Source organism: Biomphalaria glabrata, unplaced genomic scaffold (assembly GCF_947242115.1).
Source record: "Biomphalaria glabrata unplaced genomic scaffold, xgBioGlab47.1 scaffold_20, whole genome shotgun sequence".
Taxonomy (NCBI): Eukaryota; Metazoa; Mollusca; class Gastropoda; family Planorbidae; genus Biomphalaria; species Biomphalaria glabrata.
The window spans coordinates 792,713-936,891 of NW_026602928.1; the positions used below are offsets into that span (position 1 = coordinate 792,713).

The 144,179-nt window shown below is 35.7% G+C and overlaps 1 protein-coding gene, 1 long non-coding RNA gene and 1 pseudogene across 18 annotated transcripts in view; 2 read left to right on the forward strand and 1 right to left on the reverse strand.

The window, feature by feature from the left end:
* Positions 1-28,253: 28,253 nt before the first annotated feature.
* LOC129924145 (general transcription factor II-I repeat domain-containing protein 2B-like) lies at positions 28,254-28,589 on the reverse strand. The gene has a single exon (XM_056017969.1). The coding sequence runs from the start codon at positions 28,587-28,589 to the stop codon at positions 28,254-28,256; it is 336 nt and encodes a 111-aa protein (XP_055873944.1).
* Positions 28,590-31,267: 2,678 nt separating this feature from the next.
* LOC106061239 (dynein axonemal heavy chain 6-like) lies at positions 31,268-119,649 on the forward strand (annotated as a pseudogene).
* Positions 119,650-126,157: 6,508 nt separating this feature from the next.
* LOC129924137 (uncharacterized) overlaps positions 126,158-144,179 on the forward strand; it is a 26,615-nt gene continuing 8,593 nt past the window's right edge. For 8 of the 17 annotated variants that reach the window (XR_008776089.1, XR_008776086.1, XR_008776084.1 and 5 more), the window contains exons 1-4: positions 132,072-132,164; positions 142,785-142,942; positions 143,220-143,292; positions 143,403-143,511. This is a non-coding gene — a long non-coding RNA (uncharacterized LOC129924137). Of the gene's footprint in view, positions 126,955-131,671; positions 131,694-131,991; positions 132,290-132,444; positions 132,719-134,013; positions 134,451-142,784; positions 142,943-143,219; positions 143,293-143,402; positions 143,512-144,179 lie in introns of those variants that run through there. The other 9 variants (XR_008776088.1, XR_008776092.1, XR_008776094.1 and 6 more) reach the window with 8 other exon arrangements.

Genomic DNA, 144,179 nt, shown 5'->3' on the forward strand with positions numbered 1-144,179 from the left:
GATGCTCAGCAAACACAACCCAGATTGAGTTGGGTTTTTAAATCAAGTCCCCTTAATAGGTAGCCTTGTGGTTTATGCCATTTAGCCACACATCCATATTCATAAAGTAAGCTGTTTAGAACAAAGGCGGCAAAGAAAAACAAAATGCAGAGGAATGTCCTTATTACAATGATTATGATGTTTTCTATTACAGATAGTAATGTGAAAATATCTGTTATGGTTTATATTCAAGTTGATTTTATGTATTTCAGGTGGAAGAAAAGCCTGAGTTTCTTTAGCATAGCTAGACTCTTTATTAAGTTTTTCATCTGGTAGTTTCAATGGGAAAAAAAGTTATAATTGTACATTCAATGACTTCTCTGTTCTCATTTATATGTTGGAGGTTTCAGACAAGTAACCCCATACCTACGATGAACTGTGCAATGGTTTTCAGATCTGGTAGCTCTCCTAATAGTTTTTGCTCTATATAGGGCCCTATAGTGGTTTTTGGGACTGGTGTCTTATTCATTTAATGACTACTTTACACTATGAACATAGAGGAAGGTATTGGGAAAATACACAGATATATCTCATTATTCTAGATGTGACTCTTCATTGCTTGTGATGTCACACTGTATTTATGTTGTAAACAAGGCTGCTAATTACTGTCAGAATTATGTCTGTATTTTCAAAATTTAATGAAAGAATTTTTGAAAAAAGACTATATGTTTTTACAGCCTCTCTTAATTTGACATTGTTGATCTGTTCCTAGTCTATTTTACATGCTCTTTACCACAACACCCCATAGATTAAAGTAAAAAGTAAAGTAATTCCCTTTTCAGATCATGTGTCTATAGAGCAGATGATGTTAAGGTCATCAGTTTCTGTAGTCCATAATAAATGAGGGTATCATGGCCAGCACAAAAATCAACTGCCATGTCAAATCAGTTTTCATCATATGCATTCAATTCTATTTTATTTTGGTTTGTAAAAAATGTTGGTATTTATTAAATTTTGACTAGCTTATTCTTGTATGGGGTGTAGTATGAGTAGTAAAGCACATGGCAACAAGCAACAGGTCTAGAGTTCCAATCCTGGTGAAAATTAGGATTTGAAGATCAGGATTTTTTAAAGATGCCCATGAATATACCAAACTCTAATGGGTACTTGACTTTTGCTGGGGAAGTAAAGACAGTTGGTCTTTGTGCTGGCAACATGACTCATTAACCAATGGCCATAGACATCACCTAACCCTAACATCATCTGTGTCCAAAATATGCAAGATCCGAAATGGGTACCTTTACTTTTTTACTTCTTTATGTAATACCTTCAGAGTGCCAGAATGATCAGAGAATTTTTCGAAATGGCTATAGCTAAAAAAGCTTGTCTTTGATGAAGTAGATGCTGTAGGAAGTAAGTAATTGAATTCCTTTTTTTTTTAATTAACTGCAAACACATATTACTGATGGGAGCGCAGTGGCTGAGTGGTTAAGTGCTCGGCTTCTGAACCTGTGGTCCTGGGTTCAAATCTCTGTGAAGACTGGGATTTTTATTCTTCTTCTTCTTTCTCATTGTTATGTTGGAGTGTTCAGATGACTAGACCAATACATGAGATGATCTGCGCAGTGGTTTCCAAATCAGGGAGCTCTGGGATTTTGAATTTCAGGATTTTTTGGGTGCCCCTTAGTCTACCCAGCTCTAATGGGTACCTGACATTAGTTTGGGAAAAGTAAAGGCACTTGGTTGTTGTGCTGGTTACATGACACCCTTGTTAACCGTGGGCCACAAAATCAGATGACCTTTACATTGTCTGCCCCATAGATTGCAAAGTTTGAAAGGTTAACTTTACTGTGAACCAAGAGTGGGATTTTTTAATTTCAGGATTTTTGGAATTGATCTTTATTTCACCGAACTCTAATGTCTACTTGACTTTAGAATTTAGCTGAAGAAAGCAAAGGAAGTTGCGCTTGTCACATAACTCTCCTTAATTATCTGACATAAAAATGAGTGACCTTTACATCATCTGTGCCATGGTTGCATATGCTAATGTTATGTTAAATTAAAGATGTTCCTACTGTTATTACTGGTCGTTAACCGGTAGCACCATACTGTTGGTAGACAACTAAATCATTGTAAGAGTAATATATCTTAACTAATAAAACTTCAAATAACTTGAATAACTTTTGTGAACAAAACTAAATATAACTTTATTTCTAATATAGACAAAATAACTTGTGATCAAATGAAATAAATTTAGTAGACTTTAGTAATAATATCTTTAAAAAAAACTAGCTCACTATAATAGCACAATCTTTCAGTCTCATGTTCTGGAGTCGTCTCCCTTAACTAACACCAAAGGATGGCAATGCCACCTATGTTGCATCATTCACAACCAATCACTAATCTCTTCCTACAATCACCATATAAACACACACACCATAACATCTACCAAATAAAAACAGTCTTAAAATACATGGCAATAGAATTTGATGGAACCACGAGGTTCTGACCTCAAAATGGGGTGTAACAAGTTTGGATTTAGTGGAGCTAAGAATTTAAATTGTTATATTGCAAGGTTGATTTATGTGGCTGATCAAAATGTCATGTGCCTCTTGTCTCCCAGGTGGCTGGGTCTATGTTGAACGCCTTTAGAGAAGTTTAAGGGTGTCCCTTAAGGGTGTTTCTTTGTCCGCCTAGCAAGCGGTTTCCTTCCCTTAATAAACAGAGCTTAGTTTAGGCTCTATTTAAAACTTTTTTTCCCCCTAATTCTTTCGTCCTGTGCCACCCCAGGAGTTTCGATTCTATTTGAGTTCCAGAAACGGGTCGCCGTGCTTTTTTTTTTTTTGGCTTATATTTTAATTTTCTGGATATGGTTGTCGACCACATTTCTCAGTTCCTCCTCTAGTCTCTCCACCGCCGTCTTTTCTTTGCCTTTCATCCAGACTTTTGTCCTTGTCATCCACACCAGTTGTCTGTATGTTGCGGCAATTATGTTGCCGAGGATGTCCGCCTCCCTCCTCCTGGCTGCCGGAATCTGGTTTGTCGTGATGGCCCTGTCCACGTCCACCGGGAATTATGTTGCCGAGGATGTCCGCCTCCCTCCTCCTGGCTGCCGGAATCTGGTTTGTCGTGATGGCCCTGTCCACGTCCACCGGCACCCCAGTGCTCCCGGACAGTAGCCTTCCCAGGTTGTTTTTTGCTGCTTGGACGACGGGGCATCTTAAGAAAAGGTGCCCCTCATCTTCCAGTTTTCCGGTCCTGCACATTTTGCACCCTTTCTTTGTGCCTTTTCTCTCCGAGGTCGGGGTCATGTTGAGGATCAAACGGTAGGCGACCTCCCGTGACCTCGGAGAGATGTGTTTGTTGTGCAGGTTTCTGAAGGCCGTCTGGTAGTCTACGTCTCCATTATGCCATTTAATGCGTTTTTGGAGGGGTGTTGCTTGCTGCCGTATGAGTGTATATTTCTTTTGTTGTTTTGTGTATGTGTTGGGTGTTGTCTTTAATGCTCCTAATGACTGCTTCGTGAAAAGGTGTTGTGTATGTGTTTGAGTAGTGTGTGTGAGTGTTCTGTATTGGTATCAGCTTCTGGAGACGTAGACCGATTAGGTAGATGGCAAAACCGTTCTTTTCCGGTGCCTTGGCCAGTTGCCCCACGTACTTGAGCCTCAGAGCCCGAATCTTAGTTGCAAGGTCTTGCAGTCCTATGCCGCTGTTATGTTTGTGTTGTATTAGTGCTGTGTGTTTTACGTTTGCTATTGTGTTCTTAAAAATAAAGCTGCGAGTGATTTTGTTAAGTGTTTGTATGAACTGTGGTGGGGGTTCTGTTGTGGTTGCTTGATAGATGACTTTGGGGAGTATTAGTGTGTTGTATATGTGAGCTCTACCAAAGATTGTCATACCTATGTGTTTGTATTTATCTAGTGTCTTTTGTGCTCTTTGGATGAGTGTATCCCATGTTTCACTGTGTAGGGGTTTGGCGTCCTCGTGATCCCGCATATCTTTAGGGTCTTTCCGCTTTGTAGGCCTTCGGGGAAATCTTTTCTGTGTTTCCATTTGCCTACTCCCATTATGGCGGATTTCCCTAAATTTATTTTGGAACCACTGGCTTGGCCTTATTTTTTAAAATGTTGTATTATGTTCACTATGTCGTTTGTGTGTGTTATGAGGAAAGTGGTGTCGTCTGCGTATGCTTGTATTTTGATGATGGTTTGGTCGCCCGGGACTGCTAGGCCTTTTATTGTTGTGTCCTCCCTAATCTTTTGTAGGAGAGGTTCTATACATAATGTGTATAGTGTGGGGGAGAGGGGGCAGCCCTGTCTAACTGATCGCTCCACTGGGAATGGGTTAGACAAGGTGTGGTTCACTAGTAAGCTGCTCTGTGGGTCAGCGTACATTAGCTTAACCCACTTTATTATTTTGTTTCCTGTGTTGTTTGTTTTCAAGAATTTTGAATAGGAAGTTGTCTACTCATTCGAATGCCTTCTCCTGATCGATGGTCAGACTACTAGTTGTGTGTTATTTATGTCTGCGTATGTTCTGATGTCGCGTATGCGGTGGTTCATTGTATCTATGTTTCTTCCTGATGTGCTGCAGTGTCGGTTTGGGTGTAGTTTGTTCGCTAGTGTTTTGGCTAGGATTTTGTAGTCTGTGTGAGAAGGGAGATGGGTCTGTAGGTGTTTATTAATTTTGGGTTGTTTTTGTCTTTCTCTAGCACAGTGATGTAAGCCTCATTGAAGAGATGCGGAAGTTTGCCATTTTCTTGTGCATTATTAAAAATTGTTAAAATGATAGGGCCTATAAGGGGCAGAAAGGCTTTGTAGAATTCGGCTGTTAGGCCGTCTGGTCCGGATGTTTTATCGTTTTGAAGGCTTTTGACTGCTAAAATCTCTGTCACGGAGTGTGAGTAGTGTGTCTATTGCGGTTTTGTCTTCTTTTAGTTGTTTGCAAAATTTTAGTGTTTCATTTTGTGCCTCTGCGTCTGTTTTTAGCGGCCCCCGAAAGGGGAAAAGACGCTATTCGTTTTGTGCGAAATGTCTGTCCGTCTGACCGTCTGTCCGTCCGTCCCGTTTAGATCTCGTAAACTAGAAAAGATATTGAAAATCCGACATCACAATAATTTAGACCATTCAAAGTTATGATGCAACGGCTACTTTTTTTTTCTGAAAGCGAAAAATCTAATTTTTAAAATCAGTTATGCAAGCAGTTTTTTTAAAGAGAAAAGGCTAATTAGTATGCATTATAAGTTAGACCTAATTTAAAATGAATAGTAATCTTATAAACTCCATTTGTATGAACATTTTTTTTATTGCGGAAATTATTTTTTTTTGAGGATTCGAATAAGAGATTGAGCCTTTTCAAAACAATTGGATCGATTATAAGACATCAGTTAGGCCAAGGGAGACGCGGTGGCTGAGCGGTAAAGCGCTTGGCTTCCGAACTGGGGGTCCGGGTTCAAATCCTGGTGAAGACTGGGATTATCAGCTTTGTAATCTTTGAGCGCCTCTGAGTCCACTCAGCTCTAATGGGTACCTGACATTAGTTGGGGAAAAGTATAGGCGGTTGGTCGTTGTGCTGGCTACATGACACCCTCGCTAATCGTAGGCCACAAAAACAGATGAACTTTACATCATCTGTCCTATAGACCACAAGGTCTAAAAAGGGAACTAGTTAGGCCAGGTTCACATCTAACTTTACATTCACTTTCAACTATCCTTTGATCTCCGGGACCGTTGGGGCACTACACAAGATCTGTTAACCTTCTTTCTCTATTCTTATCTCTCATTTGTCTTTGATATAATTTCATTTGCATGTTCTTTCTGAAAATATTGAAGCCTGCCTGGATGGACCTTTTCGGGGCCGATTTTGAGTTTGTGTTTCCACACAAACTGTCTTTGTAACCTTGTTCTTTCGTGTAAATGCTTTGGAAGTGTTGTTTGAATGCCTCAGCTATATTTTTATTGTCTTCTTGTGTGTTGCCTAGTGTGTCTGTTATTTTATCTATGTTGCGTTTTCTTTGTATATTCTGTTCTATGGTTAGGAAGGCTTTGGTTGGCCCTTCTGTTATGGTTCTTTGTCTGCATCTTTTTTGTGCCCCTGTGTATTTATAGTCTAATAGTGTTTGTAGTTCTTATGTTGTCTCGATGTCGATTGAGTCTTCCTGTAGTGTTTGGAGTTTTTCTTTTCAGATGTTTTTCTTGTGTGCGCTGCTTGTTGTTTTGAGTGGCTATTATTATTGTTTGTTGTTTTAGGCTTCGTTTAAGTAGTGCCCAAATGTCTTCTGTGTTAGTGTTTGGGTCTGTTGTGTCGAAAGTGTTTTGTATTAAAGTTGTTATGTTTTTAAAGTAATTTGTGTCTGTTAAAAGTGAGTTGTTGAATTTCCAGTGTGGTGATTGTTTCTGACTTCGCCTCGTACTGGTCACATTGCGAGGTTACGTGACTCAAACACACTCGCACTTATATAGGGTCCATAGGCTTTCTAGAATTGGATGGAACGTCGCTTGACCTCTGGTTGATCACAATCGCCGTGACTTGTGTGCGTAATATTTACAACACGTGTACGGGTCTTTGCCGAACTGGCGTGTACTGTTTTTCTTCGCGGTGGACCGCTCGTCTAGCGCTGGCCTGGGGCGATTTGCGTAGTCCAAAACACACACAGCACTACCCCCATCTGTCTCACCACCAGGTTTATAACAATAGTTATACAATGAAAATGACATGTGATTAATGATAATAATAAATGAATATATATATATAATGATATAGTTCAAATTAAATCTGTGGCATTTTACGTCTCGAGAGACGATCTTTTCCCTTTTCAACTTCTTGTGTGACTAAAGAGGCCAATCCTTCATACACAGCTGCAATCGCAGGTTGGGCATATGTGATCACCAGGCGCCGTTGCGTTATCACCCTTCTTTCTGCTTCTGTAGTGTATGGCATCTGCAATCCGAGACCCTTCCTTTATGCTCTCTCTCCATGTAGATCTATCCATTGCTACTTTTTCTCAGCTGCTAGTGTCGATTTTTAAGAGCTTCATGTCGCGTTTGCATAGTTCAATTTAAATTCTTAAATAGTATTGTATAGAAATAGTATTGACCTCATCAATATTCCATTTCAAGACAAAGATTCTGTAAACTGTTCAAGGTAACATTAGTATCTTCTAGCCAGGTCGAATGTTCACCGACGATGAAGAATCAAGGTTCAGAGTAATATCAAAACTCCCAACGTCACAACGTAAACCTAGAATTAGCGCGGGTCCTATGAAATTGCGGGGCCCCCTGCTGTCGCAAAAGTGCGGAGCCCACTGCGGTCACCTAAAGCCGACACTGCAAAATAGCGGCGTATACTACGCCGCCGGTCGAGTAGTGAAGCAACAAAAAAATGTTTACTATCACAACTTTTTACGCAGAATTTAAATATGTCAATAGCCCGAATTTGAAAAACCATCGTAATTTTTCTTTAAATAATCAGCCACATCGCCCCAATATCAGTATATCTAATTTGAAATCTACTTAGTATCTAAAAATAATTTTGATTTAAGTCTTATTTTGGAGGCGTGGTGGCTGAGTGGTAAAGCGCTTGGCTTCCGAACCGGATCCGGGGTTCGAATCCTGGTGAGTCCACCCAGCTGACATCAATTTTCTTAAGCAAGGTCTGAAATAGGATTTTTTTTAAAAGGTCTTATTAAAAAAAAATAAAACCCTCTATGCTAATTATGAGAAGAAATTTTCAGGGATCAATCATATAAACGATAATAAATGTAAAGCGTGCTACGAAACATCACAATTATATGCCCATGACGGTTTGTAGTTCGACTGCACACTAGGCAGACCGTATGGGAGCAACACTAACTCATTTTGTGTCAACTTGGTTTAAAAAGTGTATGTTCTTTCGAAGAGCTTTGATCTATATATATTAATAGTATAAAAAAACAGCACTCCTATTGGTTCGACGCGTTCGTTTTCTGTGGCGTGCTCGCCCGATTTCCTCGCAAGGGACCGCTTCGTCGTCACTCTCAGTTTTGTCACGCACAGATTGAAAACTAGGTCACTTAAAGTATCGTCGTGTGGAGCCAAGAATTAAAGTCGGCAAGGTGGTAAAAGATAAGGAAAGCTTATGTAAGCTATAGCATCTACATTTCCAAAGTTTTGAAACAAGAGCACTGTGACACTAGGTATCTCCTCAAAAGCCATATCTCTATCATGAACCCAATGAACTCTTTGGGCGCACCATCACTGAAGCTAACAGTTTAGCTCACTACAACAAACACATCACCACCACTGAAGCTAACAAATTAGCTCACTACAACAAACACATCACCATCACTTCTCTGAGATTCAGACTGCCGCCCGTCTCCTTCTTCCTGGTGAGTTGGCCGAACACGCTGTCAGTGAGGGTACCAAGACCATCACCAAGTGCACCAAATGTTGATAAAAAATGTACAGCCACTTCGATGTCTTTGTTAAAAGATGGGAGGTCAACTTTTTTTTTAAAGCTTATATCAACTCACTCTGCCTGGTAAAATGTTTTGTACACTTTATTTCTCACATATGTTTCCAATCGCACACAATTATTATCTTCTTATCTTATATAATACAGACGTAACTTCAAAAAAGAAGATGATTACGTCCTACGCGTCATGCATGACTTAAATTCTGCCAAGTCACTGTTTTTCCTATTAATATTAAGTCTAAAAAATCTAGATCTATTACAAGTTGGATTACATAACTAATACAAAACAATTGATACAATTATTCTAAATATAAGCTTTATTTTTTTTTAAGTGATATTTTTTTTCTTTTTCTTGTTATGTGATACTTTCCCACTCCAACATGAATTAGGTCAATGTCATCATCTTCCTTATTTCCCGCGTTTAGCACAGGTTAAATCACGTGACAATAACACATGTCTAGTCTACAGGGTATTAAGGTCAACGTCTTCTCCCTTTTTTTTTTAGCGGCCCCCGAAAAGGGAAACGACGCTATTAGTTTTATGTGGTTTGTCTGTCCGTCCACGTTCACATTTAGCTTCACCTTTACTTTCACCTATTCCTTGGTCTGCTGGACCGTTGGGGCACCACACAGGATCTGTCAACTTTCTTTGTCCAATCTTCTCTGTCATTAGCTTTTGATAGAATTTTATTCTGATATTCTTTCTGAAAATATTGAAATCTGCCTTTTTACCTGCCTGGGTAGACCACTTCGGGTGCTGATTTTGAGTTTGTGTTTCCATACCAACTGTCTTTGTAACCTTGTTTAAAATAACTTTGTAATTGTTACACTTTTTGAAATGGCCATAAACATTGCTCCCTTAGTCCACAATGTTTCATCTAGACTCGGCCAGCTAATTGTCTCTTCTAACACAGTTTTTCCAAAGTGTGGTAGCCTACGCGAATCCCAAGGGATGCAGAAAGAGTTTGAACGGAATGCGCGTTGCATTGCATTATTTATGATGTTTTAAAATACTTATTTATTTTGTTCAGTTAATACATTAAATTAAAAGTCAATAACTTTTCAATCACATTGTATTTGATGTATTACAAACTAAAACACCGAATATAGAAAGAAGAATGTGAAGATGAGAATGTAGAGATGAAAATGTAGAGATAAGAATGTTAATATGAGAATGTGAATATAATAATGTGGAGATAAGATTGTGGAGAAAAATGACAGCTGCACCTGCAAAAAATTGAAACAACTGAAAAGACAAAGCCATAACCCTCGACACTAAATTCAGACCGATGCGCTCCCTGGTCACTGCCACATTCGTATGTGTGTGAATCGTGGACGATGACTCTGGAACTAGAGAGAACGATTCTAGCAATGAAATTTAGATGATATATATTTAATATATGAGGGTCCTAGACATCCCATACAAAGTCAGCATCACAAAGGAACAGATAAGAATGGACCTCATTCACCAATCGTAAACAAATAACATTTAGTCACGTGATCTTATTGATAAAACAATGAAAAAAACTGTCACGTGACAACCATCATGAATTAAACATGAGATCGTAAATTATATAGAAGAGATAAAGCACCACGTGGCTAAATGTTGTTTGTTTACGATTGGTGAATGAGGTCCATTAAGATCACAACGAGATTGGACCCCAAAACGACCTGCTAATAACTGTCAAAAACCTCAAACTAAAACTTTATGGCCAAATCACAAGGCCTCATTTCTTGCAAAGATCTTCCTTCATTAAACAGCACCAGAATAAAGAAGAATAGGCAGACGGAGAAAGCGATGGGACTCTGGGAGGACAACGTAAATGAATAGTCGGGCCTGTAAGATAGAGAGGAATGGAGAAAGATGGTCGACAGATCATGTGTGGTATCCCAACGGTTAAACAGTCTAGGGTACGTGTAGTGCTTGGTCTCTTCAATTATTAATTTCTGTACTGCTTCTCTTATTTCACCACAAAACCAAAACACGAATATGTTCATAGGAAATAAATTTCATGTGTTCGTATCGGCGTGTGTGTGTGTATTTGTGTTTATGCGCATGTGAATGATGATCCTATACGATCAACTGTTTCAATTCAAGTCGCTATGTTGACACGTGTATTTTGGGTCGTGTTTTTTTTATTATCATGTGCTATAGCTTAAGATTTTAGTATAGGCCTATGAGTTTCACCTGCGTGGCTAGTATTTAGAAACTAGCTGTGTTGTTCTTCATTAAACTCTAAAAAAAAAAAAAGGTGACTAGTCACGCTCTATTAGTTCACATAGCACTTAACTCAATGTTTCTCATACTGTATCCGGGGACCTCAAGAATCGGCATGACGAAAGGATTTCCACACAACATGAAAACTGTATATAATTTAAAATGAATTCTTTTCTAGAAGCCAGTTTATCCAATAGGATAATTTCAGCAACAATCGACTCGCCCCTCACTACTTTATAAATATCTATATATAAATATTTAAAAATGCTCCGCGACAGAGATGTCTTACTTAGCACGAAGATGATCTTTAAAAATATCACGCCCATTACTGACGTCCGTGTGCTATATATACCTTTTGCTGGGGCGGACTGGGTATCAAAATCGGCCCGGGCATTACCAAATAAACCGGCCCACAAATGGCATGTCATATATTTTCGGTTGGGGGGGGATTTTTACCCCACTCCGCAATTTATATATATATATATATATATATATATATATATATATATATTAGGGTGTGTGTATATGTAATTAATTAAATTATGATCTTTCATTCTTTCAAAGTTTTTTCTACCCTAGAATACTCTCTTCCTATAATTAGTGGAAAGACAGTACACACCGCCAAAGGGCAGCTAGGGAGTCCGGGGGAGCGCTGTGAGCTCCCCCCAGTGGGGTCCGGGGTGAAGCATTATTTCCGTTATTTTAACCTTAAAAAATGCATATTCTGAGGTATCTACAGTGCAATTAGCCTGCTACTCTTCTGCTAAAAAAAATAAAAAACCAAATCAGCTATTCAATGGAGTCCAGTGTTTGGTAGAAAATGGTAAAATGCTTTAGTTTTTGTATAGGAGGGGGAAGGGAAACCACAAAACCCCTTTTGGTTACGCTCAGTTTGGTAACTGTAGTTTGCTTTAAGTTGGCTGCACTGGGGCAGTAAGTAAAGTTTCTCTTTTAGACAATGAGGTCTGAGGCAAGTGATGGTTTGAAGACCCTCCCCTCACGGCTACGCCCATGTGTTATATTATAGGTGTAAGCCTAATTCTCTACAAAATATATAAAGTTTGATAACGCATCGAAAACTGGATTGATGCATAGTCATGCATGTTGATCTGTGACTTAAAATATGCTAAATCAAGAGTTTTCCTGGCTGACTCAGGCAACCCATTCCATTAAAAGATAAGAGAAAGCAGAACGGTTAGAGAGGCACTTACTTAATGTGAAAAGCTCTTGCTTCCTCCTAGCATTCTCAAAAACGCGATTTGTATATGAATATACCATGACCCATTATTTAAAATATAAATCTCCTTTCAATAAATATCGGATGTGACAGTGTTATATAAATTATTGTAATTATTGTAATAATTTTCATCATTAATGACTTCATACTAAGCATAAGTTTGCCATTAATTATAATAGTATAAAAATTGATTTAGATCTAGATTTATTATTTAATTATTTTTTTTATAAGCCTTAAGTGTAGTATTTGTAGATCTATGTTATTAAAAATAAACAAAAAAAAACTTTCTTTTTCTTTCCAAATCGCAGAAAGTAGAGCTTTATACCCATATTGAGCTGTGAATAAGTTGGGTGGTTTGCTATTTCGCGGCTGTGTGGATGTGTTAAAGTTAATTTCTATTAAGTATTGTTAAAGAGCTAATAGTCGCACCTACCTTTATTTATTTATTTAATTTTTTTTGATGCGTTATATCAATGTTTTCTAATTTAACCTCTCTCATCCCTCTTCTTGGTTAAATTTCATTGGAACCATTAAAAGACGGGAGAGGGAAGGAGCGAACAAAAATGGAAGTGCCATCAAAGGCCCATGCCGACCTGCAAAATGATTAGGCCAAACACAACCTCGAATACTTCAAAGCAGTCCATGCCGTTCGTGCGTAGCAGAAAGTACGAAAGTACGGCCTAACGTTTTGCAAATGATAATACGTACAGTGTATAATGTTTTGTTTTTCATATTCTTGTTGAATTTCAAACAAAATTAATTGTAATAAGAAAAAAAGAAAATGTGTTGGGGCCTTTGTGTCTTGCTGCTGTCACTTTTTTTTAAAAAAGTTGTCTGCATTGAATTTTTTTTCCTTTCGTCGCGACCAGACCGGCCCATTTGGTACCGGCCCTCCGGGCATTTGCCCGTTTGCCCATATAGCCAGTCCGCCCCTGTACTTTTGACCTGGAATGTTCCTCGAATTATACTATTAACCATGGCTGCCTCTTTATTACTAGATTATTTTGTTTTACTGAGATGAATAGTGCGTTGTAAAAGAAAACTCATTAATATTGACCTTTTTTTATATTCTTTCTTCTTATTACGAAAAAAAAGGTGTAAAAACAAGGAGAAAGAATTTCTGAAGCTGTTAACACCACAATACGCTGAGCGCCGGGACTCGGCCTCGAAATCAGACCGCTTGCCGGCTTGAGCAGAAACCCGCCGAGTGTTCAATTCTATCTCCAGTAAGAACTTTATACAACGCTTAAAATTATGTAGCCAACACTATAAAAAAAAACACTAAAGACAACGAACTCGTTTTAGTAAAATTTCATTAGGCCCAATGTAATTTTGGATTCTAAACATAGCGTTAAATTAGTAAAAATGAAAAGTGAAACTTATTTGCGTTTTACTTATGACCAACTTTTTTCTCACGGACCTACTGCGGGAGCCTACATCACTCCTCTAGGTCCCCAGCTTCTAAGAGAGTCTCGAACGTAAATTTTATCATGTACGGGTCGCCACCAGGAAATGCCTTAACCTGCTTTAGGCCTATTTCAAGTCAATGTATAATGACTTGTACTTAGGATTATTTATTTTAAGACTAAGACTGCTTTATTGATCCTTACGGAAATTTGTTGTGATTACAAGGACTCTTTTCTCATATAAAGACAACACAACAGAAAAATACACATAAATACAACAGACAACATAAAGAGTTCATTCAACGACTACACACAGGTATCTTGGTGCATTTCATGTTCCCTGATCAATGAGGGGCGGTGATAGAGTCTGACCGAGCGTGACCTCCGTGTCGAAGGCGCCGGACCGAGTGAGGTACGAACGAGTTTTTGTACCGCTCCGTTCTTGTTTTGATTGACAGCAGTCGCTCACTTTGCAGGGACCTGACGTAGTTCTGAGGGAGCGGGTGGCCGTTGTCTTCCAAGATTTTTTCGATTTTTCTTAGGCACTTCTGTTCAAAATGTGGTAATGTTGTGAGTGTAATTTTTGATGCTTTTTTAATGATGTTTTCTAGACGTCGCAACAGTTTAGATGAGGCGTTGTCTTGCCAACAAGTTATTCCGTATGTTAGCAGATTTTGTATAGTCGCGCCGTAAAAAGTCTCAAGGATCTTCTTGTTTAGTTTAAAGCTATTGAGTTTGTATAGAAAAAAAGAGTCGATGGGCTGTTTTCTTTGTCAGAGTTCCAAGGTGGTCTTCCCATGAAAGCTTGTTGTTGATGATAACGCCTAGATATTTATATGCCTTTACTTGTTCTATAGATGTAGTGTTTATTTGCAGTTCACGTATAGTTTGTTTTTTTCTTTCTAAAATCTATTAGTTCTTTAGTTTTTGTTACATTCAGTTCTAGAAAGTTGTCGGTGCACCAGTTTGTAAACTCTTCTATCGAGTTTCGATACTGAGTTTCGTCTCCTGAAATAAAACTGACTATGGCAGTATCATCAGCGAATTTCATGAGTTTAAATTGAGTCATAGATGCTTCTTATGTCATTAGTGTAAAGAGTGTATAGTACAGGAGAAAGTACACAACCTTGTGGAGCACCCGTACATAGTACTCGAGTTGGGGATTTGGTGTTGTTGACTTTAACATACTGGGCCGTTGGGTTAAAAAGTTTAGAACCCATTCTTGTAAGTAAGGGCTTACATTTAAGTTACTCAGTTTTATATCAATTGAAGAAAAATATTCAACACTGAGTTGCTTCATTTTGTCCTAGAGGTGTGTTTGACAAATTTATAGGCACTTCCGAATCCAGCGTATGTTAGATGATTTGTGGACAAAATGCACATCTCTCCAAAATACAATCGTGATAATCATTATCATTAGTTTACGAAAAGTTGAAAACGGCCCACCGTCAAAGGCTTTTGTGTTTCGAGTCACTATATTCTGAAACTATCGGTCCATTTAGGAATAAATAAATAAAAAAGACAGTAGAGGTACAAAAGGAGTAAAAGATCATGGGAATATTAATTCTGAAAAGACACGAATATAATGCTCTTTAAAAGAAAACAATATATATGCAACGCATTAAAGAATGCATGATTTCGAAAAGCAGCCTAAGCAATCCTTTATAGAATGAATTATTATCGGCAATGTCTCGCTTTGAAAGGATCCACAAATAGGTTCTCTCTCTCTCTCTCTCTCTCTCTCTCTCACTCACTCACTCACACTCACTCACACACACACTCACACACACTCTCACACACACACTCACTCACACACACTCACACTCACTCACACACTCACTCACACACACTCACACACACACTCACACACACACTCACACACACACTCACTCACACACTCTCACACACACACAAAACAAATGTATTTGTACCAATTAAGACAGGCAATTTCAAAATTTGAGTGAAATAGAAAATAAAACCCTTGAAATTGTGTAAGAGAGAGAGAGAGGGGGGACCTTGGTCTTGGGCTGTCTCCTCCCACATACTTTGGTCGATTAACACATGGATATATGTAAGACATATATATTTTCTGTGTTGAAGATACATCTCTAACTTGTAGAAATAACACTTGGTTTTACGAATTTTGTTTTAGATACGGAGAGCAGATTTCTCTTGGCAGATCAAAGTGGCAACTTAACAGCCCTGGAAATGGTGGGAGATTCTACCACAGCGGTTCTCAACCTTTTATGCTCAGCGACCCCTTTTTACAATCCCCCACTTAGCCGCGACTCCCCCCTCCCCCGCACACACACAGCAATTGAAGAATAGACAATAACAATCCATTTTTTCAATGGTCTTTGGTGACCCCTGGCAAATTGTCAATCGACCCCCAAGGGTTTCGCGATGCACAGGTTGAGAACCCCTGTTCTACCACATTGAATCTCAGCTGTAGGGCAGTATATATGCACCAAAGTTACCTGTAGCGACACGATTCTATAGTTTCCAAAATAAAATGAGTACTCATTTATAAGTAACATCTTCACTTCTCTCGACTAATTAGCTCCCCTACAAAGTTGACCTTTCGTTCTTCTTGCCAGTTCTGAAATCTAATATATCAGGTCCAATCAATCAATACAAAAACTAGGCATTATAAATATATTTATTTATGACTGTGTAACGCCGAACGTTCGTAAAAGGGAAATAACTGCTTTTTGTTCGATTCCAGCTGAAGGCTGGGATTTTAAATTTCGAAATTTTCGTGTGCCTCTGAGTCCATCCAGCTCTAATGGGCACCTTACATTAGTTGGGGAAAAGTAAAGGCGGTTGGTTGTTGTGCTGGCTACACGACACCCTAGTTAACCGGAGGCCTCAGAAACAGATGACCTTTACATCATCTGCCCCATAGACTACAGGGTCTGAAAGAGGAACTTTACTATGCTTTCTCCCTAAAATAAAGCAGCAATTATACATAAAACACTGAACCATAATCTTCAAATACAAAAACAAATTTAATAAAATACTCAGAATGACACAAAGATAAATGCACATTCCTCGTCCCATATGCTAGGACAAATTTGTATAAATGCTCCTTCTTCCCTAGCGCTATTAGAGCATGGAATGGGTTGCCTAAGCTAGCCAGGATAACCAGTGACTTGGCAGAATGTAAGTCATTGGTTAATATGCATGACTGAATGCATGACGCGTAGGACGTGATCATGTTATTTGTTGAAGTAACGTCTGTATTATATAACATAAGTACCCAGGCAATCCTGCCTCTTTTGGGACCAGGTCTCCTGGTCACGTGACAATAAAATAAATAAAACAAAACAACGTGTACACGCACTCGTATGTGTGGATGTGTAGCAGAACAACTGGTCAAATACAGTCCTGTCCTGACTTTGGAATGTTGACCCCAACTGACCTCTTATCCTTGGCTTAAAAACAAACAACGATTCTTAGCATACATGTAGGATGGCTGCATGGTCGCGCGCTATGCGCGCTAGACTGTTGTTCGGACTTGTCGATGGTCTCAGGTTCATACACTGCTAGCTCCCATCCCCCATCGTCCTGCGAGAGGTTAGGACTAGAATTATTTTCAATTTTGGAGGAACATCCGAAACATGTAAAACATTAATGTCAAACATGGCAGCCCCCCCCCCCTTAAAAAAAATAATACAAATAAATTGGGAAAATGAAACGTGCTTATATCAATTTTCTTTAATTTTTCAATGAAAACTTCTATCATGGATTTTAAGCAGAGAATTTTATAAAGTTATAAATAATAAACAATTATTTAAAAAAAAGACAAACACGGAAACGAACATAAGACTCGAGTTTCAATAAAAGGAAATTTAAAGAAGATATTAGTTTAGTCATTTGATGGAGGTGAGCTACAGAGAGTCAGAGAGAGAGGAGAAACTGGAAAGATTGCAAAATTTGTTATCATCGGGTGGCTATGCTCTTAGCTTCGTACTCTGGTTCATATGTGTTTTTATTATAAACTTATTCATTTATTGAATGAATTAGGGGCATGTCACTCAAGGTCGAGACTCTCACTCTTTCCATGTAACCATTGCGCCCAATAAGTATATATAGGCTTTTATGCAAATACAACGTACGATGTGTTAGTAAATGTGTAGAACATCGCAGAAGATCTTTTCATAGCAATGACAGAGAAGCACGTATTTATGACTTACGGCAACTCTACACATGTGCCGTTAGGTGAGTCTATAGCTCAATAAAAAAAAAAGATAGGTGTTAAAGTCGTTGTTGAACCCCAATACAAGAGCTAATTACTACATTGATAGATAGGTACAAAACAAAGAAATGTAAACGATTCTATTTTAAAAAACATTAGTTGTTTATGAAATTTTAATCATATTCATAATTGCCATTACAATTTTGTTTTACAAATATTTATCGAATGTTTCTTTAGAATAAAAAATATACTACATCCTAGCCCCAAATTCTCTCATGGCGGCGGGCGACACGGACCACCTAGGTGACAGTACGAAGTTTACGCGACCAGAAACATGTTTTGCTTATTATTCTTTAATGAGCTGCTAAGGGAAACAGTAGGCCTATTCAGAATACGTTGTCTGATTTATCTGTGGCATTTTACGTCTCGATAGGTAGTGTTCACCCTTTGCCAATCCTTAATACGCGGTCACAAGTTCACAAGTTGAGCATCTGTAGTCACCAGACGCTTGAGCACTTTCACTCTTCTTTCTACCCAGTGTATAAAAACAATCTATTCACCATAGTCTAATACATCTTTTGTTCCCTTGTCTATTAACTAAGGTACCTGGCGTCTGCGCTTCTGATATTTTGTTTCGGCAATGTTTCAGCAAAAATATCACGTTGTTTTGATATGGAGAGAGACCTCTTATAAGCATTTGGATCTAAGGTCACATCTTTTTCATCGAGATACATGTTGAAGCGTCTCTAGCTTTTGTAAAACAAACAAACTAATTTAAAAAATACTTTTAAAAAATTTACTTAGAGGAAGCACTGCACAATCACTGCTACATCTATCAAAACTGCAAGGCTTGCCTATCCATTTTCAATATAAAACAAAATTTATTACTTACCACTAATTGATAAACTAACTGGTTATTATTTTTTAATTGATTCATGTATTGTCTTCGATCAACATTACTAACAACAATTGTGCAAATGTGCCACTTGATTCGAGAATGGGAAAAGGGAGAAAATCGTAAAATAATTCTTCCAGACAGACAGACGGAGTGAGTTAATATAAATATAAGTTTTGTAAAAAGACGTTTGGCAATAGTCCTGCTGCTTCTTTTTTTCAGTGTCTACCCGTATATTTGAACACAAGGAACTAAGATATAAGTATCTAATAATAATAAGGCTTGTCTTCGAGTCCGAAGATTAGTGAGGTGTGCAGTATTTCAAGTGGCTGCGCAGCCCTAGCTGTGACCTACATATTTTGCCACATTCAAGGCAAGCATAACCATTGTCCGTAGGTGGTCGATTTAGATTTTCTTATTGTTGTCTGCGTTTTTCCTCGGCAGCGGATTTTCTTTTGGTCTCAAATGTGTATCCCGCGGCCTTCGTGAGTGACCTCCAGCTGTCTCGTTCTGAGGCGCATGCAACCAGGTGCTCTCTTCTATGTCAGCCAAGGAAAGTTGACGCCTAAGCTGGTCTTTGAAGCGTTTCCGTGGGGCGCCTCTGTTACGTAGACCACCTTTTAGCTCACCAAAAAAGACTGCCTTTGGCATACGTTCGTCTCCCATACAGGATACGTGCCCTACCCAGCGTAACTGCCGGGCCATAAGAAGTCTCTCTATACTGTCCATACAGGCGTTCGCAAGGACAGTATCTAAGTATTCTATTTATAATCATCATCATCTGTTCTTTGAATTTAGTCGTAGAGGTGCTGTGACAGCTCGCATAACAAAACCCTCCACTTTTTAAGGTCAGCAGTGGTTCTTAGCAGGATATCAAGGGAGAGGCCGGTCCATTTATTAGTATTAAAAAATATTTGAGATGCCTGTTTTTATACTTCTTTTTATTTATTTATTTTTATTGTCAATAAAATGTGGAGGGAGGTCAAAAGTTGGAACGAGGTAAAAGGCACAAGTATTTCAAGCTCAAATTTCGCAAATAAAAGTATTGCTGATGTTGCAAACTGTGTTTGCTTATTGTAATGGTAGGGATAAATGTATAGTTTTACTCTACTATGGCTTGCACGAGATAGTGAGATTGTGATCAACAGATCCACGTGAATGTGTGTAGGGAGAGATGAGATGTAGGAATTTTTAAGTTAGTTGGTGACTGGGCTCCGAGAGAGTGAGAGTACGGATATTGTCAGAGTCGCAGACTAAAGTTAGAGAGAGAGTTAGTGGAGAGTTTTGAGAGTAGAAAAGTTTTTTCCTATCGTAGATAGTCCATGTTGGACGATGTATTTTTGTTGAATGGACCTCATTCACCAATCGTAAACAAACAACATTTAGTCATGTGATCTTATTGATAAAACAACGAAAAAAACTGTCTCGTGACAACCATCATGAATTAAACATGAGATCGTAAATTATATAGAAGAGACAGAGCACCACGTGGCTAAATGTTGTTTGTTTACGATTGGTGAATGAGCTCCATTGATCTGATGATCCACAAACGTACTAGCAAACAATGTGTATAGTCAATAAAGTGTTTCATTAACTATAAAGTTCTGAGTTGTGTATCTTTGTAGAGTATGTTAATCCTCCACTATTACATAAGATGTTCCAGTCGTCAAGAGACTGAACTAGGGTTTGGAGTTTCTCGCCAGTGATCCAACCCTCTAAACGACTTTCACATCCAGCAGGGGTAACCTCCCGTGTATAGGCGGATTGTGACAGCTGGATAGCTAAGTTGATCGAGCATAGCGCTAATAACAAAAATGTCGTGGGTTTGATCACATAATGGCATTTGTTTCACTATTTTTGTTTGCACAATGACTAATAGGAATGTTCAGTTCATTCTGTTATTTGAACATTAAGTATGAATAAATTTTAAAAAAATATTTGTAGCTTTCTTTTGCAAAAGTTAAATTTATTCACTGTGGTGTCAGCACTGACGGATGTCACCTGGTGAGTTACCTCCGCCCCCCGCCCTAGCTAGGTCACTTGCTATGTAACTATTAATACATTAACCATTCATCTCACCATTGAATCACCCATTCCATCAATTGATAGCGTAACTTCACACCTTAAAACGACACGAGAGCATTTACATAAAGAGGTTTCAAACTTCCCATAAGTCAATAGTTATCCAACCTCAGTGCCGTGTTTAGAATTGAAAAGTCCCTGATCTATTTGAGATATGGGGTCCTTTTACGTGCCGGAGATTCTAGAGGCCTGTAAGCTGAGATTCTAGAGGCCGGTAAGCTAGGCATCACTGCCATAATTAGTATCTCCGGAATCCAGATATCCCCCATTCACTCGCCCTATGAACTAGTACAGTTCCCCTTTCAGACCTTGCGATCTATAGGGCAGATCGATGTAATGGTCATCTGTTTCTGTGGCCTACGATTAACGAGGGTGTCATGTGGCCAGCACAACGACCAACCGCCTTTACGTTTCCAAAACTAATGTCAGGTACCCTTCCCGAAATTAAGAATCCCAGTCTTTACCAGGATTTCAACCCGTGACGCCCGGTTCGGAAGCCAAGCGCTATACCACTCAGCAGGCCCCTCCGAATGAGCTCAAAAAGAAATAAACTGTTAATGTAACCGAAGATTCATTATTCTCATGACAGTGCTGCAATTTTATCTTCTTTCACTTCCCATCATGTAAATCTAATAATGAAGATAACGGAGACATTGTTCCCACTCCAGGCCACGGATTTTTTTCACTGTCTTCTGCTTGACTGATGCATAGATATAGGGTCACATGTCACGCTCTTCAGGATAAGAAATCATAAGAAATCTATCTTCTGCGTTTATCAAAGTATTTTAGTAGGCCTTAAAAAGGGAGAGGGGGGGGGGGCGAATTTCTTGATTTTACGTCTAAACGTTACAAAAGCGTTTGTTTCCCTCTCTTTTTATTATTCATCCTGTTTGGTTAAAACAAATGTTCGAAGGTCATGGCCGCTTTAGTTTTTGGAATGTTCCAGTTTCAACTGAACTTTTCAAACATTGTAAATTTTGGTGTTTTATTTGTAAGTCACCTGCTGCCAGGTGCTCTCTTCTATGTCATTTAAAGCAAGCTGACCTTTAAAGCGTTTCGAGGAAAAAAAAGGGGGAGGGGGGTTATTTCGACCACCTTTCAGCTCACTAAAAAATATTGCCTTTGGCATATGGTAGTTGTCACAGCTTTCCTATTATATAACTCTATCTACTTATTACTCGATAGAATCTACCATAGGTCTCGCTACGTCTCTATGTGTCCCTGGTTCAGATGTAGTTAACGAAATAAAACAATTAAATCACTAGATCAAATACATAAACTTTAATGATCTTTACGGATTAGAATTACATACATACACACATTCAGCCGTGACATCTCGCCCCTCCTAAAATTATAATCGATTTTTACAAAGATTACTAAATAAAACGATTATAAAACAAATAGTAAACATTACACCACAATACAACAAAAATGTTCGTTCGATAGTCCACAAAGGCTCTGAATATGCCACACAGGCGATTATGTAGTCATTCAGACTTAAACATAGTCACAAAGATTTCAATGTAGTCACACAGACTTCAATGTAATAGGCACACAGTCTATATTTAAGACACACAGTCTTAGTATAAGAACCACAGTCTTAGAAGATGAAGACACACAGTCTTAGTTGAAGACACACAGTCTTAGTTGATGACACACAGTCTTTGATCAGGCAACACATGCTTGTAAGAAGCCACGTAGGCTTATATTCATGATAAGCGTGACAGAATGTCCGCTACCACGTTTCCTTTACCTGGAATATGCTGCACTTCGAACTGAAAGTCCTGAAGCATCAGGGCCCAGCGAGTTACCCTGGAATTCACCGACTTACTTGTGTTTAAACAACGTAATGGTGCGTGATCTGTGCGGAGTACGAATGTTCTGCCTAACAGGTACCTGGCCAACTTGGTTACTGCCCAAACAACTGCCAAGCACTCTCTTTCTACGGTGCTGTATCGTTGTTCTGCTGAAGACAACTTTCTACTGACGTACATAACGGGATGTAGAATGCCCTGTGATTCCTGTGCTAGGCATCCCCCGATAGCAACAGCAGATGCATCAGTAGCTAGTATGAATTCCTTCTGACATTCAGGTAGACGCAGGATCGGTTCCTCAGCAAACGCCTTCTTTATCTTCTTATCTTCTGCAGCGATATTTCACAGTCATGTGACCATCTGATCACATTGGGTGTTCCCTTTCTGGTCAGGTTTGTGAGTGGCTCAGTCATCTCCGCAAAATCTGCTATAAATCTTCGATAGAAGTTGCAGAGTCCTAATAAACTACGGACCTGTCTCTTGGTTGTTGGCTGACGAAGATTCATAATCCGTTGTCGTAGTTCAGGTTGCGGTTTCAGTGAGTGTCCTCCAATTACATATCCTAGAAAGGAAATGTTCTTGCAACCAATCTCCACTTTAGATAGTCTCACGGTTAAACCATTTCTCCTCAATGTATCTAGAACCATTTCTAGATGTTGTAGGTGATCTGACCAAGTAATGTCATGAATGAAGATGTCGTCTAGGTAGCACAGTGCATGGGGTAGATTATTGCAATACCTTTCTCATCATTCTGCTGAACATTGCTGGTGCGTTGACTAGCCCGAAACTCATGACATTAAATTGAAATAAACCAAAAGGACTTCTAAACGCTGTAAGTGGTTTAGCTTTATCTACCAAAGGTATCTGCCAATACCCACGGGTCAGGTCTAGCTTTGTAAAAAATGCTGCGTCTGCCATTTGAGGTAACAAGTCTTCAGGATTGGGTAATGGTTCCGAATCAAGCACAGTAACTTTGTTAAGCTTCCTGTAGTCAACACATATTCTTACTGCGCCTGATTTTTTCCTAACTACCACCATAGGTGCTGTGTAAGGTGACTCTGTTTGTGATATAATGTCTAATTTCAGCATCAACTGAATCTCTTCTTCCACTTCCTTCATATACCCTAAAGGTACTGGATACGGTTTCTGTTTCACCGGTTCAGAGTCTTTGAGAATGATGTCGTGTTTAATTGCTGCAGTTCTCCCTGGTACATCCGTCAATATATCATCATATCTAGAAAGTACTTCCTTCACTTGCTTATTCCTCTAAATCTTTCTTAGAAAAGTTGATACAAGCTTGCAGTGCCTTTCCCTGTGACAATGTGTATAGATGACTTCCCCGCTGAGTTTTAGGTATTTCTGTAGCTTGAGCATGTACTTCAAATCTCGACAAATATGCATCCATTTGATACACATTCTCATTAAAAGGTGGCAACTTTGGTTTCCATACAGGTTTTATATGCTCTTTAAGTTCTCCTTTCGTCTCCCTAAGCTCCAACTCTCTTACTCTCAATTTGTGTATTTCTACATCAGCTTCTTTCTCTTTAGCTCTCACTTTCCTCTCTTTAGCTCTTTCATCTCGATCTTTGTCTTCTCTTTTTTTTTTACCCACTCTTGTAAAGCGGTTCCAGTCAATCCCATCTCTTTTCCAGCGGCTATTATCTGTAATAATTTGTCTGCCATTCTTGTTTATGTGTGTAGCATCAAATATAAACAAAACAAATTATTTTATCACTGTGTCTGACCTAGTTTCGTCTCGGCTGATTGACTTAGTTTTTTTTCTCCCGCCGTTGCACGTGAGCGCACACACTTCACGGCCTTCTTGGTCCTTGACCTTTTCACAATGGCAAACCGCAGTTCTGGCTGTCTTCCAAGACTAAGTCGAGTAACTAGATAAACGAGCCTCCAAAATATGTCACAGCTTTCCTATTATATAACTATCTACTTATAACTCGATAGAATCTACCTTAAGTCTCGCTACGTCTCTATGTGTCCCTGGTTCAGCTGTAGTTAACGAAATAAAACAATTAAATCACTAGATCAAATACATAAACTTTAATGATCTTTACGGCATATCACACAAGCTGGGCTCTGTCTAATCACGATCTGAGAACAAACACACTTCCGGTCAATCTATATTTAATCATGTTTATTTAGGCAACCGTTTACCGGGTAGCCAACTAAAGAGACTTCATTTTAGGGGTGTGGCTGGGTGATAGTGTAAAACAGTGATGCCCAAAATACGGCCCTCGGGCCAGATCCGGCTCGCGACGTCGTTCCATCCGGCCCGCCGAAACGTCAGCACAGAGCTTAGAAAATCTTCCCCCTTCCGAAAATAAAAGATGAAAATGTATTTTTCCCTATGTTAGGACAGTCACGCTTTCATAGATAGATTGGTACCATGACCTTTTAAACTTCAATTTGAAATCTTCCTGGAAAAGTGAACGACCTTTGCTTTTTTTTTTAGGAACATGATAGTGAGTCAACATATTTGTTTGATAAGATACTGTGGATGTTTTAAAAAACAAAAACATAATGAAACAGGCATATCTGGTACCGCTTAACTCTTGGTATTTACGGTATAAGCAGCAATATTGCAATAATAGAGGAGTTAATAGCTATAAGGAGGATGCATGGGACCATCGCGCAAAGACCTGTTCAAAAAGGTTTCAACCATCATAAAGGATATTTTTCTTGGGAGAAATTTATGAGAGTGTTTACTGATGGCGCCAGAAGTATCTTATCTTATATAATACAGACGTTACTTCAAAAAAGAAGATGATTACGTCCTACGCGTCATGCATTTAGTCATGCATATTAACTAATGACTTAAATTAAAAGTATGGTTGGATTCCACTGTGGACTGGAAGCAAGAGTTATTAGAAAGGTTGTCGAGTCAAATGGAACCAAGTGTCTGCAGCTTCATTGCTTTATTCACCAACTAAATCTCTGTGACAAGGGTTTAAACCTGGAGCATATGATAAGGTACTAAAACGGTTTTTTTTTAAAATCAATATTTGAGACAGAGCATTCAAAGCAAGTATCTCAACTGAACTACCACACAAAGTTGTGGGATTTGGCTATTTGATGAGACATTACATCACATCGGAATGAACTCAATATCAAACTACAAGTTGATTTCTCTTAGCATGTCTTATGCTGTCATAAGCGCTTTCGAACAACATTGCAGCTCTTCATTCAGCATGGGAAGGGGTGCATCATTCAAGTTCTAGCCTGTACCGCTCTACAAAAATACAAGCAGCTTAATATGTCTATCCCAAAAAGATCAAAAAACGATCTAATTTCTGAGGCCAATGAAGGATTATTCGCTGAAAGATTTATCGATTTTCACATTTTTAAAGAATGAAATAAGTCTTTTCGAAAATCCATTAGCGGCTGATGTGTCAAGAGTCCTGTCATCCCTGTAACTGGAACTGATTGACTTACAAAGCAAGACATCACTTCTTGATACATTTCTAACCATGCAGACAATTGATTTCTACTCCATGGTGCCTGCAGAAACTTGTCTAAATCCGCCGAAACAAGAGTTAAGGATGGTCACCTTGTTTACAAGCACAAACTTTTTCAGTGATGAAACAGGCGAAACCAATATTAAATCATCGTATCACGGACGAGAGTCTGGATTCAGTGCTCTGACTTAGTGTCTCATCTATGCAGCCGGATATTCAGAAGTATGTTTTCGAATAAATTTCTAACAAGCAATTAATGTGTGAATAATTACATAGAAATGATTTCAAGTCAATTTTCTTTCTTTCTTTTTAATTTGATCATTTCGGTGGTGTGGCCCGCGACACGAGTGTTAAAAATTAAAATGGCCCACGGACCGAATTAGTTTGGGCATCACTGGTCTAAAATGTGAAAATGTCCGGCTTTCAATTGTTGTATACTACAAAGCCAAATTATAACGCCATCTAAATCAATCCTTTACATCTTCTTCTTTAATCACTTAAACTCACTCACTAATGATGAATTGAATGGGAGATGGGTTTTGAATTATAATCATTTGTGTGACCAGAAATACACAAATCGTTTAGAGAACAGAAATATTGCATTCTACGTGGATTCTTAGAACGCTCATACGTCCACCTAATCTAATCCTAATTCTAACTCTAATTTAGCCGGACATCTTTTAAAAAAATATCCATATAATAAAGTACCAAAATCAGTCTCAAGTCTTACGTAACAATCTCTTGTTTACTTCTACTCTAATGAACTGGGTTGCTATAAGAATACTTCTTATCTGATGTTATAAATTGCATACGTTTCTCAAAAAGATAATTACGTCCTAATCGAATACATTTGTTAATCTAGTCACGAGTGTTAATTAGGAACTTAAACTCTCAGGTTTTTGGTTTTCCTGGCTGATTCAGGCAATCTATTTTATGCTCTAATGGCACTATGGAGAAGAAGTACTTGCAAAAATGGGTTCTAGTATATAGGATAAGAAATGTACCTTTATCGTTGTGTCTGAGTTTCTTTTTTATTGAGTTGTATTTTTGCATTTGTAAGTTATGGTTCAATGTATTATTGCTACTTTATTGTCATTCTTCTGTGCTAAAGTTTCTATAAATTGCGTGATTTGACTATTGGCGTTACTCTAGTCAGATCTGAATATTTGTTTGCTATAAATCTCGAGGCCGCGTCTGTTCGAATGTCTTCATGTTTTCTTCAGTTGAAGGTTTGCAAAATGTTTTACGTTCGTATGTTCTTTCAGATTTGAAGATAATTTTATCCGAGCTCAAACATCGAGCAGGTCAACGCAGGATGGCAGTGGGCAGGGTATAAACCAAGGACCAATGGGACCTTTCGAATGACAGTCGAGTGTGCATACCACACGCCCAGGCAGCCAACCCAAACAAAGGACGCATATTGAAATATTCTAATATTCACATATACTGATGTCACATAAATTAAATACACGATTTGAAATTCTGAACTCGGAATAAGAAAAAGGGAAAACATAATCTGAATATTCTGAATGAACTTGTTTGACATCTTGATTAAGTTGGCAGCTTTGAAGGACGTGGTCAGCATTCTCTAGATTAGTGTTTCCGAAACTGTGTTCCGCAGAACTGTAGGGTTCCGCGAGGCCTGAATAGGTGTTCCGCGGACTACTAGAATAATTAACTAGTAGGCCTGTTGTTACGGCGCCTTCGATATATCACGAAAGTCACGGTTGTTACCGGTCGTTGACTTGTAGCACCAGACTGCTGGAAGACAACTAAACCGTTGTTAGGCGTAATGCATCTTAACTTAAAAACTTCAAATAACTTGAATAACTTCCTTTTGTGAACAAACTAAATAACATTTTAATTATAATATAGACAAAATCAACTTGTGATTAATGAAATAGATGTTGTAGCCTTAAGTAATAATTCATATTTCTTAACAAAATCTAACTCACTACAATAAATCAACCGTTCAGTCTTCCGTTCTGGAGTCGTCTGTCCTAACTAAGACCAAGTGACGTCAATGCCACCTATATTGCATCATTCACAACCGCTAACCTCTCCCCACCATCATCATATAAATTATTATAAATACACACACACACACAAACACACCATAACAAGGCCACCACGTGAATAGAAAAAATAAGCGAAGTGCTCAGCTAAATACTCAGAACGTGCGAAGTGTTCCTTTAAGGCAGGGGTCTCAAACTCATATCAGCATGTGGGCCGCAGTGGGAAGTAACAACTAGTCAGCGGGCCGCACCACGAAAAGAGCATGTTTTTCCATTAAATTTTACGAACACTGCAGTTTAATGCTAAAATAAAGTTTTTATAATTATTAATTACATTTAGTGTAGTTTATAACATGCACAGGCAGTTTAGATTACTAAAATAAGTTGACGTTGTGTCTGTCACTAATAAAAAAGCAGAAACTGTATTCCCCCCCCCCCCCCCCCAAAAAAAAAATAATTATAATTACTAGGCCAACTGCAGTTAGCTCGTCACTCATGTTTCTGTCCACTCATCTGAGAGAATTTGGCAGAGACCAGACCATCGACGTTAGGCATGCAGTCGCGTGTAGTGGCAAGCCGCAAGGTTGCTCTCAGATGCTCATCAGTCAGTCTTGATCGTAATGCTGTTTTGTTGATCTTCATTCTGGAGAAAAACTGTTCGCAAACGTACGTACTCCCAAACATCGCATCGCAAGAATTCTTGCAGCTGCGCAAAATAAGTTTGGAAACTTCTCTCTGGGAAGAAACTGGTAGAAAATCTGGAACGCCAACATCAACGTATTTTTGCTTCAGAACAGTGTCACACTGCAGGTCCAGTAGATCCATCTGGACTTCCTCTGGAACGTTTTTCACGTCAACTGCGATACAGCAACTCTCCGTATTCCGTTTCCAAATCAGCTAGACATGACACAAACTGTCTGTGGTTGAGAACCCGTGCACGTATGAAGTTCGCCATCTTTACGACAACATCCATCACGTTCTTCATTTTTAGACTTTTGCCACAGAGTGCTTCTTGGTGAAGAATGCAATGTATGGCTGCAAAAGGTCCCGCCAAGCTGAGCTGATTCCGTTTCTCTACCATTAATCCAACAACACCAACCTTCTCTGAACACATTGCTGGTGCACCGTCCGTAGCCACTGAAACAAGTTTTTCTCACGGTAGCCCACAGCTGTCAATACAGGCTTCCAAATCTTGAAACACGTCGCGTCCAGTCGTCTTTCCTTTCATGGGTAGTAAGTCCAATAGTTCTTCAACAATGTTCAAGTTTTCGTCGACCCCACGAATAAATACAGCACAGTATGCGGTGTCTGTTACACCAGTAGACTCGTCCAGTGCAATGGAATATGCTACAAAGTCTTTTGCAGCGGCAATCAGTTGTTGTTGAACATTTGTCGCTGACTCGCTAGCGGCCAGCGGTTAGAATCAGGCCACCGTTCACCCAGTTTCTTCTAAAAGCCTAAGCGGTCGGTGGGCGACAGTGACACCTCATTTGCTGATTTGTGGAGTTGTAAATCATTTCACGGCTGATATGTGGTCATTGTAAATTTTATCTATTTTTTTTTTAATTTGCGGAAGTGTCCGCGGGCCACACAAAATAGTTTCTCGGGGCCACTTGTGGCCCGCGGGCCACGTGTTTGAGACCCCTGCTTTAAGGAAACAGTTTGTGAAACACTGCTCTAGTGACACACGTTTAGTTGCTCATGCAATAGCGCCGACTTTTATCTAGGTTTGCTCTCAGTGGACAGTGACTTGAAATACCCTCCCGTCTTAAAAATTAGTATATGAAAAAGAAAATATAAAAAAATACTTTTAGAAAAAAACTGTACAAACTTTTTACCAGACAGACAGAGAGAGTTGATATACGCTTAGTAAAAAAAATGTGTGGCCGCCTGTTCGAGTGATATGCGTTTTAATGCTAGTCGTCAATGACGTCATCCCCTGACGTCAGGCATGAGGTTTGGTCTGGAATGGATTATCTTCATTTCAAAATAAGTGTACGAAACTTGAAAAAACAAAACTTTAAATTGGGAGTGGGAGATCACTTACACAATCAACCTGTCTTTACAAAGCTTATATCAACTCACTCTGTCTGGTCTAAAGTTTTAACACGTTATTTCTCCCATACCCATTCTTGGATCCTGCTTAAATTTTGCACAATTATTCCTCGGTGAAGTAAATACATGAATCGATAACAAAAAAAAATTAACCAATTAATCAATTTTTAAGTACTGGTAATTAAATATTTTGTTTAATGCCAACAAAGGAAATTAATCATTTAACAGTCACAGATATGCTAAATATGTAATGTGGGGTTTCGTCCCCATAGATAATTGTACACGTTATTTCTCCCACATCTATTTTCGGATCAAGTTGAAACTTAAACATTAATTTTTTTTTGTACCTAAAAAAACATGAATCAATTAAAAGTTAACCAATTTGCCAATGGACCTCATTCACCAATTGTAAACAAACAACATTTAGTCACGTGATTTTATTGATAAAACAACGGAAAAAAAACTGTCACGTGGCAACCAACATGAATTAAACACGAGATCGTTAATTATTTAGAAGAGGTAGAAAACCACGTGGCTAAATGTTGTTTGTTTACGATTCGTGAATGAGGTCCATTATATATTGGTTATCAATTATTTTGATATGGAAAAATTAAAATAGCTTCTACAATATTGAAATTTATTGTTGCGAAGGTGGAGTTCTTATTCCTATAAACGTTTTTTTTTTTAAAAAGTATTTCTATATTTTGCCTTTTTCTTGTTCCTATTCGTGTCCAGATTGTGTATCCAGTACTTCTGAAAGACCTTTTTGTTCCAGGTTATTTGCATTGCTGGATAGGAGTAAGATCATTCAAAAATCTATTCAGAAAAGCAACAAGTACACTACAAACTTAAATTCCTGTTTTTTTTTTATTTTTTAAATTAGATTTTAGATCTATATCTAGACTTAGCTATCACAATGGCTTGTTCAATTAAATGAATCATCTGAACATGTTAAGAGGTGGGGAAGTTAACAACGTACACACATTCTACATTCGTAAAATGTTTTATATGTTTCGGATGTTCCTTCAGGAGTTGAAGATAATTAATTGCTAGTCCAAACCTCCCGCAGGACGACGGGGGATGGGAGCGGGCAGGGTTTGAAGTTAGTTTGAACCCGGGACCCTCGATGAATCTGAACGACAGTCCAGCGTGCAAACCGCACGCACCGGGCAGCCATCCACGACCAGGCAGCCATTCAAACAATGAATGACAATTGATCTATATTTGTTTTGATAGTATTCCTTCTTATTTAGATCGATCTAAAATTACTTAATTCGAGATCATCTAAAATTTAGAGCATTTAAAGTTTAAAAAAGAAAAAGCGAAGACCAGAAAGTGAGGACTTAAATTATAAATGATGGCTCCCCATGTCTTAGAAGACAATGGATGCTCCCATTAGATCTATAAATACGAATTAGAAAAAAAGATGACTTCCGCAACACGTTTTTATTATTGACGTCTGAAACTAAATGACTAGCTAGCTCTATTGACTATTAGACTTTAATTTACAGTCTGGTATATAGACGCTAGATATTTCATCACGGTAATCTAGATCTTTATAGTTACTAGATCTAGAATCTACTCTAGTATTTTCTGAATTATTCATAAATTTCATACATTTATAAATCGATGGCGATGAAGACCACAGCCCAGGTCGCCCCAGGTACACTCACTCAGCCGCGAGTGGTACAGTGTAAGTCAGTGTAACTGTAATGAGTGTAAGTTCAATATAAGTTCAAAAGTTGTAAGTTACTAGAGTAGTTTATGCTATTCGGACACCTATAGGCTATAGGCCCAAATTTGAAAGTTTAACTTTGACAGCGCATTATTTTACAATGGTTTGACATAGAAAAGAAAATGACGTATATCAAAATCTTCTTTACTTAAACTTAAAGGAGAATAAGGATGACTACTTATATTTGTTCCCCTAACCTATATTTGTTATTATATTTAAGGTCAAAGAGGCCGTGTGTTTTCATTTAATTCGGACACATTTGACCCACATTGTTTGATTCCGGACACCATAATTTATTTCGGACAGTCTCTATATTTAGGCATCAATAAACTCAGATTTTAATTCTATATTATTATTAACATTAACTAAATTTTAAGATCCCCAGGCATAGCCCCTCACATGAAATCATTAAGATGTTTTCAAACTATGCATAAATACGAACACACAAAATAAAAATATAAACACACTTATTCTACCAAAATTAGGTCACTGGAATAGTTATTTCTGCACCGACTTCTGGAATTATTTTATGTTTGTTTATTTTATGTGTGTTGAATGTTTGGGGTTTTGCATGATTAGATGTGTGTTGAATGTTTGTTTTTTTGTTTATTAATTTAATAAATTTCTAATACAGATGATCTTTTGTAGTATAGTAGGCCTAACTGAATCCTCTATATTCTCTCTATATAAATCTAGATCTATCTAGTAGGTCTAGATCAGTTATTCCCAAAGTGGTCTATATAGACCCCCATGGGTCTACGAAGACTTCCAAGGGGTCTACGAAAGTGAAAAAACAAATTGGGGGTCTATGAGATGTCCACGGGGGTCTACGATAATGGATTTCATTTAAGCACGTTGTGACTTTAATATTTACATCCTATTAATTTAATTCTTCACACTAACATATAATGTGTGCATAAGTTAATCCTTTAAATATTTATCCTGCTATTCAAACGAAAAATTGTTGTATTTAATTTCAATAATTATTTAAGTAACTTAATTGTGTCTACATGTAAGTAATGTTTAGCAAAAAGAAATATAAACTGTATAGCGTTGATTATTTAAAATTGTTCATTCCTTCCTTATCAAACATGCCAATTGCCTTTTTATGGCGATATTAAACTAATTACTCTTGAGAATCAACTGAGACAATGTCACCCTGATAAAAAAAATTAGAAAAACTTAGACCCACAAAATCTCTTCAACATCATATAGAGAAGATCATGGTTTGTGGGTGTCTTACACTATCTGTTTACTTATAGCAAAATAGGCGCTTGGCTACTGAACCTGGGCTCCTGGATTCGAATCTCTGTGAATTTTTAATTTCATGATTTTTAAGGCTCCCCTGAGCCGAGCCCACCCAACTCTAATGGGTACCTGACTTATGTTAGGAAAAGTAAAGGCGGTTGGTCCTTGTGCTGGCCACATGACACCATGCTCGTTAACCGTTGGCCAAAGAAACAGATAATCTTAACACCATCACAAGATCTGAAAGGGAAACTTCACTTTTTTATGACAAAACACATAAAACATTAAAGGTAAAACATTGATTTTACCAGCCGTTGTAGTTGTAAACACTGTTTCACACAAACCTACACCTGGTATTATTAAAAGAACTGCTTTAAGCAACACTACAGTTCAAGGACACGTCAGTGGCATGAGTTATAAAATTAAAAGCTTATTATTATTTGCAAACCACATATATACAGTTTGGGATCAGCGGTGTCACAGGCTATGACAGGGTGTAGTGATGTGTGTTGCAAACTGCATTAGAGTCGCCGGCTCCTTTCTTTTTTTTTACTCAGGATTGACCCACAAAACCTTTCCCATGTTTGAATTTAGTTGCAAGGCAGGAGAGTTTTGAATTCATTACTTCGGCTAGGTGGGTAGCCAGCCAAGGCTAATGAGCCCTTCATGCTTGACGCTTACTGGCTTTGCCCCTTCTCCTGATAGTGATAACATGTTTGCGGACTCAATATATGAGCAACACTTGAAAGATCAAGAAATACGCCAGAAACTGCTCTTTGCGAAAACTTTATTAAATAATTAATATTTAATGTTTGAAGCACTACTTCATTGAACAACAAATTCCTGCTTGAAACACATCTGTAGCAACGGATGATAAACCTGCAAAAAGACATTTCCAGTTTGTTTGGTGATTCCTGCAGTACATATTAATTTTTATTTAATAGGTTTCAATTTGAATTTTATCAATAAAAAAAAAGATAGATCTCTATAATTTAATATGTAGCTTTAAATTACTTTTTCACTTTTCAACTCACTACAGATAGAAATTAGTTGTAAAACAATGTTGTTGAATTTGAAAAAATTTGTAAGTTAAACAGGGGGTCTACCGGAAACCAGAAAACAAGGCAAGGGGTCTACGAGAGAAAAAAGTTTGGGAACCACTGGTCTAGATCTAAGCATTTAACTTCATTCAATGTACCAAGCTCACTCCAAACATTTGCCCATTGATTCTCTATTTAAAAAAACAACAACAAACGAACAAATATAATATAAGATCATTTTTATTGATGTCCAAAACTGGCTGTCCGAAATAAATTTTGGTAAGAAAATCGTAATTTAATTCGGACACCGTATTAATTTTTTTTTGGTATGGAATTAGAAAACTTGGCTTATGAATCAAATAAATTAGCTCCAAAAACAGAATAAATATTGCCGGGCTCATTAGTATAGACTTAGCCAATCAAAAAAAAAAAAAATATATATATATATATATATACTCTAGGAAGAGGTAAAGTCATCCGGGTAACATAGAAAAAAACAACAATCTGACTAACAAATTTGAAATTCGTTTTTCTTACATAAAAAGACAGCTAAATGGAAGGAAATTGGGTCAGAATCATTGGAAAATGGAAGGAATAGCACATTATACAGCGCGCTAGTTTTATAATACATATTAAAATAATTATTTAATGACCACAAAAAACAGCGAATGTCCGAATTCATGTAATGTCCGAAATAAATAAACTACTATAGTAACTACAGTGACTCACAGTGACAGTCTGAGTTAAGTTAAGAGTCAGAGACAGTCTCTTACTCACACTCATCACTGACGACACTGACATCAGTGAGTAACACTTACAGTACAGTGAGTCACAGTCACAGATTAAGAGTTCAGTCTCACAGTAACTCACACACCCACGCCAACACTAGTCTATGATATAGATCTAGATAGAATCTATAAGTCTATATTCTATATATCTAAACTAAGGTGTGTTTCTCCATACAAGATCCTCTGGAAAACTATTTAATGTATCAAGGCTGCGGGCAAAAACCAAGGTTAGGAAGCTACTCGTCAGGGAACTCCTGTATGCTGATGATGCAGCTATTGTGGCTGATTCTGATATTCAGCTACAGTCCATGGTTGACAAACTATCTGCTGCTTGCCAGAAGTTCGGCTTAAACATCAGTCAAAGCAAGACTAAGATACTTGTCCAAAACACAAACACTGCACCTCAAGTAAGCATTAATGGCCAACCACTAGAAGTTGTTGATCACTTTTATTACCTTGGCTCCATCATATCCAACAACACTCTACTGGATAAAGACATAAACAACAGGATAGCCAAGGCAATGGCCACCATGTCACGGTTGCAGAAAAGAGTCTGGGACAACATATTGCTGACTAGCAGTACCAAAGCCCTAGTCTACCGGACCTGTGTGTTGAGCACCTTGCTGTACGGAAGTGAAACATGGTCAACCTACAACCGATGCCTAAGGCGGATCTTTAAAATAAGGTGGCAAGATAAGATAACCAATGAGGAAGTGCTACATAGAGCAGGATGCCAGGACATCCGCTCTGTTATCAGCAGCAGACGCCTTGGCTGGCTTGGCCACGTTCGTAGAATGCCAGTAGGTCAACTTCCACAGGACATCCTGTATGGCGATCTAATAGAAGGCAGGAGAGCCGCTGGTAGCCCACTTTTACGTTATACGGATGTATGCAAACGCGACATGAAGCTCTTCAAAATCGACACTGGCAACTGGGAAGAGGTGGCACTGGACAGATCCACATGGAGAGAGAGCATAAAGGAAGGGTCACAGATTGCAGATGTCATACACAACAGAAGCAGAAAGAAGGGTGTAGAAATCTAGATCAATGTGGTCCCTACTACTTAGTACTAGATCTAGGTATTCTAGTATTACAATAACACTTAGTAAGAAAGTGAAAGTGCTGCCTGTAAAGTGTAATGCTGTATTGTTGCATGATGTAGAATCTTAATGCATCTAGAAATTTAGTCTGACCTATGACTAAGTCTGTACGATTTATGACATTATGTATTATCTATATGATGATCACATTATATTATCACATATATGATGTCCTGATAACTAGGTTTATCACTACATCTATATCCTATAGATCTAGTCAATAGAGTCTGAATAAACTCATTGCTGCGAAATGCCTGCAACAGTATTCATGATAGTCAATGTGACAATAATATGATTCATAAAGACATCTAGATCTAACTACGTCTATAACAGTTAAGATTACTGAGAATTCTTTGATATGACTTGAATCAATCTAGATCTTTAATTAAGTCTATAACAATAAAGATTACTATGATAACTTTGATATGACTTGAATCTATCTAGATCTTTAACTTAAGTAGTCTTATTCTTAGTCTCAGAATCAGAGAATGGCTGTCAACTGTCTTTGTTGTTGTCACCTTCTCCTTTCAGCTTCTTCAGAGAGTATGCTTTTCAAGAACAAGAATCATGAGTCTATAATATTCTTAAAATATCGTTGCTTTAAATTTAGAATGTAGTTTAGAGTTTAGTAAAATCTTTCCATTCAGATCTCTCTTTAGCTTTTTATCTCTATGCCGAAATTCTAAGTTGTTGTAGATCTGTCGCTATATCTTCAATCCATTTTATTTATGTTCTGCCCTTTGTTTTTTGTTGGTATACTTTTTTCGCTCCTCTGTTCTCTGACATTCTTTTGGGCAAATCTTCCCAATGTAATCTGATCTTTTTTATACATTTTTCTAAGGATTCGTTATCTCCAAGTATTTAGCAGAGTTTCTGTAGTTTTTGTCAGTGCCCAGGTCTCACTTGCATACATGGCTACTGGTCTTATGATGTTTATATATACTTTTTTTTTTCTTTTCATTGATATACACTTTACTTTTGCTTCTAAGTATGTGCTGGGTGCTATAAAATGCTTGTAGCCTGCTGCTAGTCATTCCTTTTATTTCAGCCAATAGGCTATTTTAAGATCTGCTTAGCAAAGGAAGTTTTATTATTATTCTCCTGTGTCTGCAACTCTTAATAATGAACCAATTAGTTCATTTTTTCCAATACATTCTGAGACAATGATCTTTGTCTTAAAAAAAATAAAAGTATCATAAGGTTCCCTTTGATTCTCCAGACCATCACACTAATGAAATAACACAATAATTTTCTGGCAGAATGATCTCCACCTAACAAACCAAACTATGTCAGTGACATTACTTTAGCAGACGGTGCTACTGTTTGTCAACATCACTTGTTTTTTTATTTAGCATGTGAGGCTACTGAAAAACAAATCCTCTCTCAATATTTTTTGGAAATAAATTTATTTGTTTGGTTTTAAATATTGTAATGATTCTCTCCAACAGGCCTTCTGTAAAACACAGATCAACACAACACATCCAACTCAAGAACTTGACAACAAGAGTTCCAAAATAATGTGGTTCTTAATAACAAACAAATCACATCCAATACTACACAATTGGCTACAGGATACACTGGCTAAAAATGCTTTACTAAACTCTAAATTGCTGTACTGCCATACTAAACTCTCTATCTATTCTGGACTCATACTGCTTCACTTGAGAATTCACTATCCCCTGTCATCATCTCTTGCAATTCTTAGGAGGTTTGTGTTAGGATGTAATAAATTTTCAAATCTGAAGGAATATCAGAAACATGTAAAAGCAACAAACAGCATGATCGATGACCACATGAACAGGCAGGCATTCATCTGCATTACTAGTATCTAATTCAATAGATATATATATATATATATTTTATATATATAGATTTATATACTAATATTTAATTATTGTGCTTTGTAGCCTAGATATAGCCTAGGTATTGTGCTGTATACTGTGAAATATATGTACTGTATAGCCATATAGTGCTACAGAATGTAAAATATAGCCTAGAAATTGCACTATAAATTTAGTTTTTGATAGAGTTACATGAGTTTATTTGAATATATGATTAGTTAAAATTAAGTGACCATGTATTCTCTGACCCAGTTTCTAGAGTCAATAGCTTGCCTTATTTTCTGTCAGTAATAAACATAAATATAAATAAGTTGACACTTGAGTTAACTTGAAATTTTCTCCTTGATTTCCTTCCCTTAAGTATACTGCACTATTCAACACATTCAGAGAGGAAGCAGCAGCACAAACTTCACAATTTTTGAGTCTTTCTGCTTTGTTGTTGTCATGTTCTCCACTGTTGGATATGGAGAATTTTCCCCTGACATTTGGCTGGGCCAACTCTTTATGATTCTAACCATTATCCTGGCCTTTGTTTTTATACCTAGCCATGTAATCATACTCAAGTCTCCCAATCTAGCTAAGTAAAGGGATACTTTACTTTACTACAAACATTCCAATGGAACTCAAACATTTTAACTCATTTCTTCTAACTGGTTCATTGTTATAAATCCATTCTAGATTCAAGGAATCTTAGCCACATACATGGAAAGAGTTAACTGTGGTGGAGACTACAGTTTGGGTCTATCTAAGATCAAGAAGCATGTGATTGTCTGTTCTACAACATTATCTTTTGACAGCCTGATAGACTTCCTGAATGAGTTTTATGGTAATCCTAACTTAGAGATGAGGCCATTGCTTAAATATAGGACCATTAATAGCACTTTAAAAGAGTTGTACTTTAAGCCTCTTATAAAATAACAAAACTACTACAGATTTGATGAGGTAACCTCAGCTTGGGAGTCATTTTACAGAAGATTGAATCATATCAACTTGCAAAGAGATATGTGGCTAAATTTTTTAAAATTGAATAACAAAATAGTTTAATTTTGTCAGCTATTTCGCTTTGATTCTCATGGCATAGAACTTATAACAAAACAAACACAAATGAATAGTTAGACTACCACATGATAAAGAAAGGCTTGAGGTAAGTAATCTTTAATCATGGGTTATGTTGGCAAATGACATGCAGGTTTTTTTTTGTCTTTCTCCCACAAAACTTCAGAGGCCTCTAGAATATGGCAGGGTTGCAGGTGGTCATGACTTCCACAGTATGATGTGGAGGGTTATAAGGGAAAACCTGCACAATCTATTCACCCTAACACAAAAAACTTCCCACAAGCCTCAGCTGAAGGCACGGTGGCTAAGCAGTAAAGTCTAGTAATGTGCTTCTCCAGTTCCGCCGTATGGTAACGTGGTCGATTTGATTTTCTGTTTTATTGTCTGGTGAAACCCATGTCACTTTGTGGCATTTTTTGTGGGGGAAAATGCTGCCTCCTATCACTAATTCATTAAATGTGAAGAAGTCTGCAAACATTTCTCCATTTTCATTTATGATGCCAAGTCCCAGGGTGCCCATACTTTTCTCTCTCTCTCTCTGTGTCACTTCCCACTTTGGCATTCAAGTCTCCCATGAGGATCAAAACATCTCTTGTAGGTATTTTGTCAACTATACTTTGCAGTTGGTCATAAAATGTATTTTTGTCGGTATCACTTGCAAGGTTGGTGGGAGCATAGCACATAATGATATGAACATTTTTGAACTTAGACAAAAATTTTGCTCTAATTATTCGTTCTGAAACTGAGACTTTTGAAAGCTTCCTTGTTTAGTAGTAGTGCTACACCATTTTCATGTAAGTCATCTTCTTTTTCCTTTCCAGAGAAGAGAAGGGTTTCTCCTGATTGCAGTCTTGTTTCACCGAATGTGTTCCATCGAACTTCACTCATTCCCAGGATCTGTAGTTTGTAGTTGGCCATTTCCTTTGCAATTTGTGCACATCTACCTGGTTCTAGTAAAGTACGGACATTCCATGTTCCCAAGTTAAATGCCGCCTTCTGAATAAGGAAGTGTTTCTTTTTCATTGGATTAAGTAGAGTGGTCGGCCTCACAGGATTCCTTCGACTTTCCCTGCATAGCTTCATAAGTCTCCTTTGTGGAGCTCTACTTTCGCCTCTGACAATGTTTAGTGTTTGTGTTTTTGTTCTGGTTTCTATAACACTATTTTTTCAATGGACAGGTTGTTAGCCTATCAAACAATCCCTGTGTCCCGGGAAGGGGGATGCACCTTTTGTCTGGCCTCTTTCCTAGCAGACCTGTCTGGCTTGGTAGTACCTGCCAGGAGTGATGAGCTCCCGCCGGTATAGCTCTGAGGGTCATTGAGGCACTCAAGCTGTCACACCACGGCAAGGTATGTGCATCAGGTGTGCATCTAGCGCGTCAGACATTTACACAGCTAAAACCAACCTGGAAATCTCCTCACATCTCAAACAAGACTAAACTAAGAATCTTTAACTCTAATGTCAAGGCTGTCCTACTGTATGGTTCTGAAACATGGAGAACAACTGAAGCCACAACAAAAAAAAAATACAGACCTTCATCAACAGATGCCTGAGAAATATCCTAAAAAATACACTGGTATGACAAAGTAGAAAACACCAAACTGTGGGAGATGAGTGGACAGAAAAATATAGAAGTGCCGATCTTAGAGAGGAAGTGGAGATGGATTGGTCACACCCTTAGAAAAGATACCAGCAACAGAGCTAGGCAGGCCTTAGAGTGGAACCCCCAGGGAACAAGACTCAGAGGAAGACCAAAAAGAACATGGCAAGCAGTGTACTTGAAGAAGCAGAGAAGACCGGTAAGAGCTGGGAAACCATTAAAAAACTAGCAAGAGACTGTGGAGAGTGGCATGTTTTTGTCGAGGCCCTATGTTCCATGAGGAACTCAAAGGAGTGATGATGATGATGGAAACTGAGCATCACTAGTCTTTGGCAAACTCACAACAATCATTTTTCAAAGACATGAAACAGCTGGGACTAAGGGTTTGATTATGTCAGGGTAGTCAAAATCATAGGCAAATACAATAAGTTCTTAGCAACTTGAAATATGGTGTCTAAATGTAGCCTTCTTTATTTCATTGTTGTAATGACCAAATGATGACAGACAATTAATGCGTGTATATTCCGCATTCCACAATTTTCATTCCAACAAGGACATCTGTACAATAAAGTCTCTATTTTCATATTTATATGTATATATTTTTAATTTTTTTTTTTTCAGATTAACAATTGACATCCCCCCATGACAATGTCATCAGGTTTTGGCAAAACAAACTTTCACATCTGGCTAGAACCAAGATCTTTGTGCTGCTTAGAATGGGGAAATTGGGAAAGGTAAACTTAGATCTTAGTTGTTATTTTGAAAAATTCAATTTTTCTTAGCACTCTCATAATATAACATACCCTTGGTGAAGCAAAATCAAACTTGCTGCCTTGCAGGATGTGGAGGGATCTACAAAGGGTTAGAGCAGCTTACACAAAAATAAAAGGCAGCTATTGATAGAGGCAAAAGGCTCACTCCCCCAGACGGTTGTGCGCAGGGCTAACAACCCTGTCATATAAAATTAATACTCTGACGAAAGCTTCAATTTTTCTAAGCACACTTATAATATAACCTTATGTCTCTCATAACATACTTTATGGCCAAGATAATTAGGATGTATTAGAATGCATACTCTAACAAACCTCTGTCTAATAAAGATAGAGAAATTCTGGATTTTGTAGGGCATAAGATAGTACAATAAGAATGCAAATATAAATAATATGTCAAATAATAGTAGGTCTAAAAAAATACTGTAAAATAACAAAACATGTTTTTCCTGCTAACAATGTGTCATATACTGGTTCATCTATCTCTGTGATGTTTTTGGATAACAATGTTGAATTGAACTTATCAAAGGGCAGTAACTTTGGTCTACACTACATATAAAGTTCAGTTTCTGAACAACTTACACATCAATGTTATAATGTACTTTTGTTATACAATCATTGTGTTTTATTTGTCAGGTCTGTCCACATTGTGCTTACAAGAATGCCACCAGGTGACTTAACCAGTTAGTTAAACTCTTGGCAGAGCATGCTTCAGGAGGAATATTCAACTTCATTCCCTTGTGATCTTCTTCCATTGACCCATATGCTTTCAGTCCAATAGTTGTGTTACTTGAAGACCAGAAGTATAATAAAATATTTTTATAAGTATAGGCAATGAAATAATAAAAATTCCTAGGTCTCATCATCTCATCTCTGCCTGTTGTCTTGTCTGTGGCATAGGCTACCAACCAGCTTCCCCTAGGAGTCTCAATTCTGGGCGAGTCTCTCCAACTGCTCTCATGTCTTAAAAAGATAGGTAAAGTTCCCATTTCAGACCTTGATGCATATGATGTTAAGGTCATCTGTTTCTTTGGCCAACAATTAATAAGAAAGGTGTCATGTGGCTAGCACAATTACCAACCACCTTTACTTTCCCCAACTAAATTCAGGTACCCATTAGAGTGGGTGGACTCTGGGGTGCCCTAAAAATCCTGAACTAGAAATCCTAGTCTTCTCTGAGTTTCAAACCCAGGATCCCCAGGTTTTGAAGCTAAGCACTTAACTATTCAGCCACTGCCTCCCCCTCCCATGTCTTGACCATCTTAAACCTTCAAGCTGGAGGTCCATCTTCTTCTTGGTCTGTGACCTCTGTTGATTTGCCATTTGTTATTACTGAAGCTAAAGGTTTTTCCCTATGCCCAAACTTCCTCCTTTCGCAGCTGGGCTTTGGATCGTCCTATGGCGTAGTTTTCTGCACAAAATATAGTAGTTTTTTTTTTCGTGTCACATCTTTTCATTTTTAGTTGTTTTTACTAGTATGGGTTTATAAAGAAATATCTTGCATTAGTATTGTCTATCAAAATTTTTAAGCATTTTTTTTAATAAAGTGAATATTTTAATAATAGCCTTTTGTTTTTTTAAATGTTTCAGGCCTGACGCTTTGTTTGTTCCTGGATACTTTAGCTCATTTCCCATTGGTCTATTACATGACTGAAAGTATTTGGAGGTACAGTGTCTAAAGTATTATCAGTAACTGATCCTGTTTCTTGTTATTTATAGACGTATTGGTAGTTACTATTAATGTGTTAATCTAGTTGTTTATTTGTTCTATTTATGCTTTAATCTAGTCATTCATTTTTCCCTATCACATCGTTTCATTTGTCCCTTGACTTTTGGTCTAGGAGTACTGTGACAGCTCACATAACCAAATCCCTCCACTTTACCTCATCAGCAGGTGTTCTTAGCAGGATATTAAGATCCATTATTTTGTTATCCAGCCAGATTGACCCTTTCTTCATGTTCCCTCCACTGTACCTTGAAGAATGATTTTAGGCAATGAGTCATGTCTTACAATATGACCAAACCAGCTCATCAGCTTTCATCTCTTCACAGTATTGAGGAGCTCCTCCTTATTGCCAGTCAGTCTTCTTTTCCTGGTATTTGATACCCTGCATTTTTCTGTTCTATTCTCTCAAAGACTTGGGTTTTTCTTTCAGTCAACCTCAGCATTAAATGTCAAACTTTAACAACCTTATAGGAGAACATAGACCACTAGCCAAGAATAAAGTTTTGTGTATTTAAATAAAAAAAAAAGTAATGAGTCCATGTTAGATCTAGCTAGTTTGAGGTATTGAATTTTTTAAGAGTTTACGCAAACATGTAGTCAGTATAATATGAGATGAAATGAAGACTAGCCCAAACCTTCTTGTGAAGGCAGCCTTGGTGTGGGAAGCATTGAGATCAGACTGATGTACATATCACACAACCAGGCAGACATCCTCACCATTTAATTGCATTTATATATAAAGTCTAGTTACATGTGATTTACATTTTGTCAGTATGTCACAATGGAGTAGATCAATCTTAATGTTGTGTCTGTTCCAGCGTGGATGATCTCCTAGCGGCTAGAATCACTCAAGACAGTTACCCCTAGTGGTTGTCAAAAGAAATCCTGATTCTAATTATGAAGGGAAAGAGTTTCTAGAGGATTCTTCCACCATTGTTGCCATTCAGAAAATTGTTAGGTAATACATTTCTTCATTGCATTACAGTAAAAAAATAAATTTGTTTACTATGCAAAATAAGTTCTGATATAGATTTTGTTTATTTATTATTCATACTAATAAAGTAACGGATGCATGCATGTGTGTGTGAACAATCTATCTGTATTGCCCTTATTCTTCATCTTTAGACTCTCACATATTGTCATGGATAAAAACTAAATAGTTTAATTGCTTTCTAATTAACAAATTATTTTTGTGCATTTCTTTTTTTTTTTATGTACATATTTAGCTAAAGAATTACCTTTTGACTGAAAAAAACTCATTTAGTTTTAGTTTTGTTCCTTAATTATTGAATTCATACATGCAGACACTATGCAAATAATGTATTGAATTTTGAATATTTATTGTAGATCATTATTTGGGACAAACATGTTAAAAACATTTTACTAGCTCCAGAGTTTAGACTTAGTTTAACTTCAAAATCTTTATCAATAGTTAATCAGTACGCTAGTCATCAACATTTAGTTTGTTCTATTCTGCTAGACATAGACCACTGTCTTTTAGGTCTTGTTGCTTAGTTTAGCTCGAATTTTCCATTGTCCTCTCTCTATGTCTCTCTTGTTTTTTCCTTCTGTCCCTCTTTCTTTCACTATTCTTGTCTAGGTCAGTGTATTGTTCTCATTCTAAGTATGCAAGTAACAAAAAAAGTTGTAAAAAAAAAGACAATCCCTCCTTTTTTGTAAGAGGGATTACTTTGCTCGTAACTCTTAATAACTAATTCTTCTTCTTCTTCTTCATCGTTCTCATTGTTATGTTGGAGTGTTCATATGACTAGACCAATACATGAGATGAACTGCGCGGTGGTTTCCAAATCAGGGAGCTCTCCATATAGTTTTCTTTCTATTGGGGTGATATGGGGCCAATGTCTTATATGGGCCTCTTGGTAAAGAGAGCAGTTTTGGAGGACGTGGTCGGCATTCTCTGGTGATACTCCACATGGGCAGATTTCACTGGCTCCAATTTTGAGCTTCCGGTGCATGTGTTGTCGCATTCTGTTGTGTCCGGTCCTGAGAAAGATTAGACGTTGGTTTTGTCGGGATAGCTTATAGTAAGCTTCATCTTTCTTGTGATTTGGATGAGAGCTCGTCCATTTCTCATTTATTTTGTTTACAATTAATTTCTTCATTTCTTCTGGATAGAGTGCAGAGTTTATTTGAGAGTTAGTTCTCCCACTCTTGGCGAGTGTGTCAGCCTTCTCATTTCCTTCTAGTTGTATATGGGCTAATATCCATTGAATAACAGTTTTTTTGCTCTTGTTGTTGAGCTTTGTAAGTGCTGTTCTGAGGTTTTTAATAAAAGAGGAATCAGAGTTTTGCAAGCTTTGGAGGGTTGTTTTTGCATCGGTTAGCAAGACAATCTGACTGTGAGGGGAACTTGGATGATTTGCTAGCATGGTAGCAGCTAGTGCTAGTGCTTCCCTTTCTGCTCTGTGACTGTCAGAGAGCTCTCCAGTTGCAATGGATTTTTCTAGTTTTCCTCCATCTGGCCATTCGATAAGTATTCCAGCTCCTCCATTTGTGGTGGCTTTATGGGATGAGCCATCCGTGTAAACTCTGATCCACTGATTGCTAGGGTAATTGGTATGTAGAAAACAGTTCACTATTTCCTTGAGCTCTGTTGGTCTGTAATCAGATTTTCTTTTTATGTTTTCAATATGGTCCCTTATAGTAGGAATAGGGCTTTCGTCCCAGGGTGGAAATTCGTTATAGTGTATCGAGGATTCCAGAGTAATTTTTTCAAGTTGGTGTTTCTTTTTTAGGTTTAGAGATTCCTGTATGAAATTGGTCCTTTTGAGATGTTTTTTGTGCCAGTTTTGTGGATTTTTGTTCTAAGTGGGTGCCTTTCAAAGGTTTCCAATTTAGTGAATTGGGAAAGGATTTTTATTTCTCTTCTTTCATCCAGAGAGATCAGGGCAGCGGTTTCCTCCATAGTTCTAATGGGTGTTGTTTTGATTGCTCCTGTCATTATCCTTAAACCAATATTTTGAACCTTGTCTATTTTTCTTAGGTTGGTTTGGGCTGCTGAGCCCCATGCTGAGGCACAATATTCTAGTACAGGTCTTACATAACTGGTATAGGTCTTTTTCAGGATGTTGTGATTAGCTCCCCAATCTGTGCCAGCTAATTTTTTCAAGAGGGATAGTCTCTGGATGCCTTTACTCTGTGTTTTATCTATTTGGTTTTTCCAGGTTAGTCTCGGGCCATAGGTGACTCCAAGATAAGTAGGGCTGTCATTTTTTTCTAAAGCTTCCTTATCTAATGTTAATTTTATTGTTTGTTGTTTTGTTGACCGTGAGAATATGGTATATGTTTTTTTTGTGTTAATGGACATGCCCCAGTCTTTGGACCAATTATCAAGAGCATCTTGTAATCGAAATTTCGATGTTCCTACATATTCTTCTGTGCTAATTAAGGCAAGGTCATCTGCATACATGCTGCTTTTAACTTTTTTGGGTAGGTTTTGATTTAGATCGTTTATGAATATTAGGAACAGTGTTGGGGATAGGACTCCTCCTTGGGGGATGCCATTTTTTATACCCACTGTGTGGCTTCTTTGTCCTTGCATGCAAACTAAGGCTTTTCTGTTATTTAGGTATTCCTTTATCCAGTTGTACATTCTGTGGGATATGTGATGCTGGATTAGCTTGAGCAAGAGACCTTGTTCCCAGACTTTGTCAAATGCTTTTTCTAAGTCAACCCACACAATTGTTGTTGGTTTCTTTTCTTGAAAGCCGTCTTCTATTTCTTGTGTGATGAAGGCAATTTGATCTTCTGTTGATCTGCCTTTTCTAAAGCCAGCCTGGGCTTCAGTGAGTAGGTTATTTGACTCAAGGATCCATGTCAGCCTTCTATTTATCACTCTTTCCATCAGTTTGCAAGTACAGCTAGTGAGGATGATGGGACGGTAGCTATCCAGTTTATTTCTTGGTTTGCTGTGCTTAATTATAGGGATCATAATGGCTTTTTTCCAGAAGTTTGGAATTCTGCCAGATTTCCAGCTAGCATTGAATATTTGTAGCAGTTTTCTTTTGGCTTGAGGACCCAAGTGAAGAAGCATGTCATTTGATAATTTGTCTGGGCCCGGGGCTTGTTTTGGTTTGAGGACTTTTAGGGATTCATCTAGTTCCTTCATTTTAAGATTAGTGGTCATTCCCAAGGAGTAAGCTGGATTGTTTTCTTTAATTTTATCTTGGATTTCTGAGTTTACATCTTTATTTCTACTTTCATTAATTTGTATTTGTCCTACGCTTTGGAAAAACTTAATGAATTCATTTGCTGCTATGTTGGAGTTCAGACACATATTGATCTCAGACTTTTGTATATGATAGAGCTAACCATTTTTATCATTGTTCTTCAACATCAATTCTGTTCTTAGGTTGTTCTAACAATATGTCAAATGATGTGGACCCGTGATGTCACAGCTATTCTTAGAGACTCTCGAACAGTTATCAGGGGAATGAGGGACTTCGAACAAAGAAGCTTTACAGTAAAAATTTTTATTTGATTTTATATTTCACAAAACTTATCTTTTCTACCATTATGTATCAGCACTTAAAATATATCAGTACTTTCAAAATCACTTTCTATCAACAGGAGTTAAATCTTCTAGCTGGGGCAGTGAGAGGAGAACTTCCTAAACTGGCACGAGCTACACTCTGCGCTCTTATTACAATCAATGTTCATGCACAGGACATAATTTCAGAAATGGTGAAAAAACAGGTCAGACATTTTTTGACATTGAACTTTTTCATCTTCCTAATATTATTAAATTCCATTTGATGGCTAAATCAATTTTTTTGACATCATTAGAAAATACATATTGCTTCATGCAACAAAGACCTCTTCTTAAAAGATGACTGGTGAAATGTGCATTAAAAATATTTTTAAATGAAATGTATTCATTGTAAAATCTGTAATGACAACACCTTATAGTGCCCCAAGTACCCTATCTATCCCTCCATGCTGTGCAAAAAGAAAGACCATTTTGTGTGACCCTTGAAGTAACAGAAATGTTTCACATGCAGCCCTGAGATTACCAAAAGCTTTAAAATCTTGTATTAGAATGTAATATCTATAGCTAATATCTTAAAAATAGTATGTCTGAAAAAAAATCAAAGCTTTACAAATTAATCAGTCAAATGGAATTTTAAAAACAGTAATCCATTGTAAAAAAGACAAAATCCTAATTGTCCCAAATGTGGTTAATTATGCCTATATTAATCAGCACTCAAGACTTCATGGTCAAAAAAAAAAGAGCATTTAGAAAAACATCGTTTAAATAAACACAAGATCTTCTTTTTAAAAAGATAGAAAGGAAAATCACAAGTTACAGTTTCATTCTTTCGCTTTTACAAACTGTGTTTTGGGAAAATTTTTTGTTTTTAAAAATAAAGAATAGTTTCGGTAATGGTGATGAAATGTAGCACAGTGCTTTACCTCTTTTACATTTGTAACTATAGGACTCATTTTAGTCTCTTTAGGTCTGTGTCATTATCATCTGCATATAAATAAAAAATCTTTCTGGGGATCAGTATAATGCTAGGAACAAAACAAAAACATTTTCTTTTCTGCACATGAATGGAAACATTGCATGTGCATTCAAAACATTTACAATCTAGAGGAAATATATCTTATATATATTTCAAGTTGTAAGTTGTAGCTGCTGGCAGTTTTAAAATCTCTTTAGCCAAGTTTTTTGGTGTGGCATTTCTTTTGATCTACTAGATTCATGAATCTCTTTGGCCTTCTTTCATTTGTTTGTTAAATGAAGAAACAACAAAACTTGTGTTGACAGGTATCAGAACTTTTAAGTTTTGAATGGCAAAAACAACTCAGATATTATTGGAATATGGAAGTGGACAACTGTGTTGTCTGAATGTCAATTGCTGTCTACACCTATGGCTATGAGTACCTTGGAGCCTGTCCTAGACTAGTGATTACACCTCTGACTGTAAGTTTATTGATATGGGTATCGTTGGACTATTTATATTTTTCCAAGTGACAGGCATATTTGTTTGATCAATTGATAGGATAAAACATTTGAATTAATGTCAGGATAAAACATTTGAATAATATGACATGACCTGACTAATTTTCAGAACATGCCTACCTGACTATTTGAGGATTCAAGTGGATATTTCTATTGAATTAAAAAATAAAATATTTGAATAACTAAGTTGACATATCCATTTCATCAATGATTATTAACTGGGCAAACACGTTTAACAAATTTACTGAACACAACAGAATTAATTGCTAATAAATTCTTTAGTTTTAAATAAACTTAATAGCAATGCTTTTAGTTTAAAAAAAAACAGCTACCACTTTTGTGTAGATCCCTACTTTTAAATTGTAAATTCTCAGTTGCTTAACTAGCCTGAAGATTTTATGATTAACATATTAGTACCTTATTCATTAGTAATCTAGTAGAATGGGAGCTCAAAATCTGTAAGTGATGCCAGATGTTACTTTTTGACAAATAGTTATAAGCACAATCAAAGCACAATCATAGAGACATTGACAAAATTTTTTCTCCCTCCTAGAAGGATAAGTTTCATCTTTCTAGTTTATGCATTAAAACAGCAACCATCTCTATCTTTAGTTTTCTATTCATGCCACATTGCTCATTCATAGGACAGATGCCATCTCTGCCTTATGGGAGCCCTACAACTTGATCTAGGTGGAGCACCTGTAGGTCCAGCTGGTACTTGAAAGACTGAAACAACTAAAGATTTGGCTAAAGCTTTGGCTATATGGTGTGTAGTGTTTAATTGTTCAGACAGCTTGGATTATAAGGTAATTAGGACCTTAAATATAACTATGTTTCTTTTATAAAGACTTTATTTGAATTAGTGAATATTGAATATTTAGTTCAAATTGTTCATTGACTTATTATTATTATTATAGCTTTTATATAGCGCTACTTTCATGCTTATAGCATGCTCAGAGCGCTTTTGGTCCAATCTCATTTGTGGACCGGTGGGGGGGAGGGGGTATCTAGGAGTTGGTTTTCCGTGCTGCCTTTAGGCAGAGACACCATGGCTGAGGGGCAGACAAACCATAGCTAAATGGTATAGAGAAGCTTACTTTCATTGAAAAACACCATGGCTAATGGCTTACATACAGACATGTGACTGATGAGACTGGGTGACATAAACACTACAAAACTGAATGACATATAACTCCACAAGGCTCAGTGACTTAGATAATTATATAACACAATATATTTTAAGATAAATAAATTCTATAACAGAAGTAAATTAATCCTCTCTAGATTTATATTTGTGTGTGTGTTTTTATTTATTATATGCTCTAGTGTTCTAAACTTCATGTATTTCTTAATATGCTATTGGAAGGGAAGGCTGCTTCCATTTTCATTAGACTAGGCTCACAAGTCTGATAAAACTAAAACTCACCCCAAAAAGATGCAAGTCTACAATATATGCGTTCTGAGTACAAAACATGGTCAATGTATGTGAAACAAGTCCCCACCTCTGCCAAGTGGATGTGATCAAAAGGAAAAAAAACAACAACTTTTGTGGTGATCCCTACTTTTAAAAAGAAAATAGTTGCTTAACTCTCTTGATGATAAAGGTGTGATCATCATGTACAAATGAAGCTTTCAGAATGCATCAAATCATATTGTTGTAAACCTGGTGGTGACACAGTTGGGGGTAGTGCTGTGTGTTTTTAGCCTACTCAAATCGCCACAGTCCAGTGCAGGATGAGCGGTCAACTGTGACCAGTGACAGTACACGCCAGTTCGGCAACGACCTGTGTGTAAATATTACGCACGCAAGTCATGGCGATTGTGATCATTCTGAGTGGCCAAGAACGTTCCATCCCATTCTAGAAGGCCGGTAGAGACTCTATATAAGAGTGAGTGTGTTAGAAAGACTGCACTTCACGTTACCTCACAATGTGACCAGACGAGGCGAAGTTAGAGACAGACGGTGTGTGAAGTCAGGCGGAGCTAGGCTAGGTTTTGGACAGTTAGTGTGATGTTGTTGCCAACCGTACAGTATTTCTAATGTATTTGAAATTAAATTGCTACTGTTACTTTGGAGCCCTGATGAGTTGTGAGGTTCTTTGAGTTTGTTGTGTCGTGTGGTGCAGTTTGAAGAGAGCCTGGGCAGTAGAGGAGAGATCGTAACAATAACGAATAGAAGAGCATATAAATGCTTGGGAAGACATGGACATAGATCTAGACTTCACCATGTGTAGAGAAGTGGTAGAGAGACACTCAATGAACAGCCATGTAGCAGCAATGCAGCAATGATGTAGCAGCAATGCAGCAATGATGTAGCAATGATGTTGCAGCAATGATGTAGCAATGATGTTGCAGCAATGATGTAGCAGCAATGCAGCAATGATGTAGCAGCAATGATGTAGCAATTATGTAGCAGCAATGATGTAGCAGCAATGCAGCAATGATGTAGCAATGATCTCAGCTGACCTAGCCAGTTAAATGGAAAAGACTGGAACTACCAGGTTCTACATAGTATGCATTGGCGCTATAGCCCTAACAAGGAAGGCTCTATGGGATAGCCATAGTCATCTTAGGACAGAGGTCTGTCAATGATGATAATGATTACTCTATGGCAGTGATGCCCAAAGTATGGCCCGCGGGCCAGATGACGTGGTTCTATCCGGCCCGCTGAAACGCCAAACCAAATTAAGATAATCACCCATACCTTCTGCCCCCCAAAAAAAAGGTTGAAAAATGTAACTTTACCTACGTTAGGGCTCTCTCTTTTTTCTAATGGATTGGTACCATGACATTTAACACTTAGATGTAAAATGTAACAGAAAAAGTGAACAGATCTTTACTTTTTTGTTCGGAACATGATAATAAGCCAACATATTTGTTTTATAAAGAAAGTGTGGCTGTTTAACAAAAAAAACCCCAGCATATGAACAGCATTATGAAACAAATATAGCGGTATTGATGGGAATATTTAACACAAAGAGACAAGAAAATGGGTCGGTGGGAAAAGCTAAAATGTTGCTCACATTTGAAGTAGAGAAATAAACCCATTTTTCGATGCGTGAAAAAAAAATTCAAATATCCCATTAGTTAATGTAAGTACTACATCCATGGGTTTCTCATAAAATTAGTTTAATGTCAATTTCATTTCTGCATTTATTTTTGTTACTTTTTCGGTTATGTGGCCTGCGACACGAGTGTCGGAAATTAAAATGGCCTGCAGGTCGAATTAGGTTGGGCATCACTGCTCTATGGTTTGACTTCTTCAGCTATATTAAATACTGTTTTATTGAGCAATTATTAGATGTTAAAATTTTATGTTATTTTAACATAACTGATAGTTTCAATTTCCATTGTATTCTTCCAGATGATGGGAGGATTCTTCTCTGGGCTAGCACAGTCAGGGGCCTGGTGCTGTTTTGATGAGTTCAACCGAATCAATATTGAAGTTTTATCTGTTATTGCTCAACAACTTATTACTATCAGAAATGCCAAAGTAGCTAAGGTAGGAATCAAAAGTACATAAGGCAGGATTCAAAAGTAACATAGGCATGAAGCTAAAGCAGCTAATATGAAGCATGTCTTACCATCAAGGGAAGTGTCAATTATAAAGTGTAGCCCAAAAATAAATAAAATAATAACTAATCAAGATAAAGTGACTTTTATCAAAATGTAATTACTTTAATACGGTTATCATAATATAGGATAAACTGTAATAAAGACAAAAAAAAAATTAGCAAAAGAATCTAATGAGAAAATAATATTTTCATATTGAACATTGTGCATGAAAGTAAATACTTGGGTTCTAGGTTTCTGAATGAAGATTTCTTGTGTTTTTATTAGGTCTAACGACCCAGATGAAAGTTTACCTTTATTAGATTACACTTCGGCATGAAACTCAAGACCTACATGTTTTTTTGTTGTTGGTTTTTGGCGTAAAACTCAAGGACTACATGTTTGTTTGTTTTTTTGACATGAAACTCAAGGCCTACATGCTTGCCTCTTGTGTTTCAATCTAGTCCATTATTAATCTCCATTATTGCCTACTAAAAGAAGAGTGTTTTTTTTAAATATTATTTGGAAAGGGAGTTAAACAATCAATGTAATTAATCAGACTAAAACATTGTTCTCTAGAAAAAGTGGCGAACATCGTTAGGCTTAGTTTTTTTGGCAGTATTATTTATGAAAAGTGTTGCAGACTAAGAAATAAATAAGTTCAGTTGTACAAGGCACTGTAAATAAAAAGACACCATATTAACTCCAATAAGTCCATCATTATAAAATACAAAGATCAGTGTGAGAAAATGTACCTCATTCCTATAATTTTATTCAACTTATTCTGCTCCTCACAAGTCTATAGACTTCTCTAAGTTGTAGATTTTGAATAATGGGATTGGAATTTTTATACTAAATACTACTGCAAACTTTTCATATTATAATCAGTAGATACAAGTGTGTATGTAAATGTGAATAAATCAGCCACTCTGGTTTAAAAAGCGAAACAAAATCAATCTTTCAAAGAGTTATCAGAATAACACACCAATATTTCATTAGAATAACACACAAATATTTCATTAGATGAACACACCAATATTTCATCAGAATAACACACCAATATTTCATCAGAATAACACACCAATATTTCATCAAATGAACTCACCAATATTTCATCAGAATAACACAACAATATTTCATCAGAATAACACACCAATATTTCATCAGAATAACACACCAATATTTCATCAAATGAACACACCAATATTTCATCAAAATGAACACACCAATATTTCATCAGAATAACACAACAATATTTCATCATGGGCAGTGTTTTTGTTTTACTTATTTTTCCAAATTCTGTGTCAAGCAGTTTCTTGTATTTTCTAATGTTGCAATTTAAAACTTTCATATATTTTCTTTTTTACACCACACCATATATTAATATATTCCTGAGATCATCATAATCATTATTTCCAATTTACTGTTGACTATTCATTATCATTACCTCTGTTTTAGTGATGGTTTGAGAGGTGGGTGCGTTTATTCTAAGTTTTAAAATCCTTAGATAGAAGCTTGGTAATTGCATGTAGTGCATGTATGTTTCCATGTAGGTTATGGTCAAGGAGATTTGTTAATGAAATTGGTTAACCTGATTGGTGTTAGAAACAATAAAAAAAATTGTCTCTCTCTTTAGATTACTAGACTGGTAAGAACAAAGTTTTCTATGTTGTCTCCCTCTATAGCTCAATAGGTTCATGTTTGAAGGGCGTGAGATCAAACTGGTTCATACATGTGCAGCCTTCATCACTATGAATCCTGGTTACGCTGGACGGACAGAATTACCTGATAATTTACAGGCTTTGTTTAGACCTATATCAATGATGGTACCAGATTATGGTAAGATGATGAAACATCTAGAAGGTCTTTTCCTTAGTAGTATTCAAAAGCCACAAGTACAACAATGGCTAAGTGTTTAGAAAAATCCCAAAAGGCCCAATTCTGCAACTACATATGATGCCTGTCATGGATGCCTGAACAAACTGTTCATTGTGCAGAACAGGCCATTGTCGTGTATTGTCTTGTACTTTGCATGGTTCGGGCCAAAGTTTGACTCCTAAGGACATTTATTTATGTATTTAATTTATAAGACAACAAAAATAGAACCTAAACCTATGAACCAGTTTAAAGTTGAGTGATCCTTTTGAATGTTTTATTACTTTTATCTCTGGTATCACATGCAATTTCTTTCTCAGCCTCTGATGGCTTGGATCTTATGCTAGATTTGCTATATTGTCTCTCTATTTAGATGATGGGAACTTGGGCTAATTCATTTCATCTCCTCTCAATATTCATTCATTTTCAGCTGTAAGACAAATGAAGCTTTTTCCATTAATGCCATTAGTCCTTATGTGTTCTCTTTTTCTTTTAGTTTATGTATGCAGCTGCAGTGTTTATTATATATCATTTTTATCAACTTACAGATGATGTTTATATGTAGTTTATTGTCACTCCTGTACAAAGTGACTCCTTGAAGATAAATTATTTCCAGTTCTAATATTTTATTGCTTCTTTTCTTTTAGGTCTGATTGCTGAAGTTATCTTGTACTCAGAAGGATTTGAGTCCTCCAGAACATTAGCCAAGAAAATGGTTCAAATGTACAAACTGTGTAGTGAACAACTCTCGCAACAAGATCATTATGACTTTGGTAATAACCTTGACACATTCATCAATAAGTATTTCCTAGAAAAAAAGTACACACTCATAAATAATAATGTCCTAAAAATAGTAGACACTCATGAATAATTATATCCTAAAAATAAAGACATGTACACACTCAAATAAAATATGCAAATTTATGATAATATACACATTTTGTTCTAGGTATGCAAGCTGTAAAATCTGTCCTGGTTATGGCTGGCAGTTTAAAAAAACAGAATCCTGACAAACCGGAAGATGTAGTTCTGATTCGAGCGCTTCGTCATAGCAATCTTCCAAAGTTTTTATTCAACGATGCTAAACTGTTTCAAGTAACTCGGTTTTTACTTTTTCATTTATTATTATTATTAGTATAAGTATCACTATTATTTGTTTATTTTTATGCTTTGAACTGTTATAAAAGACTAACAGCTATATATATAAACTCTTCCAACAAATGTCAAAACAAAAGAAAGATGAAGTAAAAACCACAGTGTTAAGCCCTGTAATAAATGTGAACCATTTGATGAATGGATAAATCAATCTGTTGATTAATAAACCACTACGTCTATTTTTGTAGGCCCTACTTCTGACTATAAGCTTACTGAACCATACAATAGTAAAGACTGTATATTATTATTATGCCATAAACTAAATTATCACTCATATTACATGTTAATAATGTGTATTTACTTACATGGAGCTTAAGCTTTTAATTAGTTTTTAGACAAACATATAGTTATCTATGAATTATCAATTCATTTGTGGAAAGTTTTCTTATGGTTTTATCACCAGCATTAAACAGAATATTTCTTACAGATAAATCAAAATTTTAAAAATTATATTTTGGGTGGAATAAAAAAAAGTATTAATAATGTGAAGAAATAGTTATGAAACTTGTTCACTGAGTGGTTTTATGTTTTGCAGGCCATACTTTCAGATCTTTTTCCTGGTGTTAACATACCAGAACATGATTCTGGCCAGCTGAAAGATGAGATCATGAACATCCAACTAGAAATGAAGCTCCAAGTGGTGGACACGCAAGTTGTGAAAGTGATACAGTTCTTGGAGACTATGATTGTCAGACATGGTGTTATGTTAGTTGGACCAACTGGGGGTGGAAAGACCACAATTTACAGGGTAGTGTATTACATTTGTAGCCATTCTAATTGTAGTGTTTTAGAGCCACTAACTTAAAAACACTATTCGACAATGTCGACCCTGGGAAGGTACTGGGCTTTATCCGGGAAGTGGGGTTGTCTACAAAGATCTGATTTATGAATCTGTGAACATGTACTATTTACATTAGATTTTTACCAAATTATTATTTTTACTACCCTTACTATTTTAACTGTGAATAGACATTGATTTTAATGATTTAACTGTATAGAATTTAGCCCCTGTTATGTAGAGAGAGAGTAGTCCTTAAGGGACTGCAGGCACGACATGGCCTAAATTGTGCTGATGTGCCTAAAATCCAAATCAAATCAAATCTAGGTACGTAAATATTAAACTTGTAAGTTTTCATTCACTCTGTGACTTACACAATTCTCAGTCATCACATTCAAGCATATTTTCTACAAATGAAAGATTGCATTTGTTTTTAAATTAATGACTTTATGTTCTTGCATTTGAAAAGTTTGAAACAGGGCCTAAAAGCAGAGTTTAATGATGCTAATAAGGAATCCATCAAAAGTACATGATCTACTAAGCTAGTATTTAAAAAAAATATATAGTCATCTATCCACATTATGTCCTTTTGTTGTACAATAACCTTGTTTCTTAGGTCTATACATTGAAAGTTAATAACAATCAATAATTAAACATATTCAATATCAACTTTCTCTGTGGCACCAGTGAGACAAAGACCAGAAATAAAAAAGGCTCCTCCCTTGGAATTATGTATAACAATTTGAACAAATTTAACTCTTTCTCTCCATAATTATTTACCACATTCTGGTGGAATCAACGCTGGTATCGTCAGTAGGAGAGAAAGAGTTAAAATATATTAAAGACTATCTTTTACACTTAGAACATTTAAAGATGGACTGTTAGATGTAAAAAATACATGTGTTGTTTTAGCTATTTTGGACAGATTCTGAGTTTTCTGAATTTTTTCATGATGTAGGTGTAGGTTAAGAATCATTGATATTTTAAGGCAATTATGTCTTACAATGCATACAGCTGCTAAAGGGTTATCTGAAATTTTTTACTCAACCAAAATAAACAATTATTAACTGTTGTCAAATTTTCTTTGAAAATATTCTAACAGCATCATTAAAATGAAAAAAGAAAATAAAAGACAGTTATTTGGAAAGTAAAAAGAATCAATACAAATTTTGACACCTGGCAGGCTTTGTTGTGCAGTTGTTTAAATGATCTGAGCTCTTTGTTACCTACCCCTGATGTTTTGTAGGGTAGTCAGACTCATTGCTAGTTATTTGGTGCAGTTCCTTCCTAACTATTTAGCTTGTAACCTAAACACTTTTTCATTCTGTTCATAATATTTTTTTTACACAATTTAAAAAAAAAAAAATATTCAGTTATTGTGAATGAAAAGATTAACTACTGCCAATGCCTAAAGTTTGGTGAATGTGTATTGTGTAGTGTTTGTGCTTCAACCTTATTAAGGCATTAGATTAAGCATCAGATCTGATATTACATTGGAAAAGACATAACATTAGAATAGGTATAATATGTATTTTAATTCTAAATCAATTTACCTTTACCTATCCCTTAGTCTGTTGGACCATTGGGGCACCATGGCAAGATTCATCGACTGTCTTTCTCCATTCCTCTCGGACCTTTGCCTTAGTTAGAACCTCTTTCAATGGCAGGCCCATCCATTCTTTTATGTTGTCCTCCCATTGATTTCTCTGTCTGCCTCTTCTTCATTTTCATGGTACTAAATCAATAAAAACCCTATCTATGTAAGCAAAAAAATGTTTTAAAGTTTTGATGACTTGTTTCATTAGATTCTAGAAAAAGCCTTGACCAGTTTGTACAATCAAGGTGTACAGAATGAATTCTATCAACCAGTTCATGTGTATGTTATGAATCCAAAATCTATTACTTTGAATGAATTATATGGAGGTGTGGACAAATACAAAGTATCTTAAAGAACTATATCCATACCAGTAAGAACAAATTAGTTTCAATGTAGACTTAAGAATTCTCAACATTTAGATCTGTACTCTTATTTTCCAGGTAGATATCAGCAAAATAAACTCATTTTGTAAATTGCTTGAAGCCATTTTCTTCTACAAGCTTGGTCAATTTGACTGGTCACTAGAATCCTCCAAGATGTTTCGATTTCTGTGCCAGATCTTTGTGTTTTGTTACCTTTGGGCTCTTAGGGGTAACCTCAATGATGAGTACAGAGATGCTTTTGATCTGTTTATACGACAACAATTTGATGAAAATCAAGATGCCAAGGTAACTGAAACAATATTATGTGTTGATAGTTTCAATCAGATATTCTATTTATACATCATAGACAATTTAGTGCTGAACTGGCTCATAGTTGATTTCATTGTTAGATAATATAACAACAAATTTGGACCTTAAAGAACTGGGTATATTTCTTCTACTCACTAAACCTATTGACTTTATTAAAAACTAAACCCATCTAGTAAAAGACTACATTGGTAGTGATAGTAGAAAACAATTAACAAAACATACACCAAGGAGTCTTCTTTATAAGCATAAAAAATAGTTTTTTTGATTGGATTCAGAGACGGGTGAGTCTTGAGTGCATTTTGAATACTGGTGCTTGCTTATAGCTTACTTCAGTGAGTAATCTAGTAGCTGGAAAGAAGTCTAGATGTAGTGCATTCTAGATGCACTGCTGAAGTACTATTGAAATGACAACATGTTCTGTTTAAATTTGATGTTATGTTGTCCTTAAAAAGAATACTGAAGTTATGAACATTGAAATTATTTGCAAGATGGAGTGTTTCTCTATTACTAATATAACCTTTCAGCTGCCAGGAACATATCCTTTATGGAGCTATTACATTGAGGTGGACTCAAAGAGAATGGATCTGTGGGAACGTCTTGTCTCATCCTTTCGATTTGACAAATCCATTTCATTTTTTAAAATGATGGTGCCCACTGTGGACACAGCACGTTATGGCTACTTCCTAGAGCGGTTACTTTCTGTTCAAAAACCAGTGCTCTTTACAGGAGGGACAGGCGTGGGCAAGGTAGTATGAAATTAGTTTACCAATTTACCTTCATTAAAGATATGATTATAAGATGTTGATTTAATGTTTTTGTTTAAACTATAACTAAAAAAAAAAATGTTGCAACTTCTGAATATTTCTTGATTGGTTAATGTTTGTGTAATTGAAATAATTGACTGCATATCTGAAAGAATGAATATATTGTCTCCTTCAACTTGCTCTAGTCTGTGATAGTAAGAGATTTACTTGATCGCATCTCTGAGAGAATGAACTACGTACCAGTTTACATTAACTTTTCTGCACAAACCAGCAGCGGAAGAACTCAAGAAATTATTGAAGGGAAGTTGGAGAAACGAAAGAAAAATGTTATTGGTAAATTTATTTTTTTGTCTATAACTGTAACATTTTAACTTCTTATACAGTCTTATGTTTTAAACTAAATGTCTGATCTCAGTTTTTTTTTGGGTTTTTTTTGTATGTCTTTTTGGTTAATATCCTGACTTATTAATTTCTTTATTTACTCTCTCAAGATATATTTAGTACTAAAATTAATTTCAGTAATTATAAAATTAAATATCATTTTATGCTAAAAATTGATTACTTAAAATAAAATAATTTTCTATATTTTCAAAACCCTACCAATTGAGTCAAGGTTTGCAGGCTATATAGGCCACTGTTTTGATCTTATGTGCAAAAAGAATCGACAGGGGCTTATTGCAAAAAAAAAATTTACATGAAGAGCGCAAGTTGAGAAAGAGATCATGTTCTTCCTCAACTACTAACAAACATTTTGTGTTCAACTGCTAATATGCACTTCTCTAATGACCAACAAAAATCTTTTAAAAACTAACATATATGTCTTTAATGACTAACACACATATAGTTCTATAACATCTTCAATGTTTGAAACACATATAAAAAAAAGTTATGTTCACTTGATACGCTTTGCCAGCTATGCTTTAAGGATCTAGAGTGGTTCCCTGCCCCAAATGATTGTCTGGATGGGTTACATCTGTTTAACAAATGATGTCTGGATGGGTTACATCTGTTTAACAAATAATGTCTGGATGGGTTACATCTATGTATAAGTAACACACTTCACACATTGCAACAAATGCATTCAAACAATTAGTAGAACAAACAAAATAGGCTACATTTCTTTTTTTTTTAAAGTTACATGGCTTGGGGTAACAAATCACCCACACACAAATCACCATAATTGGATCATGGTTGTGGCTAAAAGCAGTATGAAAAATAGACTTTGTCCTTTCAATATACCTGCTGGTGGTGAAAGAGTGGTTTTTATATCCTGTTTTGGACAGTTCCAATAGCAGCTACAACATTTTTTTTTCCCTTTCAGCTTTGGCATTTCTTTTTATAATGCCCTGACCCAATGAACTCAGCAAGCTGATTTTTAGTCTATGCTTTGTGTAGTTTTAGTTCTTTTTTTCCTGATTCTCTCAGGTCTACCTAGTAAACTCATGAAATGTTTCTGAGGCAGTGATCAGTTGCACCATTAAATGTTTTTTTCAAGTTCTTTCAAGAAAACTTGTCAGGTCTTAATTTAACCTGCATTTCTTTTTTCTTGTTTGCTTTCCACACATCAACTGTAGTTTTGTTTTGTACATAACATTGTGCTATTAGGTAGTTCAGAGTAATGACAGCATAATGACATGGTATCTGCTTGTAGCCTAATTGTACTTTTAATATTTCCCACATGCTTCATCATGATTGGAGGTCAACATGTCCTAGAGCAATTTTTAATACATTAAATTAACTAACTTTTTGATTGATTGAAATTAAGAATAAGAACAATTTCAATGTTTAACTAATGCATGGTAACATTATAGTCTAAAACTGACCTAATGTTTCAGTAGTATTAATGTTTAATTACAAAATTTCAGAAAATTGAACTCCACTTTTAAACAATTAAAAAAACAATACAGTCCAATAGATGTAGGTTGGGAACAAAGAAGTGGCAGGGGCTATAATTGACCATCATTTATACATGTTTCTATAAGCATCTCAACTGTAGTCTTACATTTTCGATTGCGCATCAGATTATGTTTTTTTGAGGATTTGTGACGACCTGCCCTTTTGACTTAAAGCCCCGCCTTTACTTACATATTTGTAAAATGTTTTACATGTTTCGAATGTTCTTTTAGAGTTGAAGATAATTATTTCCTAGTCCAAACCTCCTGCAGGATGAGGGGGATGGGAGCGGGCAGGGTTTGAACCCTGGACTATTTATAAATCTGAACGATAGTCCAGTGCGAAAATCACATGACCATGCAGCCATCCTATCCTTAATGGCTGTTACGGTGCGCATCTTAGTGTGAATGTGAAATGGTGCGATTGCGTGTTGAAAGGAAAGAAGAACCGAAATGGAGGACTATGAACAAGAAAGTGTTTTCAGTGTTAATAAAGATTAAAGTATTTATAAACTGTGATTTGTCGTTTACATGTCTAAATAGTCTCATCCAATATGAAAACGTAACAAGTGGCGCCCAACGCAAAGGTAAAACCCACGTATCCCTCTATACACAGTGGATCTCCTGTCAACAGACAGTAGAGATAGTAAAGTCTAGATCTAGAGACAGGAGAACATTCGATTCGATATTATTAGTAATCGACTATGGCGGACAAGGCTGAGATAGCAGCGTTGAAGGAAGAGGGAAGGTTGTTGGAGCTTGAAGGGGCAGAACTAAGAAAATACGTACAAGAAAGGTTGATGGAGAGGGAGAGATTAGCTATGGAAAGAGACAAAGAAAAGGAGAGATTAGCGATGGAAAGAGACAAAGAAAAGGAGAGATTAGATAAGGAGGACAAAAGAGAAAGGGAAAAAGAAAAGGAGAGATTAGCGATGGAAAGAGACAAAGAAAAGGAGAGATTAGATAAGGAGGACAAAAGAGAAAGAGAAAAGGATAAGGAGATAGTAGCAATTGAAAGGGAAAAGAAAAATGAACTGGTCGCCATTGAAAGAGAAAGATTAGCATTTGAAAAAGAGACAGCAGAGAAAAAGTTAAAAACAGACCAAGGAAAAGAGAATGATAAAAGAAAGAGTGAATCTACAGGGAATAAACTGGCAAAATATAAAGGTTTGATATTCAACGAAGACAAAATGGACATAGACATTTTTTTGAAGAAGTTCGAAATAGAAATGAGAGAACTGGAGTACCCTGAAGACAAATGGACATTCTTATTGTCGAGATCATTTACAGCGGAGGTGCCTTCAAAAATATGTATGAACCAGAGTAACTACAGCATTGTGAAAGAACAACTACTTCGAACTTTCGGGAAAACAGAAGCTTTCTATCGCCAACAGTTTGTTAATTGTGAGATAGAACCAGAGGATGACCCGCAGACCTTCTTGGACAAAATGAGCAGCCATTTCGATAACTGGATAGAAACCGCTGAGGTAGAAAAAACCTTTGACAGTCTTAAGACATTTCTCATGCTGGACAAAGTGATGTACGAGTGTCAGGAGGAATTAAAAATATTTCTGTTGGAGAGGAAACCGAAATCCATAGAAGACATAGTAAGACTGATAAGGGCTTATAAAGTGGCACATCCCGAGAAGAAATTATCTAGAGGCAGTGATATAGAAGAAATAGTTGCATTTAACAGAACATGTGAGACACAGAATAACTCTCACAGAACAAGGGAGACACATGATAGACAGTATAGAAGTGGTACATATGAAAGACAAAATGATAGCCGCAACGGAAGATATCAAGGAAACAGACAGGAAAGAAAGGACTGGGAGAAAGGTAGAATAGAGCAAGGCTTATCATTGTCATCTGATACTGGAACATTGGAGATTTTTCAGACATTCGTAGGGAACAAGGCAGCCAAGACCATCAGGGATACTGGGAGCACTATTATTGGAGTGAATAAGAATTTAGTGGAAGACCATGAATATACAGGCGAATCTAGGAAGTGTGTTATGTTTAATGGGAGTATTGTACAATTACCGATTGCTAAAGTTAGTATAGACACACCGTATGTTAAGGGGACAGTGGAAGCTTGTGTTGTAGATCAGGGTGAGATAGATTTAATTATTGGGAATATCCATGGGGTGAAAATATGTTCAGTAAGGGAGATTGAGAATTGGAAGAAATATTATGGGATAAAGTCTACGCGAGGTAGAAATGGGGATATGGAAGAAGACATAAAATCTCATACATCAGATGACATGGGTAGCAGAGAGCATGAGAAGAAAGAATTAACAGATAAGGTAGAAAGCAATGCAATAGGAATGGGTCCAAATCAAAGTAAAGTAAGGCAATCAGTGGTACAGGGAAAGCGATTTAAACCCACATATAGACGTACAAGTCCATACATCTTATGCTTTAATTGTGGGAGAAGGGGGCATATTAGAAGACAGTGTCAACAATTAATTAGAATTAAGGATTCAAGGTACAATAGTGAAGAGGCGTATACGAGAAAAGAGAGGGATATTAGCAGCCTAGAAAACAGTACAGCTAGAACATTCGGTAGTAGGATCACAATGGGACATCATTGCAAAGGAGAGAAGCGGAAAGGATGGCATGTCAATAATGTTAGAATTATATAGATATGATGAGAAAAGGTGGGAATGATGGACATTAATTACTGTTCTATTCTACAATGAATAAATATATGTGTAATGAATTGAATATTGTTGTTACAATATGCATGGAGCAAGATAGACTTTGTTTGTTAACTATTTGATTGCGACTGGAATGATGGTGTTTTGTACAGGCATACGATTATGAGTGGGGAGTTGTATTAATAGAAATATGATTACTTATAGATATATGTTAACAGAAGTGGTTTCAATTACTCATAATAACAGTTATTATTGTGATGAATATAATTGTTATTCCATGTTGGAATATTATTGGTATTAACATGACATTGTGTTTGATTTTGTTTAGTTATTACATTATGGTTTTATATGTTACCGATTTGTTTTAACTTGGAATAGTCTGATAATATATTCAGTGATTTGTAATTTGGACGTTCGATGTGCATCGAACTTGTTAAACAGGGGGGGTGTTACGGTGCGCATCTTAGTGTGAATGTGAAATGGTGCGATTGCGTGTTGAAAGGAAAGAAGAACCGAAATGGAGGACTATGAACAAGAAAGTGTTTTCAGTGTTAATAAAGATTAAAGTATTTATAAACTGTGATTTGTCGTTTACATGTCTAAATAGTCTCATCCAATATGAAAACGTAACAATGGCTGACATACAAGACCATAGTAGTAACATACAACTCTTGAAAAGTACCAGTAGACTTACATCTTAATTCCTCAAAACTTTGATCAATGTTCATTATTCATACCAATGTCCTTCTGTCATGCTTTTCTCTGTGTACAGGTGCACCTCAAGGTAAACGAGTGGTCATATTTATTGACGATCTCAACATGCCCAAACTGGACACGTACGGCTCTCAGCCACCTATTGAACTTTTACGACAGTATCTAGACTTTGATGGTTTATATGACAGAGAAACAATGACCTGGAAAGAGATTCAAGTGCTAAAAATAATTGCGAACGTTTTTTTTTTCATAAAGGATAACAAAATGTTTACTGTTTGAGTGCATGTGTATGAGTTGAAGATTTTTGATTAAACTGATAATAATAATAGTTTTATTTATAAAGCGCTGTTAACAAACAAAATGTAGGCTCAAGGCGCTGTAACAAACACAAACACGACAATAGAAATAAAAAACTAATCTAAAAAAGTTTTAAACAAGTAGGTCTTAATGTCCTTCTTAAAAGTGGTATAGCATGTTGTCTGTCTGAGATCAATGGGGAGTGTGTTCCAAACCTTGGGTCCGTGCACTGAAAAAGCCCGCAGACCGTAGCTTTTGAGGGAGAAACATGGCACCACTAAAAGCGTTGAGTCCATTGAGCGTAGGGCTCTCTGGGGGACTTATGGAGTAATCAGTTCTCTAATGTACAGGGGCATCTCTTTGTTTTTATATACACTGATGACAAAGTGTGGCGACCTTGTAATCGATTCTTGTAAACTGATGTACCTGGCATGATAACACAGCCAAAGAACAATGGGGAGAGTCTTGCAATGTGGACCACTTTTTTTTACCCTTTATATATTTAGAGGGTAGCATTCTTAATATACTGGCTCGCCATGATATAAAATGTTAAATAATTTTAAAAGATTCAGAATGGCTCATACTGGAAACCCTCTTTGACTGCAATTTTGAAATCATTAAAACTAATTCTACCTTGGACTGACAAGCTGTGAAGAGACTATAAAGTTGTTTTAAATAGGCATAAATATAAAAGTATTCAATTTTGTCATTGCAAATATCATTTAAAGAATTCACCTATCCCTTAGCCTGTTTAATTGTTGGGACACCACGCATGATCTGTCGACTGTCGTTCTCCATTCCTCTCTGGTTGTTTTTTTTTGCCTTTAATAGAATCTCTTTCAATGACTGGTCATCCATTCTTTTATGTTGTCTTCCTATCTCTTTCTGTGCTGCCTCTTCTATTTCCTGGTTCTGTTCCCTGCAGAAAGTTTTTTGCGAGCCCTGAAGACCTTGTGGTCATAAAGGAATATGGTCATAAAGTTTTAGTTTTCTGTTATTGACAGTGGTTAGCTGGTCATCTCTGGGCCCGATTGTCATTGTGATCCAGTATCTAATCTTTTGTTTATGTTTCAGTCTTTGTATGTGATAATTAGGATCATTCTGTAGCATATATCTATGGCCAGGATCCTCCTCTATAGTTCTGCAGTTCAAGCATATAAGAATGTGGCCATGGCCAAAGTCTGATTTAAGTGTGGAGGGCTATACCTTTGTCTTTCTAAATTGCTATGAGTTAACCAAGTGCTCCTGTGAACTGGCCAGTAGTTCAGTTTTGGTTTCTTTATCTGAAACAATAGCTCTTAGGTATTTAAATTTACTTGTCAACTTTCTTTAAGCCTCCAATACTAATGTCTGTTGGCTATTAGAGTCATAATTAGTGTTTTTTCAACATTGATTTGCACACCCTATGCTGTGGAAGTCTTGTCTTTGAGCAACTAGTAAGCTAGTCCCTGCCAGACCATCTATGTATTCAGCAAAGCACAAGTTAGTAATTTTTCTTCCTTTAATGCTTGCAGTACCTTTGTAACCTTTGATGTTGAAAGCTTTCTTAAAATCTATTAAGACTTGACAGAGTACCCTGAAGCTTAGGATTTTTTTCTGTTGTGCTGTGACCTTGTCTAAACCTGCTTGTCCTACTAAAATTTTTGTCATCTATTGGTTTTAGATGGTATAATATAATTTTTAACAGGACTTTGCTGGGATGGCTTATGAGGCATGGTAGTTTTGACAGAGTTGCAAATAGCCTTTTTTTAGCAGGGTGATGATGAGTGATTGAAACCAGGGCTTGGGCCAGTCTCTTGACTGCCAGATCCTGTTGCAAATCTTAAAAAGTGTCTTTATCATCTTTACTCCTCCAGCCTTGTAGAAACTTACCCCAAAAAAAAGTATATATGTGTGTGTGTTAATGTCATTAAATGATGGGATAGATTTTGATAAGAGAATAAATAGGCTTTGCAACACAGAAGTTCAGATGATCAATTTAATTCAAATATTTTCACTCAGCAAAGAGTTTCAAGTAGCACTTTTAATATTTAACATTCTTAAAGATATTTTGAGTGTTTATTTCACTTAAGAAATTTGGTTTGAAATGATAGTCCTGTTTCTGAATCTATTCTGAAGTGAAAGTTGGGCTACCAGAAGTTATATTATCAGAATTATATAGAGAATTTAGTGCTGCCAAGAAGGTACAGGTGTGGAGATATATAGGCTTTCACAAAATAATCTATCATCAAACCAGAGAAACCATTACTGACAATCAGCAAAGTGGACATATTTAATCCTGTGTTCAAGATTCCATGAAATAATCTTTCAAATTCTCTTTTAGTCCATTTTAAAAGAAAAAAAGCTGATGCACTGCTACACAGCTTTGTGCACTGACTCAAACAATTTTTTCTGTTACAGGATGTAACCCTTGCTGCTGCCTGTTCGCCTCCTGGTGGCGGTAGAAATCCTGTGTCACCAAGGTTATTTCAACATTTTTCCATGTTCACCATCCCATCCCCAACTGAAATGAGCCTAAAACAGATGTTTTTAGTAAGTTGTTTTTTTTTATGGATACTTTTCTTTAGTACAATATTTGTTTTTGCTTTTTATGTGTTTTCGATGTTCCTTCAAAATTAAAAGATTATTACATTGTAGCCCAAACCTCCCTCAGGTAGTGGAGGATGGTGACTGTGTTTGAACTAGGAACCATTCAGACAATAGTCCAGAGCTCCTACCGTATCATCAGGCAACCATTTTAACAAGGGCCTCACTTAAACATGTTATAATTTAATTTTTAATGGTATTGATATTTTATACTTAAAATATTAATATTGAGTGTAATATATATTTTCAGTTAAAAAATAGTGATTGTAAATTGTATTGACTGCATTCTCAAATGTCAGGGTAAACTGCCTGGTCATTTAGTATTTGTGAATGTTGTCATGTTGGTAACTCCTGTCAGGTCTGGACTAGGATGTTCTAATCTTCAATTCAGATAGAATGTCTGTCCTGTAACACACATTGAAATAAATTACAATTTATTGAAATATAAAATGTTTTCAACTATTTGTGGAAAAAAAAAAGATAATTAGATAAAATATAACTTTTTTGACTAGTAAATTAAAATACATTTCATAAAGACTTTGTTGGCCTCTTTCAGTCATTGAACAAAGTATTTACTTAATAATAAAAACATAGTTTAGGTTATTGGGCCTATTATGTTTGACTTCACTTTTACTTCCAGGCAATCATCAATGGGTTTTTACTAGACTTCTCTCGCAATGCCCGTACATTAGCTGAACCAATAGTTAACTCAGCTGTTGAACTCTATTTTAGAATGAGCTCAGACCTACTTCCTACGCCTGCCAAATCTCACTACGTTTTCAATCTGAGAGACCTTTCTAAAGTAGTCCAAGGTCAGCATTCTACTTTATAAATTGTCTGCTACTAAGCATTTAAACAACAAAATTTCATGAAATTTGCACCTTTTCAATATCCCATATTATAATAATTACTGTTGATATAATTATAATTAATTGCAAGATGATATGAAAATAGCTTTAAAATACCACTGAAAATATTGTTCGACTAGTACTGTGAATCAGAAACTATGAAAAGAAAACAAAGCTGTAGAATGTCTAAGTGAAAGAATTGTTGTTTGAAAATTATTATCACCTCAAAGCTCGAGAGTGACCATAAGGCCTAGAATGCAGACTGGTTCTGATTACAAATAAAAGTAAACTAACATTATTGAGAAACAGCTCTTCAATGAAGAAGTTGATAATTCAATTTCATATCAAACAACTTTAAATAGTTCCACAATAAAAGCACAGATTTTTTAATTAGAGCTACATTAATTTACAGTAACAAAAGCAGGGGTTAATTAAACACATTTTTTAAAAATAGATTACAAAGTCTCACAAAAATGGTTTGGACTTTCTGAATTTTTTTTTTTAATAGTATTTTTAGATTGATATTTTCATAGGATGAAATTAAAGCAAAAATTCTATTTCTTCTTTCACTTTTACTCTTTTTTTTTTTTTTTTAACAAACCATTTCCTTGTAATTTTATTGCTAGAATCTCAATTTCATTTTCTGTTAGAATTTTCAAATTTGTAATGACATTTTATTGTTTTGTAGGTATATTGCAGGCTGATGCAGGAATCTTCCGTGAAAAAATTCAAATTGTTCGTCTATTTATTCACGAGACTCAAAGAGTGTTCCATGATCGACTGATTAACAATGAAGACAAGCTTTTCTTCCACAAACTTATGGCAGAAATTGTGTACCAAACATTCAATGAGGTTATGTTTAAATTACTGTTATCATTATTTTTAATTTATTTAATTATTGTTTCCAATCTAATCAGTAATGTTAATTAGAACTGAAATAAATACAATCATCAATAGAAGTAATAGCATCAATAGAGGCAAAATAATCTTTATTAATAACTCTTTAAAATGTGAACATTTAGGTCAATGCTCTTAAATTGGTGTAAGAAGTGCAAACAGTCTTGTTCCTATTCATATTACAATGTGAACATTCATTCAGATTGATGAATGTTTGTATAGAAATTTATTCCATTGTTGATGAGCTTGTCATTGTGTTGTAGTTCTAGTAAGCATTTAGCTTACTTGATACAAAACTCTAAATAAATTCTGAAAATGTTTCAACACCTACAATCAACACACATTCTGTCTCTCATCTCCTACTTCTTTCATCAGCTGCTAAGCTTCTTTTAACAACTGTAGAAATCTGAATTTAGCAGCAACAGTTCTCTGTCAATACAAACATGGGCACACACTCCATAACATACATGTTTAATAGTTTTTAGTTAGCTCAGTGCAATGGAATTTATATTTCATTTATAATTGGGGGGGGGGGGGGGAGAGGATCTGTGAAGAGTGGCGGAAAAGCTTAAACTGCTGTGCTATCCATCAAAGGGGCTCAAGCTCATAACCCAACTAAGATCTGAGTTGTGTTTGCTGGGTTCCTGAAGGCAGCACAGAAATTTCTCACAGATAGCCCATACTCTCACAAAAAAAGACATTGGACCATAGCGCACTACCATAAGCATGAATAATGAAGCTACAAACCAGCCTAAATCTCATTCATTCTCCTGACCTGAACTGAGATTGTCAAGATCTTACTACCCTATTTATTAGACCATCATTTTATCACTTGGCCATCCTATCTAAAATACAAATGTCAATTTTTTTTAATTTTTAAAATTAACTCCAAACATCTGACCCTCATCAAATATCAATGCCAATTTCAGTAAAGAATTCTTTTAATTATTTTCAGAACTTTGATCCGCATTCATTTATCAAAGATCCTTTACTGTTTGGTAATTTCATGAAGATGGGATGCCCACCAGAAGAGAAATTTTATGAGGAGATATCTGACATGAACAAACTTCAACATGTTTTAGGGGAGGTAACAAACTGCTATTTAATGATTTCTAAAATTTATATTTTGTAATGAAAATTTCATATGAAAATAACAAAATAGAACGATAAAGTTCTAGACATTTGGAAACTTAGTTTTATACTTCAAATAGTTACATAGGTATAATGTTTTTAACCATTTCAAAAGTTATCATCAAGCACTTCATAGTCTAACCTCTATATTTTATTAAATCAACTAAATTAAAATATATAGAACTCTACAAAGCTTTTAATACTTACTTATGTAGAAATTCCTTCTGTTTGAGACAGTATCTAGATGACCTTAACCTTACATCACCTAAAGAAATGCGTCTTGTGTTCTTTATGGATGCAATGGAACATATTACTCGACTAGTCAGGATGATTCAACAAGAAAGAGGCAATGCCTTATTGGTTGGAGTGGGAGGAACAGGAAAACAGTCATTAACAAGGTTCAATATATAAATATCTATAATATTTTTACCAGATTGTTGAGTTAAAATAATCATTTTTTTACAGTTTTAAAAGAACATTTATATATACTAGTAGATAAAAACACACCTAAGTATGTGATTTATTTTTTTTTGTGTGCAGATTGTCTGCCCACATGTGTAACTATCGCTGCTTCCAGATTGAGCTCTTTCGAGGCTATGACTATTCTTCATTCCACGATGACCTAAAAAAATTGTATGATACAGCAGGCATTCAAAATAAACCCACAATTTTTTTATTTACTGCTACACAGGTTGGCAAAAGAGTTTATATATATATATATATATATATATATATATATATATATATATATATAGAGAGAGAGAGAGAGATACATATGTATGTATGTGAATATCTGTGTGATCATGTGTGTTTGTCAAACTGTATGTATGTGAATATCTGTGTGATCATGTGTGTTTGTCAAACTAATGTGATACATATTAATATTTGAAAAATCTTATACTGGTACTATACTATATGGCTTCTTCTATTTGAAAGACAATGGATAAGCCTAGATGCATCATCGGTTTTAGTTTCTTCTTGAGTCTGGGCAGAATCTGGTGTTATTAAACAAGCCAATTCTTAAGTGTCAATGTTTGCCACAGTTAGTGTATATGAATGCACTTGTTAAAGGGCTATGTGACAGGACAGCTTTCTTTATCATCTTTTTGTCTCTAGCTGCTTCATTCCTTTTGTTCTCAATGAGGTTTGTACCAGTATGCACAGTCTATCTTTATGCTGACCAATCTTGGGTGATGTTTGTACCAGTATGCACAGTCTACCTTCATGCTGTTCAATCTTGGGTGATGTTTGTACCAGTATGCACAGTCTACCTTCATGCTGTGCAATCTTGGGTGATGTTTGTACCAGTATGCACAGTCTACCTTCATGCTGTTCAATCTTGGGTGATGTTTGTACCAGTATGCACAGTCTACCTTCATGCTGTTCAATCTTGGGTGATGTTTGTACCAGTATGTCCAATCTTGGGTGATTCTTCTCCCACATACTTTCATTGAAGCCTGTGATCATCAAATCATCAAATCTTGCTTGGTTAGTCTTGGACATCCCTTGGGTGAGACTCCATAATCTTGGCATAGTGGTTGGGCTTAGGAAACTTTCATTTGGCATGCAAGTGACATGTCCAAGCCAACTTAGTCTTTTTCTGTGTCATAATATTATAGATATTGTGTGTATTGGCTAATTTCAAAACTTCCTGATGGGAGACACAAACCCTGCAGGAAAAGGACATTATGTGTCACAGGCAGTGCAAGGGTAAACTGTTTAATCTATTCTCGTGATGTATGCTTGTTGACCAGCTCTCACTACCATTAAGAAGAGTTCACACTATGCAGCTTTTTTGGTCGCTGTGGTCAGTTTGGTATTTTCCCAGACATAATTAGAGAGTCTTGCCACTGCTGCAGAAGCTTTTTCTTGTGCAAGACTTGAGTCTTGGTGAGACTTATTGTAAGTCTGAACCCTTGACATGCAACAACCAGAGCATTACTAGTTTTTGTGATTTTTCTTGCAAATGGTAGGTGTGCACCTTATTGTCGTGAACAGCAGTCCCTGATCAGGATATGCAGTTTCTTCATTTTGATGATAAGTCAAGACAGGTTAAAAAGCCATTGGATCTACTGTAGATAAAAGTAGATTGGTGTAAACTGTCTATTTGATCAGTTTCATAGTCATAAATATTTGATATTTAAATAACCTAAAAATTGTATATTGCATACACAAATATTCATTTTATGCCTATACTGAGATCATTAAAGATAACAAACATTTTTAAAATCATTAGATCTATATGAAAACTTGATTTGTAAAATCCTGTATAGAACTATGCATATAGTACTTATTTTAATTAATTAGTTCATATTATTATGTCTTATTAAAATATTTAGTGTTTATGCACTTTTTTTTTTTCAATTAGCAACAATAGAATCTACATTTTAACTAGTTTTAGAAATTGTTTTTTTCTTGCAATGCAACCCTTCTCCCATCCTCTTGGAATTTTTTCCAAAACAAAGCAATCCATTATCTTGAAGCCTTTCTCAGTACAATTACCTTTGACTATCTGTGTCTTGCCTTTATGGGTGTCCACTTAATTTGTTTAGATAACATTCCTTTACAAGTAGGTCACAATGATCCCCTCTAAATATGGCCACAACAAAATAACATCCACAAAACTTGTCTTACAAAAGATGGTGGTCAAATGCCTTGTCATCAATGTTTCCCTTGCACTAATTTCAATATAATTGACCATAAACATCAATAATCATACATGTGCACCACTTCTCAATAGTTTTTTAATGTGCTAGCTATACTACATAAAGACAGAAAAAAATATGTGAGTTTTGTCATCTTACAGATTGTGGTAGAAGAATTTCTAGAAGATATTAACAACATGCTGAACTCTGGAGAAGTTCCAAACTTGTTTGAACCTGACGAGTATGAGAGGTTGATAATAGGCTGCAGACCAGGTGCTAAAGAGGCAGGAATTCCTGAAGTAAATAGAGATGCTATCTATGACTATTGTATCCATTGTGTCAGGTACAGTTGACATTATTGTTTTAACCGTCAGGCACATATGACCTTACTATATTTCATGTATAAATGACACTAGACCTAACTGTATCCATTGTGTCAGGTACAGTTGACATTATTGTTTTAACCGTCAGGCACATATGACCTTACTATATTTCATGTATGAATCCGAACGACAGTCCAGCGCACAAACCGCACGACCAGGCAGCCATCCTTCACCATACCCTGTCATTTAGTCCGTCGGACTGTTGGGGCACCATAAACATCTGTTCAGAGAATTGTGCGTGTCACTTGACTGGTGTGTAGCACTACATACATATGGGTATCTTCACCTTACCCTGTCATTCAGTCTGTTGAACTGTTGGGGCACCATAAACATCTGTTAACAGTTTTTCTCCATTTCTCTCTCTATCAGGATTAGAGTTTCTTCCGTAGACAGCCCCATCCATTCCTTAATGTTGTCCTCCCAATCCTTTCCATTTACACCACCTTCTTTATTTCCCTGGTACTGTTACCTGCAGACAAGTTCTTGCGAGCCCTGAGAATCTCACTGTACAGTCTTAACTTGTGTTTTTTAACAGTGGTCAGAAGGTCATCATGGGGCTTGGTTGCCATTGTAAATTGTAATCCTGTTTTGGATTTCCAAGTTTGAAAATACAAGTTAACAATTTGTGCATGCATAGGTAAATATATATTTGACGAATGAACAGTCACAGTAAAAGTTAAAAGTTAGGATGGCTGCCTGGTCATGCGGTTTGTGCGCTGGACTGTCGTTCGGATTTATCGACGGTCGAGGGTTCAAACCCTGCCCGCTCCCATCCCCCGTCGTCCTGCGGGAGGTTTGGGCTAGGAAGTAAACTATCTTCAACTCTGAAGGAACATCCGAAACATGTAAAACATTATTTTACAAAATAAAAAAAAAAGTAAGTAAAGACAAGATGATTAGAAGGCACTCAAGAATGAACTATTAGTTGCAGATTTGTTGAGAGCAATTAAAGTGAATTTAGAGTATAGATATCATGTTGTGATAGAGTCAACACTTTTACCCTTTAGATCTTCATTTGGACATTCTTAAAAAGAAAACAAAAGAGCTGAAATTACAAAAGTGTTAAGGTCTAAAATTAATGTGCATAACTAGATTAACAAGGAATATCTGTAGACTGATAAGATAGAAAAATTATTTTGATGGTTATGAAGAAAACTTTTCAGAGAAATAAATTCTTTAAGACTCTGTACTGTTGTAATATTTTAATCCAGACATAATAAATTTGTTTAATATTATTTTCTGTAAAGCTGTCCTTTAAATTTAATTGCACTTTATCGGTCTGTATTTTTTTCCAGAAATAATCTGCACATAGTATTGTGCATGTCTCCGGTGGGCTCTGCCTTTCGATCAAGATGCCAGATGTTTCCATCTTTGGTCAACTGTTGCACCATAGACTGGTTCATTGAATGGCCGAAAGAAGCTCTTTTAGGAGTGGCACAGTCTTTCTTTAAAACCGTATCTTTAGGATGTTCAGATGAAATCAAAGTAAGTTTTACACTAAATTATTATTTTATTGAGCATTAGAAAGAAAATGTGATTCTCAAATATCTATGATCATTAACATTCACTCAAGTCTTCAATTGAAAAACTTGACTTGCATTTTTCTAGAAACTACCACTTAAAAAATATGAAGCAAACTAATCTTCAAACAAATAATGTTTACTATTTAAGTAAACAAACAAAACTCAATAGTTAAAATTGTTCTTAAAAAAATATTAATATTGACACTTAATACAAATAGACATACAAGAAATGTTTAATTTAGAGCAAAACAAATTTGAATATTTTGTAGCAAAATATTTTGTCAACAAGTTACAATTAAGTGTAGCATCTGAACCATTACAACAAGAAAGTTCTTATTCATTTTACATTGGTGTTTTATCAAAAGGACTTGATTACATAGGTTTGACATTGCTATTTTATTGCCCTAAACACATATTATATAGAGGTTCCTCTTTCTGAACTTGTGATCTATAAAGGCAGATGAATAAAACTTGTGTTGCCTGATCAAGCAGTATTTACTCCAGACTGTCATCTTGATGCCCCGGGTTCAAACTCTGCGCACTGGTTTCCCCTGTCAACCTGAAGGAGGTGGGGGCTAGGAAATAAGGATATTCTATTCTGAAGTAACATCTGAAACATGTTTAACAAACAAGCTTATCTGTTTCTATAACCAAAGGTTAACTAGGGTGTCACGTGGCCAGCACAATGCCAACTGCCTTTTCTGTACCTATCATATATCAGGTACCCATTAGAGTTGGGTGCACTCAAGGCCTCAAAATAAATCATATATCAGGTACCCATTAGAGTAGGTGCACTCAGGGGCATCCAAAAATCATATATCAGGTACCCATTAGAGTAGGTGCACTCAGGGGCATCCAAAAATCATATATCAGGTACCCATTAAAGTTGGGTGCACTGAGGGGCCTCCAAAAAATCTCAAAATTAAAACTCTTCACTGTTTTTCAAACTTGAATCCCTCTCATCAGTTTAAAGCCAAGTGCTTCATCATTTGACTATCATGTCCCACAAATTTTGTAATAGTTTGAGTATTTCATTTACAGGACAATGTATCTAAAATGTGTGTAGAAATTCATATGAGTGTTACAGAAATGTCAGAGAGATTCTTCACCGAGCTAAAGCGTCGTTATTACACCACACCCACTTCCTACCTTGAGCTGATCAACCTGTACATTACCATGGTACAAGAGAAAACAAGGTACACTAATTTCTTCTAAATAAATATAATTTGAAAGAAGTGATCATAAATTGCACTTCCTATTAAATCCTAGAATAGAAACTACCGTCTATTGTTCTAATATTTCAAAATAAAAATGTCAGTTCTTCCTTATAAATATTTTTTTATTAAATAAAGCCAGACTTATTTCACATTTTTGGATGTTATTAATGTAAAAAAAAAAACATTTATCTTGGATTGTACTAAATCTTGCTCTTCCTTTTCAACCATTGCACAAATCTATCCTTTTCAGAGAGACTCTTCTCAGCCCTTTAATCTTTCTCTATTTTTTTATCCTTAAAGTAATGTTCTTTTGCTTGACTTTGACATAAGTATATATTATTGGTTTAGAATAAGTTATTAGATTTGTCAAATGAGGTTAGTTAAAAATAGCTAAGTTGTAGTAGAGCTGATGGCTGTAAATATAGTAAGCTAAATCTGGATATAACGGAAGAAGTTTGATCTTTCTATCTAAGTTATGACTGTCACTAAATGGTTCATCTCCTTGGTTCTGGATGCACTGATATATATTGCTGGTGGCTAATTCTTAATGCTTATCCTAATTTAGTCATTTTTTGTGCTACTATTCTATAGTGCAGTTGCAGGTCACAGCTGGGACTGTGTAGCCATGTAAAATTTTGTACTCCTCATTAATCTTTGGACTCAAAGAAAAAGCCTTACTATTATTATAGTGTAGTTGTATTTAAAAGGGATAGTTCAAATGGTATCATTATAAGTGTCCACAGACATCAATTAGTTTTTTAGACATATTTTAAAGCTAGGATTATCTTTAGTCATAATAAAAGTAATATATTTGTTACTCAGACATCTTATAATGTAATCAGGATCAACTAAAGAATACTAACGTATTAGATTAGGCTGTAGAAAATGTTAATAGCTTTACTCATTGTCGCTGCCTGGTTCTGGTTGTAGGCGTTGCGACGCGAATGTGTCCGAGTGTTGTAGATATTGCTGTAATGTTCTTTAATTAAGTACTTTCTCATACGCACTAGATTTGCAGGTGCGTGAGTACACTAGCACAAACATTCTGAATTATTAATAAACGCTCTTGTAGCAGACAAGAATTTTATTACATATAAGATATAGATCACAAAAGATATTGGTGACTTCAGCCATCACAAAATATAAACCAATAAAATACTGGCTGCTCATGCCATGTAGAATAAGTAATCACATCAACGAAATGTTCACAATATAAGTTCGAAGAAATCTCTTAAGTTAACACTAGATCAAGAATCTCTTCCAGTGATAGGCTTGTCCACTCTTTGATGTTGTCTTCCATTCACTTTCTTTGCCTCTTCTTTTTCCTGGTACTGTTCCCTGAACAATTGCAGTGTAATAAAATTCACTGATAATAACAATTATAAGTTGAGTGATTATTTAAGTTAATATTTGATGTAGAAACCAGTCAACATTTAAGAACAAAAGACCTCCATCAGTATTTCAATGCACTAATGAGATTCTAGGCTGCTTTTGATCTATTTTAGTATGTTCTGATTAGGCTCAGAAATGGCTGCTGTGGATTGTTTCAGAGCTCTAATCAATATGAAATATTTAATATGTATGGATAACAGTTTCTTTCAATTTATCAATCAGGTTCAGAAACAGGTGGCTATCGATGAAGCAAAAGCGAAAACAACTGCTGAAGAAACTCAGGCTATAGCAGATGATGCTCAGCGAGACTTGAACGAGGCGCTACCTGCGCTGGAAGTTGCAGAGAAAGTAAAACATTTTTATAAATTACAGACACTCTTTCTAAACAGAAGAGAGTTATAGATTAAGCATATCCATTTGTTAATCTAGTCATGTAAGTTAATAACAGACTTAAACTCACCTAAGTCTTGATTGCCCTGGATGATTCAGGCAACATGTTCCTTGCTGCAATAGCAATAGGGAAGAAACACTTGTACCAATTGTCCTACCAGATGGAATAAGAAATGTTACTTGTTACTTTATCTTTGTGTCTTTTGGAGTATTTCATTAGGTTGTGTTTTTGTATTTATAAGTTATGGTTAAGTGTTTTATGTATTATTATTCCATCCCATCCCATGGAGGGCTCTGGCCTGTTTCAACACATCCTTCCATTCAGATCTCTCCTGGGCCCTTCGTCTCCACGCTCTAACCCCAAACTGTTAAAGATCTGCTTCCACATCATCAATCCATCGCATTCAGGGTCTGCCTTTGGGTTGCCTGCCTTTTGTTTTTTGTCTGTATACGATTTTCTCTCCTCTGTTATCTGACATTCTTTCAAGGTGACCTGCCCAACATAGTCTGTTCTTTTTTTATTTCGGTCACTATTGGTGGGTCTTCATATAATTGATATATCTCTTGGTTAATGTGTGTCCTCCACCCAGTTTCATCCTGTATGGCACCATAGATTTTCCTAAGAATTTTTTTTCCCAAGTATTAATTAAATTTTCAGATGTCTTAGTCAGTGTCCAGGTCTCACTTCCACGCATTGCTGCTGGTCTTGTTATGGTTTTGTATATTATTTTCTTGGTTTTCCTTGAAAGAATGTATTATTACTTTACTTTTTAATCTTCTGTCATTCACAAAGTGTCATTACATGACAAGGTAGTAGTTCCTTCTCTGTCATTAAAAAATGATCTCATTTTCTTTTAACTCAAAAACTGCTAGGGAAGATTATCTTCATTTGAAAAACTGGACGCACACATGGCATGAAAAGGTTGGGTATCTTGAGAGTTGCCCAATTTGATAAAAAAAAAATTTGCGAGAATGTTCTTTACTGATGACCATAATCTCCTTGTCTTCAATCTCATAATACTGCCATACACGGCTTCATGCCATGAGGTGCAATAATAAATAGCATTTCACAGTCATAAATGTCAATTTCATTTTCTTTGTGGGATCTCTTGAGAGTTGCCTATATATCACTTGGGAGCACTTTCCAGCTCATAGCTCCACATAAAATGTCATTTGGGGAGGCAATTTTCAGGCAAAAGAACTACATGTTCAGCCCCTCATAGTTCTGACCTTTTTGCTGTGGCAAAAGATCTTAAAATCTCATATGTAGTCAAACATTTTTCACTGGTTAAGTTTTTAGACATCAGAGATGGTAAGAGTTCAGCTTTTTGATGTGACTGGAACATAAGGTCCAGGAATCTGAAGCATAGAAGGACTACAGTATTGTCAATTTTTAATTTTTGTACAAGTGCTTAGTCTTCTTGACCATACTTGTTTTTAAAGTCTGAGGCACTGTGGCATGCAACAAGGAAGTCTACCTCAGCATATAGGCTGGCATTTAGTTACCAGATAGACAAACATTTTTATGCTTACTAGTTTCTGGCCATCTTTAAAAATGTCTTGTTTCTTGGCAATTTTATTGGGAGGAGGTTGGTACAGAACTTTTGTCTTTGCTGCATTGATATTGAAGCCAAAGTTTTTGCTTTAGTGAAGAGGGTCAAGCTCTTTTGAAGACCCACTATATTTGAGGGAAGTAAAGTGCAGCCATATGTGAATAGCAGATCTCTGATTTAATCATATTTGACTTTTGCCTTTGCTATAAGTCTCTGAGATTTGTCTTGTTTTATGCTGTTTTTTTTTCAAATTTTAAACACATAAATAAATTTTAAATTTCATATTAACCACTTCATTAAAATTTTAAACACCTAATGTTAAGTTAAATTTAAACTTTAAAAAACTATATATATGTGAACTAATGAAACTCTCAGAAAAGATCTACACATAACCACTATGCATATGAAGTATTGATAACTGATCACCCTAGAAGAGTTGATTGCTGGAAAGCACTGAAGAGTTTAATGCTGGGGAAACAATACATTAATTGTATTAAACTCATGAGCTCTACCACATTTTCTCATCTTCTTCATCTACTCAGCTTAGCTGTAGGCTCTCTGCAGTGGCATGCTGTTCTTCCTAGTTGTTCCACACTGCCTTACAGAGTGTTAGTTATTCTAGGTTGTTCAGTTCAATTAAATTGTGACATTCTATAAGAAAATAATTGACAGTCTTGTAAGAAGATGACTACATCCTACGCGTCATGCATTTAGTCATGAGTATTAACCTGTGACCTAAATTCTGCTAAGTCACTGATTTTCTTGGCTAGATCAGGCAACCCATTCCAAGCTCTAATAGCACTGGGGAAGAAAAGAAAGAGCATTTGTACAAATTTGTCATAGCATATGGAACAAGGAATATGCCTTTGTGTCTTTCTGAGTATTTTATTAGGTTTTGTTTTTGTATTTGAAGATTCTGGTTCAATGTTTTATGTATAATTGATTCCTTACTTTTGAATCTTCTATCCTGAAGGCTTTCTAAATTTAGTGATTTTACTAAAGGTGTTACTCTAGTCAAATGTGAATATTTGTTTGTTATAAATCTCACTGCTCTATTTTGTGTCTGTTCCAGTTTCTTAATGTTTTCTTGAGTTGAGGGGTCCCAAACAGAGGATGCATATTCTATTATGAGCTTAACAAACATTTTAGTTATGCTTAATGCTTTGTTTGATTTTTTTTGATAGTTTAATCAATATGGGAATTCCATGGCAGTTTTTCATTTATCATAACACCTAAGTATTTTGCGTTTTTAGTCTGTGTTACTGGTTAACCATGAGTAAGATAAGTGGAATTTATTTGTTTTAGTTTTTATAATAAGAATGACAATGATCTGTTATGACTCTGCGCTTTCAGGCTTTGTTAGCACTAGACAAAAATGACATTGCTGAGATACGAGTATTTACCAAACCTCCAGAACTTGTTCAGACAGTTCTAGAAGCTATTGCCATACTCTTAGGCAACAAGTAAGTGGAATAAACAAACGAAACATTAATGTTTTATACTTGGTGAACGTCTAATGACCGTGACCTTCAGTAATTCATTGCACTAAAATGTTGATTGCATATGCAATAATTTCTTTCAGGACAGACTGGGCGAGTTGTAAAGCCATGCTGGCAGACACAAACTTCTTAAAAAAAATGTATGAATATGACAAAGAAAATGTCCCAGCCGCCAAGCTGGCTAAAGTCAGGAAATATACATCCATGCCAAGTTTTGTACCTGACGTTGTAGCCAAAGTTTCAAAGGTAACTAATTTAATTGTTAAATAATTTCTAAAAGTCATTAAATTATTTCTAAAAACTCATTAGACTGGATAATGAAAAGGTAAAAAGCTGGCAACACATGCATTAAATGGACAAAAAAATGGAGGATCTAGATTTCACAATATGATATCTGCCTCCAAAAACTACAACATGCTCATATAAAATTAAACAAGATCATTATAGAAGTGGAGAAAACTGGTTTAAAAATCAATGAAAAGAAAACTCAGGTGTTGAGAATAAATAAAACCAAGAAAAACCACAACAATGTCAAGGAGAAAACCTAGTAGATAGAGATGATATTGTCTATATTAAAAGCAAAGAGGGATGATTAACATACATGTTTAAAATTAGATCAACTAGGCTAGTCATGTGTTTAATATTCTACAGAAGATCTGGTGTTAAAAAAAACAACTGTCACTACACAACAAAATGTGAATGTGAAATCATTTCTTTTATTTGGTTCAGAGACTTGAAGAGTAACACAGTCTAACATTCACCCACAAATGTTGTACTAATAAAATGATCTGTCTAATAAGTTAAGCCCACAGTATGTCAAAACAATTCCACTTTTCATTGAATGTTGTTTTGTTTGTTTTTTTGCTTCTTTTTTATTTGCCAACCAGCAGTCTTCTAAGCAGAAAAACAATTTCTGTATTTGGTGTGGAAAAAAATGTCTATAGATGCATTATTATTTTTTTTTTAGTAGACATTATATTTTGTAATCACATTGTTTATGGAAAAGTTTCATAGTGAATGTACATCTTAAATCATTAACTACTTACCTGAAAATATTTGTGATTTAATGTTTTGAAGATTGTTATAACAACAGAGTAATGATGGAATGTTGTTTGATAAATCTATTCTTCGTCCAGGCTTGTAAAACTTTAGTCCTATGGGTTCGAGCAATTGATGTTTACTCTGCTGTAGCTAAACAAGTTGAGCCAAAGAAACAAGCGTAAGTAATTAGCAGTCAAGGCATTAAATAATTAGCAGTCAAAGCGTTGCTATTTTTTAAATCATTCTAGGTCTAAGTAAAAAAATATTCAATTATATTTGTTTTCTTAGACTTGTTTTAATACAACTTTAGTGGTCATTAATTAGTAAACTTTGTACTAAATCATAATGATGTCACTTTGACAGTGGAACATGGGATATATATATATAGTATTATTACAGAAGTATATGTATAGTTGGTATATTATTATTACAAGATGTATTATCTCTTCCTTGTCAGACTGGCTGAGGCTCAAGACATTCTCAATGAGGTTTTAAGTGTCCTCAAAGCTAAACAAGACCAACTGGCTGAAGTGGAGAAAAAAAATTAAAAATCTTCAGGCTGTCTTTGACAAGAGTATGGCTGAAAAAAAAAGTTTGGAAAGAAACATGGCTGTGACTGCCGCCAGATTGAAACGCTCTTCCAAACTGACAACAGCTGATGAACAAGTAGGTTATTTTAAAATCTATGAGAACTATTATAACATTAAAATATGATTCTTAGTCAGACTTGGCCTACTGGGCGTAGTTTTTATAATATCAAAGATAAATTGAAATGATCAAACAAAAATATCACCTTGAGGAATAAATTAACGATTTGAAAATATGTGCATTCATTCACTAAAACCATATTTCCATACTGGAGATGAGACATGCATGGCACACAGTCTTAGAAAGAAGTGTGAGACTACAATGATTTTGTCACTTTTTTGGTGTGATTTTTTTTTCATATTTCTACTTTAAAAAAATATACATTTCAATAGCTCAACTATCTTTGAAACAACATCTCAATCTCATGATTTCATGTTTAAATAAGGATGGGACATTACTAGAAACTCATTTAGTTCTCATCTTTATCATTGAAATATTTATTCTCTGCTCCTTGAAATATTTATTCTCTGCTCCTTGAAATATTTATTCTCTGCTCCTTGAAATATTTATTCTCTGTTCTGCAAGGTTGTTAAAAGTGGTAATGGATATAAGCACTCCACTACCTAAAAAATACTTTCAATGGCTTTCAGATAGCCTCTGACAAACAGCCTCTACCCGTTAGATGTTAGATATGGGAGAATTGTTATCACTAACTGGGGAAAATGTGTAACCAGTGCCTAAACCAGTAAGCTTCAGGCTTAAGGGGCTCATTAGCCTTGGTTGGCTACCCACCTAGGAGAAGGAAAACTGAATTCAAACCTCTGCTGCCTTGCGGCTATACCCAAATATGTGAAAGGCTTTGGGAGTCTATCTTGAGGAAAAATAAGGAGCAGACAAACCTTAAGGCAGTTTGCAGAGCCTGCGCCACCGCATTTCGCATTCTGTATCAGCACTTGCTGTTCCTTTGGATTCATCAGCTGTGCTGAGAAATTGGAAAATAGCTGTTTGGGTTACATTGTTCCAACCATAACTAATGCCCAGGCATTCATCTCATTTCTCATTTCCATAGTAATTTTGCAACTGAAAGAGGCCATAGTATTTGTTCTCTTTCTACATCATGTTTCTTATAGGTTCGTTGGGAGGAAAGTGTTGCCAACTTTGATGTACAGTTGAAAAATGTAGTAGGAGATGTTTTTATAGCAGCAGCTTGTGTAGCTTACTATGGAGCCTTTACTTCTACTTACAGGCAAAAACTTGTAGAAGGTAAGTCTAAACATCAAAAACAATGTACTTTTAAAATGTTTAGATACAGACACCCTTGAAAACTAGTACCATTGAGAGAGAAAACTGGTCGTGTGGTATGCCTTTAGAACTGTCATCAGTTTGAACCCTTCCCACTGCTGTCTGCTTTGGTTCTCAAGAAGTTTAGATTGGTACATGATAATCTTAATTTCTGAATGAATGTCCAAAACTTAAAAAACAAAACCTTTATTAATGCAATGTCTGCTTATACCATATTAACTGATTGTTTTTTGACTAGCTTAAGTATTGTGTTGGATACATAAATAAATTTTTTAGACCTTTGTAGCAGCTTTTGATTCATTTCAGTTGTAAGTTTTCCTAATTGCCCATTAATCTTGATACATGGCAACTAATCATCCTCAATAAGAAAATATGAAAAGTACAAAATGAATTAGGTTTTGAAAATGGTGAAGGCTGTTTCTAAAAAATGTTTATAAAATGTTTTACATGTTACGGATGTTCCTTCAAAGATAAAGATAATCTACTTTCTAGTCCAAACCTCCTGCTTTCTGCTTTTGAATTGATCTTTTGAGACTGTATACCTTCCTGGCCAAACATCAAATTATACAAACTTCTTGTTCTCATAACTCTTGAAAATATTACTAGGTCTAGCTTGATTTTTCATTATTTAGTTATGCTTTACTCTCAGATATATGATTTAGTAGTTAGAAACAAAATATTTTACATCAATTATTATTAACTTAGAAGGCGCCGTGGCTGAGCGGTAAAGGGCTTGACTTCCTAACCGTTGTCCGGGGTTTGAATCCTAGTGAAGACTGGGATATTTAATTTCAGGATCCTTGGGCGCCTCTGAGTCCACCCAGCTCTAATGGGTACCTGACATTAGTTGGGGAAAAGTAAAGGCGGTTGGTCGTTGAGCTGGCCACATGACACCCTCGTTAACTGTAGGCCACAGAATCAGATGACCTTTACATCATCTGCCCTATAGACCACAAGGTCTGAAAGGGGAACTTTACTTTACTATTATTAACTTAACTGTATCTTGTATTTCTCACATTTAATTATTTGTTAAAAACTTTTAGAAATATTTATATTAAGAAAGAACATTTTTAAGAAAATAACATAACCTAAATATTACCACAACGACCAATTGATATGACTGAAATACTCTGATGTATCTAGCATGAATACTTAGATTCATTATAAGACATTTGAATGTATTTAATAATTTGGATACAAAAACTTTTCTACAGGTTGGACTAAACGATTGATTGAGCTTCAAATACCTGCAACAGAAAATATGACTCTTGTGTCAGTCTTGGCAGATATATATGAAATTCGACAATGGAATGCTGACGGTCTGCCAAGAGATGCTGTGTCAATTGAAAACGCTGTTCTTGTAACTAAAGGTCGCAGGTGGCCTTTGATGATTGACCCACAAGAACAGGTAAAGTTTCTAAGTAAACAAATAATGTTTCTAGTATGTACTTGTATTGATTAAAGCTGAGTATTATTGTTGACACTTCTTTCAGGCCAACAGATGGATCAGAAATAGAGAGGCTCTAAATAAGCTTAAAATTATTAAATTATCAAATTCCAACTTTCTGAGAACACTGGAAGCTTGCATAAGAGCAGGTTTACCTGTTTTGATGGAGGATGTTGGTGAAGCTTTGGATCCAGCACTAGAACCTGTCTTGTTAAAACAAACCTTTAAACAGGTAACATTTTTCTATTACATCTAAACATTTAAACACTTTATTGTATACCAAAATTTTCTCTGTGTGTGTAAAAGCTGTGTTTGTAAAAGCAAAAAGGTTTAATGATGGAGTAATGTCTCCTGACTTGTTACAACTTCACGTAATCTACCCTTGGACTCCAATATGTTTTGAGGGTTTGGTCAGTGCAACATTCAATTCATTTCTCCATCTATAACTAAAGTGCTTTACATGACAAGTAACATATCAAGCTTTAAACTCCTTTAGGTATTTGAACCTTTTATGTAACCTTATTGACTTTTTCAGTTATATATTCATAAGTAAGGTCACTTTTATCAAATTTGACACTATGAAAATGCTTCATTTCTAAGGACTTAACATGTTTCTTTATAAGAGTAGATCCAAAAATTTTGACTTTTTTGGGGTGCCTAATTAGGTAAATGTGAAGTAAAGCTATTGCTTGTTTTAATCCCAGGATTCTCAAAGAGATGCCCAGAACAGTGTTAATGCAGAGTGTTCAGATGCAAATGTATTGTTGAACAGAGAGGAAAAAAAATGTTACTGTAATCTTTTAGAACACTAATCTTGGTTGCTGAAGTTATCAAAATATATTTTGTACAAAAATAAATAGTATAGTGTTGTAGGTAACTGTGAATGAAAAAATGCGAGGCTAAAATGATAATACATAAAAGGTTAAGGATGATTTTATGGAATGCCTACCCCCTTCCCATTTGCCAATGCTTTCAATGAATTTCTTAGTGTTGTATCTGGTCTCCTTAGTGGTTGTCTTGGAATGTTCCTGGTTTTTTTTTAATAGAGTATATGTAGTGTTATGACATGATTAGGAAGTAGTTAGGAATTAGTTATTTGTTTCGGGAATAGGGTAAAGTTTTAATTAGCGACAAGTGACGTGACAGATCTTTTAAAAAGAAGAACGCTCTAAACGACGCTAGAAGGAGGACGCTTATTGTAAAGTAGTAGACTTGAGTACGACATTATTGACATCGGACGATTCCCTTTCGAGTATTAAACATATTGTTAGAACAACATATCAGCGTCGACTACCTATTTGATTGTTTCGGCCTTTCGCCGGTGTTACTGAAGTGTTGAGTTCAGCGTTACCTACAGTCAGATCTACACTAGACAGATTGTCAAGAATCAACACCGCGCAGAGGTCTTAACAGTAGTCATAACGTATTTCCAATTAGAAAATTATTTTCTGGTCAGAGCCTACTTGTTATATTATAGCAGAGAACAGATCATCTTATCCTATCTTGTCTGCTTACCATATTCCTTTGTAGATTGAAATCTAGATAATGATATTTTAAACATTCTCGAATATCATTCTCATTATAACTATGTTATGGGCTGATTTATGATAATTTTTCTTTCCTTTTCTAAGGGAATGAACTAAGTTTTATGTTTAGGCTCACAATAGATTTTATTGGAATTATAAGAAAATATAAGATGGAGTTCATTTGCCCCTGAGTCCACCCAACTCTAATGGGTACCCGACTTTAGTTGTGGAATGTAAAAGCGGTTGGTCGTTGTACTGGCCACATAACACCCTGCTTGTTAACTGTTGGCCATAGAAACAGATGACCTTAACATCATCTGCCCCATAGATAGCAAGGTCTGAAAGGGGCAACTTTACTTTTACTTAGCTCCTGTCTCATGTTTACAGGAAATATTCAATGAACAGCTATTTGGATGTAATCTTTAAAATTAAAACAAAAGTTAGTTTATCTTGTAATATTTCTAAAAGTAATGAAGTCTATTCACATGTAAAATATTTCACATGTTCCTTCAGATTTGATGGTAATTTCATCCTAACCAAACCTCTCGCTGAACTGTAGGATATGAATCTGGTACTATTGAGACCATCCGAACAACAGTCCAGCCAGCATATCACACTACCTGACTCCCATCAATTAAATAATAAGGACAAATTTTAGCATGAATAATATTATAATAAATGAAATGACCATAAATAGAATCATGATGAATCAACTAGTAATGAATGAGATTATTATAAATAAAATCAACATGAGTGAAATTATAATTGAATTTGTCATGAATGAGCTTAAAAGGAAATTGGAAGGACAGAACTTGCAGTTAAAAACTAAATTTTCAAAGTGATACCCAATGTATAGAGTTTTAGGCCAACATTCTGATTTAATAAAAATTACTTTTTAATCTTTTTTTTCGTTGTCTTTTTCAGGGTGGGCGTGTGTTGATTCGCTTGGGGGATAGCGATATAGACTATGATCGAAACTTTCGCTTCTATATGACCACTAAACTTTCTAATCCACATTACTTGCCAGAAGTCTGCATCAAAGTAACAGTTATCTATTTCACAGTCACCAAGAAAGGCCTTGAAGATCAACTTCTTAGGTTGAAAATTTCTTTCGCATCTATTTTTTTTTTTTCTTGTTACATACATTTTATTTTAGCTCTGGCTTAACATCCAAAGCATTCTTTCAAGACTAAATTAACCAGTCGAATTGTTAAAAAGTTTAAAAAAAAAAAAAATAAGATTGGTTAAACTAAATACATTACAATTTTTATTACTACTATAAAATCTACTTTTATGTAAATGTTGTTTTATTGTTTTGATTATGAAAATATATAATTTTTTTGGGAATACAATCTGTTTTTAAATAGACTAATTTTTAACTAGGAGCAGTAAAAATTTCAACTAGTTACATTTAATAGGTCAGACATGAAAAGGTTGTTTTTCTTTCTATTGGTTGTAGTGATGTTGTCAGTTTAGAGAGACCAGACTTGGAAGAACAAAGAAATGAACTCATCATGAGAATCAATGCTGATAAGAACCAGCTGAAATCTATTGAAGATAAAATTCTGAAGTTACTTTTTGAATCGGAAGGAAATATATTGGACAATGAAGAACTTATCAATACATTGAATGATTCTAAGGCAAGTATCACATAGGCCTTGAAATGTGAGAGTTTCACATGTGTGAGTTTCACTTGTTTCCATTGGTAATGTGGGTGTTTATGCCATTAAAGCATCAATCAAATGTCCCAAGTACATCTTGAGGATCTCTCATTCCTTATATCTCTCGGCAGAAGTAACACAGCACTAAAATATTTTTTTTTATAATTCCAGTAGCAGAGTTTAATATATAATAATGATCATATAATTATAATGTGATTTAGAAAACAAAGATGTAGAAGACTAGAAATCAAATAGAAAAAATACCATTATGTTTTGTTAGACTTGGTTCAAGAAAAAACAATGTGCATAAGGTTAAACAAAATTCTAATAAGATTAAGATGGGTCTGACAATATTACCAGAAAATTATATCATGAGGGTGTCTACCAATAAATTTTACTGCTATTGGGAAAAAATTGGTTTTAGTTGCCAATTTAAAGTAAAAACATCAAGTAACAGTGTATTTCTGATCAACTTAAAGAAAAATATTGAATGGTTTCTTGACAGGTCACCTCAGCAGTTATCAAAGACTTACATTGAATTGTTTCTTGACAGGTCACCTCAGCAGTTATCAAACAAAGACTTGCTGAATCCGAGACAACAGAAGAAAAGATCAGTGTAGCCCGGGAGAAATATCGCTGTGTTGCTGAGAGGGGTTCTGTTATGTACTTTGTGGTGTCTGACATGGGGGAAGTAGATCCCATGTATCAATTCTCTCTCAAGTATTTTAAACAGGTAAAGGAATAGATAAGCCATAAAATCATCACATTAGTATGTGTACTTTACATTCTTAAACCAATAAGTATTGATCTTAGTACCCAAAGTTGATCTCTTTCAAATTGCAGTGGGCCCATGTATAAATATAAATTTTAAACTTTACCCATATTTACTTAATATACACAAGTATTTAAAAATGATATTGTTATAAATGAACTTATTGATGTGGGTAAGGTTAGATGTGCATATGACACGCTCACACAGGTGACAGAAGCCAGCTTACTGCTAGCAGTGAACAGGGATGAGGGACGGCCCTTCAGGGACACTCTACTTGAAAATAGGTTGTGATGTGGTCATGTGATTTGTCTAAAAAAGGTCTGGGGACAATCTGTCATTTCCTAGTAGGCCTTCAGGGGCCCTTTATAAAGAGTAGAGGTGGCAGAGTCAAGATAGTCTGGTGGAGTCCAGTATGAGCTCAGGACAAAACAGATAGTCTAGTATGATTCAATTAAGTAGAGCAGTACCTTTTTGTAAGGTTATCTACAGTGAAGCGCTTGTGCAGTCTTTCAAACTTCCAACTGTACAGTATTTGACATAGTTTATTAGAGTTGATAAAGTACCTGGCAATCTGAGTCCAGTGTTTCCAGGCAGCCAGATAGATAGTCATAACAATTAAAAACAGATAATTTACTCATGTATAAGCACATGTGTTTTTTTCTCATATTCTTTGACAATCAGTATATGTCTTATCCAAAATATAGATTATTTACAGTTAAAGTTTGAGATAGTGTCATTATTAACTAATTTAGAAAATTCATTTTAAAATGTTTAGCTTCTTTGTGTATTGTGTTGCTGATGGGCAGAACCACTTTAAACATTACCCCTGTAAGCCGATAATAATAATAACCTTTATTATCCATGAATGCTTTGCTAGATGGTATATTAGATGACAATGACGCTAACCTGCAACAAATTTTAGCACTGCAGCTATGGTTCTTGACAAGGCTAGATGGGATTCTTCTGTAAAATCCATTGTTTCTTTGTGATTAAAAGAATTAATTACAAGTGTCAACATTTTTGTCATCTGTGCCTCTGTAATAAATTGGTAGGGTTCGAAAACAGGACAAGACAGTAGTAAAAGGACCAAGGAGCCATCTGTATGAGTATGGTGTAGAAATTAGTTTGGTGTATATTTTAGAAAATCTGAAACAAATTTGAAAAATGAAATGATGCTAGAATAGAGTAGTTTTCTCCCCTACACCCACATTACTAATAAAATAAAAAAATAAAAATCTCCCTCCCCATCATCTGATTGTCTGAAAGGAAAATTGATCCAGTCCAAAGTTAGAAAATCATGTCTGAGTTTAATTTGAATTTTAGCCTTTATTTTTCCAATGTTTCAAATGCTTAGGATTCAGTCAGAAACATCTTAACCATTTTATTATTTTAAAATTTTATTCAGCTATTTAACAATACAATCTCAACCAGTGAGAAGTCTGATGACCTTCAAACACGACTGGACATTTGCTTAGAAGAGACTACAGTATGTATTTACAAGAATGTTTCTAGGTAATTCTTGTATTGTTACCTGCATTGTGTCTCATGGTTTCAGTAGTATTGACATTACTGGAATTGGTGTTATGCAAATAAGCACTCCACTGCCTATAAAATGCTTCCAATGTCATGCGTCTCAACTAGCCTCTGACAACTAGTCCAACTCAGATATTGGATCCGGCTTGAACTGTTATCTGTAAAGAAGAGCACTGGTGCTTTAACAAGTAATCTTCACGCAGGAAGGGGCTCCTTAGATTGCTGGCTACCCACCTAGGAGAACGAAAACTCTAATTCAAATCTTTATTCATTGCAGCTATATCCAAACATTGGGAAACTTTTCAGGAGTCAACCCTGAAGAAAAATCAAGAGCCAGTGACCCTTGGGTAGCTTACAGTGCTACACCCTGGCAGAGTCTGGGATGCCGATAAAATTTACTCCTTAACTTTATTGGCATTAACCTTCATTTGGATAGATCAGCTGGTTGGGAGGGGGGGGGGAGGACTGCTGCGTGTGTGACATGGTTCCAATCATAGCCTATGTATTCATCTCAATTACATGAGACCAATAGTTGTTTCATAACTGAAGGAGGCCATAAAATAATCAAATGTATCTCATAGTGCCTCTAGTATATGGTTTTGTGGGTCATGCTTTATTTTGTAGTATGCTTGGTCCCCTTTCACATCCTTCAGATGCAGATGATGCAAAGGTCATCTGTTTCTATTACTGATGGTTAACAAGGGTGTTCTTAGCTAATGCCAAGTACCCATTATTTATATTGCAAATCTTAAAGAATTCATTAACTAAATTAACTTTGATCTTACTTACAGATTAATGTGACATGTGAAATGAGATATTCCTCTAGTGGTTGCTTTGATTTTCTTTCAGAGGTCTCTTTGAAAAACACAAGCTTGTATTTTCATTTTTGCTTTGCTCAGAGATTATGAAAACTGAAGGGGAAATAACTCCCTTGGAGTGGAATTTTTTTCTCCGTGGACCTATTGGAGGTATAGAGAAGGTACTAGACATTTTGATTAATATTTCTCTTCTTCTCTTATTTCAACTTCATTTATTTTAGGAAATGCCTTCACAGAAATGAAATGACTTTCTAGAGATCCTAGAGATATATAAATATGTTATCATTTTATTATATACATTAGGAATAAAAAGTTTTAAATAATAGTACACTTGTATGGAGTAGTGATTTTCTGTGACCGTGGCTATGTATCGATGATTAGCCTCTTTATGCAGAAAAGACAGAAGAGAAGTTACAAAGGGAAGATTATAAGTTTCAAGAGATGTAAAATGCTGAATGCCACAGAATTTTCTGTACATCTTAAAGATTGTAGCTTATTCAAATCAATTAGATTTGAGAGTTTAAATTTATATAACCATTGAGAATCAACACACTTTGTCACCACTGACAACTTGACATATTTATGGATTATTTAGAATCTCATTGAAAGAGGAAGGTTAAACAATTATAGAACACACAACTTCTATCAAAATAAAAACTTTTTTTCTTTTATTGTAATTAAAAGCCATTACATTTTCTACAGCAAAATGTCCCCAAACCAGAAAACACAACGTGGCTTCCATTAAATGTTTGGAAAATGGCCTGCGAGATGAGTGACACATTTGAAGACTTCCGTTACATCCATTATGATTTGGATAAAACACCTGTATGGATAAGACTGGATGAAGGCCCTGAGGTAATGATAACGATAACAAAATGCATTACCCATATAAAAAAATATTAAAACAATCAGTCTCAATCAAACTGAAGGCTACATATCTTAATAATTAGGACATATCTTCAATAAAGATCATTTCATTCTGTGAAATCTGTCTCTTTAATCTATTTGTACATAATAATGAGAGACTTAACTCTGCAAAGGCATTGTTTTTCTGGCTGATTCAGGCAACCCATTTCAGGCATAGGAAATAAATAGCACTTTTAAGAATTTCTCCTAGCATTTAGAATGAGAAATATGCCTTAATCACTTGTCATATATTAAATTGTTTTATTGTGGTTCTAAATTATACAAAATATTTTACAGTTTGTGGCATAGTAACCATGGCACAAATGGGTTCCGTGAGCCCAGGCTCATTACCAATCTCTTAAAAACAAAATGTGTTTTAATGTTTTGAATTCTTACTTTTATTTCCCATTAATTCTGTGATTATAATTTTTAAATCGTCTGCAGTATATTGTAATTTGATAAAGAAACTGATGGGGCCTCCGTACAGGATGACTAAATTTAGTTTTGTCATTCTAGATTCATTGTTTTAATCCTGTGCCCAAGAGTCTCTTGCTACCCCTTCTGTTTACTCTGTAATGCTAGCCAAACACATTTTCTGTAATAGTATATAGCCTGATGAGCCAATACACATAAAGCAATGAACAATCAAAATAAACCCTATATTTCTTATGGTCATAAAGAATTCACATTAGTCTGAACACATTTGGATGAACCTATAATAAAATTCTGTCGTTGAAATCATTAATGTATACTGTGTACAGCTCTCTGTACTTTAGTTCCAGTGTTACTGAATTAGACTCAGATGGCAAGTCCAGTCACATTTATTGGGTTGGTTAGTTCTTAGCTTCATATCAGGATTTCCTGACCACAAACTCACGAAGCTCTATTACTATCTTAAAAAGCTGAACACATGGACCAAATGAAGATCGTAAAATTAAGAGCAGATAGTTGCTATCTTTGCACCAAAAATGCAACAGCTTTTGTTGAACCTTATGATGATAATATTCATGAGGTCGAAATGCATTTTATTGATCAAGCCAGTTACCTGATGAAAAAACAACCACAAAAGTGCAAACATAAAAAAAAAACAAAAGCAGAAGATGCAGATTAAGGAGACGCCCACAAAAATTCAGACTTAACAAACAACCAGCAAGCTTGCAGACAAAAGAAACAAGCAAGAAGATTAAGACGAGAAACAATTTATTAGCAGAAAATGCAGACATAAGAAAAACACCTTGAAGATACAGACATAAGGAACAACATGCAGAAGATGCAGACATAAACCTTTAAATTCAAGAGTGTAAATTTGAGCCTCCAACTAGGAACAATTAAGTGAGTTGGCATCTTGCACACAAAAATTGTAGTGCTTGTGACAATAACAAAACAATAGTGCCTTGTGACAAACATAAAGTTTTTTTATTTCACTTTCTCTAGTGGGTATTCCCATTTTACATAATGATTTATCAATCTATGTAAGCAATGGACATAAAGTTTATACAATAACTGTTGGAAATAAAGAAAATGAACAAGATAACAATTATTTTGGTGTATGGTTAGTTTAGTTCTTTCCTTGTAAATCCTAGGCACAATTTGAACCGGAGGGGGTATGGGGTGAATGTTATGAAAATGATTTAATGTATCAGTTGTTGTTGTTATGTTAACGTGTGCTTGTAACTTTCCATAAGAATGTGTTCAGCAAATATTAGAGATGTGTGTTGTGTAGTCATTCAGTGTATTTCGACTCTATTGTATTGTTATGTTCCTAACAGGAGGCAAGAGAAAAAAAGTGTTTTTCTTTACAATAACTGTTAAAGAATTTTAAAAAGGCTCATTTTATTAACAAGGATGTATTCTATATTCAGCTTGACTTGGGCCTTTAGGTCTAGGTTTTACAATGTTATGAATGCAAGAAGCTTGTGAAAGTTTTTGCGTTTTAAAATTGTATAGATTATAACTGAGAAAGCATGATTTTTTTTATATCAAAAACTTTAGGTTCGAGCAAATCCTCCTCCGGAGCGCTTTCTCTACGCTGTCTTGGATCCCCCTGAATATAACGATGGTGATCTGCCTCTTCCAGATAGAGTTAATGGAAATTGGAATGATCGCCTGACAGCTTTTCAAAAATTAATGTTTGTTAAAGTTTTCCGTGAGGAAAGGGTGAGTTTTCAATTAAAAGTTTTGTTGTGTGCCCAAGAAAGAGCATCACACTCACGTCTTACAAACATTACATAGACCTACTATTCTAACTGTGAAACTGGCAAAGGGGATCAAAGGATCTTGCGCCATAGCCTTAAGTTTTCTTACCATGGTCATAGTTTAAATATTAGATCTATGTTCTGCGGCACAGGTTCTCTGTAAAATCACATCACATCTTAGATCCCCGGGTTAGGGCAGTCAAATGGATAATCTAGATCTATGGCCTGCTAACCAAACTTCTTCCCAGTTAAAGGCTCATTCTGGCTTTTTACAATATGATGAATTAAAAACAATGCTTACACTCACAATGTTCAAATGTTTAAAAGGAGTTGATATTCTCTGTAACATGAATTAACTTAATGTTGAGGTAGAAAGACTAATTGAATAGATCTAGATCTAGATTAATCTAAATTGATGCCAGGGTTATCCTTCAATGCTAATAGATATCTTGGGGCTATTGAGATTGTTGATCCATTGAAAATGATAGAAAAAAGTAGCAGTTAGGATCAAAATAATCTTCTAACTATAAAGCACTGTGTGTACATTTTTTTCAACAAAGATATTTTTCTTGGGTTTTATGTGAATAAAAATTAATTATATCCTTTTTGGATTTATTGTTAACTTTTATATTATGTCAATTCTGTTTTTATCCTAGACAACATTTGCAGTGACAGAGTTTGTTTCTGAATGTTTAGGGAAACAATTTGTTGAAAGTTCTCCTGTCACATTGCCAGAACTCTTTGAAAGTATGTCTAAGACTACTCCACTGGTCTTCGTTCTTTCTCCAGGATCAGATCCAATGACATCATTTCTACATTTTGCTAAAGATATGGGAATTCATGAAAAGTAAACACAGACATTTTTTCAATAAATATATTCATTAAATTAGTTTTCTACCATAAATGTCTTCTTTAAATTAAGCTAAATTCTATGGGAATTTAAATATGATTGTTATGGAAAAGAGAAACATAAAGCTTACATGGAGAAACTGCTGCCATTTTTGTGACATCTTTTTTGTCTGGTGTCAGTCTGCTGCCCTTTCATATCAGTTAGTTACTTCTTGAAAATTAAGTTTTAACCAAAACAATTAGCTTCTTTTCAACATAGGGAACTAGATTTCTTTGTAACACTAGCTTTTAATACAAGTAGATCTACATCATCTCATTCACAAAGTCAAGGCTCTAACTCTAGTTAGACTGAGAGTTTCTTATTACAGTGTTCCCCCTGCTTCCTCATTTTCCAAGAGTTTCTGAAATCTCAAATTTACCCATATGACTGAAACAGTTCAGCTTTGTCTTTTCACATTATAGACTTGAGAAGTTCCTCCTTTTTTTGTCATCCAGAGTGTTGACTTGTAAGAGTAAAAACCCAGCATTTTTCTGTAGCATTTATTTGAATTTTTTCTGTCTGTGTTCAGTATCCAACTTTCACAAGTAGGGGTTCAGAGACCACTAGAGAAGAATGCAGTTTTAATTTGGTTGGAAGCTGTTACTTTTCCAGATTCTCTAGTTTGCTCATGACAGCAAATGCCAAGCTTAAAAGGGTTTTTATTTCTTATTGATTTGAAGTCCATCTCTTCCAATGTTTGACCATAGGTATTTAAATGAGTCAACTTCTTCTAATGTTAGTTCGTTCGACTGTACCCCAACATCCGCAACATCTCATTATATCTCCAGCACAAACTAGTATTTTGAATTTATCAGCACTGATTTCCATGCAGACTGCTCTAGTATACAGTTTTGAAGTAATATCTTGTTTCTGGTCTGAAATTTCCCCAATGAGGTCTATATCGTCTTCAAACCCGAGATGAACAAAGGCTGCCTATATGGTCAAGTAGGAGTAAATCCTTCTAGAGTTTCCATCATAATATGCTTCAGAAATATGTTAATTAATAAGAGCTGGAGAGAGAATGCATCCTTACCACACTCCTATGGATGTCCTAAAACTTTCTCAAACTTGGTTGTTCAGAAGTATTGAGCTATTTGCCTTTTGGAATAGGGCTTTGATAATATTGATAATGTTTTTATCCAAGCTGAACTCCCTCATCACTTGCCACATATCATGATGCCAAAACCAGTCAAAAGTTTTTTGAAATCTGTGAAGTCGTGTACAATTTATTTTGGTGTTAAAGGCATTTTTTGTTTAACAGTCTAATGTTAAGTATATGTTCAAGAATGCTTCTACCTTTGCAAAGGACCTCCTCAACTTTTGAGTCTGTTGAAATTATTTTTAGCATTATTTTGCTTGGTTAACCATTAGACTTTATCGTTCTATAGTTTTGGGCTTTTTTATTGTCTCAAGTTTTCTTTCTTGAGCATTGGAATTTTAAAAAATTTGGATCTATTCTTGTGGCAATATTTTTTTTAATCCCATATTTTCTGGCAGATAGTCCTAGTTATATTTGAGCCATTGTATTTTGAAAGTTCTTTGGTATGTTATCCCTCTGATGATATGATAAAATACCATCAGAAGGCTAGAAGTGCTAATTATTTGAAATCTATAAATTTTTTATGTGTTTTATCTTTATACAGTATAATTATATATTTAATAAATTCTTTGTATAACTTTTAATTTGGAGCAAGCTGGCTGAGGGAAATTTAATTATTATGTTCTTATTAGAGTTAACAAAAGACATGACATTTCCTAAATTTTATTTATGTATAATTAATTATTGCTTAATTACATGGTGGTTGTTTTTTTTATTAACTCCTATTCACATTTAGAAAGTAATTTGTAGGTTTGATTCCTTATTTTAACTATTCACTTATAGTGTAAAATCAATTTCACTTGGCCAAGGTCAAGGTCCAGTGGCAGATAAAATGATCAAGAATGCAACCAAATTTGGTGAATGGGTTTTTTTACAGGTAAGGAACAGAAGCTAGCATTTTTTTTTTCTTAGACCTTTCCAATCGTCATTTTCAAAAAGTATATAGGTAACTGTTATATTATAATCTCTCCTAGCCATTGACTAAACAGAAATCAATGTTTATTATTTTTGAATAAACATAGATTTTTTTTTTCCCAGATTTATAAATATATTAATTAAAAATTTGATTGTATTATTTTTAAAAGACTTAACATTTTTTGCGTTAAAAAGTTATTTAAACCAAAACATTTAGTTTAAATTTAACTTATTAAATTCTTTTTAGAATTGCCATTTAGCTGCTTCATAGATGAATGCCATGGAAGACATTATTAAAAATATCCAGGAGACCAGTTCACTTTTACACAGCAACTTTAGACTCTATCTGTCTTCAATGCCTGCCAAACATTTCCCTGTCAGTGTTCTTCAGAATAGTGTCAAAGTCACTAATGGGCCACCTAAGGGCATTAGAGCCAATCTAAGAAGGGCATTCATAGATATGTCAACTTCATTTTTTGAAGACCACCGTAAGACTTTTTTGTTTTTTGTTAGAAAATTGTTTAATAATTAACAATAAATTCCAACACTATGATAGTATTGAGAGATGATAATGTAGTCCTCTGTGTTAATAGTAATAATGTTATTTACACTATGTATTGTGTATGGATTATTATAGTGTTGGTTTAATCCTGTGCACTCCCGGGGAGCATAGGGCCACACCTCTCCACCGAACTCGGTTCTGAGCAGCTTTCTTTATCTGCTGCCATGTCATTCCAGTACCCTCAGCTTCACTGATAACTGACCTCTTCCAGGTTTGCTTGGGTCTGCCCACTTTCCTCTTTCCTTGTGGGTTCCAGTGCCTGCCTTGCAACATTGGTAGCTGGTTTTCGTATGGGGTGTCCTATCCAGCTCCATTTTCTTTTTGTGATGTCTTGGGCTATGGGCTTTTGTCTAGTTCTCGCCCACAAATCGATAGTAGTTATCTTTTCTGGCCACCTAGTTCCTAATATGCGGCGTAGGCATCTGTTAACAAAGATCTGGAGCTTTTCCATACTTGTTATATTTGTTATTATAGTGTAGGTTGATTTATTTTTTAATTTAAAAATGACAAAAAAAAGATATTTTAAAGATTAGTAATAATAATGACTGACTTAACTTGTCTTATTGTTTCTATATAAATTAAACATTTTTTATAACAGCTCTGGGAATGGACTGGAGGAAGATCATTTTTGGCATTTGTTTTTTTCATGCTGTTATTCTTGAGAGGAAAAAATTAGGCTGGAATATTACAGTAAGAGTCATGTTAAGACTGTAGAACTGGAATATTACAGTTAGAGTGTAGAACCATAATATTACAGTAAGAGTAATGTTAAGACTAGAACTGGAATATTATCTATTAGTGTAAGGACCCATTCAATTTTTTATTTTTTAATAGGTATTATTAAAGCTATTACATAACAGACATAAACTCAAGTGTTAAAATGACCCATTAATCTAAAAAAAAAGTTTTGAACACATAGGTCTTAATGTTCTTCTTGGAATGTAGTAGTGAAGCAAGCTGTTTGTCTGAGATCAATGGGGAGTGAGTTCGAAACCTTTAGACAAGCACTGAAAAGGCCCACAAACTGTAACTTTTGAGTGAGAAACATGTCACATTGAGTCCATGGACTGCAGGGCTCTCTGAGGGACATATGGAGTGATTAGTTCTCTCTAGTAAAAGGGCGTTCTTAGTTTTGTAGTCGATTCTTGCATTTTTAGGAAGCCAATGGAGTGTACACAAGAGAGCTGTAGCAGAATCACTTCTTGTTTTTCATAGGACGATTCGTGCAGCATTGTCCTGAATTTGCTCTAGCTCAGCGGTTCTCAACCTTTTAAGGTCGGAGACCCCTTTTAGAATCCCCCACTCTGACGGGACCCCCCTAACAGCAATAGAAGAATAGAAAAAAAACAATCTATATTTTCGATGGTCTTAGGCGACCCCTGGCAAATTGTCAATCGACCCCCAAGGGGGTCGCGACCCACAGGTTGAGAACCCCTGCTCTAGCTGAATGATGGTGTTGTCCTGTATACCTACCTGCTATCATGAGGATTGCAGTAGTCAAGGCAGGAGAGTATGAATATCACAGCTAACTTTTTTTGTTGACTCTGTTGTCAAGTATGGTCAGATCTGGTCTAATCTGCCCAGCTGCAGATAGAGATCTTTGCAGAGCTAACTTATGTGTGGGTCAGAAGAGAAGAGTTGAGGCAGAGAAAACTCATATTAGCTTCATTTAAAGAACTAAGCCACGAGCTAGCACCAGTGCTCAAAATACTTTTTTCAGGCAACACTTAATCAGGGTAGGGTACCTAAGATTGCAAACTAAGTGGATAAAAGAAACCTGGCAGTTCATGATGAATAGGGAATCTATACTCTCTACATTTGTCATGTAGTTTTCTTAATTGCTTTTGTCCTCTCTTTATTCATATTATTGCCATTACCACCTCCAGCAAAGAAAACTTTACAATCTGAACAATCAAAAGGAATAGAAAAGCAATCTCAGCTACATGTGTCATGAAGTTATTTAAAAAAAATAAAAAGTTATTTATGTTAAAAAATAGATGGAAAAAAAACAACAGTGAGGCCCTAAAGAAAAAGCTTAAGAATTGTGTTGTTGTTTTTTCAGTGTTTCTATTGTTATTATTAGAACTTAATGTTTGTTTTTATTCCAAAAGAATCAACTTGTTTATTAAGGCTTGTCCCATTAAATTAATTATGACATGAAGCTGATATAAAATAATAAATTGACGAGAGTTGGCCTTAATTAATGCTAATTAGGCATGGGGCATCTGACTGTGTTAAGATTATTAAATTTCATTTAGTGCTGGATATTCGAAACTAAAAACTTTTCTCTAGTTACTAGGAAAAAATTTTGTTAAACATTTATAATTGTCTAACAACCTTTTTTTTTTTCGAGAAAATTCATCTACCTGGTATATTGAAAATACATTTTTTTACTTTTCCTTATAACAATTGTGAAAGACTATACATGTATAGAGTCAGAAGTAATTGAAGCGGGTTGATTACTTATATAATATTGTTATTAAATCTTATTTGGATAAAAGATTCCTGTCAGACATTAATCAACTGGCAAAGGAAGTTATGTACGGTATAAGAAAAATGTATTCCCTGTGCTGTGTAGAAAAAAAAAGAGAAAGAGATAAAGAGATAATCAATGTTTGAAAGTAATGACAGGCTGTATTATGGGAGTAGCTACTGTGATAAATGGTAGACTAGATTTGTTCAATTTAAAATAGAAAATTCAATTAGGGAAGAAAAAATGTGTTTTTGTTCAGTGCAGACCATCCTGGCAATGCAAAAAAGCTCTAAAATGAATTGGTGGCTCATGAATATAAAAAAAAAAAAAAAAGACAATGCTCAACACACACACAAATATAATAAACACACATATAAAGTATAAATATTTCTTTTATTTTTTAAAAAAGAAAATGTTCAGCATCAAAACATGCAGCAATATGGACCTGTTAATTAAACAACTAATAAATCATAATGAACCTAACACAGTTAACAATAATGATATTGTTGTGTCTCTCTCCTTTGTTTCTTGATTGAAATCAAAACAGCTACCACCAATTGCGAGAATGTGGCAACTCAGATTCTAAATAGAGTGATACTTTATTGAGTCTAATGTATTACATGCCAAATAGTGTACTTTATTGAGTCTGATGTATTACATGCCAAATAGTGTACTTTATTAAGTCTGATGTATTACATGCCAAATAGTGTAATTTATTGAGTCTGATGTATTACATGCCAAATAGTGTACTTTATTGAGTCTGATGTATTACATGCCAAATAGTGTACTTTATTGAGTCTGATGTATCACATGCCAAATAGTGTACTTTATTGAGTCTGATGTATTACATGCCAAATAGTGTACTTTATTGAGTCTGATGTATCACATGCCAAATAGTGTACTTTATTAAGTCTGATGTATTACATGCCAAATAGTGTACTTTATTAAGTCTGATGTATTACATGCCAAATAGTGTAATTTATTGAGTCTGATGTATTACATGCCAAATAGTGTACTTTATTGAGTCTGATGTATTACATGCCAAATAGTATACTTTATTAAGTCTGATGTATTACATGCCAAATAGTGTACTTTATTAAGTCTGATGTATTACATGCCAAATAGTGTACTTTATTGAGTCTGATGTATTACATGCCAAATAGTGTACTATTGGCAACACACAATTTCTAATTGAATAACTGTTGTACTGTTCTGATCTTGTACTGGACTCCACTGTGCTAGACTGTCTTGACTCTGCAACTCTCTCTCTTTCTTTATATAGGGTTTCTGAATGTCACTAGTCCTCTCTGGATGATAATTTCTTCACTTTCCTAAAGTAATTCATTTCAAAATATTATCTTTTTAGAAAAAAAAATGTATGTATACAGTTTTTCTTATAAATAAGTCGTATCTATTTTTATTTTAGTACGCTTTTAGTGATAGTGATAGAGAGTGTGCATTGCTCAACATGGAAATGTTTTGTAAAGATGGTTACATCCCTTGGGAGACACTGATCTATATAACAGGAGAGGTAGAGAATTGTGTGTATTGTCATTTGCGCATGAGATATAAATATTTTAGTTTCTTTCTAAAACACTAAGCCAAAAATATTTATCTCTTGACTTTTCATGACTTTGTTATAAACGTGTATTTAAAAAGAAAAATTTTAAAGGAAATTATTGTAATAGTCTGAGACAACTTAATTAATAATTTTGGAATGGACCAGACATGTATACCCACTTCATGTGGAGCGAAAATGACAAAACAGTGCACATTATATCATATATTCTATATGGATTTTGCTCAGCAGCTAGACATGCAATATCAGGCTTTGAGACCAAGCTGGATTAAAGGAGTAACAGAAGTGGGCTAAATTGAGTCAAGAGAGAAAAGTATCATTTTGTCATCAGACCACAGATGGCTCACATTGAATTATTATCACATTTCTGAAAAGGCAATTGTGCATTTTAACATTTTCAAACTACATACATCCATAAAAGACTTCATACATTAATCTATATTCGTTAATTTTCAAATTTTAGGTTAACATTTATGAATGATTATTTTTTTGTACAGTATAATACACAATTAGTTGAATGATTTAAAACTTCTTTTATCACCACAGATTACCTATGGTGGTCGAGTCACAGATGCCCAAGATCAAAGATGTCTAAGGACAATTTAAAGTTTTTTTTTCAGACCTGAAACCTTAAAACCAAAATATAAATATTCGGAATCAGGTAATTGTATGTTCAATATAAAGTACATTCTAAAGGAAGTCCTATTCATTTATTTGTGGCAGATGTTGATGTTTATTAGCAGGTTTCAAACTAGGACTAAAATAAATTGAGGATCTGTTTCCTTTTTTTCTTTTTATACACCATATCTGTGATCTAACCTTTGAAAGTAGCATCTTCGTCTTCGTACAAGTATTACTTCATTCAGCACACACACACATACACACATTGTCCTTAACACTGATCAACATATTTTGATGTAAAATACAAATATTCAAAATTGATTTCTCATCAGTAAGTTTGTATAATGTTCTACTAATAATTTGTAAAAGATTAAGATGCTGGTATAGTCAATAGCTAATGGCACATCAACATTATTTAGATCTCTATTGATTGTAGAGAAGCTGCAGGGTTTAGAAGCGTTGACAACTGATCAAAAAGTTTGTATTGCTATTAAGATCAATGTCATAGAGAGGGGTGTAACATGCACTTTAAAATAGTTGCATGGAGTGATCAAAGCAAAATTCCTTTTCAAAAATATGCAAACAAAAAACATACATAAATTATAACCAGTTACAGAATTGAAGTATGAGCCTAATCAAAATTGATATAACAAATTAGAATAAATCCATTCTAATCTGACTTCAGAATCCTATGCAACTTGAGCAAAGATTTAACATAGTGAAAGTAGATTTGATTAAGACTGTTTTAGTCTGTCAGGGTGAGGAACTTTTTAGCTCGTGATACATTGTTTATTTTACTATTCCTCTTATCAGCTGGCAAAAGGGTAAAAAAAAAAAAAAAAACTTGGATGGACACAGATCTTGAAAACTGCTCTAACAATTTTCTTAGAAATTTACAGTTTAAGTATAACTAGCTAATTGGCCGCACTTGAAAACTCTGGTTTGACCATTATAATTTTTCAAAATATAAATTTCTTACAATTAACTTTGGTCTGGAGGTCCAGATAATCTATATATTGAATACACATACATCAGCAAATATTCCTGCATGTATTCATCAACAAGTTCAATAAATACATGAACTTTTTCAAGAACATTTTACATCTTTGAAACTTTTATTACTTGTATTAATATCTAGATCCAGTATTCTAGTCTAGGCTACCCTTTTTTTTAATATTGCCATGTCTGCATCTGTATCATCTAATTAGAATTTTATATATTCTGACTAGATTTATACATGCCCTTAACCTTGATTTATTTCAGGTATGGGGGAGAGGGAATTGTTCTTTTGTTTAAAATGTATTATTCATTAGTAATTAAAAGCAAAGTAATTGCTTACCAAAAGTCATCAGCCTCATAAGAAATAATGTCTTTGAGAAAAAAAAGTTATGTTGTTTTGTATTAAATACAATGGGCCATGGAAGGTAATTTTTTAAATTTAATCTATTTTTAATCTAAGGTATTTACTATCCACCTCTTGTCAAGACATTGGCTACTGTCAAGGCTTACATAGAATCTCTACCACTTATAGATGAGCCAGAAATCTTTGGGCTCCATGAGAATGCAAACATAGCCTTTCAGTTGAATGAAACCAATGCTCTACTTGGTAAGTCTGTGTTTGTTTTGGTAATGGTTGTATAGAAACAAAAACAGTTGCAATTGACTGCTATATACACTTACACTGGTTTTGTTTTGAAATACTTTAGTTAAGAATATGATTCATTGTCATATAATAAATTGTCATATAATCTTTTTTACACTGCTTTATTATGGCTTACAACATTGTAGCCATCAGTGAGTCTTATGCTCTATGGACAGACTCCTTTGCCACTTTTCTCCCTAAAAAGATACAGATTGTGGGTCGTTTAGAACTTGCTTTTTGTTGATCTCAGGAGAACCACATTTGATAATGTTCAAGAAGAACATTCAAACCAGTTCGAAACTCTTGCTTTATATATCTGTTTTGTTCACCTATTACCTTGAGCCTACTGTTTTGTTAGCAGCACTAATAAATCAATTGATTCTTCTTATTCAAATAAATCAACAAAAAAAGGGTGAGATGTTTGGAATTTAAGACAAAAATTTTTGTTCATGCAGAACTAAAGGAGTAAAACAAATTTTTATCTAGCTACAATACTTGATATTCAACCGAGAATCGTAGCAGCTGATGGTGGGATGTCTAATCATGATATTACTTATGAACTTGCTGAGGCTGTCCTGGATCAATTGATTGACAAACTGGATATTGAAAGAGCGAATCCCAATATGTTTACAGTACGTACCAATATTATTAGTTCCAAGTAAAAATGGTAGTTTTTAAATCTTAGTACTTACTTTACTTAGAGTCCATCACCCCTATTGAAGTATGGGCCACCAGCAATGGATTTCCATATTCCTTTATCCTGGGCCATCCTTTTAATTCTTAGTACTTACTTTACTTACAGTCCATCACCCCTATTGAAGTATGGGCCACCAGCAATGGATTTCCATATTCCCATTTATTGGGCCATCCTTTTAATTCTTAGTACTTACTTTACTTACAGTCCATCACCCCTATTGAAGTATGGGCCACCAGCAATGGATTTCCATATTCCCATTTATTGGGCCATCCTTTTAATTCTTAGTACTTACTTTACTTACAGTCCATCACCCCTATTGAAGTATGGGCCACCAGCAATGGATTTCCATATTCCCATTTATTGGGCCATCCTTTTAATTCTTAGTACTTACTTTACTTACAGTCCATCACCCCTATTGAAGTATGGGCCACCAGCAATGGATTTCCATATTCCCATTTATTGGGCCATCCTTTTAATTATTAGTAGGCCTTTCTGTTTCTAATATTGTTAGTGATCCTACACTTCCATAATTCCTAGTATTACATGATAGTCTTTTAGTTCTTGTGATGCTTTAGTGTCTAGCTTTATATAGTAGTAGTTCTTAGTTTTTTATCATGCAATACCTAACATAATAGATTGCTCTCTTGGCATGCAATAATACCTGACAGTAGATTGCTCTCTTAGCATGCAATAATACCTAACAGTAGATTGCTCTCTTGGCATGCAATAATACCTAACAGTAGATTGCTCTCTTAGCATGCAATAATACCTAACATAATAGATTGCTCTCTTGGCATGCAATAATACCTAACAGTAGATGCTCTCTTATCATGCAATACCTAACAGTAGATTGCTCTCTTAGCATGCAATAATACCTAACAGTAGATTGCTCTCTTAGCATGCAATAATACCTAACAGTAGATTGCTCTCTTAGCATACAATAATACCTAACAGTAGATTGCTCTCTTAGCATGCAATAATACCTAACATAACAGAATGCTCTCTTGGCATGCAATAATACCTAACATAATAGAATGCTGAATGTGAAAACTACTACATTATTAAAAGCTTCTTATTTAAAGAAAAACAACATAATAGTGCATACAATATTTTTTAAAATATCAAAAACCATGTTGTTGTTTTTTTTCAATAATATTAGATATGCTTAGTAGTAATTGACAAATTGATTGCGAAATATTGTTTCTTTATCCACTAGCCTGACGCCAAAGGTCGCATAAACTCTTTAACCATAGTGTTGATGCAAGAAACTGAAAGATTCAATAAACTGCTTATAATAATCAAGGTACATGTTAATAAGATTTAAATATAGAATAATTAATGAGTATGTTTTATATTATAGTATACAAAGACCTTACTGATATTATAAAAGGTTTAATGTAAATGAAATCTGAAGTCTAGATTTATTTAACGAATAGTTCACGAGGCGAATTACAAGAAGATTGCTTATGATATGATATTGACACAGAATAAGTTCCCCTTTCAACTTTGCAATATTTATGGCATATGATGTCAAGGTCATCTATTTTGCTGGCCAAGGTTAACAAGTAGGGTATCATGTGGCCAGCACAATGACCTACCGCCTTTACTTTCCCCAACTTAAGTCAGAATTTGGATTAGAATTAAATTAAAATTAGAATTTGGTGGACTCAGGGGCGTCCTAAAATCACAAAGCCAAGCACTTAACCACTCAGCCACCGCGCCCTCAATATCTCATGTAGTGAAATCAAAAATTCTTAACTGGCCGTTTCTTGTAAAAGCAAGTTGGTAGCTCCATTCAATTTTCTAGGCTTTCAATGCATTCAACAACTTGAAAAAATTATTCTGGAATCCTTGATACACTACAATGAATCTCCACCCTGGGATGAAAGCCCTCTTCCTACTATAAGGGACCATATTGAAAACATAAAAAGAAAATCTGATTACAGACCAACAGAGCTCAAGGAAATAGTGAATTGTTTTCTACAAACCAATTATCCTAGCAATCAGTGGATCAGAGTTTACAGGGACGGCTCATCCCATAAAGCCACCACAAATGGAGGAGCTGGAATACTCATTGAATGGCCAGATGGAGGAAAACTAGAAAAATCCATTGCCACTGGAGAGCTCTCTGACAGTCACAGAGCAGAAAGGGGAGCACTAGCACTAGCTGCTACCATGCTAGCAAATCATCCACACAGTTCCCCACACAGTCAGATTGTCTTTCTAACTGATGCGAAAACAACCCTCCAAAGCTTACAAAACTCTGATTCCTCTTGTATTAAAAACCTCAGAACAGCACTTACAAAGCTCAACAACAACAGCAAAAAAACTGTTATTCAATGGATACCAGAATAGAAAATACCCAGCAATAACTGTTGGAATTCTCGTGATAATGGTGAAATGATAGTAAGTCAGAGCTTCATTTTAAGAGATAATTTGGTCAAGTTTTTTAAAATTTATTTTTACTCCTTTAGACATCATTAGAACAACTGAAAAAAGCCATCAAAGGTTTCATAGTGATGAGTGAGGAATTGGAGAATGTATACAATGCTTTTTTAAATAACCATGTAAGTAATTTATTGTTTACATTTAGAATGAACGTAGATCTATCTGTTAAATTTTAGTTTTATTTTTCCCGAAAAACTTCACACATTTTATTGGAAGCTTCAACTTAAAGTCAGCTTCTCTTATACAAATTTAGTTCAAAAAGAAGATAATAATTCCAACCTGAATTCATCCTGTTACTCACTGGCTCATGTGAAACCTTTACCTTTTACCTTTACCTATCCCTTAGTCTGTTGGACTGTTGGGGCACCAGGGAAGATTTGTCGACCGTCTTTCTCCATTCCTCCCTTTTTTTTGCCTTGTTTAGAACCTCTCTCAATGGCAGGCCCGTCCATTCTTTAATGTTGTCCTCCCATCGCTTTTTCTGTCTGCCTCTTCTTCTTTTCCCTGGGTTGTTCCCTGAAGGAAGGTCTTTGCGAGCCCCGTAGATCTTGTAATGTGGCCAAAGGTTTTAAGCTTTCGTCTTTTTACAATAGCTAGCAGGTCGTCATGGGCTCCAATCGCTACAGTAACCCTGTCTCTTATTTCTTGGTTTGTGATGCGGTCTTTGAATGTGATGCCTAGGATCCTTCTGTAGCATCTCAATTCCATTGCTAGGATCCTCCTTTCAAGCTCTGCATTCAACGTCCACGACTTGCAAGCATATAAAAATGTGGCCATGACCAGAGAGCGCATCAGTCTGATTTTGGTGCCGAGGACTAAGCCCTTATCTTTCCATATTATTTTAAGTTTTGAAAGGGCTGCTGTGGACTCCTATTCGGGCCAATAATTTGGGTTTTGTTCCCTCATCTGAGACAATATCTCCGAGGTATTTGCAGCTTCAAATACCTCATGTGAAAAAGAGCTTAAAATTCTTTTTTAACTCATTGTTTTTCTTTTCCTTCCTTCCTTTTCATTCTCAAATTGTTCTTGGAAATAAAGATTATTTATATTAATTTGTTCTAGCATATGGAATAAGAAATGTGTCTTTAGCCTTGTGTCTCTGAGTATTTATTATATTAGGTAATGTTATTGTACTTGCAAGCTACAATTTAGTGTTTTAGGTATTACTCCTATCTGTAGTTTCTTTTCTAGTGTTTTGTCTTGAAATTCCTCTAAATGTTTAGTGATATCCTAAGGTGCTAATTTAGTTTAATGTAAGTATCCATTTGTGATATTCCTCATAGCTCTATATGACATCTTTTAGATTCTTTATCTATCACATGTTGAAGGATCCCCCAAATTAAGATGCAATTTTGCATAGTGGTTTAAGGTGAAATAGAATTTTATTGTGAAATTACTGTCTGATTCGCAAACATTTATGATAAACTATAGTCTTTTTTGATTTCTTTATTATGTCAATATGGGAATTCCAAGATACTGGTAGCTTTTCATTTATTTAGGTATTTTGAGTTTCTAGTCCTCACTCTTCATTCAATGTATCATAAGATTAAACATTCATCAAGTCAATATATATGAATTGTTGTAGTGGTGTTTCTTGTTTGACATAATTGATTAACTGTGTCAGGGGGCCAGGACAGATAAGGCAAGGCTTTAAAGTACAGCCTGACACATGTATGGATCAACTTTCCATTCATTATGTTTTTTCTAACAAAATCATTGTTGTGTAAATTATATGACTTACTCAATTTCAATAGATTTTTAATTTGGTTAGGGTTATTTCTTTCTGTTTGTAAAGCACAAGTTTCTTGCTTTATAGCAAGCTTCTTGAATTATAGTCCAATTCCTTTTGTGGATCAGGGGGAGACAATGGGTTGCCTTCAGGCACTCAGCAAACACAAGTCTGGTCAAGTTTGGAATAAAACTCAGCCCCCCCCCCTCCTCTCGATGGGTTGCCACAGAATTCTTGTTACTCAGCCACACATCTCACATATTATAACAAAAAAGAAAAATAGAACTTCAATGAAAATAAATTATTAGAACTTCAATGAAAATAAATTATGGAATATCTTAAATCCACTTTGCTTACTAATGGTTTAAACTAATCCAGAGTTTTTCAAATCACTAATGTGTTTTATGTAACAATAATAATCAAATAGTTTTAACGATATGTTTAGAAGCACTTTAGTATATTTGATACACATTTTGATACTCATTTTCAGGTCCCAGAATTATGGGCCAGAAACGCTTATCCTTCGTTAAAGTCTTTAGCATCTTGGGTTAAAGACCTGATAATGAGGTGTTGTTTTATTGACAATTGGATCACTAATGGACCTCCTAAGTCTTTTTGGTTGTCTGGCTTCTTCTTTCCACAAGGTTTGTAATTTTGTTGGGAAGTTGTAGATCTAAATGTCAGATACTTACAATATCTTTTCACAAAGTTTTATGTGTCCTATAAACATCATGAAAATGTGTTTGAAAATAAATTACTGTCTTTTTGGAGTATTATTTTTAAGTTGTAACATAATATGATTGGGTATGACTTTATTGCCCTATATTAAAGGATGAGTTTTGATCTTCCCATTTATGATCACATTGATTTAAGGCAACTGCAGGTGATTGCTGTTAAAACTAAAGTGTCAAAACCATGTCAGGAACAAGTGAAATATAAAAAGTACTTTTAAAAACAAATAGCATTACTTATTTTGAATCAATAATCTAATTCATTTTTAACAGCTAGACTAATAATAATAAACTTGTGCAATTGGAAATACTTTAATTAGTTGTTTTTGTTTATTGCCACTTTAATGCTAATAGCTTGCTCAGTGCACTATGGTCCAATAAGTTTCTGTTGGGGAAGGGGTTGAATCTGGGAGAAAGTTTTGGTGCTGCCCTTTCAAAACCAATTTTTTTTTTTTTTAAACTAAGAAAGTTGCTTGATTCTGTATTTGAAATGGAGGTCTCAAGTATCTAGGATGGAAGGCTAATGTACTAGTCACTGAGCTGTTCAAGTACTGATAAAAAAATAGAAGGTTTTACAGTCTTAAAAAAAATGTGTCACCTTATTCTCTACACAAGGCTTATCTCACTTTGCTTAGTACATTTAGGACTAATAATGAGAAGGCATGTATTTGAGTCTCAAGGGGGAGTGCAGCATTTCACTCGGCTAGGCTGTCCTAGCTGTGACCTACATATTTTGCCACACCCAATGCAGACATAATTGTTGTAGACATTGCTGTGATCCGTTTAGGTTCTCTTTCAGTAGTCTACGTCTGTCCTCTGTAGATTTCCTTTAGATCTCAAATTATGTATCCTTCTGCCTTTGTAACAGACCTACTGCTGTCTTGTTCACAATAAGCCTGCTGTCTGGTAATTAACTGCCTGGTCGTGCGGTTTGCGCGCTGGACTGTCATTCGGATTTATCGATGGTCGAGGGTTCAAATCCTGCCCGCTCCCATCCCCCGTCGTCCTGCGGGAGGTTTGGACTAGGAAGTAAACTATCTTCAACTCTGAAGGAACATCCGAAACATGTAAAACAAACATTTTAACTATTTGCTTAATTTTGTGATTGATTCATGTGTTGTCATCAACAATCAATAATTGTGCTCATTTTCAATTTGGTTTAAGAATGGGAAGTGGAAGAAAAAATGTGTAAAAGATTCCATTTGTACTTAGTTGGCAAGCATTTTTTTTTTAAACAGTAAAAAAAAAAATTAAAACTTATTGAAGACTATATCTTCTATTTATTTACAGGTTTCTTGAATGGAACTCTTCAAAATTCTGCTAGAAAGTACAACCAGCCTATTGATCATCTCTCATTCAAGTTCATTCTCCTGCCATATTCTAGAGAAGAAGCACTAGTTATGGAGCAGCTGCGTACAGTTAAAAAGGGCGAAACAATACCTATGGATTAAAATGTAAACTCTTAGTTAAAATCAAATTATTTCTCTAATAAATCAATATTTATTTTTAAAACAATGGTTAAATCAGTTTACGAAATCAAAATATAGAACTTCAAAATTAAAATATAGAACTTCAAAATTAAAAACACTAACAAATGATCAGACTTGATATGGAAATATAGGAATTTAAAAAAAAAAAAAAGAGAAATTTAATTAAACTTTTGTTGTTTTCTCCTCCTCGTCCTCTGTCAGATTTTAATTTTATCATAACATAATGAGGAACCTAAATGCTTCCCAGGGGGTGTGGTGGTCAAATGGTTAAGGGCTTGGCATCCGAACCTGAGGGCCAGAGTTCGAATGTCAGTGAAGGCTGGGATCTTGAATTTCAGGATTTTTAGGGCGCCCCTGGGTACACCCAACTCTGGGGAAAGTAAAGGCCGTTGGTTGTTGTGCTGGCCACATAACACCCTGCTTGTTAACCGTTGGCTTAGAAACAGATGACCTTAACATCGTCTGACCTTGTAGAAAACATGGTAGGAAAGGGGGAAACTTTTACTTTACTTAAATGTTTCCCAAACATGTTTAATTTTTAAAAAAAAAGCATATCTAGTAAACTTATATCTCAATCCTATCTATTTTCAGTTGGATGTTCCTGATGATGGAGTGCTCGTACATGGACTCTTCATGGATGGTTTTGCCTGGGACTGGGATCACATGACTGTTGGTGACCAATTGAAAGGCCAGATGCAGGCAAAGTAAGAGCTCATAAAAAAAGGCCACATTGGCATTAATGTTTGCAACACGATCTTATTAATATTGTATACAACTTTCATTCAGCTACATATCATCTAGCAAAATGAACCAATACTTAAATACTCTTAGATAGTACAACATGGGGCAAACTAATAGCCTGTAAAGCCACACACTTGACATGTATTGCAGTGTGTGTCTTGTAATAGATATAACAACAAAATGTATTTTAATTAATATCTACTTTTTCATTGTATTCAATATTAAACTGTAACTCTTTCCTCCTTTCTACTGACTGAATAGAGGCCATCTGTCTTCTACTGACTGAATAGAAGTCATCTGTCTTCTACTGACTGAATAGAAGTCATCTGTCTTCTACTGACTGAATAGGAGCCATATGTCTTTTACTGACTGAATACAAGCCATCTAACTTCTACTGACTGAATAGGAGCCATCTGTCTTTTACTGACTGAATAGAAGTCATCTGTCTTCTACTGACTGAATAGGAGCCATCTGTCTTTTACTGACTGAATACAAGCCATCTAACTTCTACTGACTGAATAGGAGCCATCTGTCTTTTACTGACTAATACAAGCCATCTAACTTCTACTGACTGAATAGGAGCCATCTGTCTTTTACTGACTGAATACAAGCCATCTAACTTCTACTGACTGAATAGGAGCCATCTGTCTTTTACTGACTGAATACAAGCCATCTAACTTCTACTCACTGAATAGAAGCCATGTGTCTTCTATTAACTGAATATAAGTCATCTTACTTCTACTGACTGAATACAAGCCATCTAACTTCTACTGACTGAATAGAAGCCATCTGTCTTCTACTGACTGAATAGAAGCCATCTGTCTTCTACTGACTGAATAGAATTTGTCTGTCTTCTACTGACTGAAGTGAAGTCATCTCTCAGTGCTCGTTGAAGTTCAAAAAGCAAGTTTGAAAACATGTTTCAACTATAAAAAAAATGACTGACAAAATGGAAGATCCAAAATGGAAGATCCAAAATAATGCAAACAAATATTGTGTTCAAGCGTTCCTGTCTGTGTTCAAGCATTCCTGTCTGTGTTCAAGCATTCCTGTCTGTGTTTGTGTGTGAGACATAGGTGAGACCTAGACCCATTGACGTAGTCTGCATCTAGAATGTCTGAATAGATAGAAAACGATATCAAGAGGCCTGAGAGAGTTGGCAGTTCTTAGAGAAAGTGATGACAGAAATGAAACCAAGAGTGTCCTAGTCTCATCACAATTTATGTGAACATGACTCTTATACACACTACAAAAAATTCAGCCTGAAGAAAAAAAAAAAAAATTAACTCAACTACATAGGACAATGTAATTTAGAAATGCATTCCCTGGAAGATGAAAATATGAACCAGCGACACAGACCCAAGTAGAATAGTTCTAATAAATGTTGCTCAGATCTGTGCTTTTCTTCATAAGACACTGGCCTCAAGCTAACCTATAAAAGTGTAAAAAGAACTATGCAGTTTGAAACATGTAGGACTATTTATGACCTCCATCAATTGACCATAATATAAAAAAAATAAAAAATTTCTATTTTGATAGTCATATTGAGGGGAACAAATCAGAAAAAAAAGAAATTACTGCTTTCATTACTTCTATACAAATTGAGTCATTTAATTCTTTGTTTCTAAATGATATCCAGTTTGCCTGTCATGCACATGGATCCTCGCCTAGACTATGAACCAGATTTATCTCTCTATCCAGCGCCACTCTACAAAACTGCTGCAAGAGCTGGCACACTTTCCACTACAGGTAACAAGTTAACAAATTTCTTTACAGCTGGGATCAATGTTCTCACAAAACACTTTCTATCTTTTGTTAACTCCTACCATAGCTTTCATGGGCATGTCTGGTTAAGTCTTGCTACAGCTCTCACAGGTTTATTTTCTCCAAGACCTAACTTGTTTACTTTAAGATCTAGCTCTCACTTGTTTCTTCTTTGTACATCTCTCACTGATTTACTCTGTATATAGATATTGTTAAGGCTTCCGCACGGTGTTGATTCTTTGAAATATAACTAGTGTAGATCTACGTCTGCCTGGAAGTAACACTGAACTCAAACTACTTCCGTAACACCGGCGAAAGGCCGAAACAATCAAAATATGTAGTCGACGCTGATGTTGTTCTACAAATATATTTAATCATCAAGAAGGGAATTGTCCGATGTCAGCTATGTCCGTAAATCCGTATATCTATGTTACTGCTCTACACGAAGCGTCTTCTTTTTAGCGTCACTTGGAGCGTTCTTGTTTTTTAAAGATCTGTCACGTCACTTGTCACTAAGTAAAACTTTCCCCTTATTCCTGAAACAAATAACTAAATCCTAATCATGTCATAACAATATACAACATTTTTTTCTGTTCATAACAAGATTGGTTAAATATCAAGATAGATTTTTGTGTTCAATAGTTTCTGTAGCTAGTACAATTAGTCTTTCTGTGAATAAGAAGAGGATTCCTGAATTTCTCAATCATTTCTGTGTTGAGAACATCCTCATTTGCACAGCTATTCATTCAAAAATTCATTTAGGAAATGGACTAAAGTCATGCCTACTACATACCCAGCCCAGCAGTTTGGACATTTTTTTTTAAGTATGGACACTGTTGATTTGAGATGTAAAGGATCTTACTATTACATGTGAAATTTTTCTTAGGAGGCACAGATCAAAAAAAGAGTTCAGCTATTGAATGTGTCAAGACTATAGAGACCATGGCTTATAAAAGTGAGGGAAGAACTGTGGACTTTCAGCTTTGTTGATGCTGAGTCCTCGCCTTGGTCCTCCTTGTTCTTGAAGTCTACCCAATGCTGCACTAGCATGTGTAACACAAGTTTGTTTAATCATCTATATTAGCATATATTGTTACAGTGCTCCCCAACTGGACACATTATTGCATGTTGACTCTTTGTTTTAATACATTGTGGGTGTTCCTTTAGAAATGGAGATTGTTACCCCTTAGCTCATTCCTCCTGCATGACGGCCAGCTGGCAGGCTTTGAACTCGGGACTAGGTTAATGACAATCCAAAGTGCATACTGCTCAACCTATCAATCAATGACCTGACATCAGGTAGTTTATGGTCATAGTATTTCTGGTTCCATGCCTACTGTGTTTGTGAAGCCAAAATGTGTACAGGGATAAGATCTGCTTCATTTGAGGCATTCAGGGTGCAAGCATCAGTCCATAGCAAATCTCTAATGCAGACATATTTTAGTCTTCAGTCTCTGTGTGTTGAATAGACCTGCATCAGAGAGAGATATAAGATGTCATAGTATTACTATAAGGCTTCTAGCTGTGTTGTTGGTGTTTCAGGAACTCTCAGATTTATTCATTGGTTTCATCAAATCAATAATGGTGTTTGCATTTTGGCTGTGCTAGTCACAGTATATAGAGTGCATGTGATCTTTCTAGTGGTTTTCCAGTGTAAAGATTGTATTTGAGGTTTTTGATAAGTTCCTGTTTGCTTTCTGTTGTTTTTTTTAGCTTTAGTACATCCATTGGTTTAACATGATTGGTTTCCTGAAGCTGTCCATTTTCTTTACAGCTTAGTTTTAATATATGTCCAGATCTCAGCTCAGTACATAGTTTTTGTGATTGCCTGACAATAGTTAGGTATAGATCTATTTGATGCCACTGTTTGGGATACATTCAAGGGAACTGAAAAAGTGTATATGTTATGATTATAAAGTAAGGTTAAGTTCATCTTTCAGACCTTGTGGTCTATAGGGCAGATAATGTAAAGGTCATCTGTTTCTGTGGCCTATGGGTGTCATGTGGCCAGCACAACAACCAACCGCCTTTACTTTTCCCCAACTAATGTCAGGTACCCATTAGAGCTGGGTGGACTCAGAGGCACCAGAAGATCCCAAAAAAATTAAAATCTGTCTTCACCAGGTTTCGAACCCTGGACCCCAGTCATCCACCGTGCCTCCTATGTTATGATTATGAGCTGAGTGTATTTCTAATAGCAATATGCCATTACTTCTATAAAATGGCCGATGACATGATTGCCCAGAAAATGACTTCAGGTTGTCCAATCAGATTATGTATTTCAATACTGGTATAGTAGGCTTATCTGGTTTCTTTGTTTGTTTAAGTTTAAGTTTGATAAGAAGCTTTCTTTGATGTAGTATGGATTGGACCAACTGTACTTTATAGAAAGCTAGACATGTTTCCTATTCTTTCCTATATGTTGACTGAAACAAGAGATGTACTATTTTGAGAAATGATGTTAACAAAATGCTAAAAATAAGAAACTTAAAAAAAAAATCAACCATTTAGTAGTAGAAATTACTGAATTTAAAATTATGATCAGGCTTCAGTGCCTGCTTTGAGCATTTATTTTTTAATTGCTTGCTTTTAATGTCTATTTTTTTATGTTCTTATTTCATCATAATTAATTTTATTTTACACTTTTTTTTTCTGATTTTAAATAATAAGCATAAAAAATATATTATAATAGAAGGCTAAAATAGGCAATAATTTATTAGGGTTAATGATGAAATGTGTTCACATTGACATTTCTAAGATTACCTTTGACCATTCAATAGATTGGTTTTTAATATTAAGTAGATTTAAAAAGTGTTTTATTTGTGTAAGATTGCAGCATACAAAACAGAATGGCTGACATCTAGGGGTGTTAGAATATTGTTATTATTGATTCTTTTGGGGTAATTGTGTGTGCAATCAGCTGACACTGATAGCACAGGCCAGAACTATGTAAATGGTCTACTGTGATGAGGGATGACACTTCAGGAATGATCTGTATTCTGAATACTATATATGCAATTGATGATGATAGTCTTATGATCATCAATCACTTTCTAGAACAGGGGTCCCAAACTCATTTCAGCTTGTGGGCCACAGTGGAAAGTAACAACCATTCAGCGGGCCGCACCACAAAAAGAGAATTTTTTTTCATTAAATTTTACGAACACTACTGTCACAGCAGTTAAATGCTAAAATAAAGTTTTTATAATTATTAATTACATTTAGTGTAGTTTATTACATGCACAGGCAGTTTAGTTTACTGAAATAAGTTGACGTTGACTCTGTCACTAATTAAAAAGCAGAAACTGTAGTTCCTCCCCCCCCCCCCCAAAAAAAAAAAAAAAAATAAACCTACTGCAGATGGCTCGTCACTCATGTTTCTGTCCACTCAGCTGAGAGCGTTTGGCTGAGACCAGACCAACAACGTTAGGCCTGAAGTCGCGTGTAGTGGCAAGCCGCAAGGTTGCTCTCAGATGCTTATCAGTCAGTCTTGATCAAAATGCTGTTTTGTTGATCTTCATTCTGGAAAAAACTGTTCGCAAACGTACGTACTCCCAAACATCGCAAGAATTCTAGCAGCTGCGCAAAATAAGTTTGGAAACTTCTCTCTGGGAAGAAACTGGTAGAAATCTGGAACGCCAACATCAGCGTATTTTTGCTTCAGAACAGTGTCACACTGCAGGTCCAGTAGTTCAATCTGGACTTTCTATGGAACGTTTTTCATTTCAACTGCGAACGGAGTGGCAAGAAGGAAAAACTGTGGTTCGAGAGCAGTGAATTGATGAAAGCGGTGTTCAAAATCTTCCAGTAGTCTGAAGAGGATGTCTACGTAGTCTTTCAGGCGCTGTGGTTCAACCGTTATGCTCTGTAGAAGACAAATGAGCCAGTTTTCCATCTGCCAGAAGAGTGGCCCACAAAGTCAGCTTGTATCTGAATGATTTGATGTTGTCAAACATCATGATAATCAGATGCTTTGTGCCCTGTAGTTGTGAATTGAGTGCATTGAGATGTTGCGTGATGTCATTAAGAAAAGCAAGATCTGACAAAAACATTGGGGCACTGAGGTGTGTCTCCGTCTTTCATTGCCATGAACAATGCTATTTCCCGTCTCAGTTCAAAAAATCACTTTTCCACGACTCAACCATCTGACCGTATGATAAAGCAACTCTTCGTATTCCGTTTCCAAATCAGCTAGACATGACACAAACTGTCTGTGGTTGAGACCCCGTGCACACGTATGAAGTTCACCATCTTCACGACAACATCCATCACGTTCTTCATTTGTAGACTTTTGCCACAGAGTGCTTCTTGGTGCTGAATGCAATGTATGGCTGCTAAAAGTCCGGCCAAGCTGAGCTGATACCGTTTCTCTACAATTTGTCCAACAACAATAACCTTCTCTGAAACAATAACCTTCTCTGAACACATTGCTGGTGCACCATCCGTAGCCACTGAAAAAAAGTTTTTTCCCACGGTAGCCCACACCTGTCAGTACAAGCTTCCAAATCTTGAAACACGTCTCGTCCAGTCGTCTTTCCTTTCATGGGTAGTAAGTCCAATAGTTCTTCAACAATGTTCAAGTTTTCGTCGACCCTACGAATGAATACAGCACAGTATGCGGTGTCTGTTACACCAGTAGACTCGTCCAGTGCAATGGAATATGCTACAAAGTCTTTGGCAGCGGCAATCAGTTGCAGTTGAACATTTGTGGCTGACTCGGTGATCCTGCTGGCAACTGTGTTCACAGACAAACTTATGCCTTCGAAGAGTTTCTTTTTCTCGGGGCAGATAATTTCACACGCCTGTAGCATACACTCTTTTACAATCTGGCTTTCAGTGAATGTTCGTGATGCCTTTGCTATCATCTCGCTAACAACAAAGCTTGTCTTCACAGAATCTTCGCTTGCAGTGGGCGGACACTTCATTTACTGATTTGTGCAGTTGTAAATCATTTCACGGCTTATATGTGGTCATTGTAAATTTTATCTAACTTTTTTTTAATTCGCGGACGTGGCCGCGGGCCACACAAAATTGTTTTGCGGGCCACATGGCCACCTGTTTGAGACCCCTGTTCTAGAAGTTCTTTGAGAACCCTATATTAAGAACAAAGATGTCAATCTAGATGATTCATGATTGAGTGTCTCACGATTCATTGTGAAGGCAATAGGAAACAGTTAAATCCAGGATGAGGTGGAAAGGCCTGTATAGTTTGGTACAGCTGTCGTTATAATATTATATATCCTTTTTTTTTTTTTTTTTTTGTCATTCCTTTGGAATTAGCAGCTGCCAGGTGAGGGGCTTCTTTTTGGATGACAAGATCTCCTAACCAAGACCATATCTTCAGGCTTTGATTTAATAACTCTATAGATGTAGTTTTATAATAATAGGCAGTAACATTCTTTATGCAATGATGTTAGGAGCCTCTGCCCTGGTCTATTATATTCACATTTTAGAGATAATTAAAAAATAAAAGTTTTTTTTAGCTGCTGCACCCTAGGTGTATAGTATGATCTATAAATATTTGTACTCCACTGTTTTGACATAGCTTTCCTTGTTTGTTTATTTGGCAGGACATTCTACTAACTTTGTTGTAACTGTCCACCTTCCTTCAAGCAACACACAAGATTACTGGATAGCCAAAGGTGCAGCACTCTTATGTCAAATTTCTGATTAATTTTGCTTACAGATAAGTTGTAAAGCATTTAACAATAAAAACAATGTCCATTACAAATGGTTCTCTAGTTATTACTTTGTGTTTGTTCTCCTGTTTGTTTGTTTGTAGGCTCACACAATGTTAGATATGTTAGTGAGCAACTTTCTTCTCTGATCACTATCTAGAACATCTTGTGTTCATATCACTAAAATAAAGTCTTTAACTACTTGAAGATAATTATATTTTTTACCACTACAAAAATGAAGTAAAAAATACTTTATAAAAATTTCTATTTAGTCATAATAAAATACAATTTTTATACATTGAGCTTCTCTTGACACATGAAAGAAAATAATATGAGACTATGTATCTATACAGTTGAAATTATATGATCCAGGCATTCAAATCCACTCTCATTCAGTCAGAATCACATTGCATAGTTAAGCAATAAATTATTCTCAAGGTCCGCAAAGTTGTAATTGTTGGAAGTGGTAATGGATATAAGCAATCCACTACCTATATCTGCTTCCTAATGGCATACATCTCAAATAGCCTTTGACAACCAGTCTAATTCATGTGTGGCTCATATATTTGAGTCCAGTGGAAGTTGGTTTGGTTCTTAGTGGGGTATAATACCATGCCCTCAACTGTTGAAAATCAACTGTGCAAGAATTATGGGTGTGATACTAAATGTATAGCGCAATGAGTACTGGTCATTTAAAGTATAAATATTTATTGTACTCGGGTCATTTAAAGTATTGTTACGATCTTCTCTACCAGGCCTTCTGCAAACACTACTTAACTACAAAACACAGCACATCTAACTCAAGAACTTGACAACAAGAGCTTCTAGTAACAAAGTGGCGGTTTAATGACAATTACATCAACAGCTAATACAACACAATTGGCTACATCAAATTCAAATGCTTTAACACAATAGAACTGCCTAACTTAACAAGTCTCTCTAGCTCGTACAGCTACATTTTCGAAGGTACCGAAGGTACCAAAGGTACCACAGTCCTTACTGCCTTACTGTTCTGGACTCAACTGTCTCTCGTTACACACCGTGTCTCTCGACCGTGAAGGCTCTTGATCACATGACCACAACACAGGTCATACTTGCGTGAACTAGCAGTACTGTCCCTTGTCTATCGACACCCGTTGACCTGTGTGATTGACCTGAGTCGTGTGTATCAGTAGGCCGCACACACATTAACCCTTTCAGTCCGCCACTGGAGTTACTACAGTATAATAAATAAATATTTTTATATCTATTTATATTCAACTTGAAGGAGATGACACAGAAGTCGACTCTCTGATAATATTATTATAGACCACCGCACAAACTAGTAAGCTTCAGGCAGATGGGGCTCGTTAGCCTTGGTGAACAGGATACTGTAGAGAGACTTGAATTGATGCATTCATGACTCATAACTTATTGTATTTAAAGGCTGGTATACTAGAAATATAATAGAAATAGGCCCTATGGAGTGTCCCGGCTTGGCCTCCGGTCTTTGCATAAAAGAAGGTGTATCATGGTTCCAGTTAAAAATCTTACCTTTCCTAATTTTTATATTGAGGATTAACGAAACTCCCACGGGATGCCAGGAAAGGTTTGAACCCGGGATTTTCCAGACCACATATCACTAGACAATATCCCACGACCAGGCAGCCATCCGTAGTTTCATAGCTCACACTATGCACAATAATAAATGTGATATATTATTTATTGCATATATATATGTTTGTGTTTCACATATGTTGGCTTGAGCATGTTTGTTTATTAAGTGGAACATTTTTTAAATGGTTAATTTAATTTGATTAATTTATGGACTATCCAGCTATATATAGGCCTGCTACATTCAGTGAGGTCTTGTCTTCAGTTGTTTGCCTTTATCGGTGCCAATAGAAAATCCTGTTACCAATATCATCCTTACCCAAAATAATTTTTTCAATTAAATCTACCTTTTAAAAGTTTCTTAGCTTTTACAGACATTTTAGCCTAAAAGTCTTTTGGAAATAGAAATCAATGGATCTAATTTAATGCGCTTGGCAGAGCTCGAAAATAATATAGGGGGGGGGAGTGAAGCTTGATCCTAATAAAATGAGCATATGTCCATGCGACCAAAATAAAAATTAATGCTACATTACCAATACCAGGCAAGGTTGACTCATCCAGCTGCACAGTCATACAATAGGTCAGCGCGTGTGTGTGTGTGTGTACTGTATCGTTATGAACTGTTTTGTCATTCGTATGTAAAAAGCCTTAGTGTTCTATATAAGGTTATTACCATTGTGTTATTCCACTGCAAAATCTATGTCAGTGATGATAAAAATGTTTAAAAAAAAAAAAAAAAAGGGACACGAAAGGTCATCTGACGTAATCGAGAAATACACAGAAGTCTAACTTATAGAGCGCTGGTTGTAAGTATGTATGTGTTCCGTGTGTGAATCTTGTTCGTATTTGCATCTATATTGTTATAGTTACAGTAGTTACTTGAGGTGGTCAGTTCTAGACAAACAATTTTCATTTGATTGGGTCTATAAAAATTATCTTGTCTGAAAACAGAACATAATAAAATACTCAGAAAGACAGATGGGTAAAGCACATTACTTGTTCCATATGCTAGGACAAATGTGTACTAGTGCTCCTTTTTTCAATAGTGTTACTAGAGCATGGAATGGGTTGTCTGAATCAGCCAGGAAAAGCTATGACTTGGCAAATACTAAATCACAAATTAACTAGCATAACTGTATTCTCACAGGCCGTAATTATATTTTCTTTTGAAGTAACGTCTGTAATTCATCAGATAAGACAGGCGCAGTCGACGCAAAAAAAAAAAGAACTTAGACCCCAGAGAACCTGCTTTTTTGTGGCAAAATATGCAGTTCGCAACTGGGTCTACTTGGCCACTTTAAGGGCAGGAGAAACACTCAAAAATGATAGTTTTGGGGGAGAAAAATCGATTTTTAGTTTTTACATGTTTCAAATAGTTCAACATGTTTTGCACGTATTTTACTTAATGATAACATTGAAAAAAAATTAATATGTAAAAAATACATTTAATAATGGTCATCTTTTCATAATAAGAGCTGAAAATGACCAAAATACCCATTACTTTTACTTGATTTTCGTTAACAATAATTAGAGGGAGCCCGCCATGTTTGGCCTCATTAAAAATAAACATTCTGTCATCGAGAATTCATAGAAGTCTATTTATAAAGCGCTGGTTATGAGTGTGTATGTGTTTTTCGTGTGTGAATGTTGTTCGTATGTGTATCTATATCGTGCATCTATATTGTTATTGTTACAGTAGTTACTTGAGATGGTCAGTTCTAGACAAACAATTTTCATTTGATTGGGTCGATAAAAATTATCTTACATATTACAAACGTTACTTCGAAAAGGAAGATAATTACGTCATATCACGTGTCAATCTAGTACCAAGTGTCTGCAGTCAACCCCGCAACATGTCATACAGCCCAAAACTATCTCCGTGCTTCAACACAGCCATCGCGTGTGTCCATTAGCGCACGAGTTTCTCGTCAAAATAATGTCAACATTGGCAAGACTGCACTGGGTCGGAAATAATAATAATAATTTTATTTATAAAGCGCTGTTAACAAACAAAATGTAGGCCGTGAACTGAAAAAGCACGCAGACCGTAGCTTTTGAGGGAGAAACGTGGCACTACTAAAAGCGGTGAGTCCATTGAGCGCAGGGCTCTCTGGGGGACATATGGAGTAATCAGTTCGCTAAGGTACAAGGGCATCTCATTGTTATATATACACTGATGACAAAGTGTGGCGACCTTGTAATCGATTCTCGCTTTCACGGGAAGCCAATGGAGCGCGCGCAAGAGCGTAGGAAAGTAATTCAAGACATTATAATAGGTTAATGAAGGCCTGCTGACCACTGTTAAAAAATATATTATGGCAATACCATTATGTCCTCAGTACTTGCAAAGTCCTTCATTCAGAGAACAATACCAGGAAAAAGAAGAGGCAGACAGAGAAAGCGATTAGAAAACAAACATAAAAGAATGGGAGGGGCTTGTCTCTGAAAGGATAGACAGGGATGGAGGAAGACGGTTGAGCTTCTGTCCGTTTTTTTTTTTTTGTTTTGTTTTTTAGTTGTTTTTTTTTAAATGTCTTTGTAACATTGTTTTTGTTTTTTTTTGTTGTTGTTTTTTTTTTGTTTTTTTGTTGTTTTTTTTTTTGTTGCTTTTTAAAAATGTTACTTTTATGTTTTTGTTATGTTTTTTTTTTTCAATGTTTTCCAGTGCCTAAAGAGAGAAAGAGAGAATCTTTAGTCACCTTCAGCCCATTGTACAAATAAATATTCGTGCCCCTAATGCTATCTTCAATTTTTTTTTAAATACAGTTTTGTAGAAACAAAGGGAGGATACTAGAATCAAAGCATACCAAACGACGAGAGAGAGAGGAAGAGAAACACAAAGAGAAAAAATTAGAGATGTTGACATTGTGTTGATGTGTATGTGTTTGTGTGTAGAGTTATTCCCCTTGGTAAGAAACCTCCTATTGTTGTGCGTGTTATGTAAGAGTGTGTTATTAAACTAGTGTAAAGAAAGGACAGTTGAGTCCAGGACAGCAAGAGAAAAACTGTGCAGTACCTTGAGAGTCCTCGAAGATGTAGCTGTACGAGCTAGAGAGACTTGTAGAGATTAGTTAGGCAGTTCTGTTGTGAAGAAAAGCATTTCAGTTAGTGTAGCCAATTGTGTTTATTGGCTGTTGTTGTAATCTGTCATTAAACCGCCACTTTGTTTATTGAAGCTCTTGTAGTCAAGTTGTTTTAGATGTGTTGTGTTGTTGGCAGTGTTTGCAGAAGGCCTGATAGAGAAGATCGTAACAATATAAACACACACATACACAATCCATATTAAGGCCACCAAGTGAAAAACAAATAAGCGAAAAGTTTCGCTAAATACTCAGAACGTGCGAAGTGTTTGGGAAACACTGCACTAGAGACACAATAGCGCTGACTTTGATCTAGGTTTTCCTTCAGTGGACAGTGACTTGAAATTCCCATCTTAAAAATTAATATATGAACAAGAACACATAAAAAAATACTTTTTGAACAAAAAAACTACAAAACTTTTTGACCAAACAGACAGAGTTGATATAAGCTTTGTAAAAAAAAATGGGGGTGGGGGGAGGGAGTATTTGAAAATCCCCACGGGCCCCCCACTTGAGAGGACACCCAAGTTAGTGTGTATTTTACATAAAAAAAATAAATAAATATTACGCAAAATACAGAGGCCTCAAAAGAGGTCAAGCCCTCGACCCCCCAACGATGAAAAATTCCTAGCTACGCCCATGGTGGCCGCCTGTTCGAGTGATATGCACTTCAATGCTAGGGCCTGGACTAGACTATTGATCAATATTTGTTTTGTTAGTATTCCTTCATATTTAGATCGATCTCAAATTACATAATTCGAGATAATTTAAAATTTAGAGCATTTAAAACGAAGACCAGAAAGTGAGAACTTAAAATTATAAATACAAATTACAAAAAAGATTACTTCCGCAAGAAGTTTATCTTATTGACGTCTGAAATACAAACATGGCAAGCTATAGAGTCAATATTTAACCATTGGACAACTAGAGTGGCCGGGAGTCGCCGCTACTGGTAGTCAACTAGCTGGAGGAAATTCCAGCTACCCGTCGCCACAGCGTGGCCCTCCGGTGGAAACGTCTAGTGGTGGAAACTAGATAGTCTAAGTACGTGTAGCGAACCAGGCCCGGCCGGGCTTCCCTGTGTGAGCTTTTGTTTTTTCTCTCACTCGGGGTTGGGATGGAAAAAACGCCCGGAACCCATTCCAAAAAGTCCGTCACGCCGTTCCACAAGGGTGCCGTCATCAGTGTCCCGTTAGCTGGAGTGGCGGTCCTTGCATGGAACAGTGGCGGTTACAGTGTAGGAATATGAGACAAGCTCCCATCAGTTTGCACTGTTCTCGGCCACTTGTAGCGAGTGGGGCCCAGGTGCGCTGTGTACACGTCACGGTCCGGTCTGGCCCAGTCAATCGATATGGCCGTCTACCGTTGGGAGCCCTCAGACAGGACAGGGGTGAGGAGGCCCACGTAGTTAGATAAAAGCCTTTCTAACCACCAATGGGATAATGGCGCCTAGGGCGCCGACGCCCTTCTGGACTTCACTGAGGGTAGACAACTAGAGCGTGACCTCTATGTCGAAGGCGCCGACTAGAGGCGCCGATTTTGGGTTGTTTCGTTTACGAACGCACTGCTAGTTTTAAATATCTATTTATACCTTTACTAACTCTGACCTAGAAGAGCGATAGTGAAGTTATTTTTAGGTGTCTGCAGCATGTTGGAATAGATTTTTAAGATTTTTAGAAAATTACGTGTTTTTTCAAAATGGAACATGTGTAGGCTTTAATAGAATAAGATTCTAATGGGAATATTAATGTTTCAGCTGTAGAATATGGATATAAATAATGATTGAGGCAAGTAATGACTCTAGAAAAATACTCTAGATCTAGATCTAGATTCATCATTCTGATCCATTTTTTTTGCCCATTACTTACTAGATCTATATTATATAGATCTAGACACAACTAGACTCTAGATTCTACTAGAATTCTAGCTAGATCTAGATCTACTAGATCTAGTAACTGTAAATACTGTAATGAGTGTAATGACGTAATGTATCACTCACACTGTATCTAGGTCAGTTTATCGAAATAATTAATATTAGATTTAGATCTAATTTAACTAATTAGTTTTTTCCTGTGAATTTAGTCATAAAATTGATTTTTTAAAATAACTGATACAAAGACGTTCAAAGTTATAAGTTATAGATCTATACTATAATTCTATATCCCTTCTCGTACGACTTAGCCTGTCTTAGGGATAGATAGTTTCTGACAACTGTTTAGTGGTGAAAGTGTTAATAATAAATAGACTAGAATCACTAGATTGTCACTAGATCGGTAATATACCATTTGGCGGGCGAGGTCGCCATTACTATGTTAGCGTCCTTAGCTGATAAAAACATTGATGAAAATATTAGGCATCATTCCTTGGAAATGATAATCAAGTTCTTCATTGTTATGTTTTGAACTTGTTTCTCAAAATAAATGGCATTTACATAAAACACATTATAAGAAGCTTGTGGATCTTCTGGAGTTGGTGACTTATTGCATGTTATTGTTTAAAGAACCATGGCCAGCCTTCTGACCTAGGCGGAAAAGAAAGACATTCTGAACAGCACAACAATGAATCATGTTATGATAACCTGAATGTCAAACAGGAAAAGCACAGTGTGCGCAATGTTATAAAAACAAAACATTTTGTTATGAATAATATGTTGTACCTTATTTGTGAAATCACACTCAGCAGCAGGTAATACTTTTATTTATTGTTGTAGTGGATTGCTTAGAGTTCTAATTTTGGAGCAACTCATAACTCAAAAATGGAAGAGGATACAGCTTTTTTGTTCTCTTCCAATTCATGTTTCTTAAATTTTTTCTACAAAACATATGTGAATTTCATGCAGAAAAATACTCAACACATTGCAACCTTTGGCATAAATGGGTTAATATTTAGTCCTAGAACAGTTCAGTAACACTTACCTATATACTTAAGTCTTTTATTTTTACTTTGAGTTTTAAAATAAAAAAAATCGACAAGTCTGGTTTATGTCTTCTTCTGTTTATGTTGTTATTTTAACTGTGTGCATGCATTTTGTGTTCCATTTCCTTGCACTATGTGTCTTTAAGTCTAGAGAGTTTCTAGTGTAGACTTAGTAAAAATGATTAACAACAAAACTGGACGAACAATTTAGTAGTATACAGATCTCATCTCAACATCTACTGTGGTCGTCTAAATGTGATCACGGTTCTCGCAAAACATTAATGAACATTGAAGCTTTGAGTGCTAAAACAAATTATAAATTAACATAACCTGTAACACTGTTACATATAATGATAGCAGCACTAAGGTAGCTCATTTGTGTCATTAATCTAATTACTAGCACTTCAAAAATGTTTGTTTTTTTTTTGGAGTGCGGGACAGAGAGTGTTAGAATGATACCTGGTCACGGCGAGACAATGGTGCCGTGTCAGTTTAGTGGTTTGACTTCTACAAGGGACATGTCTATATTTCTTCATATTTTCTTCTCTGTGATTTTTTATTTCAGTATCTTTGGGCACCTCTTGAGTCCACCCAACTCTAATGGGTACCTGACATTAGTTGGTGAAAGTAAAGGAGATTAGTCATAGTGCTGGCCACATGACACCCTTGTTAACCGTGGGCCACATATATAGGCCACATATATGATATAAAGGTCATCTGTCCTATAGATTGCAAGGTCTGAAAGGAGAACTTTACTTTTTTACTCTTCTCTCAATAACCTTGGTAGCTTAGTGCTGCTTTTATCATAGGTTATGTGTCGTGATTCTTTAAATAAGTCATTCTACATTCATATAAATAATAGTATAACCAAATACAGTTGGTACAGGTGCAGGTAAATGGTAAAAACTTAAGAAGCAATAATACACAGAGCACAAATTTTAAACTAAATATGTAAGGAATATTTTTTGTAACTGAAGAACTACTGGTCTTTAAATACTTAACAATTTTCTATTTACAGCTATTTTTGAATATATAAACATACAAGCAGACAATTTAATGTTGTAGTTAATTCTGTTCATGATTAGTTACATATTCTACTAATATAAAAGGTGCACAGTAGATTAAATAGTTATAAAATATTGACTATAAATATTGAATTAAAAATCACTCCTCTGTTTCTCCAATTGAAATTGACCATTCTTTCTGAAGCTATGTGTATGCTGCCAAAGACATAATATAAAGTATTCAAGCATTTGCTATTATAAAGTGGAAATATTTTACCGCTATAATAAAGTTTGAATGCTTTACTACTATTTAGCCTGATTCCGCCCAACTCTTATAGAAGTACCTGACAATAGTTGGGGAAAAGTCATTTCAGTTGGTTGTTGTGCTGCCCACATGACACCCTTATTGTTAACCATGGGCCAGAGAAACAGATTACCTTTACATCATCTGCTCAATAGATTGCAAGATCTAAAAGGGAACTTTATTTTTATTTTTTTTACTTTAGACCACCATATTAGGCTACAATAGTTAAGTCCCACCTACTACTAATCAAGTAGATTTCTAATTATTCTAGAATTGTAGACCAAGAAATAGAATATAGACCTGCTAAAATGTAACATGCGCATCTCGTATTGGCCTCTTTTAATTATATTAAGTTTTGAAAGCGAAATATCAACTCTTGAAACATATTACTCTGCTCTTTGGAATCTCAAAATGGGTACCTGACTTAAGTAGGAAAACGTAAAGGCAGTTTGCCCATTGATTTTGTTCACCTGCAATAGCTATGTATGTATGTAGACATCCTCGTTGTGAAATATAACTTGCACTGTTACGGATTTGTCTTCTCTTTACACATCTCGAACCGTTTTTAGCGTGTAACATGGCAGAACATTCTACAGTTGTCCCCTCGAGGGCATTACATGTAGCGTGTAACATGGCAGAACTATTCTAGAGGTGTCCCCTCGAGGGCATTACATGTAGCGTGTAACATGGCAGAACTATTCTAGAGGTGTCCCCTCGAGGGCATTACATGTAGCGTGTAACATGGCAGAACTATTCTAGAGGTGTCCCCTCGAGGGCATTACATGGAGCGTGTAACATGGCAGAAAATTCTAGAATTGTCCCCTCGAGGGAATTACATGAAGCGTGTAACATGGCAGAACATTCTAGAGTTGTCCCCTCGAGTGCATTACATGAAGCGTGTAACATGGCAGAACATTCTAGAGTTCTCCCCTCTAGGGCATTACATGTAGCGTGTAACATGGCAGAACTATTCTGGAGGTGTCCCCTCGAGGGCATTACATGAAGCGTGTAACATGGCAGAACATTCTAGAGTTGTCCCCTCTAGGGCATTACATGTAGCATGTAACATGGCAGAACTATTCTGGAGGTGTCCCCTCGAGGGCATTACATGTAGCGTGTAACATGGCAGAACTATTCTAGAGTTGTCCCCTCGAGTGCATTACATGAAGCGTGTAACATGGCAGAACTATTATAGAGTTGTCCCCTCGAGTGCATTACATGAACCGTGTAACATGGCAGAACATTCTAGAGTTGTCCCCTCGAGTGCATTACATGAAGCGTGTAACATGGCAGAACTATTCTAGAGGTGTCCCCTCGAGGACATTACATGTAGCGTGTAACATGGCAGAACTATTCTAGAGGTGTCACCTCGAGGGCATTACATGTAGCGTGTAACATGGCAGAACTATTCTAGAGTTGTCCCCTCGAGGGCATTACATGTAGCGTGTAACATTGCAGAACTATTCTAGAGTTGTCCCCTCGAGGGCATTACATGTAGCGTGTAACATGGCAGAACTATTCTAGAGGTGTCCCCTCGATGGCATTACATGTAGCGTGTAACATGGCAGAACTATTCTAAAGTTGTCCCCTCGAGGGCATTACATGAAGCGTGTAACATGGCAGAACATTCTAGAGTTGTCCCCTCGAGTGCATTACATGAAGCGTGTAACATGGCAGAACATTCTAGAGTTGTCCCCTCTAGGGCATTACATGTAGCGTGTAACATGGCAGAACTATTCTGGAGGTGTCCCCTCGAGGGCATTACATGAAGCGTGTAACATGGCAGAACATTCTAGAGTTGTCCCCTCTAGGGCATTACATGTAGCGTGTAACATGGCAGAACTATTCTGGAGGTGTCCCCTCGAGGGCATTACATGTAGCGTGTAACATGGCAGAACTATTCTAGAGTTGTCACCTCGAGGGCATTACATGTAGCGTGTAACATGGCAGAACTATTATAGAGTTGTCTCCTCGAGTGCATTACATGAAGCGTGTAACATGGCAGAACATTCTAGAGTTGTCCCCTCGAGTGCATTACATGAAGCGTGTAACATGGCAGAACTATTCTAGAGGTGTCCCCTCGAGGGCATTACATGGAGCGTGTAACATGGCAGAAAATTCTAGAGTTGTCCCCTCGAGGGCATTACATGTAGCGTGTAACATTGCAGAACTATTCTAGAGTTGTCCCCTCGAGGGCATTACATGTAACGTGTAACATGGCAGAACTTGATCGTTGTGCTGGCCACATGACATGCTAGTTAATCGTCGGCCATAGAAACATATAACCTTTTCAACATTAGCCCAAAATAGACCACAAGGTCTGATAGGATTACTTAACTACTCTGCTCATTTCAATATTTCTCAAAATTTCTTTCATAATATTATTTTGACGGAACATGATAAATTGATAAAAAATATAAAAAGACGAGTTTTTTTTAGGCCTATAGCTTAATTCAAATTTAATCAAGAAACAATCTATGATTTTACAATGTAGAATTTTAATTGTGACATCATTGACAGATCTTGATAGATCTACAAAGAGCGGCGAAAACTTTATTCAATTTGACTTGCGTGTCCGAATGGTGTGGGTATAGAAAATGAAATCTAGATCCTTGTGATTGTCAAAAGAGTTGAGCCGAAGCCTGCTTGAACAAACCGTTCTGTCTGAAAGAGGTCCAAGTCAATGCCTATGTAAGACATTGCTGTTTCCGATCGCATGGACTAGAATACATGGCCGAAGGCCGAGCAAACCGGGAACACCCCGCCATTTCCCTATGTTTTACCAAGCTAACCGTGCAGGACTCGCCATTATTGTAACGGTCCCTTGAGGAACGGCACATGGATTATCGACAGGGACGTGGAAACTTTAAACTCCGCACCGTGCAATGGGAAAGCTCTCGCATTCCCTTGTACACTCCCACAGTTTTGTTTTGCTATTCATTTAGCCTAATTACTTCCTTAAGTAATCGTTTCCACCCAGTGTGCCACTTTGAGGCAGAATAGCGTACCCTTGGAAATCTAGATCTACTTGTTTTATAGCGCTCGTCATTCTTTATATTGATCTAGGTCAGATAGTAGTCTAGATTATGCTGACAATAAATGCGTATTATAGCCACGGGAAATATGAATTCCTCGTTAATCTTCGGACTCGAAGAGAAGCCTTATTATTGTAGAAGAAACAATTAATTGACTAGATCTAGGTTTGTCATTTATTTTTATGCTACAGGTTTAGTGAGTTTAAGTTATCAGAAGTAGATATAGTCTATATTCTCACTCTAGATCAGCGGTTCTTAACCTCTTTAGCTCCGCGACCCCCTAACACAACTTTTCACTAGGAGGCGACCCCCAACCATAACAAAAAAAATTGTCATGGATGCAAGATCGCCAGCTATCCGGCATGCCGGCAAAATCGAAGTAAAAAAAAACAACTTGCCGGCAAATGCCAGTACGACTGATTGCCGGCTCGGTATAGGACTTTTTTTTTTTTTTTTCACATTCACGTTTTGATCTTTCAAACTAAAACTTAATAAGTCGAATTCAAAGAAAGACAGGAAGTTACAATTCTTAAGTTACGGCGCATGCGCTTTTTTCCGATTTTTCGCTTTTTATCAAAAACGTAAACAAAATTTAGAAACAAATCAGTAAGGCCCCGGCCTGAGACGCCTAATTTAGTAAGATCTAATTATAATAAGTTTGATCTGCCGGCATAAAAATTGAAACCAGGAAACCAAACCTAGAGGCTAAATCAAGTCTAGAGATCTAGATTCTAGATCTATTTCTACAGCGTAGATCAAAAGTAGATTATCTATTATAATGATAAATATTATTATAATCTATTATCAGATATAGATCTAAAAAAAATAAATAATATTCAATATTCTACTTTTAAAGTCTAGACTAGCTCTAATTAAATCTAGATTTTAGATCTAGACTAATTATAAAAAACGTATTTTAAAAATGCAAGACTCTAGATCAAGTAGATGATTCTAGCTAGGGCTAGTCTTCTATCATTACTAAATTAGTGTCTAGACCTAGATCAAATTTCAAGATCTAGATCTAGAACTAAATCTAAAGTAATTTGGATTTAGGTTTAGGCTAGACTGCCGCTAGACCTAACTAAATCTAGAGAAAATATAATATCTAGTTAACTAGTAGCTCTAGCAGTACTCTAGTGGCACTCTATTCCTAGACAAGTTAAAGTCTAGACTTAGACTCAGAGACTATTGTGAGTATGTCTAGATCTCTAATACTTAATACTTACTAGATTCTAGATCTAGTTTGTTTATTAGACCTAGATATAGATAGGTGTAAATTGAAGGATCTACTCTTTTACTATTATAGAATTAAAATGACATCTTGATTAGATCTAGACTAGACATTCTTGATTATCTAGTTCTAGTATAAAAATCAGTCTAAGTACTCAAAGAGTTAGAAGATCCAGTTAATTAGCTCTATATTTGATAAGATCTACTGACTACTCTGTCAGCCAATAAATATTTATAGATCTATTAGATCTTTTATTTAAAATAGAGTTAACTTTTAACATAGGTGCTACAAAGTTTGATTTATACTAATATAGTAATATAGACTATAGTAGTAGTAGGTAGGCCTATCTATGTGAATATTATATATAAAAAAATGAAATGTTCAAACATACATGTAGATTATAGTAATTAAAGTAAAAGCTTAGAATTTATAGTTTGTATTTAAAGATATATATATATGTGTGTGTGTATATATGTTATTTATGTTGTGAAGATATGACTGCAAACAGTTGATCCAGAATTTTGTAATTGACATTGAAGAGAAATATTTAGATGCATTGCTAGATGCATTGCTATTGACGTTGCTAATATATGTCGATAAATCATACAGTGAATTAGGATGAATTCTTATGAGGACTCATTCTATACCAAAGATAGAACCTCTAGACCGACATCCAAGCATACTTAGAGCACCATCTGTTCAGATGCCACAATTATTTTTCCAAGAAGTCTTTTGCTTTTTCAAATTTAACCAACTTTGTCAATTACATCAGGTGCTGTAGAGGTCGTTTATAGAGTTTTGCATTGAAACTAATCTTTGAAAATCTCCTTTGTGTATACTGGTATATCTTACCGGAACTAGTAATTGTGAACAATTTACAACGCCTGTGGATTCATCAAGCTGGATGCTAAATATTGTAAAAGAAGCAGATATCATTTCCTTAATATCAGAAGACATGTCAACTAATCTCCTGTAAATAGTGTCATTATTTATGCAAATTACACTAAATTTATTAATAAATTTGGCTCCAATCATATCTTTAGCCACTGACAATAACTGCTTGGTAGTGGTGTGAGGTTTCAGAACTCTGGCGATTCTGACAGCTACCAAACAAGAAGATTCATAGGCTGATATGTTTCAATTATGGTACTTGCCATATGAGTCTAAACCATCTAAACTAAACCACTGTATGTCATAATCGGCAAAGTTCGGATGTTTGTTCGACCTCAATACATATAGCAGAGAGAACTTCATTACAAATGTTGCATCGGGTTTCTGCTAAAACTATACCGCAAAAAAAAAATATTAAAAAATCGTCATTCTCTTTTATTTTATTAACCTTCTTTTGTTACAAGTCCGTGTTCATGAGTTGTTACATAATGAACTTTTTTCCATTGACTATAATACGATGGCGTATTTATTAATTGAATTTTCTTCACTACGTGATTATATCTTCACCAAAGAAATGTTTGATCCCACAATGGTGTTTCGATGCATTGATAGACAGTAAATTTATTTCTTGAAAAATATATTTTGCAACAACAAAGATGTGGTCTGTAACATCGATTTTTGAATGACAATTATAAAAAAAAAGAAACACAAAGAAGAACAAATAAAAATAACAAACTACTATCAAACAAGGATGTTACATTCACTAAAAGTACCCTCTGTATCGTCTTGCAATATATAGGGTATGTCTTTGTTATATGTAGGTCACAGCTGGGACTGCGCAGCCATGGAAAATACTGCATTCCTCACTAATCTTAAAATTCAGACTCGAAGACTAGCCTTATTATTATATTTGTCACCGCCACTTTTTTTTAAAATTGAAACTTGACGATCGTTTCTAAATTTATTTGGTAATAATGCTATTTGAGTAATGTCCCATCTCTATAATTTGCAATATAAATCTATATCCACTGTGGTACAAAAATGTTACAACACATAAGAACAAAAAAAACTAGCGATAAAAATTATAAATCCCCCCCCCCCCCCAATCCAATTTTCTGATGGTCTTAGGCAACCCTGTGAAATGGTCATTTGACGTCCAAAAGGGTCGCGACCACAGGTTAAGAACCCCTGTTCTAGATCTAAGTTTATAGTTGTACAGCATTCTCAACATTTCTCAGGGGACTTTTTGCTTATACACCATAATATTATTGTTGACAACGGTAAAAGCATCAATATGGACTATGGTGGCTCACATTGTTATGATTGTATTTTCTTTCCTTTTTTAGATAGAATCTGTGTCAAAAGAAGAACGAGGTTAAATGACGTTCTTTTGTTCAACAAATGAAAAGTACCAGTATTAAATATAACTTGATTATTGTACTTTTTGTGTGTAGATTCTTTATGATTTTACATCATTGCATTGATTTCATTGAAATAACAAAACATTAGACTTGATTAGAATTAGATCTAGATCTAGACTAGTTACTAGATTGAGTAAGATTGTCTAGATCTAGTATAATAAATAGTCTAAATTTAAATAATAACGTAGACGTAGACCGAAGATATGAGTTATTAAATCACAAAAGTAATTGCTTTTTTTTTTTATCAAGACTAGATTTTTTTCTAAATGTTTGATTAAAATGTATTGTACTTTATTAACAGTACAGTCACTGAACTGTAGTACAGTACAATACCGAAAATAATAGGCCTACTATGCCCTGCACCTTGCCGTAAGATGCACTACAGTCCTTATATGCACCTAATATTTTGAATTTAGGCCACATATTATATCATATAATCCATTCTATCATTATCAAAAATGTGTATAAGGCTAGTATACACTGTACATTTTATAAAAAGATCTTTAAAAAGGTAAAAGGACACCTTTTACAAAAAATATTAAAAACTTAAACAGGCCTTAATATCATTCAAAGGGCCTATTCAGTGGTCCACTGGTCCAGTTGTAGTGTCTACCCATCAGGCATTTGAACATTTGCCAGAATGCCCATTAAGCCAGTCCATCTTTGCTTTGATAGTACTAATGACCTCTCTTGTAGAAATAGCTATATGAAGAGTATTGTTAAGAATAGTATAGTTTAAATGAGCGTGTAGTTCGTTTCATGAATCAGCTGGGAAAAACAATTACTTAGCAGAGTTTAAGTCACTGATTAACATGCATGACTAGACTGACACATGAAATTCATAATTAGAAAGACATAATTATCTATTTTTTGAATAAACGTATGTAACCTATATAATTAAATAAGAGGGACACTTGGTTTACTGTGTTCTATTATACAGGAATTGAGGTACCATTTTTAAGAGCCTTGCTGTTTTCTGTATCTAATCTTTTGTATAGTTTAGACTTTATTACTGTCACTTCAATGTATTTTGTGTATGACTAGATATAGATTGTATTTATTTAATCTGCCTTTATACAGTTTGATTGGGAAGCTTCATTTCAGAATGTTAATATTCTACAATCTATCATTAATATAATACTGGAATTGCTTTATCAAGTGTGATCTTCACCGTTAAGAAGTTAATAGAACTAAGCACCTTAACACACTGCAGCTAGTTCTAATTAACCCATTCATAAGTTTTCAATTAACCAGTAATTGTAAGTTGCTTGCTTGACATAGAGCTCTAAAAAGGAAGTAAACATTAAGTAATTTTTTAATTGTATACTTCAAATTAGTTTTTAAAATAGCCCAAGAAAGCTAACTTTAGGTCAAAAAATATTTATTGTCCTCAACTTGTATAATTTTTTTTTCCTGTGGTTGCAAAGCATTGGCAAATATTTCTATTTTCTATTCTATATTTCTAGCCTGTAATGGTTTGATCAGCTAGCCCATAAACATTATAGAAAACTTATGGCTTGAAACTTTGATTTCATCTTAAGAAATTTATGCTACATGAGATCTTACAACTTTGTGTTTTAGGAATTCCTTTGTTAGTTGAAAGGAAAGATGAACAATTAGAATAAATATATCATTAAATTAACTAAAAAATTACAATTATTAAAACGTGTGTGCACACTAGAACAACTCTAAGTACTTTTAGGCTATACATTATTAACATTATTAGGATTTGCTACTTTACAATATGGAATTAGGCCTGTAAAAAAAATGTTAAGATTCATTTTGTTTTGCGTATTAGGTTTTTTATAGTGACAATAACATCATCATAAAAACAAAGACTAGAGTTAGACATGAAATAAAGACAGTTCATTTGTTAGCTTCTTTGGATTCTTTTAACAGAATTTAGGACTTTTTTAAAAGCTTAGCTCACTTGGTCTGTGTCTGTCTCCCATTTCCTTTTCACGGATCAAGTTGAAATTTTAAACATATATTCCTTGTCAATGACAATACATGAATTAATGAATCCAAATATAAAATATAGAAATGATGATTACATCCTATGCATCATGCATCTAGTCATGCATGTTAACCAATGACTTAAATTCTGACAAGTCATTGGTTTTCTTGGTTGGCTCAGGCAACCCATTCCATGCTCAGTCACCACCATCTTTGTGAATGGTACTATTAGTCACCACCATCTATATAAATGGTGATTTAAGTCACCACCATCTGTGTGAATGGTACTATTAGTCACCACCATCTGTGTGAATGGTACTATTAGTCACCACCATCTATATGAATGGTGATTTAAGTCACCACCATCTGTATGAATGATACTATCAGTCAACAACATCTGTATGAATGGTACTATCAGTCACCACCATCTGTGTGGTTCAGTGTTTAATGTATAATTGCTAAGAATGGTACTGTCAGTCACCACCATATGCATGAATGGTGCTATAAGTCACCACCATCTGTTTGAATGGAGTTGTCAGTCACCGCCATCTGCATTATGATACTATTAGTCACCACCATCTGCATGTCACTATCAGTCACCACATTGTCAATGAATGGTACTATCAGTCACCACCATATGCATGAATGGTGCTATAAGTCACCACCATCTGTTTGAATGGAGTTGTCAGTCACCACCATCTGCATTAATGGTACTATCAGTCACCACCATCTATATGAATGGTACTATCAGTCACTACCATATGCATGAATGGTGCTATAAGTCACCACCATCTGTTTGAATGGAGTTGTCAGTCACCACCATCTGCATTAATGGTACTATCAGTCACCACCATCTGTGTGAATGGTACTATTAGTCACCACCATCTATATGAATGGTGATTTAAGTCACCACCATCTGTATGAATGATACTATCAGTCAACAACATCTGTATGAATGGTACTATCAGTCACCACCATCTGTGTGGTTCAGTGTTTAATGTATAATTGCTAAGAATGGTACTGTCAGTCACCACCATATGCATGATTGGTGCTATAAGTCACCACCATCTGTTTGAATGGAGTTGTCAGTCACCGCCATTTGCATTATGATACTATTAGTCACCACCATCTGCATGTCACTATCAGTCACCACATTGTCAATGAATGGTACTATCAGTCACCACCATATGCATGAATGGTGCTATAAGTCACCACCATCTGTTTGAATGGAGTTGTCAGTCACCACCATCTGCATTAATGGTACTATCAGTCACCACCATCTATATGAATGGTACTATCAGTCACCACCATATGCATGAATGGTGCTATAGGTCACCACCATCTGTTTGAATGGAGTTGTCAGTCACCACCATCTGCATTAATGGTACTATCAGTCACCACCATTTGAATGAATGGTAATATCAGTCACCACCATGTCCATGAATAGAACTATATGAATGGTACTATCAGTCACCACCATATGCATGAATGGTGCTATAAGTCACCACCATCTGTTTGAATGGAGTTGTCAGTCACCACCATCTGCATTAATGGTACTATCAGTCACCACCATCTGCATGTCACTATCAGTCACCACATTCTGAATGAATGGTACTATCAGTCACCACCATTTGAATGAATGGTAATATCAGTCACCACCATCTGTATGAATGATACTATCAGTCACCACCATCTGTTTGAATGGTACTATCAGTCACCACCATCTATATGAATGGTACTATCAGTCACCACCATATGCATGAATGGTGCTATAGGTCACCACCATCTGTTTGAATGGAGTTGTCAGTCACCACCATCTGCATTTATGGTACTATCAGTCACCACCATTTGAATGAATGGTAATATCAGTCACCACCATGTCCATGAATAATACTATATGAATGGTACTATCAGTCACCACCATATGCATGAATGGTACTATAAGTCACCACCATCTGTTTGAATGGAGTTGTCAGTCACCACCATCTGCATTAATGGTACTATCAGTCACCACCATCTATATGAATGGTACTATCAGTCACCACCATATGCATGAATGGTACTATCAGTCACCACCATATGCATGAATGGTGCTATAGGTCACCACCATCTGTTTGAATGGAGTTGTCAGTCACCACCATCTGCATTAATGGTACTATCAGTCATTACCATTTGAATGAATGGTAATATCAGTCACCACCATGTCCATGAATAATACTATATGAATGGTACTATCAGTCACCACCATATGCATGAATGGTGCTATAAGTCACCACCATCTGTTTGAATGGAGTTGTCAGTCACCACCATCTGCATTAATGGTACTATCAGTCACCACCATCTGCATGTCACTATCAGTCACCACATTCTGAATGATTGGTACTATCAGTCACCACCATTTGAATAAATGGTAATATCAGTCACCACCATCTGTATGAATGATACTATCAGTCACCACCATCTGTTTGAATGGTACTATCAGTCACCACCATCTATATGAATGGTACTATCAGTCACCACCATATGCATGAATGGTGCTATAGGTCACCACCATCTGTTTGAATGGAGTTGTCAGTCACCACCATCTGCATTAATGGTACTATCAGTCACCACCATTTGAATGAATGTTAATATCAGTCACCACCATCTGCATGAATAATACTATATGAATGGTACTATCAGTCACCACCATATGCATGAATGGTGCTATAAGTCACCACCATCTGTTTGAATGGTGCTATAAGTCACCACCATCTGTTTGAATGGAGTTGTCAGTCACCACCATCTGCATTAATGGTACTATCAGTCACCACCATTTGAATGAATGGTAATATCAGTCACCACCATGTGCATGAATAATACTATATGAATGGTACTATCAGTCACCACCATATGCATGAATGGTGCTATAAGTCACCACCATCTGTTTGAATGGAGTTGTCAGTCACCACCATCTGCATTAATGGTACTATCAGTCACCACCATCTGTGTGAATGGTACTATTAGTCACCACCATCTATATGAATGGTGATTTAAGTCACCACCATCTGTATGAATGATACTATCAGTCAACAACATCTGTATGAATGGTACTATCAGTCACCACCATCTGTGTGGTTCAGTGTTTAATGTATAATTGCTAAGAATGGTACTGTCAGTCACCACCATATGCATGAATGGTGCTATAAGTCACCACCATCTGTTTGAATGGAGTTGTCAGTCACCACCATCTGCATTAATGGTACTATCAGTCACCACCATTTGAATGAATGGTAATATCAGTCACCACCATGTCCATGAATAATACTATATGAATGGTACTATCAGTCACCACCATATGCATGAATGGTGCTATAAGTCACCACCATCTGTTTGAATGGAGTTGTCAGTCACCACCATCTGCATTAATGGTACTATCAGTCACCACCATCTGCATGTCACTATCAGTCACCACATTCTGAATGATTGGTACTATCAGTCACCACCATTTGAATAAATGGTAATATCAGTCACCACCATCTGTATGAATGATACTATCAGTCACCACCATCTGTTTGAATGGTACTATCAGTCACCACCATCTATATGAATGGTACTATCAGTCACCACCATATGCATGAATGGTGCTATAGGTCACCACCATCTGTTTGAATGGAGTTGTCAGTCACCACCATCTGCATTAATGGTACTATCAGTCACCACCATTTGAATGAATGTTAATATCAGTCACCACCATCTGCATGAATAATGCTATATGAATGGTACTATCAGTCACCACCATATGCATGAATGGTGCTATAAGTCACCACCATCTGTTTGAATGGAGTTGTCAGTCACCACCATCTGCATTAATGGTACTATCAGTCACCACCATCTGCATGTCACTATCAGTCACCACATTCTGAATGAATGGTACTATCAGTCACCACCATTTGAATGAATGGTAATATCAGTCACCACCATCTGTATGAATGATACTATCAGTCACCACCATCTGTTTGAATGGTACTATCAGTCACCACCATCTGTTTGAATGGTACTATCAGTCACCACCATCTATATGAATGGTACTATCAGTCACCACCATCTATATGAATGGTACTATCAGTCACCACCATCTGTTTGAATGGAGTTGTCAGTCACCACCATCTGCATTAATGGTACTATCAGTCACCACCATCTATATGAATGGTACTATCAGTCACCACCATATGCATGAATGGTGCTATAGGTCACCACCATCTGTTTGAATGGAGTTGTCAGTCACCACCATCTGCATTAATGGTACTGTCAGTCACCACCATCTGTGTGAATGGTACTATTAGTCACCACCATCTATATGAATGGTGATTTAAGTCACCACCATCTGTATGAATGATACTATCAGTCAACAACATCTGTATGAATGGTACTATCAGTCACCACCATCTGTGTGGTTCAGTGTTTAATGTATAATTGCTAAGAATGGTACTGTCAGTCACCACCATATGCATGATTGGTGCTATAAGTCACCACCATCTGTTTGAATGGAGTTGTCAGTCACCGCCATTTGCATTATGATACTATTAGTCACCACCATCTGCATGTCACTATCAGTCACCACATTGTCAATGAATGGTACTATCAGTCACCACCATATGCATGAATGGTGCTATAAGTCACCACCATCTGTTTGAATGGAGTTGTCAGTCACCACCATCTGCATTAATGGTACTATCAGTCACCACCATATGCATGAATGGTGCTATAGGTCACCACCATCTGTTTGAAGGGAGTTGTCAGTCACCACCATCTGCATTAATGGTACTATCAGTCACCACCATTTGAATGAATGGTAATATCAGTCACCACCATGTCCATGAATAATACTATATGAATGGTACTATCAGTCACCACCATATGCATGAATGGTGCTATAAGTCACCACCATCTGTTTGAATGGAATTGTCAGTCACCACCATCTGCATTAATGGTACTATCAGTCACCACCATCTGCATGTCACTATCAGTCACCACATTCTGAATGAATGGTACTATCAGTCACCACCATCTGGATGTCACTATCAGTCACCACATTCTGAATGAATGGTACTATCAGTCACCACCATTTGAATGAATGGTAATATCAGTCACCACTATATGTATGAATGATACTATCAGTCACCACCATCTGTTTGAATGGTACTATCAGTCACCACCATCTATATGAATGGTACTATCAGTCACCACCATATGCATGAATGGTGCTATAAGTCACCACCATCTGTTTGAATGGAGTTGTCAGTCACCACCATCTGCATTAATGGTACTATCAGTCACCACCATCTGCATGTCACTATCAGTCACCACATTCTGAAAAATCTAAAGTGGAACCCATTCAGGTCTATAATTCAAGTTGTCATTGAACGCTCTTGCATCTAAACAAAAATTATCAAAGAATAAGAGTTACACTGACATAAAAATAGAATGCCGACCAATGAGTGGTTCTATTTTATTCTCGTTAAGATTGATTTTGATCAATTCATATTTTTTTCGCCTTATAACTATTTTGAAAATGTCTTGACCACATAGTCTTTGCGGGCCCCTAAGACCTTGTAAGGTGGCCATAGATTTTTAGCTTATGTTTTTTTACTATAGTTAGCAGGTCAGCTCCAATACTGATGCCCCTTTTAAAGTTTTAAGTTAATAAACAGATTATTGATTGTTGCATTTTCTCCATTATGTTGCCATCTATTTACTAAGTTGTACGTTTTTCAGAAAAGTGAAGACTGTGTGTGGAAGTTTGCCAGAGGCAAGCTTTGGATTTCTTTCATAGAGCAAGGGACAACACTCTCAATACCTTTTGATATCATTCCAACACCTATAGCTGTGGTGAGACTATTTCGAGGTCTCAGGAATGTATTTCTTATCAATTGGTAAGTTTGTTTATTACTGTTACTAAAATAGCACTGTTGGTAAATAAAATTTTAATTGAACATGGAGACTATGTCAAATAAACATTTAGTGGGTAAAGCATCCACTCACTACATAGAAACTTAACTTTATTTGAATATTTTTTGTATTTTGTCTAAATATTGTTTATAGAAATTAACACCATAATATTTTTTAAGATGAATGTTTGCTGTTGTATTTAGAAATGGTAAATCTTCACAGACATTGCAATGTTATCTTTTGAATTTATTCCCTAATCAGGTAATCATGCATCACATGCCCTCAGATATGTACACAAAATGAAGTTTGAGGAGAAAGAGAAAGGATCAAGATGGTATACTTTGAATTCTACAAATTAAATCCTACTTTACTCAGTTAAAAAATCGAGTTTATGTGTAACTACTATGATTCTACAAATATTTTTTGTTTGTTTGCTATGCACAGATTTACAAGACACTAAAGTTATCTATCAACTATACTCAATGTATGAATGACTTGCAGCCAGACTAGAATTATAGAGAAAGATGTTTTTCTGCTGGCTAAACATGTATGGGTATGTTTGTCTGTCTTTTATTATGTCTATCTAAAAAATAATTGTTTTATAAATGCAAAAGTTTGCCTAAGAAATAGGAATGTATGTATAGAAAACAAAATAATTTGTATCTTTTTAAAACAATAATGATAGTAAGATGGGTAAACAAAAGCTACTTAGTTATGTGAGTAAATGTGTGTGAATCAGTGATTATATTACAAAAAAGCATCATTTCAATTTTTGAGACAATTTGAAGAGATCAATGGCTTGATGCTCAAAGTATTGAGTTGTGTGTTCTCTTCATCACCTTCACCTACCCCTTAGTCTGTTCAACCATTGGGACACCTAACAAGATCTGTCAAATGTCTTTCTCCATTCCTCTCTGTCCTTTGCTTTGGATAGAATTTCATTCCATGACATGCCTGTCCATTCTTTGATGTCTTCCCATCGCTTCCTCTGTCTTCCGTTTTCTTCTTTTTCTGGTATTTTTTTCCTGAAGGAAAGTCTTAGCGGGCCTGGAAGACCTGGCCATAGAGTTTGAGTTTACTTTTTTTTGACAGTGGTTAGCAGGTCATCATATAAGATAAGATAAGTTAGGTGATACTGAAGATCTTTCTGTAGCATCTTAGCTCCATTGCTAGGATCCCTTTCTCTAGATCTGAAGTCAGCATCCAATATTCGCATTCATA

Coding starts and splice junctions, on each gene's coding strand:
- LOC129924145 (XM_056017969.1), bottom strand. CDS start 28,589: ATGGATCTACTGGACCTGCAGTGTGACACTGTTCTGAAGCAAAAATAC.